The 144179-nt window shown below is 30.5% G+C and overlaps 4 protein-coding genes, 1 non-coding gene and 4 pseudogenes across 13 annotated transcripts in view; 5 read left to right on the forward strand and 4 right to left on the reverse strand.

Moving 5' to 3' along the window:
- LOC149519318 (18S ribosomal RNA) overlaps positions 1-1153 on the reverse strand; it is a 1808-nt gene extending 655 nt beyond the window's left edge. The window contains exon 1 of the ribosomal RNA XR_016341987.1: positions 1-1153. This exon is cut by the window's left edge and continues 655 nt beyond it. This is a non-coding gene — a ribosomal RNA (18S ribosomal RNA).
- A 23757-nt stretch (positions 1154-24910) lies between these two features.
- On the forward strand, positions 24911-25989 carry LOC149519319 (pyruvate dehydrogenase E1 component subunit alpha, mitochondrial pseudogene; annotated as a pseudogene).
- Positions 25990-26022: 33 nt separating this feature from the next.
- On the forward strand, positions 26023-31089 carry LOC111288007 (pyruvate dehydrogenase E1 component subunit alpha, mitochondrial-like). Of its 4 annotated transcripts, none has more exons than XR_016341683.1 (8): positions 26023-26081; positions 26166-26244; positions 26811-26888; positions 29352-29441; positions 29557-29628; positions 29732-29785; positions 29895-30515; positions 30803-31089. XR_016341683.1 is itself a non-coding variant. In XM_089759857.1 (8 exons), exons 3-7 carry the CDS (start codon positions 26820-26822, stop codon positions 29928-29930), a joined length of 321 nt encoding a protein of 106 aa, XP_089615983.1. In that variant the 5' UTR covers positions 26023-26081; positions 26166-26244; positions 26811-26819; the 3' UTR covers positions 29931-29975; positions 30803-31089. The 4 variants fall into 4 exon arrangements, 3 of the variants coding, with proteins under 3 accessions (XP_089615983.1, XP_089615982.1, XP_089615981.1); XM_089759857.1 differs by having other exon boundaries at positions 29895-29975; XM_089759856.1 differs by having other exon boundaries at positions 29895-31089.
- A 15549-nt stretch (positions 31090-46638) lies between these two features.
- Positions 46639-48681, forward strand: LOC111287398 (putative galacturonosyltransferase-like 9 pseudogene; annotated as a pseudogene). Its single transcript, XR_016341684.1, has one exon. The product of XR_016341684.1 is annotated as a putative galacturonosyltransferase-like 9 pseudogene (transcript).
- Positions 48682-49948: 1267 nt separating this feature from the next.
- On the reverse strand, positions 49949-63209 carry LOC111288974 (germin-like protein subfamily 1 member 1 pseudogene; annotated as a pseudogene).
- Positions 53670-55142, forward strand: LOC111287460 (putative carboxylesterase 18 pseudogene; annotated as a pseudogene). The gene has a single exon (XR_016341685.1). The product of XR_016341685.1 is annotated as a putative carboxylesterase 18 pseudogene (transcript).
- Positions 63146-68647, forward strand: LOC111287810 (uncharacterized). 4 transcript variants are annotated; one of them, XM_089759860.1, is made up of 9 exons: positions 63146-63343; positions 63938-64069; positions 64309-65028; positions 65150-65563; positions 65658-65722; positions 66841-66937; positions 67056-67127; positions 67370-67480; positions 68144-68647. In XM_089759860.1, the coding sequence occupies exons 2-9, from the start codon at positions 64028-64030 to the stop codon at positions 68171-68173; spliced, it is 1551 nt and encodes a 516-aa protein (XP_089615986.1). In that variant the 5' UTR covers positions 63146-63343; positions 63938-64027; the 3' UTR covers positions 68174-68647. The 4 variants fall into 4 exon arrangements, with proteins under 4 accessions (XP_089615986.1, XP_089615987.1, XP_089615985.1 ...); XM_089759859.1 differs by lacking the exon at positions 63146-63343 and adding an exon at positions 63546-63712; XM_089759861.1 differs by lacking the exons at positions 63146-63343; positions 63938-64069 and adding an exon at positions 63382-63712.
- Positions 68648-73628: 4981 nt separating this feature from the next.
- On the reverse strand, positions 73629-76373 carry LOC111287999 (formin-like protein 4). The gene is made up of 2 exons (XM_022878736.2): positions 75235-76373; positions 73629-75143 (listed from the first exon to the last, which is right to left on the reverse strand). The coding sequence occupies exons 1-2, from the start codon at positions 76371-76373 to the stop codon at positions 73838-73840; spliced, it is 2445 nt and encodes an 814-aa protein (XP_022734471.2). The 3' UTR covers positions 73629-73837.
- Positions 76374-83870: 7497 nt separating this feature from the next.
- Positions 83871-85296, reverse strand: LOC111287514 (two-component response regulator ARR5-like). The gene is made up of 5 exons (XM_022878128.2): positions 84988-85296; positions 84833-84909; positions 84649-84726; positions 84498-84568; positions 83871-84388 (listed from the first exon to the last, which is right to left on the reverse strand). The coding sequence occupies exons 1-5, from the start codon at positions 85196-85198 to the stop codon at positions 84085-84087; spliced, it is 741 nt and encodes a 246-aa protein (XP_022733863.2). The 5' UTR covers positions 85199-85296; the 3' UTR covers positions 83871-84084.
- Between the last annotated feature and the right edge of the window lie 58883 nt (positions 85297-144179).

Raw genomic sequence — 144179 nt, forward strand, 5'->3', positions numbered from 1 at the left:
CCGTCAATTCTTTTAAGTTTCAGCCTTGTGACCATACTCCCCCCGGAACCCAAAGACTTTGATTTCTCATAAGGTGCCGACGGAGTCTTAAAAGTAACATCCGCTGATCCTTGGTCGGTATCATTTATGATTGAGACTAGGACGGTATCTGATCATCTTCGAGCCTCTAACTTTCGTTCTTGATTAATGAAACCATCCTTGACAAATGCTTTCGCAGTTGTTCATTTTTCATAAATCCAAGAATTTCACCTCTGACTATGAAATACGAATGCCCCCGACTGTCCCTGTTAATCATTACTCCGATTTCGAAGGCCAATACAATAGGACCGAAATCCTATGATGTTATCCCATGCTAATGTATACAAGCGTAGGCCTGCTTTGAGCACTCTAATTTCTTCAAAGTAACAGCACCGGAGGAATGACTCAGGTAATTAAGTCCAGGAGCGCATCATCGGTAGTAGGGACGAACAGACCGGTGCTCACCGTGAGGTGGATCGGACGACCCAACCTTAGTTCCAACTACGAGCTTTTTAACTGCAACAACTTAAATATACGCTATTGGAGCTGGAATTACCGCGGCTGCTGGCACCAGACTTGCCCTTCAATGGATCCTCGTTAAGGGATTTAGATTGTACTCATTCCAATTACCAGACTCATAGAGCCCGGTATTGTTATTTATTGTCACTACCTCCCCGTGTCAGGATTGAGTAATTTGTGCACCTACTGCCTTCCTTGGATGTGGTAGCTGTTTCTCAGGCTCCTTCTCCAGAATCGAACCCTAATTCTCCGTCACCCATCACCACCATAGTAGGCCACTATCCTACCATCGAAAGTTGATAGGGCAGAAATTTGAATGATGCGTCACCGGCACAAAGGCCGTGCGATCCGTCGAGTTATCATGAATCATCAGAGCAACGGGCATAGCCTGCGTCGACCTTTTATCTAATAAATGCATCCCTTCCAGAAATCGAGGTTTGTTGCACGTATTAGCTCTATAATTACTATGGTTATCCGAGTAGTAGATACCATCAAACAAACTATAACTGATTTAATGAGCCATTCACAGTTTCACAGTCTGAATTAGTTCATACTTACACATGCATGGCTTAATCTTTGAGACAAGCATATGACTACTGGCAGGATCAACCAGGTAGCATTCCTTCGGGACGTTGGCACTGCGTAGGCCTCGACACATCGATCGAGCGGCGGAGAGAGCCTGACGCGGAGCATAAACGTCATGCGTGTCGAGCACCTGAAATGCATAGCATCGGACAAACGGGGGTCGAGAGCCCGTGCTCGCTAAACGTTCCGCATCCGAGAGCACGATCGAACGCCGATGCACCAATGCGGCCATTGAGGATTGGGTGGCACGCTTAGGACACCGGCCACGATTGACGTCTGACCTGTGGCCCCTCGGGACACGAGACGGATGAGGGATGGTGAGACATCCGGTTTCCATCGATTCAGGTATACAGCACAGGATCCCAATCATGCCCTCGAGTATGACGACCGCACGAAGGGAGATTGAAGAGGATGATGGGTCGACAGTTCGATGCATCGAGCATGGAGCCTGCCAACATGTACAACCATAGCACCACTCATATGCCTATTGCATACAAGTGGCAGCATCCACTCACGCCAGTCCACAACCCACCCGATCGATTACTCGACGAGCGAGCAGAGGAAACGATGTGCGAGGCCACGCCACAACCGCTTGGCACGAGAATAACATGAGCAAGGGCCACGAGACTGCCCCTGCCATCCGACAGGCAACAACGGTGCGATACCACCAATGCTTGGCCTGGTCGAGACCGCACGCGCGAGCTCCGCTGACACCACCCCAGGGGGACGTTGCCCGATTCAGGGACTTGTTCCTGGGGTCTCGGGCAGCATCGGTTGCGTGCACGGCCTCATCGAGGCCAAGGCATTTTTGTGGCTTACGAGAAAGGACCACGAGACCGTCAAATATCGAGAGACTTGGCCGGGCCAAGCCCGCAATCACAGCTTCTGCTCGCACCACCCCAGGGAGCCGTTGCTCGATTCAGGGACTTGGTCTGGAGCTCGGCTCCCTTTTTTTGCATGCAAGCCAACTGATCGAGGCCATGGGTGCTTGTCGGTCACCGGAACAACTAATCGCCAGACAAAAATGGTCGGAAGGCATGCACGCCCTGTATTTCACTTGAGGGACGTTGTCCTGGGTGCACGCAATGGGAGGCCCATCACGCACACCTACTCCCCCCGTTGGGGGAGGGAGAGGGGGTGCCGGACCACCACCCCCTAAAGAGCATTATAGATTTTACAAATATGCTACCAGTAGACGTTAAAATGTCTGAAACGGGGACACTTTTTCCAAACAAGCAAATCCCACACCGAGGGTGCGCAGGTGCCGATAGTGGTCGAGGTATGTGCCCGCACCAAGGGCCAATGCGAGCCGATGGTGGTCGAGGCAACCGCCCGTACCAGCTCGAGGCATGTGCCCACACTAAGGCCCAGCATGTGCAGATGGTGTTCGACGTAGGGGCCATTTTCTGTCGATGGTGGTCGAGGCAAGAGCCCGCACCAAGGGCCAACGTGTGCCGATGGTGGTCGAGGCAATCGCCTGCACTAGGGCCCAACGTGTGCCGATGGTGGTCGAGGTAAGAGCCCGCATCAAGGGCCCACTTGTGCGGATGGTGATCGAGGCAACCGCCTGTACCAAGACCCAGCGTGTGCCGATGGTGTTCAGGGCAACCACCTGTACCAGAGCCCAGCGTGTGCCTATAGTGGTCAAGGCAACCGCCCGTACCAAGGCCCAGCGTGTGTCGATGGTGCTCGAGGCAACCGCTCGCACCAAGGCCCAGTGTGTACCGATGGTGCTCGAGACAAGCGCCCGCACCAGGGCCCAGCGTGTGTCGATGGTGCTGGGGGTAACCGCTCGCACCAGGGCCAAACGTGTGCTGATGGTGGTCTAGGCAAGCGCCCACACCAGGGTCGAGCATGTGCCGATGGTGCTCGAGGTAAGAGCTTGCACCAAGGCCCAGCGTGTGCCGATGGTGCTCGAGGTAAGCATTCGTACCAGGGCCCAACATGTGCCGATGGTGCTCGAGGCAAGCGCCCGCACCAGGGCCCAGCGTGTGCCGATGGTGCTGGGGGCAAGCACCCGTACCAGGGCCCAGCGTGTGTCGATGGTGCTGGGGGCAACCACCCGTACCAGGGCCCAGCGTGTGCCGATGGTGGTCGAGGCAAATAACCGTACCAGGGCTCAGCGTGTGCCGATGGTGCTGAGGGCAACCGTCCGCACCAGGGTCCAGCGTATGCCGATGGTGCTTGAGGCAAGCGCCCGCACCAGAGTCGAGCGTGTATCGATGGTGATCGATGCAAGCGCTCGCACCAGGGCCGAGCGTGTGTCGATGGTGGTCGAGGTAAGAGTCGGCCCCAGGGCCCAGCGTGTACAGATGGTGGTCGAAGTAAGCGCCTGTACCAAGGTCGAGCGTGTGCCGATGGTGGTCGAGGTAACCGCTCGGACCAGGGCCCAGTGTGTGTCGATGGTGGTCGAGGCAACCGCCCGCACCATGGCCTAGCGTGTGCCGATGGTGATCGGGGTAACCGTCTGAACCAGCACCCAACGTGTGTCGATGGTGCTTGAGGTAACCGCCTGCACCAGGGCCCAGCATGTGCCGTTGGTTATCGGGGTAACCGCCCGCACTAGGGCTCAAAGTGTGCCGATGGTGGTCGAGGTAACCGCCCGCACCGAGGCTCAGCATGTGTCGATGGTGATCGAGGCAACAACCCGCACCAGGGCTCAGCTTGTGCCGATGGCGATCAAGGCAAGTGCCCGTACCGAAGGGCAGCCTATGCCGATGATGGTCGATGCATGTGCCATCACCATGCGTCATCATGTGCCATTGATGGTCGAGGCCTTGGCCGAAGTTCGATTTTGAGCCAAGGTGCACATGCTTGGCTCGGGCATGTGCTGGTGCCGTATTTTTTTCACTCAGGGTAGCATCACCAGAGCATCGTCGGAGCACCGCCGGAGAACCTGACCGACGGTATTGGGGTTCCGGCGATTGAGGGGGTCGAGGGGTGTGCGTACATGATGTGCGATGGGTGCTGGTACTTGGCCCTTGTGTTGGCCCCCTATCTCTCATCAAACCTCTGAGAATTCACACCCCCTTAAAGAGCATTTGAGATTTTACAGGTTTGCTATCAGTAGCCGTTCAAGTGTCTGAAATGGGGACACTTTTTTCAAACAGTCACAAAATCTTCTCCACTTCGAGTTTTTAGCTGAATTTTTTTGTGCATGCCAAAAAAAATAGAAGGATCACATTTACAAAATTTAGGGCCAAAACTCCTTCTAAAAAAATTTTTAAAAATCCCGAACCGTAAAAAGTTTCAAAAATCGTGAAAAATAGAAAACGAGTCATCTTGCAACGAAACTTCACATGAAGGCTTAAGGGACCATTGTATGAATTTACAAGCCATAAAAATGGCATTGGCATGGCAGAAATTTGAAGATGTGCCTAAACCCACCTATCACCCGATCGATCCCTGGCTTGCGCATCCTGCCTTTTCGGCCGGCTGAGCGCCCGCACGCTCATTTCGTGGGTTGACTTAGGCATACAGAGTTCATTCCCAGACTAAGATCGGACTTGACAGAGGGTTACGATAGCAGGACCCGCAGCGGGATCGGTAGCACGCAGAGGGGGACTGGGTCGCACCAGGGGCTTGTGCCGATGGTGGTCGAGGTAACCACCTGCACCAGGGCCCAGCGTGTACCGATGGTGATTGAGGTAACCGCTCGCACCAGGGCCCAGCTTGTACCGATGGTGTTTGGGGCAATCGCCCCCACCAGGGCCCAACGTGTACCGATGGTGGTCGAGGCAAGAGCCCGCACCAAGGGCCGGCTTGTGCCAATGGTGCTCGAGGCAATCGCCCGTACCAGGGCCTAGTGTGTGCTGATGGTGATAAAGGTGACCGCCTGTACCAAGGCCCAGTGTGTGCTGATGGTGGTCGAGGTGACCAACCGCACCAGGGCCCAGCGTGTGCCGATGGTGGTAGAGGCAAGAGCACGCACCAAGGGCCGACTTGTACCGATGGTGATCGAGGCAACCGCCTGCATCAGGGCCCAGCGTGTGTCGATGGTGTTCAGGGCAACCGCCCGCACCAGGGCCCAGCGTGTGTCGATGGTGGTCGAGGTACGAGCCTGCACCAAGGGTCGACTTGTGTCGATGGTGATCGAGGTAACCGCCCGTACCAGGGCCCAGCGTGTGTCGATGGTGATCGAGGCAAGAGCCCACACCAAGGGCCGGCTTGTGCCGATGGTGCTCGAGGCAACCACCCGTACCAGGGCCCAGTGTGTGCTGATAGTGCTCGAAGCAACAGCTCGCACCAGGGCCAAGCGTGTGCCGATGGTGATCGAGGCAACTGCCAACACCAGGGCCCAGCATGTGCTGATGGTGGTCGAGGCAACCACCCGCACCAGGGCCCAGCTTGTGCCGATGGTGATAGAGGCAACCGTCCACACCAGGGCCTAGCGTGTGCCGATGGTGGTCTGCACCAGGGCCCAGTGTGTTCTGATGGTGGTCGAGGCAATCGCCCGCACCAGAGCCCAGCGTGTGGCGATGGTGATCGAGGCAACCGCCCACACCAGGGCCTAGCGTGTGTCGATGGTGATCAAGACAACCGCTCGTACCAGGGCCCAGCGCGTGCCGATGGTGGTCGAGGCAAGCACCGACACCAGGGCCCAGCGTGTGCCGATGGTGCTCGAGGCAAGCGTCCGTACCAGGACCCAATGTGTACCGATGGTGGTCGAGGCAAGCGCCCACACCAAAGCCCAGCGTGTGCAGATGGTGGTCGAGGCAAGCGCCCGTACCAGGGCCCAACGTGTGCTGATAGTGGTCGAGACAACCGCCCGCACCAAGGCCCAGCATGTGCCGATGTTGAAAGAGGCAAGTGCCGGTACCAAGGCCCAACGTGTGTCGATGGTGGTCGAGGCACGAGCCCGCACCAAGGGCCCAACGTGTGCCGATGGTGATCGAGGCAACCGTCCGCATCAGGGCCCAGTATGTACCGTTGGTGGTCGAGGTAAGAGCCCGTACTAAGGGTCAGCTTGTGCCGATGGTGCTCGAGGTAACCGCACGCACCAGGGCCCAGCGTGTGCCGATGGTGGCCGAGGCAACAGCGCGCACCGGGGCCTAGCGTGTGCCGACGGTGATCGAAGCAATCATCGCACCAAGGCTTAGCGTGTGCCGATGGTGATCGAGGCAACCGCTCGTACCAGGGCCCAGCATGTGCCGATGGTGCTCGAGGTAACTGCCCGCACTAGGGCCCAGCGTGTGCCGACGGTGCTCGAGGCAACAGCTCGTACCCAGGCCCAGTGTGTGCCGACGGTGATTGAGGCAATCGCTCGTACCAGGGCCCAGCGTGTGTCGATGGTGATCGAGGCAACCGCTTGCACCAGGGCCCAGCGTGTACCGATGGTGCTCGAGGCAAGCACCAGTACCAGGGCCTAGCGTGTGCCGATGGTGGTCGAGGTAAGCGCCCGTACCAGAGCCTAGCGTGTGCCGATGGTGGTCGAGGTAACCGCCCGCACCAGGTCCGAGCGTGTGCCGATGGTGCTCGAGGTAAGAGCTGGCACCAGGGCCCAGAGTGTGCCGATGGTGGTCGAGGCAACCGTCCGCACCAGGGCCCAACATGTGCCAATGGTGGTCGAGGCAACCGCCCGTACCAGGTCCCACCGTGTGCCAATGGTAGTCGAGGTAACCGCCCGCACCAGGGCTCAGCGTGTGCCGATGGTGCTCGAGGCAAGCACCCGTACCAGGGCCCAACGTATGCCGATGGTGGTCGAGGCAAGCGCCTGCACCAAGGCCCAACGTGTGCCGATGGTGGTCGAGGCAAGCGCCCGCACCAGGGCCTAGCGTGTGTCAATGATGGTTGAGACAATCGCCCGTACCAGGGCCCAGCGTGTGCCGATGTTGAAAGAGGCAAGTACCGGCACCAGGGCCCAGCGTGTGCCAATGGTGCTCGAGGCAACCGCCCGCACCAAGGCACAGCGTGTGCCAATGGTGATCAAGGCAACCGTCCACACTAGGGCTCAGCGTGTGCCGATGTTGCTCGAGGTAAGCGCCCGCACCAGGGCCCAGCGTGTGTCGATGGTGCTCGAGGCAAGCGCCCGTACCAGGGCCCAATGTGTGCCGATGGTGGTCGAGACAAGAGCCGGCACCAGGACCCAGCGTGTACCGATGGTGGTCGAGGCAACCGTTCGTACCAGGGCATAGCGTGTGCCGATGGTGGTCGAGGCAACCGTCCGCACCAGGGCCCAATGTGTGCCGATGGTGATGGAGGCAAGCACCCACACCAGGGCCCAACATGTGCCAATGGTGGTCGAGGTAAACGCCCGTACCAGGGCTCAGCATGTGCCGATGGTGATCGAGGCAACAACCCGTACCAGGACCCAGCTTATGCTGATGGCGATCGAGGCAAGTGCTCGTATCGAAGGGCAACCTGTGCCGATGATGGTCGATGTGTGTGCCATCACCATGCGTCATCATGTGCCATTGATGGTCGAGGCCTTGGTCGAAGTTTGATTTTGAGCCATGATGCACATACTGGGCTCGGGCATGTGCTGGTGCCGTATTTTTTTCACCCGGGGTAGGATCGTCGAAACACCGCCGGAGAACCTGACCGGCGGTATTGGGGTTCCTGCAATTGGGAGGGGGGCCGGGGGGTGTGCGCAAATGATGTACGATGGGTGCTGGTACTTAGCCCTTGTATTGGTCCCCTATCCCTCATCAAACCTCTGAGAACTCACACCCCCTTAAAGAGCATTTGAGATTTTACTGAGTTAAAAGTTGGATAAACTCAGCTGAAAATAAAATCCTATGAGGTTATCTTTCACCTACCCTAATACTATGACTCATTTATTGTTTCAGGAGAGGTCAACTCGTGGGCATCTATGATGTGCTCCCTCTACAGGTGTATTTCATTATTTTATCCCGATCTATTAAGTACATGATGGAGAGAGCGACAAGCACATCTATAAAATAATCAAGCTTATTTATTATCTCCAGTGCCTCTACCCCGACCTCGACTTCAACCTTGATATCGATTTTAGCATCTTTATTTTGTTTTTGTTTTTTACGGCAAAGGAAAAACAACTTTCAATTTTTTATAGAGTTCGAGCAATCCACAAATAGCTTTGAATTGGGCCAAACTATTACGTAGTACCACCTCTTATCACTAGAGTGCCTTTTAATGGAAAAAATCTCTAAATAGAGGGAGATCAAGAAGAATATCTAAGTGTTGACAAAAAATAATAAAATCTACTATGTATGTATAAAGTTAGGGGTAAGCTAAGTGATTATTAAATTCTAAGAATTAAAAATTAAAATAAATAAAAGGTAAAATGGAAACCTCACCAGCCATAAATGAATCCTAATACACCTAGGGCTAATGTGACTCTAGTTTATCTATGACCTGATTTGAGAAATTTGACATTAGTATACTATACCTCTTCTTGGGAAAATAGAAGTTTGTCATCAGAGCATGGACGTGATGAGCTGAACACTTATTAAAACAGTTCTCAGAATTAGTCCTACTATTTAGTTCCTTCATCACATTCTTAGGGATCATACCGAGGTCACAAGAAGTATATACAAGAACCTCGGCCAACTCATCTTGCTCTGGAGAACTCCCCTCCTCACTATCACTTCCCCTAGTCAGGGTACCTCTTTTTTCCTTTCCTTCTTAGAACTTTTTCATCGTCAGAATCTTCACCAACAGAAGACTCTGACTCTTGAGCAAGAGTAAAATTTTGAAATGGAATATGACTGAAGCAACACGACCTTGAAAGAAGAAGGGCAAAAAAGAGATCCCTTGAGAGAAGAAGTGATTTCATCAAGAGTTGACCAAAAAAAAATTAAAGTGACAACAGGAGCATTTATGGGCAAACCAGCATAATAAGAGGAAATTTGATGAGACTATACCCCAAAAGGGGGAACTATCAAAGATGAAAGAATATCAATCATAGAAGATAAATCGACTTTAGAGATAAGATAAGAAGGTGGAGATAGATTCTCTAAATCAAAATCTATTTAAGCACATAGCTTTTTTATGCTCGGGACCTGTTTTCAATTACCTGAGCATTCTTATCATTTTGTTGCTACCCTTCCTTGGACATGAGTTTGAGCTAATAGGCCATATTCAGATAGTCTCGACCTTTAATGACTGGTGAAACCATGCTATCATTGTTTTTCCTAAGCTGACCTCCCCAAAACTAAAACTAAAAGACATGATAAGGAAAAATATATCAAAAAAAATAGAAAATGGATGAAAATAAGAAGAATAGTAAGGTCGAAAAGAAGAAAAGCTTTAGAGGTCAAAAAACTTAAATCGGATTAAGAGCAACAAAAGCAAAAAGGTGAAAAATGAATGCCCTAATAGCCTTTTATATAGCCTCATCTCAGATCAATTAAACAGGTCAGGTTACACCACGTGTCAAAGCGCCTTTGGAAGACATCCTTTTGTCTTTCCCATTTTAGATTTGCCATCCAAACTACCTTTCTCCTCATTTAATGCTAACAAATTGACCAAATCGAACGACTCTCTAGGTCAAACCGATTAGATAGAACTAAAGGTGTAAATGATATATTAGTACTCACAAGCTACTCAGGTTTGATTTGAATAAAACTCGAATTCAACTTGATTATTATCAAGTAAAGTTTGAGCTCGAGTAGCTTGACTTATCGATCAAGCCAATTTCGAGCATTCTTATACCTAACTCAAGTTGATTGTGAGTCTAATAGAGCTTCTATGTTTTAATATTTTTAATTATTTTAATTGATATAATATCTTAAACTTGAGTTCGAGTTCGAACACAAATAATCGAGTTTTTGTTGAATATAAGAATTGAGCTTGTTTCTACATGTTAATCGAGCCTAATTGAATGAGCTCGAGTAACTCGATTTCTATCTCGAGTCGAGGTCGAGCTAAAAAAATAAAAGTTGATCGAGTTCAAGCCGAGTTTCAAGCTTTGAATTTAGAGTCGAGCTCGAGCTTGAGCTTAGCATTGTATCAACTTGAACTTGATCAATTACACTCTTAGACCGAACAGCTCCCCATTTTAGACTATCCAGACAAGACAACTCCCCAAGACAGACTGGACGATTCCCCAGCTTAAACCAACTTGACAAACCAGCATTCAATTCATCACCAGAATCCAAAACAACGATCCAAATTCAAGCTTTTAGAGAAAATGTCTTAGTCCCACATCGACTAACGAACTCCCATCTTGATCTCAGATTCTCCCGAATAAATGACATTTTGGCAATTTTCAAGCCAGCTATGCATTCAACCTTGGCACATGAGCGAGGTTGGACCCTCACCAGGTCAGACCATAATTCAAGGCCAATTGTCCATTAATGCCGACCTCGACATTGACATTGGCTACAAGGGATTGAATCTCACGTCGTCCCCTTCCACCTATCTAGCCTACATGAAATGTGTTAACTACACACCCAACAATCTGATACTCAGATTGCTTGGTGGGGGGACAAAATGTTAGGGGTATTTAGTGGTCAAATGGGCATAGTGATCTTTTCTCTCATTAGGAGTCCTTAACAGACAACTAGGAGTAATTTGAGTATTTGTTCTAACCTGACACACTCAGTACCACATCAGGTCGGTCACATCATTATTATTCCCCATTAGTCTCTTACCTCTCATCTATAAATATAAACATCCAAGTATCATTAATACAAGTTCCATCTAGTCCTAACTCTTTACTTTTCTCTCCTTTCGATTTTTTTTATTCTGACTTGAATGTAGTACAAATGTAGGGAGCCACCCCTGCCTTTGCATCTAACCACTCTCTTCCAATCTTCTGTTCTTTCAAGAATACCCCACGTTGAAGCTTGGCACAAACACGGTCCATGACATCAGATGTAGTTGTTGCATAATTTTGCAGCAACGGATCAACATTGGGCAATTTAGGAAGGCCAGGCTGGGAGCATTCCAGAAAACTGGCTATCCACACAGCAAGGTATCTCCAACCCATGTTTCTCTTGAAGTTGTAGAAATGAGTTTTTCCAGAAACTAAACTTGCACAGACGGCAGCAAGTTTGTGCAGGCTTTTAACTCCAGCAAGATTTTATTTCCAAGTAGCATTGCGGCTGCTGTTGATTTGCAGAAACTTCTTCCAACCTGATGGTTCTATTAGCTCCATTCGATTGATCAAGTGATTTTTTCAACCGTTTTATCTTCTCTGCAAACGTGCTGCTACTTGTGACATATCCAACACCTCGTTGCTTTCAGCTGGACTACTTAAAACTGGCACATTTAGGTTTCATGACCATGTCTATAGAGATCCTTCTATGTACCATAATCCTCCATGTCCTCTTTATCAACAAGTGTCCGAGTTAAAGCAACGTCAGCAAAGCCACTCCTATAAACAATTTTAATCCACTTTTCTGTAAATAGATACCAGGGGTTATCTCAACCAATGGCCGCATAGTTAGTTGGTTCAACATGTGAACGGTAAATCATGTTTTTGTAATTCTTTGAAAGAACTATACTATCAAGGCTCCCATTTCTTCCATGTCTTCGTGAATTCCTTCTTCTGCATCCATCATCCATGTACAAAATAACTCCTCAAAAGTAGTAAATAATTGAGTGACAGCTTTCTGTTCCAAATTCCAAAAGAAATATTTGGAGACTTTTTAGAATTAATAACAGATACTATGCAAAAAGTCATCTAAAGAAAAAGACGTAGCTGGATTTATAATTTACAAGCGTGACAAAATTCAACAACATGCACATTGCTTGAAGTTGACAAGTGGACCATAGAAAGCTATAACTTGCAAGCAAATATGTTTACTTATTAACTATCAAATTACAGAAAATAACCATTGATAAGATGCAATCATTTCAAAAAAAAAATGTAAATAAGAAATTTTATCAGTTTTCATTTAGCACAGAGAGAGGGAGAGAGACAGACAGAATGTCTAAAATTAATCTATGTTATTGCATATGCATGCGTGTGAGTCAGCGTATGCTAAAACTAAGACAACAGTTACTTGCTTTTTTTTTTAGACTCTCCTAGGTCTAACCTTTGCTTGACTCGACTTTCAAATTTACGGACCAATAGCCACTTCTGGAGTCGGTCTGCCAGTAAGCCAGCCAAGCCACCAACGCGCATGCTGCATGCAGTAACTGCAGCAACAATACCTTTACTCAACCAAAGTCTCATTAAAAAAAAAAAAAAGAAATTCAACATAGACATTCCGCATCACCAATTGCCTTTCTCATACTTTTTTTCTTTCATTCTCAAATCATGTGATAATTATATAAAAGAAATTTTTTACAAAATATCATTTAAAAACAATAATTTTTATGATTTTAATAAAAGTCAAAGTACATATTAAATTTGGTAGCTTGAACTTTAAAATTACTAGGAAATAAATCTAGCTTTGTTTCATAACAAAATAATTTAATATTAAATTGATGTTAAATAAATAAAATAAATAAATTTATATATACTTGTAGTTAAAAAAATTATTTAGACATATTTTACTATTGTCAGAGCACTAATGCAAGTATTAATATATTTTTCAAAACCCTTATTTTAAAGGGTAATTAAAATACCTTAAATTTTAAATTTTAAACCCTAAATCTTAATTAAATTAATAAAAATAAATATGAATATGTTTTTAAAAAAATTGAATTTGTAATAAATTTCCATAACTTTTGAAACCTTACAACTAATTGAAAACCGTGAGATCCTTCACAATGCATGTGAACTTTTAGCATATTTTCTTTTTTTTTTCTTATTTATTTTCACTGCTTTTCTCAACTTTCACTTCCGCAATTTGCTCTCCTGCTCCCTGATGCTGTTGTCCATGTCCCATGTTTTGATTTTTTCCCTTAATAAAACACAAATATATACATATATATATATACTTTAATCGACAAAACTTTTAAAAGTAAATTTAATTCAAAAATAAATATATATTTTTTTAGTTGTACCTTTGCTATTGCTTCTTTCTCTCGATCAAGTAATGGCTGCATGTGAGCTACACAGATAGAGTGGGGAAGCTATAAATCCCATAGCGGTGACTTTAACTGTATTACTTACCCCCTTTCTTTTTGGAATAAATAATAAATATAATATAAGAAGATAGAAAGCTATTGGATTTTAATGGTACAGTTATGAGAAATAAGAAAGAAAGCAATCATGTTAAAAACCCATGGCCCACACTTAAAGAACAACCCAACAAAAAGCAACGTCCAAAAACGAACCATTTATACCAGGAGTCAATCCTTTCACCGTTTAGGGATATTTTTATATATAATAATATAGATATTATATAATTTTAAATATTATAAAATGTCATGATAAAAAAATAATAAAAAGAGACATCATTTAAATTAAAAAAAATTATATATAAATTTTTAAAAATTATATAATATATTTTATATTCTACGCATGTTATAACATGATAAATTTTTATTATATATTTAAAATTTTTTATTATATATAATTTTTTATTATAATATTCATATACTTAATTTTATAGATTTTTATGAGCATAGAGAGTGTTCACATGGCACTTTTTTTTAATTTGATTTTCTTTTCTTTTCATTTTCTTTTTTTTTTTTGGTTTTTATTACATTCTATTTTCTAATTAGATGAATTTTTTAAGGGAAATTTGGCGAAAATAAAGGTGATAAAATAATTTATATTTGATGGGTTTTGTTTTACTTCGCTTTTATAGACATTTTTATTTTGTTTGAAGATTTTTTAAAAATTTATTAAGTTTCAAATTTTAATTTTAATATGCAATTGGACCTTAATTAGAAAAGTAAATTTTGAGTTTAAATATTAAGCTTTAAATTTTATGTATATTTTAATTTTTTTAGCTTAATTTTTTGTTTTATTTTTGTTTTTTGGTTAAAAGAGTCAAAGTCAATTAAAAAATAAAAAATGGGTAAAAATTTTTTTTTAAAAAAAGTGAAATTTTGCATGAAAAATCTTAGATTCAATTCAACTCAACTCTTGGATTCTATCTTGGATTTTAACTTTAATGGTTGAATAATTTTGGAAAGACTTTAGGCTTAATCTATTGAAAAAGGAAAGATTACATAAAAAATAAAATTTGAAGAGAAATATTAGATTCAGCGGAATTAATTTCTTCTAAATCAAAAGGGATTTAATCCCTATATAAGGACCTTGAATTTAAGATCAAAAGAGAGGTCTAATAGCAATTCACTTCGAGATCAAACAGAGATCATTAAAAAAAGAGAAAATTTTGGCAAAGTTTTGAATCAATAAGGAAGAAGCAATCAAGTAAAAAAATTTTATAAGAAGATCCAGTTGAAGTTTTTGGAAAGAATGCTAAGATTTATAATAAAAAGCATCAGTTTTTTAAATATGAAAAATTGTTGAAACACTGATCCATTAAGGTAATATTTGCTTTTTTTTGTGATTTTTGCATAACTTTTATATATTTAATTACATATTTTGCATGGTTTATATATTATTATTTACATGATTGCATGATCTATATATTGTTATTTGCATGATTATATATTTAATTGCATGTTTATTTGCATGATTATTATATTAGTATTTGCATGATTATATGTTTAATTGCATATTTATTTGCATGATTTATATATTTTTATTTGCATGATTATATATTTAATTGCATGTTTATTTGCATGATTATATATTTGATTGCATGTCTAATTACATAATTATTAATTTATTTATTTGTGTGATTGCATGATTATTAATATTTTTATTTGCATGATTATATATTTAATAATAATAATAATATTATTATTGCATGATAATTAATATATTTGCATGACATTCTTGCATGAATATTTTAGCATGATCTAGTCATGATATTATTACATGATATTTGCACGATTGCATGATTTGATTTTGACAAAATTTTTGTATCACTATGTTGTGTAAATAAATAAAAGAACTGGAATTGATTTTTATTTGCATGATAAATGTCATCTTTGGTTAAGGCTTAGGTAAAATAATACATAATTAATTTGGTACCAATTTTGGGCATAATGGGGTATTAATACCTTTCCTACACGTAACTGACTTGTGAACTTTAGTTCTGTTGATGTATACCAAAACTTATTCTTTTTAAGGACCCGTAATTTACACTTAAGACAACCTTAGAAATGATAGATTCACATAGGTGACCAATCACACCTAGATAAAAAAGATTGGTGTTAACTGCATGATTTTTGTGTCTAATGGGTAGGTTTTCCAATCTAGATGTTATGATAGTTTGGCGACTCCATCCGGGATATTAAAGAGTCAAGCCATTAGTAAGTTATGTGTTATCTTAAGCCTTACTTTGATAGTTTTTATTATGTAATTATTTATGGATTAACCTATTTGTTTGTGATTTCTTATTTGTTTGTTTTGCATATATTATTTTTTTATTCACCCCTATCTATTTGATTATTCGACATTTCCCTTTACACACATCACACTTGCATTCATGCATAAGCTCAATATCCTAGCTTTATCCTTTATTAAGAGGGAATAAATACCTATACTCTCGTAAGGTGGTAATCTCCATGTGAACTAGTGAAAACTCTCACTCAAATTGAACCCTTTTCATTTGAGCCCATAATGGTGGATGAAGATTTGGGTGCCTTACTAGTCTATAATAGACGATGATGTAGGGAATAGTTTGAGAGCCTTTAGATTGTCAAGCCTTTGAACCCAGCATGTACATAAACCCTAAGAATCTAAACCTAAGCTAGAGTCATGCCCTCTCTTTAACTAGAAAAAACCTAAATAGGACATATGATGGGACAGTTATTGTTCTTGCAAATTTATGTTATTCCTTGTATATATTTTTGCATACTAACCTTTTATTTTTGGTTATTCCTTGTATATATTATATTATGTTAACTAACCTTTTTTTTTTCTTTTTACTTTATTGTGCATGCATGCATCATTAGATTTACATAAAGAATGATTGCTACGAAACAATCTTAGCAAAAAGAATCTTAATTACATCCATGGAGAGCCTACCAAAATTTTTCATGTGCTTGAGAATGAAGTCCGAGGAAGCTTAACTTAAATGAGGTGATTGTTTGCTAGCCAATTATTTAACTACTCTATTTGTTAAAATCCATCTCAATCTTAAATGAAATGATTTTAGTGATATGGTTAGTATTTGGAATCAATGGAGTGTCACTACCAATGAGACTTTTCAAAAAAATTTAGAGACCTTATATTACTTCTTTCAGTCCCTATTGATGATCAGTTTATTAGGGCCGTAGTTCAGTTTTGAAACCCTTCATAACGTTGCTTTGTGTTCAATAAGGTTGACATAGTGCCAACTATTGAAGAATATTCAATTCTCCTTTGCTTGGATCTCTTCAATCCTACTAAGGTATAAAAAAATTGGTTGTTGAAAAAAAACTTGCTCAAATGATGGCTATAGATATCCAAACCGTTGATAATTGGATAAAAGAAAAATGTGAAAGTGTTGGTATTCCTTGGTCCATTGTTCATGACTTTACATGCATATATTTTGGCACTGAAAGAGGAATGGATTTGATGGTATGGCTCTATATGGCATGATGGTATTTCCAAAAGTAATTGGCTATATTGATGTTACAATAGTGGATTTCTTTGATTAACTTGATTGCCAAATCAACCTTATTCTTATAATTTTGGTTAAGACTATTAGATCTTTAAATCAGTGTCACTAAAATGGAGATGGTCGTTTTACTAGATGTGCTCAATTGTTAACTATTTGGCTGAAAAGTCATATCAAAAATAATTATGGCAAATTTCACAAGCCATATTTCACTATAAGCACTCCCATCAAGGAATTTTATGAAAATGAATAGCCTACACAAAAATTCAAGAAATTATTAATCTTATTTCTATGCAAGCTCACTAGCTAAGATGTGATAGGGAGAGCTCTTTAGATGCCTTATAGACCAGTATTATATTGTTATGAATATAAGCTTTGGGTTTCTCTTCATGGCTTTAGGGGCTGTGAATTATTTTCCCATCATGATGCAAAGATAATATTGTTATAAATAGTTTATCCCAACCACTTTTGAACTCAGTAAAATAGAGTACTCATATGTTGAAAATGATGCCTCCATAAAAGTAGCCAAGCCTTATAAGCTTGGAATTTACCTCAAAAAGAAGATAACGGGAGACGTTTAAATGAGGTTACTCTTAAGTACTTTGTGTGACACATTAGACGAGGTAAAGATATTAAAATTCCTAAAGAAATAACTTCAAATGGCTCAATGAAATCACCACCTCTTGATCTCTTATTGGTAGTGGAAACTATTAAAAGAAAGTTTCAAGTTGAAAAAGATTAATTGGAGATTGAAAACAAAAGACTAAAAAAAAAGTTAGAATAAAGAATGGACAAAAAGGTTTAAGCACTCAAATAAGAAATAAATGAATAGAAGAATCATTTTTATGATCTTAACATCACACAATCATCCACCAATCATGAATTAGCCTAATTTATAAAAGAAAATGGATAATTGCAAGCAAAGATGGAAAAAAAAGATGAAGCACTCATCACAAAACAAAAGCACATCCAAATATTCAATGGGATAGTGGTCAAAACTGAAACACAAATGAGTGTTATGAATGAAGAATATGAGCAAGCAAAAAAGGCATATGTGATAAAGCATAACTAGTTGGAGTGCTTGTTTGATCAAATTACCATGACTACTTACAAAGTTAAGGACATGGTAGCAAAAGTTGAAGAATGGAATACAAGGTTGCCACTAGAGGAGCACATGGCCAAGAACTACTAGATTTTTTAAATGAAATGCAAGGTCAATATAAATAAATTAGGGATTATTTTCTACAATAAACTTTAGACTTTTCATGAATGTAATATTGGATTTGGTTAAAAATAACTTTCAATTCAACAAAGATTTTCTTTGTTAAAAATTATTATGTGGTAAATCCTCCTTATTGTATTCATACATTAATGCATTCATACATAAACATTTCTTCAAAATGCATGATAATAAGTATCCTAGTTCTTAAAAATTATGAAAAATCAAAATTCAATTATGGCTCAATCTTCAAACAATTTGAAGTGCTACAACACTAGATATCAAGCAAGAATCATAGAAGAAGAAAACATTATTGCCTCTAAAAGCTAGAAAAAACACAAGAAAAACTGAAAGGGTAGTTGGAAACTATTATCGAATTGTTGAAAAATATAAGCTAACGAAAAAAAAAGTGCTAGAGGAAGTAGTGATACAAAATGGGACTGATCCATTATACCCTCTTAGTTTTGACCCATATTTAGTACATGCATCTCAAGGGGCCTAGCACCAAATGCCATTCATTACAAGTTATCCTTATATGCAAACTGACATGCCTACAACTGCTGCTCATGCTCACATTTTCTCTATTCTTAACATCAAGACATTTGGTCTTACACAAGTTTTAAATCTTAATGATCTCAAGAAACAAGAAAAGTTAAAGATAGACCCTATTAAAACTAAAAAGATCTCGAGTTTTCAAAAAATAGATCTCATAAAAGAGAAGCTTAAAGCCATTAAAGGAACAGACTTTTATGGGTCAATAAATACTACTGGATTATGCCTGGTTCCTAATGTCATGATTCCATCAAAGGTTAAAGTGCCTAAGTTCAAAAAATATGATAAGACCAAGTGCCCTATTACACATATTACGATGTATTATTGTAAGATGGATGCATACATTCATAATGAAAAGCTGCTTATCCATGTTTTTTAAAATAGTCTTACTGATTCAGTTGCTAGGTGATATGTACAACTGGATAGATTTCATATTTATAGATAAAAAAAACTTGTAAAGGCTTTCATTGCACAATACAAACACATTATAGATTTAGCACCAGATCGTATGTCTTTACAAAATATGAAAAAAAAAAGATATTGAAAGTTTTAAAAAATATGCCTAGAGTTGAAGGTATATTACTTCCTAAGTTCAACCCCTATTGACTAAAAAATAAACCACTGTTCTATTCGTCAATACTCTCAAGACTCTCTACTATAAGAGAATGATTGATAATGCCACCAAAGATTTTACTGATATGGTAATTTCTAGAGAAATAATTGAAATGCCTTCAAGAATGGAATGCTTATAAGTGGTGTTACAAAGAAAATGGATATGTTAAAAAAGAAAAAAAGAGATGCTCAAGCTGTAATTATAAAAGACAACAGGTTGGAGGCTTCACCCTATATTACCCTTACCCGATGTACCAACCTTACTACCCAACCATTAATAATGTCTCCCTAAATCCTTATGCACATTAACCAATCATACAATCACCCAACTATTGGCCAGTTACTTAACTTGAAAATAGAGTGAAACGAGAAAAAGTTCTTATAAATCCAATTCTTATGATATATACTGAGCTACTTCTTTAACTCGTTAAGAACTATTTGATCTACCAATTGTTGGAGAGTATTTTATTTTTCAAAAGTTTCAAAACCTCAGTTGTAGAGGAGTATTTTATTTTTTCAAAGTTCCAAAGCCTAAATTATGGGAGAACATTTTATTTTTCCAAAATTTCAAAGCTTCAGTTGTGAAGGAGCATTTTATTTTTTCAAAGTTCTAAAGCCTTAGTTATGAGGAAGCATTTTATTATTCCAAACTTTCAAAGCCTCAGTTGTGGGGGAACATTTTATTTTTTAAAATTTTCAAATCCTCGGTTGTGGGGGAGTATTTTATTTTTCAAAGTTCCAAAGTCTCGATTGTGGGAGAGTATTTTTTTTTTTTCAAAAGTTCCAAAGCCTCAATTGTGAAGGAGCATTTTATTTTTTAAAAAGTTTTAAGGATTCAGTTGTGAAAAAGCATTTTATTTTTCAATAGTATCAAGGCCTCAATTATGATGAGTATTTTATTTTCCAAAAGTTTCAAGCCCCTATTGAGGGGGAGCCTTTGCAATTTTCTTTTTCAATTTTCTTGACCAAAACAAAATAAATGTCTTTTGTCTTTGTACAATTCATGTTTCACAAAAAATGCACAAAGAGGGGCAACCGTAGATACCCTATTTTGTTTAAGGATTTTTTGAAATTCAATAGGTTTCAAATTTTAATTTTGATTGTGCAATTAGGCCTTAATTGGAAAAGTGAATTTTGGGCCCAAAGATTAAGCCTTAAATTTTATTTTTATTCTAGTTTAATTTTTTGTTTAATTTTTGTTTTTTAATCAAAAGGGTCAAAGTCAATTAAAAAATAAAAATAAAAAATGTGGGATTTTGCATGAAAAATCTTGGATTCAATTCAACTCTTGGATTTTATCTCAGATTTTAACTTTAATGGTTGAATAATTTTGAAAAGACTTAGGCCTCAATCTATTCAAAAATGGAAGATTACATAGAGAATAAATTTTGAAAAAAAATCTTAAATTTGGTTAAGTTAATTTCTTCCAAATCGAAAGGGATTCAATTCCTATATAAAGACCTTGAATCTAAGATCAAAAGAAGGCCTCACAGCAATGCATTTCTAGATTAAACAGAGATCATTGAAAAGAGAGAAAATTTGGACAAAGTTTTGAATCAACAAGGAAAAAGTAATCAAACAAAAGAAATTTTGTAAGAAGATCTAATTAGAGTTTTTGGAAGGAACACTAAGATTTATAGTAGAAAGCATCAGTTTTTGAAATATGAAAAATTGTTGAAACCCATGATCCATTGAGGTAATGTTTGCTTTTTTTGTAATTTTTGCATAACTTTTATATATTTAATTGCATATTTTGCAAGGTTTATATATTATTATTTACATGATTACATTATTTATATATTATTATTTGCATGATTATATATTTAATTGCATGTTTATTTACATGATTTATGTATTACTAGTTGCATGATTATATATTTAACTGCATATTTATTTGCATGGTTTATATATTTTTATTTGCATAATTATATATTTAATTGCATGATTATTAATATTATTATTTGCATGATTATATATTTGATTGCATGTCTGATTGCATAATTATTAATTTATTTATTTATGTGATGCATGATTATTAATATTTTTATTTGCATGATTATATATTTAATTGCATGTTTATTTACATGATTTACATTATTAATTGCATGATTATTAATTTATTTATGTGTGTGATTGTATGATTATCAATATATTTATTTGCATAGTTATTTATTTATTTATTTATTATTATTGCATGATTTTATATTTGTTGCATGATTAATATTATATTTGAATGATATTTAATTGCATGTTTCTATATTATTGTGTGCATAATTGGATGATTATGCATAATTACTAATATATTTTTGTGATTATATATGATTTCATGATTATATATTTGCATGATATTTTATATTATTACATGGCATCTTATATTATTACATGATAATTAATATATTTGCATAATATTATATATTTATATGATTATTATTGCATGATAATTAATATATTTGTAAGATATTCTCGTATAAATATTTTAGCATGATCTGGGCTTGATATTATTACATGATATTTGGTATGACTTATAATATATTTGCATGATATTTGACATGATATTTGCATGATTGCATGATTTGATTTTGATAAAATTTTTGTATCACTATGTTGTATAAATAAATAAAAGAATTAGAATTGATTTTGACTTGCATGATAAAGGTCATCTTTGGTTAAGGCTCAGGTAAAATAATATATAATTAATTTTATATTAATTTTGGGTGTAATGAGATGCTAATACCTTCTCTGCATATAACTGACTCATAAACTTTAATTTTGTTAATGTATACTAAAACTTATTTTTTAAAAAAATTTTTAATTTGTGCTTAGGATAACCTTAGAAATAATAGATTCATATAGATGATCAATCACACTTAAATAAAAAAAATTGGTGACAACTCTATAATTTTTATATCTAATAGGTAAGTTTCTCAACTTAAAAGTTATGACAACTCTAATAAATTTGCTTTTTTAAATTCAAATTTGGATTTTGGGTATTTCGTCTTACTATAGGTCTATATAAAAATATAATTTTTATTATTTTTAATTCTATAATTATACATGTGGTATATTAATAAAATTATTATTTAATCTTTATTTAATAAGTTCATATGTCACCTTCATTTGATTTTTTTTTTACATTTTCTTTATCTTTTTATTATTTATTATTTATTATTTTTTAATTAGATAAATTTCATAAAAAAAATTGATAGAGATAAAAATAATAAAATAATCTATATCTAATTAATTTTGATTTGATTTAATCAATCGATGTGATTTTTTAAAAAAATTATGATTGTGTCAAACTTTTTTTTCTTGAAAATTTTTGGTTAGGTAGGAATTGAATTTGCGATATTCTATCCCATTTTTTTGGAATATATAAAAAATATATTTTATTATTTATTTAATTATATATTTATATATAAAAAATTATATAAATTTTGCGTATCTTAAATTTTTTCAAATTTTATCACATATCAACTTCTTTTTTCTCTATTTTATCTCAACTCTTCACTATTCACATATCAACTAGTTTTTAGTATCTTTCTTGTTCCTTTCCTTGGGCAAATTCATTGGTTTTTTAAATGAAAAAAAAAAAAAGAAAATGTAAAAGGATACGCAGAGTAGGATGAATCGATGGGAAGTTGGCAAATTTGATGTAAAATAAATAAAATTTTCATTTAAGTAACAAATTTAGTGTTTCTACAAAAGATATTTTTACTCAACTCGTACCTACAAACGATTAATTTTGTATATTATATATTATTACATATTTTTTAAGTATAATTATTCTTACTTCGTAGCGCGTAATGAGGGTTGACACTTAAATATCCAAAACTATATTTAAAGTAGTCTATGCCAATCAAATGTTGTGCTGACACCTGCTCTATTTGCATTGCTTGACATGTGTTTTTTTTTTTTTTTACTTAATTAATTACGGAAAAAAGAGACAAAGGAAACAACTGCAAAGACTGGGTAAGAAACTGCATAAAGCATGTCTTTTCAATCATTAAAAATATATAATTTTTAATTAATATCTTATATAAAAAATTGAATAAGAGATCAAGAAGATAAAACACGTGTAACAATTTTATTGACCTAATGGAACATTTGAGATAAAAATATTTATTTACCTATAATCTATTACTAAAGTGACTCCCAATTTGGTTGATGATAAACTGACATGCGATCGAAATAATTATAATTTTTTGGTTAAAATTATTAAAATATTTTTTAATTATAATAAAAAATTATCCTAATATTTTTTGTCATAATTATAAAAATATTTTTTTAAAATTTATCAAAATTATTATAATACTACTTTTTATATAATTAAAAAAATACTCTTAATTATAATTAATAAAATTATTAAAACGCATCTTATCATAATTAATAAAATTATTATAACATCTCTCATAATATAATTATGAAATTATTTCTATTAATACAATTGATCAAAATTAGTATAACATCCCTCACTATAGTAGCGAAAATCTCTTAAATTTTGTTTTATGAGAAGTGAGACACGTGGTATTTTGTTTAAAATTTACAATAATAATTTTATTAAATTATATATTAAATTTTAATATAATATAAAATTAATTACATATTAAAATCCTAAAAATATATTTATTATTGTTTCATAAAAATTTGACATGTACTATTTTATTTAAAAATTATTATAATATCTTTTATTATATGTATTAAATTTTAATATAAAATTAATTACACGTTAAATTGTTAATCTCTCGTTGAAATTATCAATGGCCTTTATGATTCTTTGATGAGGAGTTAACACGTATTCTGAATAAGGATGTCACTAGGCAAAGTAGAATATTTATCATTTTTTGTTCTTAAAATTTTATATTATATTCGTCTCCATGTTTATATCTAATAAATTTTTTAAATTTATCTTTGTCCTCAACCCCGTGAATATTTAATAGATATATTAATACCCATATATTTAAAAAAAAAAGTAAAAACTAAAATTTTGTTAATTTTTTTATTTTTATCTTATATATTTAAGTAATTTTTTATAAATATATATTAATATATATTTTCTCAATAAAAATATATTAATTTTAATTAATCTAAAATAATAATTTATATTATTTAATAAAAATTTATATACTAAAATATATAAATATATAATTAGATATAAGTACGAAGCAAGCAATATCTCACCCATCCTAATTTTCGTATCCGATAAAAATTTAAAATTATACCTATTTACATTTTTATACTCATAATATAATATCAATTTATATTTTTATTTGGATAAAAATTTAGATTCCTCATTGAATATATATAAAATTAATATCCTTAATTCTAAATAAGTATAATATTTTTTATTATAATTATAAAAATATTTTTTTATTATAATTAAATAAAATTATGCATATCTTATTATAATTATAAAAATATCCTTCTAATCATAATTAATTAAAATTATTATAATATTTTTCATCAAAATTATCAAAATATTTTTTGATTATTTCATATAAAGTTGATATGTGATATTTTATTTAAAAATTACTATAATATTCAAATTAAATTTTATATTAATTATGTATTAAAATAATTATAAATATATTTAAAATAAAAAAATTAATAATAATAATAATAATAAGAAATCTTAACAGAAAAGTAGGTCATTCCAACATTTCAGGGTGGCTATTTCTAATATAAAATAGAGAATAAATTAATTTATAAAATATAAAATCAAAATTTTTTAAATATTTTTTAAATTATTAATTTCAATAAATTTACAAAAAAAAAAAGAGGTAAATAAAAAAAAATTAACTTAATATAATTTTTTAATCTATTAAAATTAATAATTAAGCAAATACGTAACTTTTTTAATTTTAAGCCGAGTAAGTTCATCTGTCCTCTCGTTGAAATTGACTGGTAAAAGCCAAATACAGAAAAACCCTATTCTAATTCCTGCTCTATACTGTTCCTAAGTGTTCCCTCGGCCTAATTCCGCTCCACCAATCTTCATTGTCTTAACTGCTCAATAATTATTTCCATTCTCTAATAATTCGAATTAATTGTTCTCCCATTCTCCCCCGTCTTCATTTTCTTAAAATCTCATCGGCATCTTTAGATTGGACCATTCTCCGTCTCCTAAACCAAGGTCAAGATGGCTCTTTCACACCTCGCCTCTTCTTCTTCTTCTTCTTTTTCTTCTTCCCTTTTCCTATTCCTACACTATACTGTTCCTAACTGTTCCCTTGGCCTAATTATCGACTTCATTTTCTTAAAATCTCATTGGACCATCCTCCGTTTCCTAGTTCCCTTGGCCTAATTCTCGACTTCATTTTCTTAAAATCTCATTGGCATCTTTAGATTAGACCATCCCCCGTCTCCTAAACCAAGGTCAAGATGGCTCTTTCGCACCTTGCCTCTTCTTGTTCTATTTCCCGCTTCGCCAATCTTCTCAGACCCCTCTCTTCTGCTATCTCCCTCCGTCGCCATATCTCCACCGACACCACTCTCATAACCGTCGAGACCTCCGTTCCTTTCACTTCTCACCAGTGCGAAGCCCCCTCACTCTCCGTCGAGACCAATCCGAAGAAACTCCTCATCTTCTTCCGAGACATGGCGATGATGCGTCGGTTGGAGATCGCCGCCGACTCTCTCTACAAGGTTAAACTCATTCATGGTTTCTGCCACCTATACGACGGCCAAGAAGCCATCTCCGTAGGCATGAAAGCTGCCATAACCAAAAAGGACTGCATCATAACATCCTACCGTGACCACTGCACGTTCGTCGGTCGCGGTGGGACCCTACTGGAAGTTTTCGCCGAGCTGATGGGACGCCAGGCTGGATGTTCTAGAGGCAAAGGAGGTTCTATGCATTTTTACAAGAAGGATTCGAACTTTTACGGCATCACGGGTTGTTTGGGCTCAGGTTCCGTTAGGATGTGGCTTGGCGTTTGCGCAAAAGTATTCGAAAGACGAAACCGTAACCTTTGCTTTGTACGGTGATGGGGCTGCTAATCAAGGGCAGTTGTTCGAGGTTTTGAATATCTCTGCGCTTTGGGATCTGCCTGCAATTTTGGTCTGCGAGAATAATCACTGTGAGGAATTGGAATCAGAATGGAATTTTATTGTTTTGTAATGTTCAGTGTTTTCGTTTTTATTTATTTGATATAAATGTACAGATGGTATGGAGACGCAGAGTGGAGAGCCGCTAAGAGTCCAGCATACTACAAACGTGGGGATTATGTTCCTGGTTTGAAGGTGAGAATTAGTTGGTTGTTTGAGAGAAGAATGGTTTTATTGAGTTACAGTTTATTTCTTTAGTAATGTTATTATGATTATTGAAAGTAAATGAGGATTTAGGTGTTTGTGGTATTTGAAGTGATTGGGCATTAGATGACATAATATTGATTGCCGAAAGACTGAGATGGTTGTGATTTTGAGCTATGCGAAAGTGCTTCTTATGCTGAGTTAAAGTGGATATTGATGGTTTTGTTCTAATTATCCTGTTAGATTAGAACTTAAATGATTGAATGAATTTTTAGAAAAGCAGAATCTCAAGGGCTTTTACTGTTTATACTATTGGGTTCTTAATATCTAAGTTTGTTTTCTTCTAAAGTTTAAGGGTTTGATGCAAAAAGAATTAGTGTTCTAGTACATTTATAAAGCGAAAACCTTTTTTTCAGCTATAGAGATTTATTTATTTTTATATCATTTCTAGATTTGAGATAATGTATGTTTAAAATTCCTTTTCTCCAGATGATAGACAATAATTTACTTTTTTACTGAACTTTAGTTCTATTTGTCATATGCTTCGTATCTTGTAGGTGGATGGCATGGATGCCCTTACTGTGAAGCAAGCTTGCAAGTTTGCCAAAGAACATGCCTCGAAGAATGGACCAATTGTAAGTTTATTCATCCAGCTATTGACCTTTTTTTTTTTTTTTTGTGTTCATTTTCTTTGTTCTGGCCATTTTTCATACACTTTTTTTTTTCCTTACTTAAAGGTGGGAATTGACCGCTTCTGCTTGAGAAAACTTTGATTTTCTTTCTTACTCTTTAACTTTTGTAAGATCTTAATATTTGTTTAATTTGTGCTATCGTGCTTACATTTACAGCTATTAAACAATTTAAATCCTCCTAATTTAAAAATAAGTAAATAAATAAAATCCTCTGCTATGTAGTTAATCATTTTCGAATAATACGTTATTATTATCTATTTAATTTGGGGATTAAACTGACTCCATAACTACAAAAACATATTCTGTTCCCCCTTGTACATGCTTGACCTTATAAATTAATTCTACTAGTCCCCTCTGTGGTTAATACACTAAAAGATTACGTTGTTATTCTCATTTACATTCAAAAAGTCACATGCTTTATTTAGAATCCTTTTTCTGATTAACCGATCTTTAGTTCACTACTTTCGAACAGCCAGCTAGGGAATAAAGCTCTTCCTCAGAATATTGTGCTTGCTTCAAACAATTTTCTGCTTGTGATAATCTAACATAACATCTGCAAAATTTGGAGTGCTGATAATTTTATCTTGACATATAACAAAACATGAATGTTGTATCACATCTCAAGCCTTAAGATGGGAAAGTCACTTCTTGAGACTGGACTGGAAGAGTGCTAAAATACAAGAGATCAGAACATAACAGAATAGACCTATGCAGAGCACTTGTTACCTTGGGGTGGGTATGAATGCCTAGCTAATGATACTGTCCCATTTTAACAATAACAGCATTTTTGGATTCTTAAGAAAGGAGTAGATAAGGGAAATGAAGCGAAAGCATTTTTTTAGTTATTTGAGAGCATAAGAGAAAGGGCAAGTGAAACAAGCAAATTTCTTTTTAGTTAGCTATTTAGATATTGGGAGAAGTGATATGGAGAAAAATGAGATGAAATTACAATTGAAGAAATACGACCACTTTTTGGCTACAATTGGGGATATACTTGGAGAAATTTTAAAAGTGGATCAGATGAAAGTTGTCATTCATAGGTTCTCTTCTTTGGATTATCCAAAAAGTTGGAAATTTATCTCTTGTTATTTCATTTTTCTTCTTTCGATCTCTCCCAATGGTCTTAGTAATGAGCTGCTTTATCTGAAGTCTCTGTGTAAGGCTGATAATTAGTGTTCAGAAGCTTGAATAATCTTTGTTTTGTAGTTATTAAAACTTTGTGGCTCTACATGTTATCAAAGTTACAACCTGGAAGCTTAGACTTTACTACTTAAATTGCTAAGTTTATCCCTATAAAAGAGTAAGGTTTCTATTTTAGTTAGTATGTACAAATCCCACCCATTTATAGGCTTAGAGGAATTTTCTGAATCACCTTTAACTTATGGATCATGATTGTGGCACTGAAATTTCAATGTCATCTGCTTTTTACCTGCATGTCGATTCTATCATATCTGGTTCGAGATGAATAGCACTTTATGCCAGCTGAAACAGGTTAGAGCTTATCCAAAACAAAAATTGGAAACAAATGCTTGAGAAGTCTTCATGGCTGTAAAGATGCTCAGTAAATCTTCATGACACGTGAAAAGATAGGTCTAAATTTGTGGTTTAGGTTAATCATAACTTCCTAACTTTCATAGAAAGTATGAGCATCTATGTTATGTTACACAAGTATTATAGGACTCATGAATCTCCAATGTAAGATGCTTGCTGTAGGGCACAAGGATATTATGGTATGGCTGTCACTGAGCGGCTGATAAGCTGCTTTTTCCGCTGATATCTGCTGAAAAGATTTTTGTAGGACAATCTATTGGTCTGAGAAAAAGAGTAATATGAGACACAAGTTTTGTGCATTCTTTTCTATTTTTCGTTGCCACATATGAAAGAAGTAGCAGTATCCTAAAATCAATAGGGGTTTATAGGATAACCCAGCAACTCCAAAGATGCTTGTTATGGGAAAAAATATATTAGGTGCTTGCCATGGGAAACTATTCTGTGTCTCTCTAATGTGTCTGTTCCTGGTTTTGGGTTGGGATATAAGTCTTTGTTTCAGATCTTTTTGCCCCGTTCTTTTTTTTTTTTTTTTAAGTTAGTATCTTGTAATTTCAAAGCAAGAAGATGCTGCAAATTATTATTAAAAGGATTTTTAAGGCCTACTCCTGTAACTCACATCGGTTTAAAGTTGTGAAAATTTCTACTTGACTTCTCAAGATATATGATTCTGAATTTCATGGACTTTTTAAGTAATGATAATTGCATTGTTATCAAAAGAATGACTGTACCTTTGCATTTAATCTGATTATGTGATGCAACATGTTTATTTGCTACTACTTCCTTTTTGAAATCTCATATATTTTCTCTATGTTATTGCATAATTAATTTATTTTGATTCTTGGTTCTTATATGCAGATTCTTGAAATGGACACTTATAGGTATCATGGTCACTCCATGTCTGATCCCGGAAGCACCTATCGAACACTTATTAGTGGTGTTAGAGAGGTTGATACTCAAATTCACATTACTTTCCCAAGGACTCATTTGTTAAATATTAAACATTTCATGTTGTATTTTAATCAAGTAATACAAAACTGACATTCTAGATGTATGTTTCTAGGAATGTGATCCGATTGCAAGAATTAGGAAGTTGATATTGTCTCATGACCTAGCTACTGAGAAAGAGTTGAAGGTATTTTACTTAAGTCCATTTCTAGAACTATCAGCATTCAAATGTTGTTAGGGACTTGTTTCTGGTAATGAAAATATCAAAATGTTGGAAAAAAAAATTTCAGGACATTCAGAAGGAAGTGAAAAAAGAGGTAGACAATGCAATTGCTCAAGCTAAGGTAACAAACTTTTTGCTGCTTTCATTTTGATTTTGTAATTCTCATTTTAAATGATTTTACTGAAGTTTATTTGTATATAATTTTCTTTTATTATTTTGAAATTGTCTAGTTATTTGCGGATACTGAAGTTCCTTTCTTTTTTTGATTCCGGGAAAGTCCAATGCCTGAACCTTCTGAACTCTTCACAAATGTATGTGAAAGGTTTGGGTGCTGAGTTCAGAACCATTTGCTTTGTACATCTATATATATATATATTGTTTGCCTGTTATTATCTTTGCTCTAGATATATATTTATTGTTTTCTTCTTTCATCTTCTTGGGTAAATTTTGAATTTCTGTAATGAATGATTCTTTCTTTTTCCTTCAAGTAATGGTTACTTAAATGATAAAGCTTACTGTGAGATGAGAACCGTATCCTTCAAATGTGGAGCTTTCCAGCAAGTGCTCTTCCCTCATTGAGTCTGTTTTGAAGAGCTAGTTAATCCAACTTAATCTATTTGTTAGCCCACTCTTCCCAAGCTCTCCATGAAAAATTTGCAACTTGTTAACCAATGAAAGCTAGCAGGCTCCTATTCGATGTGAAAAACGTTATGATCATCCCTTTAGCTGGTGCATTGTATAATTCCAACCCAATTTTGGACTTCCCTGATTTTCTAAAGTATCTACCATGATGATCCTCTAGCTGCTCTGATGGTAAATTTGAAGATCATAGGGTGGAACTATGACTTAAGGTACTTTCGTTGCTTAATCAAGACATTAATTTTTCGGTGGTGTACTTGTGCCTATTGATCAGAAAAATTCACATGGCCCAATGGCTCAGGAGAAGCCCAGTGCAATTCTGTATGTGCGTTCTGTTATTCTTTTGGTGCATCAATTGGTTTTGGCATGGAGTATCAGATTATCTTTGCTGTAGTGATTGGGTGCTGGCTCATGCAGTTAGATAACGCAATTGCTCCTTTTTTCCTCCCTTGGTGATACTGATGGGATTTCATGATTCTTTTTTTTTTTTTAACTGCAGTCATTAGGAGCAGATAGGAAAGATGATGTAAGAGCTACACTTCCATAAATTGAGATGTCTCTGGAGTATTTGACCTTTTCACTTCTTTTTGACGCTTTGCCTGCACATCAATCTTGGAAGACAGAAGAACAATAAGGTACTAAAGGAAGGTGTTGTCAGTTCTTCCTGTCTATCAATTTGATTTTGCATTACTATTGTTTATGTAAGATAAATTCACATGTAAGATATATACGAACAAAATCATATATATTTGTTAAACGGAAATGGAAGCGAAAACTTGGCTTGAATTATTGTTAGTTGAATAAAATCATAATGCAAAAATTATTCATATTCACAGCATAAGCCCTTCACACCAAATACAAGAATTCCACTTGAGAGTTATATATCGCTTGCCTTATTGCTCTCTTCTATTGTTAAAAGAAGTTCTTTCAGTAGCCTGCTTCCTAATGGTCAAATGCGATTTTTTATACTTTAAAAATGATGGGAGGCAATCTAATTAACTGCTCAAGGCAGTTTACAATTTTACACCAAAACTGCTTCTCGGCAGTTTAGTTTTCATGGGTTGCAACCATCCACTGTGGGTGGTTATGCCTTCATCTCCCACTCACACAAAATAAGTGCCAAACTTTCATGATTTTGAGAATGTTTTCTGTATTCTTTATATTGGATTCATGCAAGGAAATAAGCCGTGCGATCATTTAAGAGCTCAATTGTTATACAACTATTAGGTGTATATAACAACTTATAATCAAATCCAATAACTTATACAATTGTTAGGTATGTGTAGTAATTTTTAAGTACAAATAAAGTAAGTTTGCTGCATTTTATACCCATTTAGTCACATTTCAAGTTTCACACTATCTTTATTTTATCATATTGCATAATATACTTATGTATTTGTAATTATATTCGATGTTTTAATAGTAATTTGTCAACCTGTAAATACAATTAAATGTGACACCAGAATGATCTTCCCTTCTAGAATTTTTTCATTTCAATTCAATTGCTATTCAGTTACGTCTCATTAGATCAAATCATCCATGACTATTGGCAACAATTCAAGATAACTAACATTAAACTAAAGCTTTAAGAAATAGTTGAAAGTCTTTAAGAGTATTAAATATGAGATCTTTTTATCTAAAGGGTCTTACATAGCAAGAGGTAAAGATTTATTATTTTGTTACCCTTATTGGTTGAACAATACGCATATGATATGAAACGAATGCCATAGTATTACTTTTTTTTTTTCGAAGAATGTATGTCTTTCATCATTTATATATTAATACCATACAAGTGATAGTTCAGATACTTTTAGTATCTAACTTAAGTCCACAACTTTATTTGATTTCATTTAATTAATTGGATTTTAACTTAGCATATTAAGATAAACTAAGTGAATTATTGGTTTATTCATTCTCGGTCACAAATCTCAACATCGAGTGACTTCATCTTGATCCCTTATCAAGGTGATTTTGTTTTAAGCTTGGGTTTTCAATCCATAATTTAAAACTAACCTTATTTCCATGGTGCCAAACCATTGAGGCGATTGCCTTTATGAAAAGGTCAATCATCTATCCAACATACTTTTCGAATCATTTTGTATATGTACATATACATATACATGTGTGCATGTATCTCAAAACAAAGTACTAAACTTCAATGACATTAATTTTATTCAATATAAGTTAACTCAAATGAGAAAGTATCATACATTATTCATATAGAACTGTTCAATCAATATGTGTACTTCAACATCTACACAATCTTAAAAATCTCATGTGGCTATTAAACATATCTCTAGGTATGAGCTTAATAAATGAATTTGCAATCATCTTATGCATATAAATGTATTGTATGTTGACTTTCTTTTATACAATCATGTCTTTCACATAGTAATATTTGGTATCTATATGTTTGATCTTAGAATGATGTTTGCGATCCTTTGTGAATGCGATTTTAGCAAGACAATCGTAAAGCTACAATCACAATTCACCGACACTGAGTTGAACTCATCCTTCTTAAATTTCAAATGATTCAAGCATCTTTTAAGCCAAATAGTCTTTTATATTGTGGCTGAAAATGATACAAATTCAACTTCTATTGTAGATAGTCTTATATAAGTCTGTTTTTTATTACTTCACAAAATAGTCTTATTATTCAGCAAAAAAATTTAGTCAGAGGTAGATTTTTTTTCATCTAAATCTCATCACCAATCAACATTCATATAGCCAACCAAATGCATATAAGTTCCTTGATAACATAATGAATAATCCACAATGCTTTTTAGATATCTTAATATCCTTTTAACGATTTTTCAATGGGGTTGATCTGGATTGGATTGGTATCTGCTTACCATAACCACAGCATAGCATATGTCTAGCCTTATGCACATTATAGCATACACAAGGCTTCTAACAATGCTAGAGTAAGGAACTCTTGCCATTTGTACTTTTTCTTATGGTGTTTTAGGACATTTTTTGGCTTAGGCCTTCACCTTTCACCATAGGAATATCTATCGGCTTGCAGTCTTGCATATTGAATTGTTTCAAAACTTTCTTAATGTATTGCTATTATGAAAGAGCTAACAAGTTTTTGAAATAATCTCTTATAATTTTTACATCAAGTTTGTAAGTTGCTCCGCCCACATCATTCATTTCAAAATTTGAGAACAACTAGGTTTTCACCTAAGTAATATACCTCTTATCATTGCCAACCAATAGTATGTCCTTTATATAAAGTGACAAGATCACAAATTTATCTGTCTCTTTTGACAAACACATAATGGTCCTCATCAATCATGACAAAATCATATAAAATTATCGCTTGATGAAATCTAATATAACACTGTTTGAAAGATTGTTTAAGGTCATAAATCGATTTTAACAGCCTTCACACTTTGTATTCTTAACTTTTGTCAATGAAACTTATAAGTTGTTCCATATAGATTTTCTTTTTCAATCCTCTATTTAGATAAGCAGTTTTTACATCTATTTGATATAACTCCAATCTAAACTGGCTGTAATGGCTAGAATTAAGTGTTTCAAGGTAAATCTCACAATAGGAGAAAATGATTTTTCATAATCAATTCCCTCTTATTAAGTATACCCATTCATTACTAGACAAAGCTTTATATCTTTCAATTGTCTCATCTAACTTACGTTTAATCTTGAGAACACATTTGTTCCCAATCGTTTTGCATCTTTTAGGAAGATCAACCAATTTTCAAACACAGTTTGATCTCATAGACTTTATCTCCTTTTCTATTGCTTTCATTCATTTTTCTTTTACGGAAGATGAAAGAGATTTTTTAATATTTCTTGGCTCTTTTTCATCTTGTGAGTAATTAAAAACATTTCCCTTTCTATGTCAAAACAAGGTCGAGGAATATTTTCACAATTACTTCACCTAACTTGTGATTCTTGGGAAACTAATTTACCAAATTCATCATCTTTAGTCATGCTCCCACTTAGATGAGATACTATTAGTTCTTGATCAAGAACATACATTAATTGATTTAGAATTAACAAATCATTTGCTTTTTCAATCTCGTAAAGAGACATTTTCTTATCTATCTCACATTTTTTTTAAAATTTACTTTTTAGAAAAGTGACATCTTGATATTCAAATTTAGTTACACTCTAACTTGACTATTCACCTATGAACACATATCCTTTTGAATTTTCGGAGAATCTTACAAATATACATTTTTGCCTTGAGAACTTAGCTGACCATGTGGATGAGCAGTCTCTTGTACATAAGCAACATAACCACAAGGTTTCAAGTTTCTAAGATCAAATTTTCTCCCAATCCATAATCCATAAAAGGTGTTTGTAACCGATTTAAAAGATACTTTATTGAAAATATAGGCAGCAGTTAATAACACATCACCTCAAAAAGTGATTGGCAAATTTGCTTGGGCCATCATAGACCTCACCATTTCTAGATGAGTCTTATTTATTCTCCATGCAACACCATTTTGTTATGGAGCCTTAGGAGTGGTCAATTGTCTATCAATACCTTTTTTATCACATAATTGTCTGAAAATACTCACGTCTTTGGTTTGTTCTTAATGCCTTAGCATTTTTGTCTAATTTATTCTTTACCCAAGTCACATACTTTCTAAAGCATGTAAAATCATCGATGAATGTGATTAAATACTGACATCCTTTCTATGACCTAACATTCATTGTGCCACAAATATCAAAATGTATTAATTGCAATAGAACTTCAGCCCTAGTTCTTTTACCAAATAGTTTGCTTATCGTTTTCCCTGCTAAACAACTCTTATAAAATGGTAAATTAACTTTCTCAATAGGGTCTAGTAATGTTTTTTTTGCTAATTTATCTATTCTTTGTTGACTTATATGGTCAAGTTTAGCATGCCAAGTGTTTACATCAATATCTGCATCAAAATCAATCACAAGGGAAAAGCTTAGATTATTGTATGGAATAATATATAACATAATAAAATCATCTGATAAATGTTCATATCCATAATAAGTTATATTTAAATACAAACTTAAACTAGTATTGTTAAAATTCAAAACAAATCCTAAACTAAGAAAAACAATGACAAAAATCAAATTCAATCAAATATCATAAGCAAAAAGTACATTGTGTAAGATAAGAGTTTTTTCACCACGATGTATAGCTTACATGTGTCAATTCCCCTTCAATTTATGAATTGTTTCATACATAGATCCATTTTGTTCCACATGAAATTCAATGAAAATCTATGAATGCATTCTTATCTCATGCTACATGTTCTGTGACCCTTAAGTCTACAATCAACAAAGGATGTGATTCAATCATCATAATAGTACTAGAAACAAATAATTTTTTTAGCATTACATAAAAATGCTTTAAGGGTTTGTACTTTTTTTGGCTCGTTACATTTACGAGCAAAGTGACCCTTTTTGCCACAGTTAAAGCACTTGACTCTCAGTTTGTTCTTTTTAGGATGAGCCTTGGAAACTTGTCATTTGGCAGTTTGGCCACTCTTTGGCTTCTTAAAAGCTTTCTAATTGTTCCCACCATATGGCTTGCGCTTGAAGCTCGAAACTTCTTTTAAACTAGATAATGTCATATATGCATCAACACTAAGTTTATATGCTTGTCATATGATCTCCTCTAGATAAAGATGATGAGAAACATCATCGATAGCCCTTATACTCTCATTTATGGGTAACGTGCACTTTCATGTGCTCCCAGTTGTGTGGCAAAGAACGAATAATAGCTTGAACATGTTGTTAATCTGTAAAGTGTGGCCAGCCTCTTTTAGTTCACTTATTATGTTTGACATTTCTCTCATATGTTGCTTTATATTATGATTAAGTCATTTCTTGTATGTGTCAAACTTGATAATGAGCTTTCTTAATTTGGTAATTGAAGTTGTACCGAATTTTCCTTTTAGGGCACTTCACATCTCTTTGGCTATCTTGTGAAACCAGAACTCGCACATAATATCATTCTCCATACTACTAAGTAGCGTAATGCAAGTATTGGAGTTTTTCTTTTTTCAAGCCTCGTAAGCCTCTCAATCCCTCTTATGCTAGGATGTATTCCCTTCCTCGCGCTCATTAGGGACATTGTTCAGAATATCAAGAACCTCTTGTTCTTCAAGTAGATACTGGATTTTCAAATTATAGATCTCATAATTGTCCCCATTTAGCTTATCACCCGTGTTTAACTCAACAACAATGTTCTTAAAAGCAGAAGCTATTTTAAAGTATAATTTTACATTTGATAAACATACATTAATTAATGCCCAGCATTGCACACTTCTAATTTTGCCACAATGTCACAAATAAAACAATGACAATCATTCACATAAAAATAAAATCAAAATGTCACTATGTTCGCAATCAAATTTTATTTTAAATGCGTTTGATTATCATTAGTTTATTTCATTGTGCAAAATCAATTATTCTAAGATAAAACAAATCAATTAGCTTAGAACTCTCACTAATCATAAGGTTACCAATATATAATCAATAACATATATATATATATATATATATTGATTTCAACAAGCAAGTCTTACAAACAATATAATTCAAATTCATAAACATATTCATAATAAAAGAAATATATATACGTACTAAATGTTAATAAAATATGTTCCTAATCATTTCGAATGCTATGTTTAATAATAGGAATAGATTTTTAAAATTCTTTAGATAATTTTGCATTTATATTACACATTTATGAAGGTCTACGAATTTTGTATTTCTTATTATGAAGACTTGGGCAAACTAAAAAGGTTGCACTCCTATTTGCTCCCATTCTCACGTATTCTTTCACAAAACCCTTAATTAATGTTGCATACTTAAGATCACTTCCCAAATATATCTAGATATCTCGAAGAAAATTCTTTTGTCTAAGAGTCAAAAGTGTATCCACTAGTATTTTATATTTGATTTCGACATTTGTAATGTTCGTGTTGCTATACCATATCAATTCTTGGATCATGCCACTAACTTTGATGATATGTCTCTCAATATCATCATTTGAATCTATTCGGTATTGCTTCAATTCCATCATTAGCCTTATGACTAAGGTATTGCCACATTGTCCTCAAAACGAGAGGAGTCCTCGTAATAATAGTTATAATTTTTTATAACAACATATGACCAAAAATAATGAATTCATAAGTCAATACGAGTCTAAAAAAATGATTAAGACTTATTTTAATCATTTTTGTGTGATCCGACATCTCAAAGTCAAGAAGATAAATTTTTTTTTTAATTTTTACTTAAAACCATAAAACAAATGATCGAAAATAAGATCAATGACATTTTCAAGAACTATCATAACAACATTAATTATATCAAAAATACAAAAATATGTCATCTCTTATTGATATTCGCAATCATGCAAAAATATATTGTGTTTCAATTATTAAGAACCTACAAATAAACCAAAAAACAAGTCAACTTGATTCTGATATAAATGTAAGATAAATTCACATGCGAGACATATATTTGTTAATCAAAAGCAGAAGCAAAAACTAGACTTGAATTATTGGTCATTGAATAAGATCACAATATAAAAATTGTTCATAACCGCAACGTAAATCCTTAACACCGAATACAACAATTCTTCTTGAAAGTTGTATATCACCTGCTCTATCGCTCTCCTTTTTTATTAAATTTCTTCTGTTTTTGTTGTTAAAAGAAATGTTTTCAGTAGCCTGCTGAATGCCATTTTTTATACTTTAAAAATGATGGGCGGCAATCTAATTAACTGCTCAAGGCAGTTTACAATTTTACACCAAAACTACTTTTCGGCAGTTTAGTTTTCATTGGTTGTAACCACCCATTTTGGGCGGTTATGCCTTCAGTATAGATTACAGGATCTAATTTGTCCCTAATTTATGGGCAGAATTGTTACATTTTAGCTGTTTAGCATTTTGGCTGAGCCCACGCGGGGGGGGGTGTGTTACATTCCTTTGATTGATTAAATAGGTTGCTGTCGTGCTCAGCAATGTATGAATATTCTATTCTTAAGATGCGGAAGAGCTTTTATAGTTCTTATTTATCTTACAAAGGTAAAGTATCTTGAGGTTCATTCTATACTTTAATTGATAACTTCGGCTGAAATGTATTGGGTTTGGTCCCTATTTTGCAAACTTTCTTTTTCTGGGGATGATGACCTCCCATGCCACATGCTTTGGACCACACTTTGGAGGATATCATCTGGTGATGATTGATAATGCTCTATGGATGTAGAGTCAGAAAACAATCCACCTTTCCCAATTAGATTGCCGATGCATCTCAACCTTGTTGCCCTTCCTAGGCACAAATGAGGCTTTGGCCTTTTCTTGGCAAGGGTTGTTCTGGTTGGCTTTTTTTTTTCTTCTGGAAAAGAGATGTGTGAGTTAACTGAGAAAATCATTATATCCTTTCGTCCAACATAGTATTTTGCTCTAGGGCGGGTCGGTCTAGCAATAAATAAATTCCTATTTCAATCCCTTGGTATTGAAAACAATAACAATTGGGGGGAAGGGGCTAAAAGGATTTGAAAATAAAACGAGACCACAGAACGTGGGTAAGAGAGCGTGGCTTGGCTTTTAGCTGAATGTTATATGTATGATATGTGAACTTATGAAGGATGGTGGAGGTAGTAATTGTAGCCACGATTGTCATAGTAAAAATATAAAGGGAGAAATTTTCTTTTTTGCAAAACCTTTCAATGTTGAAATCCACTTTCGTAGCCTTATTACATTTTCAAGATCATTATTGTCAATTTTTTTTTCTTTTTTAATACATGAAAGGTAACACAAAATAAAATAAAAAAATTATATGTATTGAAATTTAAATTTTAAATTTATTAAATATTATTTTTTAAAAATAATTAAATAAATTAATTGCGTTGTAATACAGGCGCAAATTCATGGGTAAACCGTGAAGAATAGCAGAAAGAAACTCGCCTGTTTCACGGGAGAGCTGAAACTGTGACAATTACCAGAATTTTTTCAAAATAACGACTCCAATCTTTGCTCTTTAGATTACTGCTTCCTTCCCGAGGGTCATGGGTACCAACCAAGGAGAATAAGAGGCCCGACTGACTGAAGTTCTAGGCATGGGCCCATGGCCAACGTGCCCCGCACCATTTCAATGGCTCCTTTTCCGTTCTCCTTCCCCTCTTGTTTCTTTATCTCTACATGTTCACAATTACGGACAACCTCCGTTTTTTTTTCTTTTTTTTCACCCAGAAGCAAACAATGCTCCTAACTATTAATGCTGCTATACCCCTGTAACTGATCTGTCTTCTAGCAGAGTATCCTATGCAAATCCATTTTAGCCAAAAGATCACACATTAATCCCTTACTTTAATCTCAATAATAATCAGCAACCAAACGCTTCTTATTTACCTGCCCTACACCCACACGTGCAGTTAAATATCGTTTCTTTCTCCCTCATTCTAATTAACTTTAAATTTTGTCTCCATTGCTGTGATACAAGCCAGCCAGCCAGCCAGCCAGCCAGGCAAACAGATTTTAGCCCACATTTACATACCCTCTGACAGACGGGGCTCACCCCATTATTTATTTGGTAATTGCTGTTAATTGCTTACCGAACAAGGTCTCGGCCAAATAAACTGGATCATTTTTATTTATAAGTAGGGTTGGTGGCCTGGCCTGGCCTGGTGCACTCCAAATTTCCAACTTGGAGCTCACCAATCGTACTCCCATTTTAATAACATTTCTCTTTTACCTTCCATTAACTGTTATAAAATTATTAGTTGATAAAAAATATATATCTGAAGATGTCCTCTTCAAAACATGAAATGGTCACGGACCGACCAACCAAACCCCATTATATTTTTTTTATAGTTTCATTTTGCTTTCAGTCGGATACAATGAATGCAATAAGTTCTGTTACATAATTGGACCATGCTTTATGCCTTGAAAATATAACAACTTTGTTCCTCTCAAGTTTTATTTTGGTTGGTTTTTTTTTTCTTTTATTCCTCGACCCAAGACTTAGTGTTTTTAAGCGTCCTTAGTTCAGTTACTGTTGTGAGCACGAAAATTTGGTTTTTAGTGGAATAATTTCTGCTTCTTGACTTGTCAAAAGTGAAGCTTTAAATTTTATTAATTTTAGACATGATACGAAAAATAAAAAATAATATAGTTTAAAATATTGATAAAAATTATATATAAATTTGATAAAATTAAAATTTTATATTTTATATTTAATATGTCAATATAAATTATAATATAATAATTTTTTATTTTATATATATTTAATAAAAAATAAATGATGTAAGAAAATTAAAAAATACAATTTAATATGATTTTTTTTTTTTTTTTACTTTTATATAGTGAACTCTAGAGTTATAGAATATAAAATTTAATTTGTAATTGTTGTATATTAAATAGAAAATAAACATACTCAAATAAAAACTCTATTTTACGTCTACGAAGAAAAGAGATATAAGGAAAGGGTAACCACCACAATCCAGCGTGGTGAGATCCTACTGGTAACCAAGACAAATTGAAGAGTAAGGGAGAATTCCTAAACATGGGAGTGAATCCAAATTATTAAAAGTTTACTCTATTATCCTTTACTTTGATTTTTTTTCCTTATAAAGTTAGATAGAGAAAAGAGAAGGGGGAGGGTGGAAAAAAGAGTGATGGCCCATTGAATTGTTAAGAGAAAAAAAAAAAGAAAAAGCCTTAAAATTGAAATAGTAAGAATATTATCCGAAGCTTTTTTTTATGCAAAATATGGGGATAATACCGAAATATATTCTTGAACTTTACTCAAAATTAGAAATAACTCTGGTATCAAATTAAGATTATAAATTTTTGTTTTATTATAATTAGAATTTTGATGGTATAAATTTTTTATTTTTTGTTAACACTATTTTAGTTGGATGATTTAATTTGTATAAAATGCTTACTTGCATTTTTTTCAATGAGCTAATTGATAAATATTTGAAGAAATGTTATTTCAAAAATTTTTGTCTTTCTTCATATATTTGTCAATCGTGCATTATTCATTTATTTTTAATATTTAATTGATATAATTATAATAAAATAAAATTTTTTTATTAATTTCATCAAATAAAATATCAATGACTTATTTACATTTATGAATAAAATTTAAGGGAATATTTGAGTGTTAAAACTAAAATATGGTCAAGTATTGTCTACATTTATGCAAATGTTAATGCATAAAGATCTATTTATTTAAAATTGCTTGGACATAAAAGTTATATATGAAAAATCATAATTTAACTTAATAAATTCATATAATTATTTTTAAGAAGTAATTTTTAGTAAATATGGGATTTAAAATTTCGAACTCCAACACTTATAATTTTTTTTATCTCAAATTGCATATGTATAAAAAAAATCTATTTATGAATTTTAAATAATTTTTTAATTAAGATTAAATAAAAACTATTTATGCTAAGTTACAAATTTACAATTTTTTTCATAAACTAAATCAAGTGAAGTCCAAATTTAAAAATTTTTACAAAGGGCTCGAGTCTCGATTCAGGTCTTGCTTGACCCGCAAAGAAGTCTAATTTGCATGAATGGATCATGGATTATTATGTAAAAGTAACAGCTATAAAAATATATATATATATATATATATATATACAAAATTAAGGAATAGATGTTTTCATCGGTTTAAACAGTCCAATCTCGTTTGGCCATCTGATAACTTTGCCGAAGATCGAGTTTGAATAGGCTTGATACCATTAAGAAATTAAAAAATATTTTTAAATATATTATATAACTAAAATTAAATAAAAAATATTTTTACCAAAATAATATTTCAGGATAGACAGACTCTTCTCTAGTATTTTTTATTTATAATTTATATAAAACTCAAGTTCATTTTTATTTTATTTATATAATTATTAAATAGAAAATTGAGAATTGACTAAGAATTAAGTAAAAACAACTGGAATTTTTCATTGTAAAATAAAAACAATCAAAATAATTATAATTTCCATACCAATAACTATTAAAATTGTTATTCCTTTCTTAGTAAATAGTTAATTCATTGATTTTAACAAAATCAAAATATTTTTAGTTCACCACCTTTTTTTTTTAGTTTCCTTTTTTTGCAAACTCCTTTCCTTGGGTCTGACCTCTAACAAAAAGGAAAGGTAAATCTAATGGCCCTTAATTACACAGCCACATCGAACGGTTAAAAACTAGTTGAATCTCGTTATCGTGGTCACCTAATGAAAGTTGGGTGGGATTCTGATATGCAAGAGATAGGAGGTAAGTTAAGTGCATTGCTCCTTTGATTCTAAGGCATCTGCTCTGCAACAACGCCCAATTGAACAATTGATTCTTCTTTTCTTCTTTGCATTTTGTTTTGTTTCCTTGGAGATTATATTTCCATGTTTCCTTTGTTAATGGTAATTAGGATGGATAATAAAATTAATTTCGATAAAATCAAAAATAATAATGACAATGAGATTGATTATTATAGTGGTATGATTGAGCATTATAATGGTAGGATTAAAATTAGTTTGTAAGATATATGTTTAAATGCAATCATTATTATAGTGATGAGGTAAAGTGTAGTAAAAAGAGAAAATAATTATTAAAAATATTATATTAAAATTTTTATAAATAAAAATTAAAATTATCTGACATTTTTAAAATAATAAATAATTAAAAATTGCTTAAATTATTTTTATTTCTAATAATAACTTTGTTAATAAATATTTAAAAAATAATAAAATTGATAATAATATATAAAATAATTTTTTAAAAATTGTAATAATATATTTACATAAATTGATAATAATATAGAAGATAACAATTATTTTTATATTAAAATAATAATTATTTTATTCAAAATAAAAGTTTTTAAAAAATAAAAAAGAATGCAAGTCGCAAGAAATGGAAAAAAATTTAAAATAAAAAAAAATTAAATAAAAAATCAAAATGAAAGAAATAACAAAAAAGAAATGTACAAGAATAGGCTAACTAGATTTTCAATGCTATATTAGAATCTCATAATTTAAAATAAAAAAAAAAGGGACTTATTTGAAAAGATAGAGTTTGGTGGAGACGAGTTTTTCATTGAAACTTAAGACAACACTCAAATTTTAGAGGTGCAACACGGTGATCTTCACGGTTTCTGTCATACTACCCATGTAACTCAGATGCCTATTTTCGTATTGTACAGTGCAATGGACATAATTTTTTTGCAGTAAAAGCAACTCTAGTTAAATTCAAATGCAGCCTAAATTAATTAGAGTTATGATGTAATTGCTTAAGTTATTTGCAAATCGTAAAGTAATAGACATTTTTTTGAAGTGTGATATAGATTAGTGATCACATCATCAGTATCTTGGCTTTCATGTAATCAGCATACGCATTTGATGTCAAAACAAATAGTCACATATTTAACTAATCAAGTCATTGTTTATGAGGTATGAAAAGGAGAATTAAACCATACATATAACATTTCTATTCTCTTTTGCTCTTCTTTCCTTTAGCTTTCTTCTTTTTATTCCTACATTTAACTGATCTTAAGTATCAGAGCATATTAAAATTATTACTTTAAACACTTCGATTTTTGTTTTTATTTGTAACAGATATGTCACATTCACCAACTCAACCTCCGACTGATTTCTTCCCCACCAAACAAAAAGTTGCATCAACAAAGTGAAAAGCAAAACCTTCCAAGGTGTATATGCAGAGGTGTAGGAATGAGTGAGAGAACAAGTTTTCTTAATTGGGTTAGGTCAGTCAAGAAAAAAAGACTATTCAGATTGTGAACGTTGTTTTGACTTACTCAAAGAATACAATACGGAATATGTAAAAATAAATAAATAAATAAATAAAAAGAAAGGGCAAGCATAATAGGCGAAGGATAGAGAGAGAGAGAGAGAGAGAGAGAGAGAGAGAGCACGTGATCACGTGGAGGAGACTCAGGAGGAAGACGAGCCGAATAACTGAGGCTTGCATGCGTCAACATCAGAAGTTAGAAGCAATGATCAACCAGCTGGATGGGTTGTATTCATAGCTGTCAAGGTATTAGTGGGGAGGCCGCGGCTGCATGCCCAGCTGGCCACCCCAACGAACAATACTATTTAAAAAAAAAAAAAAAAACTTGGGAAGGGAAACTGAAGAAGTAGATTGCCACAACTTCTCCTTCAACCATCATCTCTCTTTTGGTTGCATCATGTTAACTGGCAAATGGGTTTCAAGATTTGACTTGTAACTCCAAAATTTCTGAAAAATTTTTACGTTTTCTTTTATTAGGTCATTTTTTGAGAATTCATTTTTTTACCATTGCAATTTTGTTAACCAAAAAACAAAAGTTTACAACACGGTACACTTTTGTTTATTTTTCCAAAAAATTTACACACTCAGCTTCTTTTTTCCTCATTTTAATTAAAACCTTCCACAGGCTATAAAATCTTTCAGAAAGTCCTATAAAATGATAAAATCAAAAACCTTTTCCTAATCTTGATATTTTTTTTTATTTTTCAATGATCAATTAGAAGAAGTAAATTTCAACTTTAAATGTAGCATTCTTGTAGATGAAAGATGTATAGGATAGGGTGTCCTTTTCATCTAAGACTAGATAAGCCTTAGGCAAAGATTTCCTTTGACTCACCTCATTGACCTTATTGAAGTTGTAGAATTTCTTTTTTTTTTTTTTTAATTTTTATTCTTGAATTTCGACATCATTTGTAAAAAGAAAAAAAAAATGTTCCTTTCAATCTTCCATTTTAAGGATTCCTTTTAGAATTAAATGCAAGCTTTAGACCTTCATTTGTTGTTCAATCTACATTAATACATTAAACCAACCCAGAATTCCCCACTTTCAAAAGAATTTATAAATACCAATAATTTGGGTAGATAAAACAGCACTTACCTCTAAAGCAAAAAAGTATAAAGTATTCATTAAAAAATATGTTAAAAATGCTACAGATAAAGACAAATTAATCCAGGCAAGGTCTCGATAGAAGGTTTAAATGACGTTATTTGGTTAAGACCTTTGTTAAAATTAATTAAATATAGAAATTAAAGTTGATAGATTGATAAAATTGATTAAGAAGACCAATAATATATATATATATGTAAGTTAACTGAAAATAGTATTTATGCACAAATTTTCATAATTGTTTATTAAATTTTTATTAAACACTGAAAATTTTGTTAATTTTTTTAACAAATATGCATATTCAAATAAAATATTAAAAATTTTCAAATAATAGAAAATTTTTAATTTATATTTGATATATTATTAATGTATAGTTTTACACACTATTAGTGAATCAAATTATACAATTTCATTAATAAATAAATATATAAAAAATTAATATTTTTTAAAAAATTTACTTATTTATAAAGTAGCATCATTTGATTAACCTTATCAATGAGGTAAGATCATCCGATTCTCCAGTAATATAAAATTTATACACTAATAATATATTAAATATAAATTTTAAAATTTTATTTATTTTTAATTTATCAATTTAAATTTTTAAATTTAGATTTAATTTAATCATTTTAATAAAAATATTTGAAACTTAATTTAAAAAAATTTACCTAAGTTTTGCCCTTAACCTTTTTGTTTTTAATACCCAAAATTTGTCAATTAAACTTAAAAACTTTATAGTATGACCCTTCCTTACCAAAATTTTGTATAAATTAGTATCATAAACTCTATAATTCGTCAACTTTTCAGTCCAAAACTTATTACTCATTAGATATATAAATGTTTTTAATTTTTTTGTCCAAACATTATGTTTAAATCTTGAAATTATGAATTTACCTTTGCAATCAATCAGTTATACGTTGATAATAATTATTACAAGAAAACTTATGAAAGAAACTATATTAATTAAAAAATTAGTTGCTACGTTTTGCATTCAAAATTTAATTGTGCTTTTCATTAAAAAAAAAAAATTATTTGTACTTTTGTTATCTTTTACTTGATACATGGCATCGAGCTGAGCTTTTAATTGTTTATAAAAATTATGGAACTATTATCCTATTTTTACAAAAGAAATTATTAGTTTGACGATATTTCTTTATTCAACTTTGTTTTTTTTTTTTTTTATTTAATCTTTTATGTAAACGATATAAATTACAATATGTGAAATATATATATTGCTTATAATATAGAATTTATAATATTTTTAAATAAGATGACTAATCATTCGAATTTAGTACATTTTCATGATACAAATTTTTCTTGTTTTTAATCAAAGCAGGTTCAATTTGTTAAATTCCCAGTGCAAGAATTGTATTTTGAATTTTTAAAACTGTTGAATTTGATTAAAATTCAAATCGTTATAATTGACAAAAGATCATAGTCCAACCAACAAATTTTAATTTTAAAATCAAAATCTATATATTTGCTCCAAATTATAATATTCTCAGTACATAACAATATTTAAAAAATAAAAACAAATCTTTCATCTCATTCCTTACCTCGATTAGGTGGTTCTCTTATTATCATTTAATAAAAGAAAACCAGACCCCTCATCTCTCTGTTGTTTTCAACAAACCAAAACTCAAGGGAAGAAAAAAAAATGCAGTAAAGAGCCAGCAAAAAATTCTCCTCCAAATTCCCAAATACTCATTTTGGTAATTGTTTCTTTTTTTTTTTTTTTTCTTTTCATGATCAATAAGCACCGTTTCGCTTCGAATGAAGCCGAAGAACTAGCCAAAACGGTGTTGATTTTTTCTCCCTAGTCTTGAAAGCTCTCTCCTTAATCTTTACAACCATCATTTTCTTTTCTCTTCCGCTTCCATTTCCCTTCCATCACAATGCCAATCATCTAAATTTCTTTGTCAAACAACTCTACTGAAAATTAAAAACAAAAAAGTCTCTCTTGTTTTGTTCTTTCTTTTTTCACAATAATGCGTTCCATTTTTCATGCCACCGCCGTTTTACTTCTTCATTTCTTCCTTACGGCGACGTTTTGTCTTGGGATTCGGACCATCGGTGGAGGAGATGGGTCGGGATTCGGGTTTTCGGAGGCACCGGATTACCGTAACGGAGTTGGATGTCCGGTTTCTGTCAATAAAGAACTGGTGTCCTCCTGCGACCCGTCTTTAGTCCACGTGGCGATGACTTTAGACTCCGAATACTTGCGTGGCTCGATCGCTGCCGTCCACTCCGTCCTCCGCCACGCGTCATGTCCAGAAAACATCTTCTTACACTTCATAGCCGCCGAGTTCGACCCGGCCAGTCCAAGAGTCTTGAGCAAACTCGTCAGATCCACGTTCCCTTCACTCAACTTCAAAATCTACATCTTCCGGGAGGACACCGTAATCAACTTAATCTCTTCTTCAATCCGGCAAGCCCTGGAGAATCCACTCAACTACGCTCGAAACTACCTCGGAGACATCTTAGATCTCTGCGTTGACCGAGTCATTTATCTCGACTCAGACCTGGTCGTCGTCGACGACATTTCCAAACTCTGGAACACAACCCTGACAAAATCACGTGTCATTGGCGCACCCGAATATTGCCATGCCAACTTCACCAAGTATTTTACGGACTGGTTTTGGTCCGACCCGGTTATTTCCCGGGTCTTCCAGTCTAGAACGCCGTGTTATTTCAACACGGGAGTCATGGTAATGGATTTGGGTCGTTGGAGAGAAGGGAATTATAGGAGAAGAATTGAGAATTGGATGGAAATACAGAGGAAACGAAGGATTTACGAGTTAGGTTCGTTGCCACCTTTTTTACTCGTATTTGCCGGAAATGTGGAAGCGATTGATCATAGATGGAACCAACACGGGCTTGGTGGGGACAATGTAAGAGGTTCTTGTCGATCTTTGCATCCTGGTCCTGTTAGTTTGTTGCATTGGAGTGGGAAAGGGAAGCCCTGGGTTCGACTCGATGCCAGAAAGCCTTGTCCGATTGATTATCTTTGGGAACCGTACGATGTTTACAAGGGCAGTTTAGTCAAACATCAGTCTTCTTCTTCTTCTTTTTCTTCTTCAATATTCCTGGGGTTTTCCAGCTATTTGTTATGATTCTTTTTTTTTTTTCTTCTTTCTTTCACATTGTCACAGAAATGATGATTCTTTATAGAGCTCAGGTGTGTACAGATTTTTTTTTTTTTTTTGGGGTTATTTCTTGGAATTAAGTTTTGTGATTTACATATGGAGGTTTCAATTCCTTTCATCAGAGGGGGGGTTCCATATTTTGGAACAATTTTGGTGGGTTGATTTCTTTGTATGTAATTGAAGAATATTGTTGAGAGAGGAATAACATTCTTAGTTGTTCATTGTTTCTTTAATTCATCTTCCATTTCCCATTTTCTCCTCTTTCTCTACTTGCACCTTTTTTCCCTTTAAATTTTCATTGTAAGTATCTGAATCTGGATTGATGTATGGTGCTTTACTTTTCTGCTTTTTCTGACCTTTAAAAATATTGAATTAAGGTTGCCACGTATCAAACTATGATTGGTTTCGTTTCATCATTTCATGTATTTAACAATGATTCTAAGCCAAGATAATAAGGCAAAGCTGAGAAGATCCAAAAACAAATCAAAATTTTCATGCTTTTGTGAAATGTCTCTATATCAGCTGTCCACGGGACCTTGTTGGGGTCCAAAAGAGCTCAAACGCGCACTCTTCTGGAACAACCCCTCTGACCCAATCAAAGCTAGTATTTCTTTTCTGCTGCTACTTTTTTTTTTTCCAAGAAATTTACATGTGGATGATTTTGTTTTAAAGTCTGTTTTCTAGTACTTTAAGTTCTAGTACTTTAAGTTGCCATGTCAACGATTCAAGGTCTAAGAGAAGCTGTTGAGAAGAGTGGCAAACGAGTTTCTCCACTCGTTCATTTCAGCCACCATCACATTCAACCTATGACAATTGGGATCCTTGAGAAATTTCGACTTTGGAAATGCTTTGGCCTTTGGCGTTGATAGAAACATTTCCCAATGAGCCTAACATGCTTGTGATTATGTTCATTGATTAATTTCCATTTGTCAATTGCCGTATTGTCGCATGCCCTACAGTTCACACTCCATTTTCACATGGAAATCAAAAAGGGTAAGAGAATAAAATAAATTATTTAAAAAGTTGAGACAATCCAGGGAATTAGATCTGGATATCATGATTGAGTTTTACCAGATTTCAACACAACAGTTGCTTCTTTTGAAAATTTTATAATACCGATCAACAAGGAATGATAACTGGTAAATGGCAAAGTACCCAAATCTTTCCATCTTGATCTGGGCGGCAAACAATAAAGATTTGCTCTATTAAATTTGTTTTTCTTCACTTAATTCAGTTCAATTCAAATACCACTCCTTGTTAAATTCCTTTCATAAGCAAACCTAATAAATAAATAAATAATAAAACCTGCTTGATTATGGGTTTTTTTTTTTTTAAACAATCTGCATACACAACTATATGACTGTTGGTAGGTCTATTTCATGTGAAGGAAGACTTGAACTACCATTTTTCCTATATCATGTTCAAAGGCAAGAATAAATGATAAATAATAACCTGTAACGATCCCACTTTAAAAAAAAAAACAAAACATAATCAGATAAATCACCCACCAAGGGTCTTGCTTATCTTGGCAACATCCTTGCTGCTAATTTGAAAACCTTTTGCACGACAAATGGTTAAGTGCAAAAAGAAGTTTTTTTTTTTTTTTATTACATGGATTTGAATCTGTTAAAAAGATATGGGAAAATTTTTTTTATGAATTTTATAGACTGTAAACCTGCTTGCAGTGATTAAAAAAATTATATTGAACAAAATCTAAAGACCTTGAATTCTTAAAAAAAGAAATGTTTTTTCCAAAATTTCGTCATCAGCAATTGATAGATTTGATACGAACGCGGCCCTGGAAGCAATTTGTGCACATTGGTTTCGGCTGCGTTGCCCATATACAGCCAAGGCGGGGTTCCTTGAGTCTAAATTGTAGAGATAATAGATTAGGCCTCTTGGAAAAACGGAGTCATCCAGCCTAAGTTGTTCGGTGAAGAGGCAGTCAGAGATAGATATGATAATTCGTTTTTAATATATACAATAACATAAATTATTAAAATATAAATATGATATGAATTATAAAATATATTTAAATTTTAAATATAATTACAACATATTTATTATATGTATTATATGTGATACGATATAACTAACACGTATACAATTAATTTATTTAAATATGATATGAATAAATATTGATATACACGAATAAATATAATTAAAAATGACATATATGAAAACATGATTAAAAAAATAATTAATTATCAATTATCCATAATCATTTACAAGTTTCAATTAGGCATTAACTAAGTAAGAGTAAGTGCTAATGTCATATTTAATAAATAAAATTACTGATAAGATAGGAAGGTAATCATCTATAATATGATTGATTTGTATCTAAAAAGAAGGATAAGGGTTGCAAAAAGAATTAAATCCTATTAGCATAGGATTACTCAATTCTCTTCAAATAAATATGATTATTTTAATTCATGAGATTAAATTTACATATTCAATTATATCTTTAAAAATTATATAAATAATTTAAATTGTATACACTTTGAGAAAAGATAATTTTGATAAATAAATAAATTATTCTATCATAATCCTTACATACATCAAACACAAAATAAGATGATATTATTTAATCTAATCATATTCATAATATCATTTTATCATATTTTATCATAATCTTGTATATTAAATATAATCTAAATTCATGAAGACACTAAATACTTATACCTTATTACACATTTATTGATTTATATAGTGTAAATAACAAATATATATATATATAAATAAATAAATATAAGAATTTGAAATAATGAATATATAATGATTATATATACATATATATGATAAAAAGTTTATTCCAAAAGCTATTTTTCCTATTTTTTGCTTTTTTATCCTAGACATAATATTAATATATTGATACTAGAATTATTTATTTCTTAATATATAAATATTATTATATATTTTTCAATAATTACTTAATTGGCATAATTTATTTGTAAAATGTCCTAATAACTTATCAAAATTATTGAAAAATATTAAATTAGTATATATTTTTAAAGTCAAATTAATATATTTATGTTACTTATAATAATTTTTTATATGTTATAATATGATTAAAATAACCTACATATTTTAATTATCATGAGTATACTCATTTACATATGATTTAAAATAAATTATATAATCTTTTATAATTTATTGGTATCATATAATGCAATTTAAATTTTAGAATAAAATATATAAAACAAGTCATTAAGATAAGTATATACATTATATTATAATAATACCTTATCATATGATATATAAATATAAATTATATAATCTCTTATCATTATAAATGTTAGTTAAAATAAATAGTAATGTTTAATTTCAAATACAAAATCTCTCATCATATAGTAATAATTTATAAGTTACATTTTAATAATATCGTATCATGTAATATATAATAAATTATATAATTTTTTATCATTATATATATTATTTAAAATATGTATTATTTTTTTATTTCAAATGTATAAGCTCTTATTTTAATTCTTGTAATTTAAAATAATCATAATTCATAATTCATGTTATTAAGATGATCATATAATTTATTATCATTATAAATGTTATTTATTATCATTATAATATATTAGTGAATATTCATGTGATTTGTATTTGTTTTGCATGATCAATAACCATATTGTTAGACATTACTTGTTATTAACAATTAAGTGTATATTGTCATTCTAAATTATTTTTTAATAAAAAACTATTTATCTTGTTATAAAAAGTTACAAAGAATGATATATATTTAATATGTTAAAATTTATATATATGTAATATATACATTACTAATATAAAAAGTAATTGCATATTTTAAAATTATAAAAAAATTGATTCCTATTTAATATTCATTTAGCATATATATTTAAATCTCAATATATATATATATATATATATATATATATATTACTAATATAACAATCATAAATGTATACATAACTATATTATTAGTACCAAATTCAAAATAATAAATTATTAAACATTAAAGAATAATATAATTATGTATCATACTAGTATTATTCATATTGAATATATATTATTAATATAAAAATAATTTTATAATAATTATTAAATGAGTCTTATAATTAAATGTTTAAAATAATCTCTATATGGTATGTTGATAGCTAATTAGGTATTATAATTAAAAAATTAAAAATTAAATAATCTTTATATGTTTATATTAAATTAAAATAAATATAAATTTATATTAAACGTATTTTTGTGTTGTGTCATGTGTTAAGTGTGTATCCATGTAACACATTTTATTTAAACATGTTTTTATGTCTTACATATGTTTAAATATATTAACACGTATAAGATACGAATTATGTTATATCAAAATTTATATCGACATGAATAAATACGAAACACATTTTTTTAAAACACATATAAAATTTTTTTCATATAATTTTCACATCATATCACCGAGTTATATTTAAAATTGTCAGATTTAATTGTAATAGAAGTTCAAAACGGATTGTGTTCCAATTGCTTTGTATGATTTTTTGAGTTTTTATCATTTGAGGGATTCAATTCCAAAATTTTCTCAAACGGATTTTAATCTAAATCCTTTTTGTCATATTCCTCCCAAAAAAAAAAATTTTTATCCTTTCCTTCTTTTCAATTTTTTTCTGCTTTTTTAAAATTTTCTTACTTTTTGCAAAATAAAAATAGTTAACAAAAGATCAGTAAAAAGAAAAGAAAAGAAATAAGATTATACAATACTACATAAAAACAAAAATGGGCTCTTGGTTTGCCTTTTAAACCCAAATAAAAAAATAGATCAATTAGAGCCCAAAACAAATATGAGTTAAAGCCTAATAGCATCCCAAACTTAATGGGCTAACTTTGAACCCAAGCCCAGCTAAAGTTTTTAAAACATATTTATATATATAGATAGATAGATAGATAGATAGGTGAAGTCATCCTTGAAATATATGTAGAGCTGTAAATATCTCATTTTATTAGGGGGCGATTTGAATAGATAGATAGGTGCACACAGTTACAAATCAAACGGGCAAAAATAAATCCTTCAAGTCTCAAATGAAATTTCAAATCGTCCCTAATAAAATGAGATATTTATATAGATAGATAGATAGGTGCACACAGTTACAAATCAAACGGACAAAAATAAATCCTTCAAGTCTCAAATGAAATTTCAAATCGCCCATAATAAAATGAGATATTTACAGCTCTACATATATTTCAAGGATGACTTCGTTTTAGCAATTCTATGAATCTGTCCCTTACATAAAAAAAATCAATCTGTGTCAAATTATTTTTTACGAAACCTCAACAATTGAAACTTGACAATTTAATTTAAAAAGTATCGAAATTAAACCTTAAGATACAATGGATGAATTCTATAATGTAATCCAAGAGTCCAAAAACTTTACATATGCCTAACGAGTAACAACAAATTTTAAAATTATTAATAGGAATACAACTAATTTTACAATGCATAAATAAACTACTCCTATATTTTTCTATTTTTTGTGGACCTACTTGCTGTTCTTAATGGTTGGTTTGATTGCTACCTACAAGAAGCCTAGACCAAGTCTATTTAAGTTGTTAACAAGTATGTTTTAGATATATATATTTTATTAATGTTTGAAACAGACCGTCAACCTTACTCTCATTCATAAACGGGCAATAGATTCATCAAAAAAGAAAAAAAAAATGAAAAGAGTCGGGCATTAGAGGTTAGGCAATGAAAGAGATGATGTCTCATAGATGTAGAGTCTCACCAAAGCTTCCATGGAAGGTCAGGCTTTTCGTTTCCACCATGTCCTTTGCCGTCGATCTCTCTCGCCGCTCCAATTTCACAGTCAATCGGACCCTTATGAACCTTTTCGACTTCAAATCCTCTGCTTCCCAAAAACCAGTCGACGGCGTTAAATCCTCTGATATCGTTGTCGACACTACCTGCAACCTTTGGTTCCGCCTCTACACACCTACCAGCAGTCATGGAGGTACTTTTCCAGTCATAGTCTTTTTCCATGGTGGGGGTTTTTCTTTTATGGCTGCCAATTCCAAGCCTTACGACGATTTCTGTCGACGACTAGCTCGAGAGCTTTCGGCAATTATCATATCCGTCAACTACCGACTCTCACCGGAGCATAGATGCCCGTCCCAATATGAAGACGGCCTCAAAGTTTTGAAGTTCATCGACGAGTGGGAAGGTCTTATTCCAATTAATGCCAACCTGAAACACTGCTTTGTTGGTGGAGACAGCGCAGGGGGGAACTTGGCTCATCACGCAGCTGTGAAAGCTAACGAGCACAAATTTCACAACTTGAAGCTGATTGGAGTTATAGCTATACAGCCATTTTTTGGTGGAGAAGAAAGGACTGAATCGGAAATCAAGTTGGACGGAGCTCCCTTGGTTACAATGGAGCTTACAGACTGGACATGGAAGGCGTTTTTGCCTCAAGGATCAGACAGGGACCATCCGGCGGCTAATGTGTTCGGGCCTAATGCAGTAGATCTTGGCGACATGAAGTTTCCGGCGACGATTGTTTTTGTTGGAGGGTTTGATCCGTTGCAAGATTGGCAAAAGAGATATGTTGAGGGACTGAAGAAATGTGGGAAAGAAGCGTATTTGGTAGAGTATCCGAATGCCATTCATAGTTTTTATGCTTATCCTGAGCTGCCGGAGTCTTCTTGGTTCATCGACGAGACTAGGGATTTTGTGCAAAAGCAGATGGCTAATATGTAATTTTTATAATACCAGAATTAGTCTCCCATCAGACTAATTATTTTAATATAAAAATAATAAAATAATAAAAATGAAATTAAAAATATATAGTACTTTATGATTTTTTTTGGGTTATTTTTTTATATTATATTGTGAATGTTGAATTTTTTTATTAATTATTGGATCTAATTTTTTAATCTTTTTAAATTATAAACTTTTTATAAAAATATTTAGAACAAAGAAAAAAGAGAAGAAATTTTATTTTTATTTCATTCTTATATCATTTTATATTTATATTTATTATTATTATTATATTTTTATTATTTTATTTATTATAGATAATAAATAATAAAAATTCAGAACTTATAAAAATACATCAAATTACAATCTAACATCATACAAACATCATATTCTTTTTTCCAAATCCAATTAAAACCCAACTCACCATATCTTAATCTAATTAAAACCTAACACATTATGATTTGTCAAATCCAATAACTTAACCATTAGCCATTTAACAAATTGAAAGTAGTTTGAGTTGTCATTCAATTGAAAGTTATCCCCATTTATAAATAATTTTTATTATATATTATTAGTTAATCTATGTGTGGATAAGTTATTAGTAGTATTAATTAATTTTATATTATCTTAAAAGGATTTTATGTAAAATTTTATTTTTAATTAAATTTTATTATTTAAAATATTGAAATTTTTTATATTTACTCCAATATTTTGATAGAATTTTGAGAAAATTTCTTTAATTCAAGAATATTTAAAAAAAAAAACTCATTCATTTTTTAAAAATACCTTATCATCGAATTAATTTAAAATTTTATAATTTTTTTTAATTTTTTTCATCAATCTTTATTTTTTACTAAATATTTTATTAAAAATAGATAAAATATTTTTATTGAAATACTTCCAAAATCTTTCAAACACATTTGGTCAGATTCTAAGAAAAATTATCACTTAGGAATTTCAAGTGCCACTTATAATTTTTTTTTTAAATTTCATCATGGAAAAATTTTCATTTATTTTTATTTTTTAAATTTATATGATACAAATAAATAAATATAATTATAAAAAGTTTACAAATTTTTTTGTCTAATACTTATTTTAGTTTTTTTATGCTGGTAAATGTTAAAATATATTCATAATATAAAATTTTAAATATGTATGTAAACAAAAAATAAACAAATAAATAAGAAAATCAATAAATAAAAAATAAATAGAACCAAGATAATATTAAAAACAAAATAAAATGAAAATAAAATACCAAAATAAAATACAAAGATAAAATTGATTGCTATGTGTCCAAAAAAAAAAAAAAAGCCCCAAAGTTCTTTCTCCAAATTGCCCTAACTAATTTATTCAAGCCTTAATTAACCTTTTAATATTTTTTATGTCTTATCTTAGGTGTCTTATAAATTGAGGACTATCACATTTGGGAATAGCTTTAATATGTTTATAGATATATAAAGAAGATGATCTACTTACTTCGTTGGTTATTTTTTATATGATTTATATATGTGTGATTTGATTACTGTTGCATTTCATATTTTATTTACCTAAATTATAAATATATTTCTTATATGATTTATAAAAATATTGGATTGATTTAAAATTTTATGTGTACAACGAAAAAGATTGTATTGTTAAATCTAAAATGATGCCGGAAATTAATATTTGAGATGTGAAGATTAACTACAAATAGAAAAACTCACAAAAAAGATAACTTACAAGAATTTGAATAATGGTAGAATATGATTATTAGATGAAAAGAGATAAAAGTTTACTACCAAGACTAAAAACTAAGGGATACAGAAACACCACCTTAAGAATTCTAATCAAAGATACAGAACAATAGAAGTTCACCACTCTAAGAAATCAACCTAAGAGATATAAAACTTAAAGAACAATATAAAAGATTGCTTAAGGATAAAGAAAACTCTATTCTTACTTCTACTAAAGAATAATAGAAAAATATATAGGCTAGAAACATTCCTCTAAGCATGAGAACATTTAGATTGCATTGCTAGAATCATGCCTAAAATCAAGAGATTAGCATGTGAATTCATTTACTCTTACAGATTACATAATAATGAATCTAACCACAATCCCATCTATCTTCATACTTTTTTTTTTTAAGCTAATGTGAACACAATCTCTCTATTATAGCTCACTTTATTTCTATATTTATTTAGTAGATTTGGATCAATGATAGGCCTATTTTATTTTTAGATAAATTTTTCTTAGTCTTAGTCTAGGTTGTATAAAGTACAGATACTCTGATGTCAATTTTTTCTAGTTGGAAGAGACTTATTCTCAAGTCTGAACTAGTATTCTCACCATGGTAGGGTGACAAATCAGCAACATTGAAAATGAAAGATACTCTATAAATGTCATAAAACTTTATCTTATAGCCATTCTCCCCAATGCATTATGAAACTTAAAATTGGCTGTCTGCATTGGACTGTAGCTTACCAAACTTCTCTTGTGGAAACCTTTTGATATGCAAGTAATCCCACACTAAATCATGTTTTTTGAACTTCACATGTCTTCGATGCATAATTATTATCTTTTTATATTTTTATTTTTTTACAATATTTTATTCTAAACCTATTCATGAAATATTTTGATACTTTTGGCTCTTTCTTCTGTATCTTCATCAAAATGCTGATTAGTATAACGTTGATTTAAACTAAAGGATAGATTGTATTCTTACTAAGAATAATTTCAAAAGGGCTGCAACCAACAGTTTGACTTGGTGAATAGTTGTAGGCAAACTCCATTTATAGTAAAATAAGTGTTCATTGTTTTAGTTTTTTTTCTGCATAACTTTTCAAGAAAATTTCCAAGCTATGATTAATAACTTCAATTTCCTCATAGGTTTGAGAATGATGACAAGGATTGTAATTAAGAACAAATGACTTGGCAAGAGGATATTGACTCTAAAGGAACAAAAGCTTTATAAATAGCATAGAACTTCTTGTCATAAATTGAGTATTTCTGTCGGAAAACATTGAACTTCTCCTTAAAAAAAGTAATTGATTTTCTCTTTTTCATTGAGACAAGCATATATGGGGGCTACACCATACTATACTTCATCCTTGTATTGCTTTCTTATGAAAAAAAAAAAACCAAATACCTCTTGTTAACCTTGATTTTATTCTTTTTTTACAGCCAAAAAAACTTATATGATTAGGGGTAATCCACTATTTTAAGGCCTAATTTTTGTACCAAAAAAGTGAAAACAACATTTTTAAAATTTTCACTATCAATTAGAACATCACATACCTTATCATGAGCAATGCTTTTAGTGTGGAATTTATTCTTGTGCAACCAGTCTTTTTTCTTTACATGCATAGCACTCACGCTGTATTGTATAATAAGTAAGGATTCAAGATCACCATAGGTCTCTTTAACACTTTGTTCAAGATCTTGATGTACCTCAATAAGTTTTTTTTCAGCATCTCAAGATTTTCATCTTCAACCAATGTAACTATCTTGAGATTTGGACACTCATAATGTATACCCCCAACTCATTAGCTCTTGAAGTCTCTTTGGGTTTAATTGTTGACAGCACTAGATTGTGATTTATTGGGAATGGCTTCTTTATTCTTTAGTAATAGATTTGAAGAGGTTTGGTAAAAATACTGGCCTTGGATATGGTTTTCCTTTTTAATATATTCTTTCACCGAAAGATCCATTTGCTTCAAGTTATGGAGTCTAAGAAATATGTCTTGTCAAAAGTTGTCTGAAAAATATTTTTTCTTTAACTCTCTTTTCATCTTCTCCTAAGTTATAATTTTTTTTTCTTTGTTTTTTCAAAATTTTTTACCAAAAAGAAGCATGTTTTCTGAGTTTAATGGCTACTAGCTTCACTTTGTGATGTTTTGAGGCATCATGGTATTCAAATATACGTTCCACTATATGTAACCAATTTAAAAATTTTTCAAGTTGTATCTTTCCCTTGAACTCAAAAATCTTCTATCTTCGGATTGAATATGCTAGATTGAAGTTAGTTTCTACGTAGATAGTCTCTGACATATCATGGATGAGATAAGGTACTATAATTAAAATCACTATTATTTTCATGGTATAGATTGGTTTCTCTTTTATCTTCTTCATTCTTTCTTCGTTACCTTTTTATTTTTTCTCTCTCTTCTTATATATGTAGCTGATATTATAGTTGAAAGATCTATTATCGCATTTTCACTATAAGGGCATCTTTTAGGTCAACATTGGTAATTGTTGCAACATTGGTGTTGGCTTTAACCTCTTCTGCTGGTGCTTGACAACGATGACCTGCCATAGCTTTGATATTAATTTAATATAAAAAATTGATGTTTGAGATGTAAAGATTAACTGTAAATAGAAAAACTCACAAAGAAGATAACTCATAAGAATTTAAATAATGATATAATATGATTATTAGATTAAAAAGGATAAAAGCTCACTACTAAGACTAGAAACTAAGGGATACGAAAACACAACCCTAAAAATTTTAATCGAGGATATAGAATAATAGAGGTTCACCACTTTAGAAAATCCATCTAAGAGATAGAACTTGAAGAACAATCTAAAAGATTGCTTAGGGATAAAGAAAACTCTATTCTGCTTTTTACTAAAGAATAATAGAAAATATATAGGCTAGGAACATCCTTCCAAGCATGAAAACTTTCAGCTTGCATTACTAGAATCGTGCCTAAAATCAAGAGATTTACATGTGAACTCATTTACTCCTGTAGATTACATAATAATGAATTTGACCACAATTCCATCCATTTTCATGCTCTTTTTTTTAGCTAGTGTGAACACAATCTTTCTATTTCAACCCATCTTATTTTTGTATTTATTTAGTGGATTTAGACCAAGGATAGACTTATCTTATTTTTAGATAAGTTTTTCTTAGTCTCAATCTAAGTTGTATGATGTACAAACACTCTGGTGTCATAAAGATAAATTTGTCAAATGATATAAAATTAATAAATTTTAGATTAAAGTAACTTAATCTCACAAATATATATATATATATTCCATCTGAAACTTAGAGGTGAAAGAAATCTCTATACTATCTTATATTAAAAGAATCTTTAAGGAGTTTACATGATGATAGTTACATAATATATGAAATATCCTTTTTACTTAAAACAAAATTAATCTCGATTTTTTATTTGAATGAGAATATGAATAAGTATTATATTATGGTGATAGGAATAGAAATGGATATGATTTTATATTTTTTATCGGATATGAAAATAGAAATAGGTAATATAACATTCGCCTATACCTTACCCTACATATATATATTTAGTAAATAAATTTTTTATTAAAAAATATAAATTATTATTTTGATTAATTAAAATTAATATATTTTATTTTAAAAATATATATTAATATATATTTATAAAAAAATTATATAAATGTGTAAGATAGAAAAAACTAAAAAAATAAATCTTAGTTTTTATTTTTTTAAAAAAAGTAATAAGTAACTAGAGGTATCAACAAAGTCTGTAAGAAAAACACCTTGAAAAGGCATATTGTAAGTTCCAAGGCTGTTGGGTGGGAGTGGGGTGGATCAAACCCGTTAGCGGTTATGTCAACACGGGCCATGGTTAGGCCGATGGTGCTAATTCTTGACAAATTAACAAGAGTGGTGAGCATGACATTGAATCCAAATGGATTAAGAGAAAAGAGATAAGAGGAAAGAGATCGAGTTGGTTGGGACAGGAAGGTGCAGCATTAAGAAATAAAAGGGATTTTGTATCTGCAATGCAATAGTAATCTTGAAGTGGTCTGGGTTTGGTTTAGGAAAAAGGGAATTGATGTTCGTGCAGGCCTTGTTATAAGGCTTTAGAAGTAGGAGAGCTTTTGGCTTTGAGATTTGAATTTTTCAGTAAGTAAAAAGTAGTTCCATATAATAGATTTCAGACAGTAATATTTTAAGTAAGAGAATATATAGTTTTTTTTTTTCGTTTGAAAGGAGATTTAATAGTTTAAGAGACATTAGAGAAGGAAGAAACAAGGCAAGTTAAAAGGAGTTGAGATAAAGCCTCCCAAGTGTTGGATACTTGGATGTGTTCAAAATTGATTGGGCAACACTATCATCTCTTTTTTTATTCCAAAGCAAATGCCCTTTTTTGCTCAAAGACCTTTATCCATTTCATCATCAAATCAATGCTTCAAAAATTAGAAAAAAAAAAGAAGGAAAGGGAACAATGCAAACATAAGAAAAGATAGGTAAAGTCTTTGATAAGGCGTTTGATTCACAAATTTTTATTTTTTTTAGAAGGAAAGTAATTTTGAGAGAAAATGATATTAGAGGAGAATGCATGATTTTAAAATTTTGTTGATTTAAAAATATAAAATTTTTATATTTGATTTAGAAAAATATAAAATTATCTAATAAAGATATTTACTATAGTGTTTTTAATGACACATACATAACACATGACATTCATAACACATTATGTTTATTAAAATTAAAAAATTTTGAAAAAATATATATTTTTCATACTTTCAACAAAGATAATTTTACAATCGTAATCACTACCTTATGTTGATAATCCCTAGGTAAAAGAAATACATGGGTCGACTTTCTTGGTAAAGTCGACATAAGGGTTAAAAATGGGGGTAAACTCTCTCTTAGGGGTTTCAAGGGACAATGTCTCCAAAATAAATTTTATAAATAATAATATTAGTAAATATATTTTAAAATTTATATATAATAATATTAAATAAAAAATATTTTACGTTTTATTTTAATTTTGTTATGATTAGCAACATTCACTGTCTTTTTATATTAAAAAGCAATCTTTATTAAAATTTCAAAATTTCAAAAATAAAGTTTTAATATTAATTACATTTTTTATTTTAAAAATGCGGTCTTTGTTAAAATTTTAAAATTTCAAAAATAAAATTTCAACATCCATTACAATTTTATCTTTAAAAAGAGATTTTTGTTAAAATTCTAAAATTTTGAAAATAAAGTTTCAATATTCACTACATTTTTATTTTAAAAATGTGATCTTTATTAAAATTTTAGAATTTCAAAAATATTATTTCAACATCCATTATATTTCTTATATTAAAAATATGATTTTTGATTAAAATTTTAGAATTTTAGAAATAAAGTTTCAACATCCACTATGTTTCTTAACTTAAAAGGATGGTCCTTATTAATGTTAAAATTTCAAATTTCAAAAATATAATTTCAACATCTACTACATTTCTTATCTTAAAAATGATATTTGTTAAAATTTTATAATTTAAAAAATATAGTTTCAACATTTGTTATGTTTCTTATCTTAAAAACATAATTTTTGTTTAAATTCTAAAATTTTAAATAAAATCTCAATATCTATCACATTTTTTTATCTTAAAAGTGATATTTGTTAAAATTTCAGAATTTTGAAAATATAGTTTAACATTCATTATATTTTTTTATCTTAAAAACTTGGTATTTGTTAAAATTCTAAAATTTTAAAAATATAATTTCAATGTCTATTATATTTTTCATCTTAAAAACTTGTTAAAATTATAAATAACAAAAATTACATTTACTTTATAATTTTAGAAAACTAAAATGAATAATATAGTTTGAAAAATAATTAAGTGAGGATAAATGAAATAAAATTTTTACTTTTCTTTTGAATTAATAAAATGGAGAGTTTTTTTTTTTTTTACTTTTTTTTACATTGTTAAAAATTTTTAAAAATATCATAAATAATTTCGTAAACAAAACTCAAAATATTAAATTACTAAAAATAAGATTCTAATAAAAAATTTTTATTTTCTCTCAACCCGAACACTATCTGAAAGTTTTTAAGTTCTATGTACACAAATATTTGATGGTTTCATGGTTACTCTTACTCATCAATTAAATTACCTATATATATATAAGTATATATTTATAATTCACAACTTGACCTTTTATAGAAAATTTCATTAGAGGGTTTTTGAAATGATTTTTGTGATGAGAAATATCAGAGTAAAATGGAAGATAGGAGCCGTTGTTCTAATCTTGTTCCATTCTCTGTCAATTGTCAAATAATGTGGCAGACAGGCAAAGGCAATGGCACATATCGTTTTAGTTCAACAAAAATGAATCAAAGGGTCCGGTCCACAACCACAAACTTTCCTAAGGCAGGCTTGATCTTTAATTCAGCAAAGCAACCTGTCATCTTGTTCGTCTCTCAGAAGCGCTCCTCACTTCACTACCTTCCAATGTGGGCCCTTCCTTGCCCATCTGCTGTTCCATATTTCAACCCTCATCTCATCACTTTTTCTCTCAGATTTTGACTGAAAGTTTTCGTTGGTATGTAGTACTATCATTAATATTTATTGAGGTTCGTTGTTACACCTCCCCTTTGTTTACTCAATGTGGCCGACTGTCATTTTTGTTGGATCTTCATTATTCATCCAACCAACCATTTTAGCCTAATTGCCTATCTCCGTTACTTTAAAACAACTCTTTTCTCTTTTATTTATTTATCTATTTATTTTCAACTTTTTCTTCCACTTGAAATAATAGTAATCAATGTACTGAAAAGTTCCAAAGTTAAATCATCTTTGGAAATATAATCTCATGGATTTTGTTACTTTTGATTACCCATTTTTTCTCTGGTTTTTTTGGCTTTGATGATTAAGTTTATTATTTGGGCCTCTCCACAAGTACAAGAAACAGGTAAAGATTGTCATTTTAGTATGAACAGGTGAATTTGACAATTGTAGAAATCAGGCAGTGTAAGAACTAAATAACATAGACATGAGCACATGCTTTCTTTTTCTTCTTATTTCTTACATATTGTTTCATTTTTCAAGGTTTATTTTTGTCTTTATTTTGAATTGCTTATTCTTCGGCTTTTTTGAGTGTGTATTCCAATGGATTAATGAGGCTCCCCAATATCAGCTGCTAGGAAATGCTGTGCTTAAAGTTTGTCTTGATGTGGTAGCTTTGTGGTAATTCAAGTTTGGGTCTTCTTGGTATTTTGAGAATTTAATGGGTGAACCAATAGTAGATGCTTCAAACAAAGAAGTGAAGGTACACAAGTTTTGTCCCTTTGATCTGGAAAAAAGTAGGCCCATTTGTTTTAATTTCACCTTCCATTATTGTTTCGCGAAATTTAATTTTGTTTGTTATTGATTGTTGACTGAGTTTGCACTTCATAATTGCATCAATTCCATGGCTTTTTCGTTTTTGAGTATTGCTATTAGTTGTCATTCTGTTTGTTGTTTCTGTATATGCTTCAAACTTTTTTTTTTTTTATGCGATGTAAATAGATTGGGGAGATGGCTTCTTCGAATCCTGCTCTTGAAGTCTCAGTTTCGTTCGGTAGATTTGAGAATGATTCACTTTCTTGGGAGAAATGGACATCTTTCTCTCCGAATAAGTACTTGGAGGAGGTTGAGAAGTGTGCAACTCCGGGATCAGTGGCTAAGAAAAAGGCCTACTTTGAAGAACATTACAAGAAGATTGCTGTAAGAAAAGCTGAACTACAGGCGCAAGAGAAGCCATTGGAGAGTAAATCCTTGAAATCAAATCATCAGAATGGTGGAGATCTGGTTGGTAAATCTAATGGTCAGTACTCTGATGAAGAAGATAGGCAGGAAACTAACTTGGCAAGTAAGGTGAAGGACATCTACTATGATGAGCCGAATAAGGAGCCTGAAATTGCAAAGGAATGTGAAAACTTAACGGTTGAGGGAGTGAAAGAGAAAATAGATGGCAGGTTGGAGATTCTAGTGAAAGAGAAAATAGATAGCCGAGTAGAAAGCCAAGAGAAAGAGGAAACACATAGCACAATGGAAAGTCCAAAGTTAAAGATTCTGGAAGAAAATGCTGCAGATGAAGCCGTTTTGGTAAAACAAGAAGTGGAAACCCTTTCCAAGGGGTTTCAAGATTTGAAGGAGCTACCACAGAACTCAGAAAAAGACATAGAAAACACTCCAAAGATCAAAGATAAAAATGTAAAGTTGGGTCATTCGGCAAAATCTCACAAGGTTAGTTCATCATGTTTTTGAACTGATTTGTTAAATTGGAAAGCTTGACTCAAGTGAACTAGTAGTGTATCTCTTCGGATTCTGGCATATGATGCTTTCTTCTCTCGTTTTGGTTGTCTAGATTACACCAGTGACTAAGGAGAGAAATGAGACAAGGATAAAGAAGAAACCCATCTCCCCTGTGGCCAAAACACCACAATTGTCTACACCTAGAGCATCAAAGCCAACATCAACTTCTGCTACATCGTCTGCATCAAGAATTCCATCAAAAACAGGAATAACTTCATCTTGTTCTTTACCAAAGACCAAGAATTCTGTGGGAGAAAGCAAGAAAGTGGCTCCTAGATCCTTGCACATGTCCCTTAGTTTAGGTCCGTCAGGTTCTGGCCCAGTTTCCCTTGCAGCAACAAGAAAATCTTTAATTATGGAGAAAATGGGAGATAAGGACATTGTCAAACGAGCATTTAAGACATTTCAGAGTAATTATAACCAATTGAAACCTTCCAGTCAGGAGCAATCTCCAGCAACAAAACAGGTATTATTTTGACCCTTAAAATCTAGCTGACATCTCCGTTTCTACTACATAAATTCACATTCATGGAACTTTTCTTTCAATTTTCTTCGGGCAGGTGCCTGCAAAGGGGAGAGAACCAAGGTTTCCCACTTTGACGACTCCACAAAAGGAGAATGGAGGGTAAGGTTCTGAGTTTAAAGATTTCATCTGATAGATGCATACATGCTTGCATCAGTGGATTTGCAAATTTGTTGAGTCCTGATATAGATTTGATGTTGGATATAGACAACACTATCTTTTATTTTGGATAACTAGGTCTTTGCTATTATCTATCACGTTCACATTAGACCTTTTTTTTTGAAGCTTAAACTATTTCTTCTGTTAAAACTAATATTAATAGGGAAGTGATAGTGTGCAAAATATGAAAAAGCAATCATCCAGCATGTGAGAACTCAAATATTCTGTGTAGGATGTAGTGATTTTAGGTTCTGAGGTATCTAGTATCTTTGCCATAAACCTGTTAGAATTAATTGTCATTTTTTTCTTTTTGTACAAAGAGTGGGCTAACCTACTTATAGTTGCCATTTTCATTTTTAACTTAATTCTGAAATTCTATTTCTAGTTATTGTTTAATGGATTAGCTCATATTTCAGGTTAATAAATCATCATAGCTGAAAGTGTAAAAGTATTTGCTCATAATTGTAGGGAGTTTGAAAGAGAGTTATTGTTCAATGGCTATGTAGAAAAAGTGCATATTTGAAAGTTAAGAGGATTGTGCTCAGTTGTTTTCTTCCATCGATTAAGTTTCCCTTTTTCTAACTGAAGTACTGATTATCATATCATTACCAAGCTTTGTCATTTCTGTCTATCCTCTTTTTTCTCCCTCCCTCCTTTTTTCTGCATCTTTCGATTTTGAGGCTGAAATTACCTACAGCGAAAATGGAGTTGGGGTGGGGGGAAGGGTGAGGAGGATGAAGTGGGGATTGGGCAATTAACAAGATCCTATTTGTTGGATCGCTGATATTTAACCTATTGGACAATACCACTTGAATGAACATTCTTGTTAGAAAACTCATTTGCTTCAAAAACAATTAGCTTCTTTGTGGCCTTAAATTTGCAGGCCTACATTAACTTGCCTTAATTTAAAATTCATACTATCAGTTTCTCCACTTCTTTTTCAGGAAGCTGGAATATCTTAAAATATCAATTCCAGTACTTGTAGTCAGAGGTTTATGCATGTGCCTAAAGCATCATCATCTTGAAAATTCTTCATTTTTGCATTAATTGATTTGTTACAGGTCTTCTAGCGTTAGTGGTATGGAGAAAAAGAATGCTAAGGTTGCCTCATCTTATTTTGGCCTGAAAAGCGATGAAAGGGTGGAGGGAAGAAAGGAGGTATATATTGAAAACTCCTTGCTCTTGTCTTTTATATCACACGCACAATTTCTTTTGACATTAATGTAAATTGTTTGTCTATAGTTAGAATCTCAGCATCTCATATCTTTTATTTCAGTTCTCCAAGAAATTGGAAGAAAAATCCAATGGTAGAGTAGCAGAGAGGAAACATCTCCAGACAAAATCAAAGGTACTGTTAATTTTCTTGTCGAGGACAGGTCTTCCCATTCTTGTCATCAACTTGATACAGCTGCACATACTCATAAAGTCTCATAATGAGTCAAACATAACGTAAAAAGAGATATCTAACTGACATTTTGGTTGTCAGATTCTAAGAGAGAAAATGTCGCCACTCTTGAGAATATACTTCCTGGCATATGATTTACCTAATTTAGACAATGGCAATTGCTCAACATTGTATGATTGACACAGGATAACAGAGAAGCGGAGGTAAAAAAATTAAGTCAGAGCCTTCATTTTGAAGCTACACCCCTTCCTGGTTTTTGTCATGGACAGAGAACATCAAAATGCCCTCTTGATAAGGTAATTTCCTGTTGTTGTTGTTCCCTTGTTTTCAATTTGACATAGTTTGTTCGTCATCCAACATGAAACTTCGATGCAGATCATCTTAAAGCATACTTTTCCATCACCTGTTGAGGCATATGTATAAAACTATCATTCATTTCCCTTTCACTTTGGTAAAAAATTAGTTTGTTGATGCCAAGATTTTCGCAATTTTGATATTTGGATCATGCCTTTAATTTTGTTATTTTAATTGCAATGCTTAATGCGGAATTCTTTATGATTGCAATGGAATACTTAACTTTTGGGGAACTACCAGTAACGCTTAAGTTATAGCCGATATGGTAGAGAGACTGATGCCTGTGGTTGTGTTGCTCTGTTGTCTTAAGGTTGGTGTATGTCTGGTGGTGCGCACCATGACGTGTTTATTATAGGACATAATGTATATGATTATCTCTTTCTTAAGTCTTAACCTCATCATGACAATGTATATTTTTGTAAGTTTTACTGAAATTTTCTATAAGATGTATCATAATCATGTTACATGATGTATCATAAACCAGTTTTTCGGTAATTTATTCTTTACATATCCTATGATTTTTTTAGACTCAACCAGTTAGTAGTACTGGAAAAACTGGTTTCCTGGATCTTAACATGTACCGTTTCATGTATGTAATTTTGCAGATAGGTACCAAGAGTCACATCCATCGATAGCCTGGCTTCCTCGGGTCAATGAACCACGCATCATCTACAACTACTGAGTCAAGAATGTTTAATATAAAGAAAATTGGAAAAGAGTCGTAAGAAATACATCAGCTTTGGAGGCTAACTACATCGCTGGGCTAGGAAAGGTATATTTGAAGGCATTTTTTTTTCAATGGGGACCCATGCCACAATATTTTTGGCTTGTTGGTAACCCTTCTAGGATCTGTCGTTGATGAGTCACATGCCGCCTATTTGAATGCCTCAACCTTGATGGTGAAGGAGATATCGAAGTTGTGGCTTTTTTCCATTCATGATGAACTGTTGCTTCCCTCACCTTTCCCTTAGAAAATTTTACTGTAGCTATTCAAATGCACAATGGACATTTTAATAGCATCTAAAAAGAGATAGGAGTAGGGTTTATTGAACCCGTATCTATGATTTCTATTTACGGTTCATTTGAATAGAGGAGTAGATTGAAAACAACAGTGATAGTACTCTTAATTATTATAATAGTGAGATTAAATATTATAACATTAAGATTAAAATTAATAGTGAGATATATTTTGATGCAAATGTAACATTGAAGATAAAATAAAATATAGTAAAATAAAAAATAATTATTAAAAACATTAGATTAAAATTTATATAAAATAAAAAATTTAAATTATTTAATGTATATGAAATTAGTAAATAATTAAAAATTATTGATAATAATATTTATATAAATTTATTATAATATAAAAGATAATTGTATTTTTATATTAAAATAATAATTATTTTTATTTAAAATAAAGTTTAAAAAGGAAAAAATTGAAAAAAAAATGTCTACAGTTTCAAGGGAAAAAAAGCAGCAAGGGTATTTATGGAAAAAGGGCCTGCAATGGAATGAAAATCCCACGAACTCCTTTGCCTCCAATGAGATTTTTCAGCCGCGGAAAGAAATTTTTTTTTTTTGGTTGTGTAATTGCAACATCTTTTGTTTTTCAAAAGCTTTGCCTAGTGTGATTTCACACAAAAAGAAGGTAAATCTTGCTGAAGGGTGGTTTTCGTGGAATCCAAATGCACTCTTGGTCTTTAGTTATTAAATATGAATAGAAGAACCACTGAATGCTTATATATGTACCAACAAAGTTCCAGCAACCTCTTATTCTCGTTGTTTGAGATCGTTTTCTATGACTTTTACATGGGATCTAGTGCTAAGACAGCGCACACCAGTCAAACTTGCATTATTGCTTAACAGCTGAGAGTAACTCGAGCTTATTTCAAGTTCCAACTTCCAAGAACGACCTAGGATTTATGCCTGGGATCTCAAAGGAGCAGCAATCGAGCGACCATAGGAGACAGTCTGTTGAACAATCTAAATCTGAGTCAGGGATCTTCCTTTTTTTTACTTTTTTTTGTTTGAGCAAAAGTCCATCTAATTTAACACCCTTACTGAAGTCAGATCCTGCCAACCACCGAAAACCAAGTTTCCAGTTATAAAAATATTGAAATCATAGTATGAAAACATATACCGCGACAGGAGACTGCCATGTTAATACAAGTCAGATAAAACATATTATCAGCTTGAGTTTCAGGCCTGACAGATACGATATTTTTGTTCAAGTGTTCATATTTATAAGGAGTTGACTTCCACGCAATTTCTTAATTTTATAGAAATTGGCAACTGCGGCATCTCAAGTGAACCGTGGAGTTTGTGCAAGCAATATCGACACCAAGTCCATGGTGTACCATCACCAGCCTTTTTGGTTCTTCACTAGTATTTCCTGCCTGCTGATCACTATTTTTAATCTCTGGCGTTGGTAAGAATCCAGTGCTCCTTTTTTAGATCATGGTTATGTTACCTTGTAGCTGTCATGAGTTCATGACACTACCATGGTTAAGAGACTTGAGACACTCAACGACCCTTTTCTCCCAACGTGGAAAAAAAAAAAACTAGAAACAATAAACCAAGAAAGGAAGTATAAAGTCGCCATCTTTTCATAGGATATTTAACGTTTAACAGCCAATGTTTGACACAACTCCACTGAAATTGAGACATGAGATTAAAAGCTTGGTGGTTCTTCGTGATGAAGTGGTGTCATATAATACTACTTGACAAACTCCCCAAAATTGATAAAAATGAAAATGATTACGCTAAAAACTAAAGTGGTAGGTTGGCAGCATTCCTATTTATTTTCGTTGGCCAAAGGATAAAGTTTGGCATTTGGATCAACTGAATGAATCTTTGCATTGCACGGTAAGTCATAGTTGTAGAGATTTGCCTTAAATCTTTTAATTTTATGTCAAAAGTTGAGTAAAATTATAAAAATTAGAGAGTTTATTTTATATTATACAAAAGGAGTTTAATAAAGGTACAAAAGGGTTTCATTTTTATAAATAAGATATTTTATTTTTAGTTTGATAATTTTAAAACACTAAGAGAATAGTTAAGTGAGTGTGTTATTAAAATGATTTATTTGAGTTTACGGTTAAGTTTTGAGTAAAGAGTTTTTTGTGACTTTTCTCATTTCAAAAGTTTTACAGATATAAATATTTATTTGTTAATGGATTGGGTTTGAAATAAAACATTTTCGATTAGGCTTCTAATTCTTGTTTTGAGCTTCTTCTATTGTTTATGTTTCTCTATTGTTTATGTTTGTGCGTACTATATGTGTTTATTTCCCAATAAGAGCGAGGCAAGCCCGAGGATCATGAAGACAGTGTGTTTGAACGTATGGCTAGTATGTCTAAGTTTGAGATTTCTTTATATGATGGAAAGAATACTTTTATGTTATAATAAAATACAATTCAAGATCTATTAATCCAATAAGAGTTAGATGAAGTAATAGAAAGTATTAAGTTTGAGGGAATGACTGATAGTAATTGGAATAGACTTCAAAAGAAGGCTAATAGTACTATTAAATTGGCCTTAGTCATAGAGATAAATTATAGTGTACTGACTGAAAGTACTTGAAAAGTTTGTGGGGTAAACTTGAGGGTATTTACGCATCGAAATCATTGATTAATAGATTATGTTTGAAGATGGATTTGTATTCTCTGAAGATAAAAGAATGTATGAGTTTCATAATCATTTGAATGAGTTTAATAAGTTAGTTTCTCAATTGCTGGCTATTTCTTTTGATTAGTTAAAAGGTAAATAGAAGGCTTTAATTCTGTTGTCATCTCTGCCCAAGTTTTATAGATTTCTAGTTCAGACTTTGTTGGTGGATAGATTTATTTTGAAGTTAGATTATATGACTGATTTATTGCGAGAGAATGAAAGTTTTATAGGAATGAAGAACTCATTACTTGAAAGGAGTGTACTACCTTTAGAGGAATCTAATTGAAGGAAGAATTAAAAGAGGGTTGATGGATCACGAGGGAGATCCAAGTCAAGAGGCAGAGATTACAATTATATCAAATGTTATCACTATAGTGAGAAGAAACATATCCAAGTGCACTACAATAAGCTGAAAAGAAATATGATTGCTATCAAAAGGGCGAATGATGAGAAGAAGTCAGATGAAGAAAAGAGTGACACTACAACTATTATGTTTAATGATGGTTTCCTTTTGACGACTTGTGTGGATGAAACTCAAACCTTGAAAGTTGATAAAGGTTAGGTTTTAATTCAACTGCTACTGTTCATGTTTGCAATGATAAAAGTTATTTTAGAGAGTTGGAAGAGAATGAGAAATATAGGGATATTGTGATTGTCAACAATGAAAATGTGCATATTTAAGGCATTGAGAGTGTTTATCTTAGATCTCACAATGGAGTTGTTAAAACTCTTTGTCATGAAAGGTATGTATTGAGTTGTAGCTACAATTTTGATTGAGTGAGTTAACTTCTTGTGGGTATACATACTATGGGTGAAATGATTGGTATAAAGTGTACAAAAATAGTTGTGTGATTCTACAAAAGAATAGGTCAAAAATCACTTGTATATACTTGATAGAGATTCAGTTGTTAGAATTCTTGAGACAAAAAAAAAAAAAAGAACAAGGACAAGCATGTTAGCTTTGTAGATTCTATTAAAGTGTTTTGAGATTCAAGTCAAGAGAGAATTTGTTGAGATTTTCTTTGACTCTTTTAATCCTATATCGAAAATTGAGTGAAGTTATAAGAGTTGAGAGTTTGTTTTATATCTTACATTGAGAGCTTAGTTAAAGTATAAAAAAGTTTCATCCTTATAAATAAGATATTTTGATTTTAGTTTGATAATTTCAAAAAATAATTAGACATAAAGAGAAAGTTAAGTGAGTGGACTATTAAAAAGATGTAATTGAGTTTTGAGTTAAGTTTTGAATAAAAAATTTTGATAACTTTTTTTATTTCAAAAATCATACAGTTGTAAAATTTTATTTGTTAGTGGATTGAGTGGTTATTTTGGGTTAAGCCGAAATAAATGTATTTATTAATTCTTATTCTTATTTTAGACTTTCTTTATTGTTTGTGTGCATAAATACTGTGCCTGTTTATTTCCCGACAATAGTTAGTTCTAATTTTTGATATTATTGCTTAGCAGTATCTTTCTTGCCTAAACTTTTTACATTTTCATGGGATTGGTTTTGCTATTTTAATCGAAACGGCTTGGTTTGGAATTGGATTTAATAAATATGGCTTATTTCTTGTAGCTTTGCGTTATGCCATTGAAAGTTATGGAGTCATGTTCGCGAAGACTACAAGGGGCAAGGGCCATTTGATAATATCAAAATAACTTTGTATGGACATAATCGCCTGGGTTCGCTTAAAATTTCCTGGTATTTTCATTAAAAGGGAGAAACGTTCTTCTTACTTAGCACGCCAACTTGTCATGGTGGACTTTGGCTAGCCTTTCTTGCAGCTTGTTCTTGCATGAGTGGGGAACACTGCCCAATTACAGGCAACCAAGTGTGAGGGCTGTTATTGCGTGTGTTTGGTTGCAAGAGAGAGAGAGACAGAGTCTTAAAGCTATACCTATAAGCAATGTGCAAGGAGATACCCAGTCATGCTCTTTGTCTTTTTAAATTGATATTCAACAATAGATACTCAGGACATCAGCTATGCTTTTGCCCAATCAAAAGCAGTGTTCTCTTCAGCTCTACGTATAGCTTGTACCTACAAATATTAGTTTTATGTTTATGATTATTCAAGTATATGATTAATGTATTATCTGCCTATAATTCAATGGTTCCAGAAAGATGCACATAATTTATTTATACCTCATTAATAAGTAATTTTTTAACAAAATATTAATTTTTTTTAATCTATTTTAATGTTGATATTTATTTATTGATAAGATAGCGTTGTCTAATTCACAATGTATAAGATCTATATAGTGAGAGCACATCAAATATAAATTAAATTTAATATTAGCTTTACAGATGCATGATCTGTTCTAGTTTGCACACTTGAATAGAGAATTTGTTAGTACCATGATCGTTCTTTCTATTTGATCATGTAGATTATTTTTCTTACTTTTTGAACTTTGAAGTCCAAAAATCCACTCCTCTTTCCGGTGCTTACTCGATGGAACAAGTTTAAACTTTAAATCAGAAAAATCAGACTTCATTATATTTACCACTTCATCAAAATTTGGTACAAAACAAATGGACGAATTCAATAATCATTTTGCTATACTTGCTGTGAATCTAGAAGTTTGCTATGAAGTTTATGTACATTGGCTTTGTGATGAAGACCTGTTCATGGTCATGAATCTACATCCGATTCGCTAGAATTGCTCCTGGACTTGCCTGTCATGAAATTTGCGGGCAAGATTGGGAACTTCTTTATGGTTCTTGAATCATGAGAATTAGGTGATTGTGATCCAGAACTTGCAGTTGAAGACTTCCTCCTTTGTTGATTCCTAGCTATTTCTACGCAGACCTGGTCGACCGTACCTAGAAAGTCTCTAACTATAACAAATACTTGGAAAGGATCCTTTGAAGGCCCTGCTTGATAATACTCTATGGTTCTTTTTACATGATCCATCACTCTTTTTTGCTCCTCTCTTATAATCTTCAGTTCCTCTTCAGCATCATCAATAAACCCTTTCAGTTCTTGCACAAATCCACCTTTTCCATCAGCCATACATTGCAATACTAGCTGTTTGATTTCTGCTACACGAGCAGAAAGAGCTGAGCAAGTGCCAGAAAATGTGTTGAAATCTATCATGGCTGCTTTCTTCACATTAGTGAACTCAGAACTAAGGCCTCCTACTACTGGTAATCCAAGCGTTATATATTCCTTTTCTCTGTCCTCTTTTGATGTTAAATGATCAAAGCTACCATTGCTGCTATGGCTGCTGCTGCGACTCAGGCTACGACTTCTGCTGATAAAACATTTCTTTCCCTCGGACCGGACCACTTCTTCTACCACAAAATGGAGTAGAGTTGTCTTTCCATCGGTGCTCTTAACGTCAGAGAGCTTAAGCAGAGAAGTAAGATTAAAAGCTTGAGCATTACCTCGGGCAGTTCCAGCATTCATGCGATTGCCGGCTTTGAGTATTGCTTCCAGCAGTTTCATAAACAGTCTTCGAGTGCGAAGCTCCTTGCACCCTAACTCTAGTATTTGTAAAGACTCCTTCATGTGGAGAATTTCCAAGTCATAGTTTGATCTAAATTGCATGGCATTAAGACGTGTGAAGGCTGATGGAATAGCTTGCAAAATGTGGAACAAAAAGGACTCAGCATCGGCAAGTCTTGTTGGATCTCCATCAAAATTAAGGATTTGGGATTGTTCTTCTTCTGTGGGGGCAATTCTCATGAGCTTTTCAACAGTATCTGCCTCAAGCCCTTGGCCTTCATTCAGGGCTTCAAGGAGTTCCCTACGAGAGAGAGCCAGAGATTTGAGCACAATTGCTATGTTCTGGGATCTTCGGGCATCAAGAACCATGATTTGTGATGATGAGCTAGTGTTAATATTCCTTGTATTCTTTGAGTTACTACTACTAGGAGGGGATTTCCTACTTGTAGCAACAAATCCAAATAAAGCTTCCATAAGATCATCATCAACCCTGAAGAATCAATTGAAAAAAAGAAGATCAAAATCAGCAAAAGAATAAAGTTTGTTCATAGTTGTTTGAGAAATAGTAGAATCGAACTTACTTAAAAGACCCGCCATTGATTTTGTCCCACACCATGGAATGATCAACATTTTTGTTCACCTTATCCCAGTGCAATGGCTTCAATCTAACTTGATTATTTCCGTTTTCTGTGGCATCTCCAGAAGACTCCCCTGGTTTACCCCCAGTAGACTTATCTCTGGCTGCTGTAGGAGGTTTCAAAGACGTAACTGAACCACCTGCTTTAGGAGGAGGTGGTGGTGGTGGGGCAGGACTTTTCGCTGGAACCGGTGGAGGTATCGGCGCAGGAGTTCTATTTGGTGGAGGTGGAGGTGGAGGTGGAGGCGAAGGTGTTATTGGACTTTTATTGCTTTGAATCGGTAATGGAGGTGGTGGGATTGAGGGTTGTGGAGGTGGCATTGATGCTGGAGCTAAAAATTTTGATTGAACCGGTGCTTCCCTTTTCTCAACGGCTTTTAGGACAATCCCATGAGACGGAAGAGGAGGTAGAGGACCTATAGTTTCACTTGAATCATCATCTTTAGGAGGTGGACCATGGGAAGTGGAAGACTTCCCACGAAGCGGAGGAATTCCCCGCACAGGCTCTACCTTCTTGCTTCGGCTTCCTTCTCGGACCATTCCTCCTACTTCTTCATCCTTTGGACTATGCATAATCTGTTTACCAAACCCGCTTTTGTTTTTTCCTTTTTGAAGCTGTCTCCAATAAAGCACATCCAAACCATTCTCATCTACAATTAAACCCTTTATATTGCCATTAAATCTTGCAAACTCATCTGGATGAACTCTAGGCTGACCTCCCTGGAAACTATCCCCAACTCTCTCTCTTTTGCGGTGTGCAAAAGCATACTTTCTAATGAAAAAGAAGAACATCCCTGCAATAACTATAGTGCATGCAGCAGTTACACCTACTGCCTTTGCAATAGTTTTATTGGTGTCATTCGATGAAGATGGTGATGATGGCGGCGACGGTTGTGAACCTGGCGGCCTTTCTGGACTTGGAGGAGAACTTGAAGGTTTTGGTGAAATTGGTTCTGGGGCAGGCGGTGGGGGTTGGATTGGGTAGAAAACTTCAATATTTTGAGAACCTTGGGAAGGTAAGGCAGAAATGAAAAACGAAAGCACCAGGTTGAGAAAAAACAGTGTCTGAAACTTGACAGCCATCATAGAGTTGGATTGTAGAGAAGATCAGAAGAGAATAAATGTTTTGAATTTTCAATAGTGAGGAATAAAAGATTATCCTTTCGTCGTGTGCATCTGGTAAACCGGGTCGCTGACACTTTCAAAAGAGTGGTTACTCGTTTTCCATTTCCATTTTGGTTGCTCGCGGATATAAGTAACAATTATAAACTTGATAGTTGAAATCATGATATTACATGAAAAAATATAGTAAAAAAATACTGTACAAAACTTTAATAAATATTATATATAAATTCAATAAAAATATATTTTATATTTAATATATGAAAAAAATTATAACATATAATTTTTATATTATATACATATTACATACAAAATAATAAACACTATTACTCGAATTACTAAATCCAAGTTTTTTGCACTTTAAAATAATTAAAATACCCTCGTTAAAAGGAATTAGATTAATTTTTTACTTATTAATCCTGCTTTCATCATTTTAAACTTGGGATTTGGAATTTTCAATATTTTTATTACTAGTACTTAATAGTACAATTAGATGTTGGTTAATTGTAGGATGTGATTTAAGTATCGAGTAGTGGCAATAAATGAAGATTGGAGAGGTTAGGAAATAAAAAAAATGTTTAAAATATTTTTTTTGGATTGTTAAATTTTTTTTTAAAATTTCAAATTTTAAATGCGTATGAGCACGTACTTTTCCATTTGCATCCGCCGCTGTATCGTGGACAAGAGTGGTTGTTTACCTTTTCAGAACAGTTGAATTAGCAACTTACAGAAAACCTTGAACGAGTAAAATATATATAGCTGTGAATATGTGAAAAATAATCGTTAAATTATTTTAATAGAATTTTACCAAAACGTTTATTTCCTTTGAAACGTAATCAAAACAAGTCAGAGAAGACCCTATCAAAATTTCAGAATCATTGTAGCATAATGGAAGGTGGTTCTCCAAAATTCTTGACTTTATATACATATGCATAAATCAAAGATGGATGAATATAAAGTAAGAGACCTTATTAAGATACAATTTTGAAAGTCAACTTGGATCTTTAATTAATTTAAATGCTAAAAGAAACCCCCCAAGAATTTTATTGAATTTATTTGTATTATAGAAATAATTAGGGGAAGTGACTCACCAAATTATATAATATAATGTTAATAATTATGTGATCTATTGATAAAATACCGTTAAATTATAATAATGCTCTCTGTATTTTATTAAAATTTAAAATTTAATTTTTCTACTATAATTTAGGGAAATATAATTCTTATATTATTTTGATTTAATAATTTTAATCTATTCACTAATGCCATCAAATTTTTACCATTAAACTATTAACATAGTTATTGAATTGATAATTTAGGTATTAACTTTAATAACATGACATTAACTTTATTGATATAATATTGACTTTGTTAAGTGACAACATGAGTGAATTTAATTAGTTTATTAAATTATGTAAATAATTTTTGCACTCACAAATTTTAAATTTTAGTCTCTCTAGTATAATTCATAAAAATCTCATTTTCGTATATATAAAATTTGATAATATTGATCCAATTACTAAGGCGATCAATTATTTTTTGTAAACTTTGCTGATGTGATTGTTGTTTTTGTAGAAAAACATAAAAAATCTAAAAACAAAAAATCCAGAAAAAAATGAAAAAAGGATTTTTTTTGGCTTTTTCCTAAATTTTCAAAATTTTCAATTTATTTTTTCCAATATTTAAATTAAAAAGATCATATTTCCTAAATTTGTTTAATAATTGGATTTTTTTTAAAAAAATTCAAAATTTTGAATCATTTATAACTTTTTATGATTTTTAAAAAAGTTAATTTTCTTCTTTTCCAATATTTTAAGTTTTTTTAAAATAATATTTCTTGAATTTTTTGGAAAAATCAGATTTCATTTTCAAAAAAATAATTTCAATTTTTGAAATTTTTATATCTTTTCCAAATTTTAAAAATATAATATTTAAAATTATAACAATATTTTATTTTTTTTAAATAATATTTTTAAAATTTTAAAGAAAATCAGAAATTTTTATAAAAACTTTTGAAATTTTCCAATTTTTTTAGAAATTTGTAGATTTTTCAAAATACTAACTTCAATTTTTTTTACTATTTTAATATTTTAAAAAAATTAAACAAAAAATTAAATATTTTCATCAAATAAAAACTTTTAAAATTGCAAAATATTTTTTAAAAGATAAAATTTTGAGAAGAAATTAAATTTAATATTTTAAAAATTTTAAAAATTGAATATTGAAATTTTTAAAAATAAATATGATTTTATTAATAAATTTTAAAAATATGATTTTTTAAATTAAAAAATTTGAAAAAATTATAATTGAATAATTTAAGAAAATTGGAAAAATTGTAAAGAATTCTTAAAATTAAAAATTTTAAAATAATTTAAATCTGATTTTTTTTATAAAAATATTATTTTTTAATCAAATTAAAATATTTGAAAAAGTATTAAATTTGATATTTTTAAAAAATTAGGAAAAATTCTATGGAGTTCATAAATTTGATTTTTTTAAAAAATTAAAGCCTGCTTTTTTTAAAAAAATAAATTTAATAATTATGATTTTGTAAACAAATTAAAAATACTGAAAAAGTTAAATCTAAAGTTTTTAGAAAATTTTGAAAAAGCATAAAAAATCAGTTTTTTTTTTTTAAATTTAGTAGATTTTTTATTTTTCAAAATTTTCAATTTTTTAAAGGATTTTGTTTTAATTTTTTAGATGCTTTAATGAAAAAACAACAGTTATGTTAGCACAATTAATAAAGAATAATTAGTCGCATTAATAATTACATTAATATTATCAAATTCATTTTATATGAGGATGAGATTTTTATGAATCATTTTAGAGAGATTAAAATTCAATTTTCGTTTGAGTACTTGATTATTTGCATAATTTGACAATTAATTTTATTTATTCATATTATCATGTCAACAAAATCAATACTACATCAATAAATTATTTGTCATGTTAGCATTTTTAACAATAAAAATTTGAAGTGCTAATGGTTAAATTAAGATTATCAAATTACTATAATATGGAATTACATTTTTATGAATTATAATATAGTGATTAAATTTCAAATTTTGATAGAATACAAATAATTTGACAAGAAAAAATCTTTTTGTTTGGTTAAAGAAAAATATCCACTCTTTATTTTCATTTTTATGAAAAATAGAAGGTAATTAAAAAACTGTGTTTGGTAAAAGTTTAGAGAAACTGTTTGTTAGAGAATGAAAATGAAAACCAATTCTAAGAATAGAAAAAAATATTTTCGTTATTTTCTAACGAAATAAAAAATAAAAAAAAATGATGAAAACATGGGAGTCGTCCTCCCGTTTACGAATCTCACTTTCATCCAGAGTTTGAATCCTCCAAAGGCAATTGCATAAAGATATGCCCCCACAAACTCATAAGTTCATATTGTTTTTACCTTAACATGTTCTTCTTCGTAATTGATTAACTATTTAATGATTATAATTATGTTACTCGTATGTATTAAAAGAAATTATTTGATATATTGATAAAAATTATTTGATATATTAACAGTAAAATCTTTTTATTTTATAAGCGAAATTAATATAATGAGACATATGTCATTTTTTTTAAATTAATTTTTTTAAATATATAATGGACATATGTTATTATTTTAATTTTATATGTAGAGTTAAAAAATTTTAGTGACAGTATGTTTAATGATTTCACATATACTAATGTCATAAATAAAAAAAATTAATATGCCTAACACATTTTCATTAATTTTGTTTAAAAAAAATAGTCTTTCATCTTCATTAACCAAATATATTTTTAATGAAATTGAAATTAAAAAATAAAAACTGTTTTAAAGAATAAAAATAAAAAATATTTTTAAAAACCAAACAGTACTTTATATTCTCATTCTCAGGAATTAAAATTTAAAATCGAGTCCAAATGGAACGGCAAGATAAAAAATTAAAAAATTAAAAAAATTTCTCTGAACACGAAACACCCTTTTCCTAAATAAAAATAATAAATTTATCTATAATTTATATATATATATATATTGCAAATTGATATCAATAAAAAAAAGTCACTATCAGAATTCAATCTTTGGCGGAAAAATTATATAATCTAATTTGGTCAATTTTTTGACTTCATCTTCATGTAATTGCAGTAGTTGATAGAAACAACTCCAGATGCGATTATGGGTAGGGTTGGCATCGGGTCGGGTTCGGGGCGGGTTTTGCTTGCCCCGAACCCGACCCGACATAATGCTTAAAAAACCCGAACCCGACCCTACCCGAAATTTTTTTTGTTTTTTCATACCCGAGCCCGACCCCGACCCGACCCTATATAACCCGTACCCGTACCCGACCCGAACCGAAATTAATAAAATATTATTTTTTTAAATATAAAATATTAATTTTTAAATATAAAATATTTAAAAATATCATTATATAAATATATATAATTAAAAAATTAAAAAATTAATTAAAAAAATTATTTATATATATATCGGGTCGGGTAGGGTCGGGTTTGCCTAAAACCCGACCCCGACCCGACCCCGACTTTATCTTCATCCTACCCGACCCGACCCCGACCCGACCCCCGATTTTCAAAAGAAAAAACCGACCCTAAAAAATTGGGTCGGACCGGAACCCGTCGGGTCCGGGTTTTTTTGCCTTCCCTAATTACGGGGCCTTTTCTCTCAATAATCGGTCAAAATCTAAACATATTTCTGGTTTTATTGTATTTTATTGGCATGGTCCTGACTACAAAAGTATGAAAATGGCCTTCCAATTCAATTTTCCTTTTAAGCCAAATTCGAATACTCTTTTTCTCATTTAAATTGTAAATTGATGTTGCCGTTATTTTGACATTATTTTTCTTAGATATTATAAATTCATTGTTGACTTGTCTATATACGAATCTGTAAACTGTACTAGAAATTAGAATCGAGAACAACCAGAAAAGTTTGCTTTTTTTTTTTTTTTTTCTTTGAGAGTAACTTGACCTATGGAGGTAGTTGGTACCTTGTTGGAAGGGTGGCGCGAAGTGGGGTTTTAGGCCAAATCATTTTTTTGGGTGGATTAATGGACAAAAACTAGAAAATTTTGATTTGTAATTCATGTACTTATGTCATATTTATTTCGTATATATAATATAAAATTTATTTTGATATAATTTATATTAATGTATTAAACACGAAATATATATTTTTATTAAATTTATAAATTATTTTTATTCAAATTTTAAAATATATCAACTTTGTATGTATTTTCCTATTATTTTTGCATCAAATTGTTATAATTCAGTGCCAAAATTATTAAGTTGACATAAAAGTTAGCTTTTTTTCCATAGTAAATTGACTTATGAAGGGAGTCGGAGCCTTGGAAAGGCAGGGTGAAGTGGGTTATTGGGCCAAAACATTTATGCGTTGACCAATTGTCAAAAAGCTTTGGAGTGAAGACCTAAATTTTAGCTAGGAAATGCAAACAGAAAGCACAGGTCTCACCCAACTTGTATGAAGTTTCACTTTTTTTTTTTTTTTGTAGAGCCGAAAACCGAGAACTTTTACAATTGTAATCATGGACCGTCTCGAAGCTTGGAGGAACATTTCAATACATAACCAACAATATACTTTCCTGTTTTCTACACTAAAAACCCACAATACACACAATAGAATGAAAATTCAAGTCTTTTGGCGATAAATTTCTTCTTTTTTTCTTAATATATTAACACAAGAGAAATTTCCTGTTTACACACTATTTGTATGTCTAATCCTCAATCTTTCCACTTTACTTAAAAAGAAAGAGGAAATGATATTAAATCTTCCTTCCATTTTTGTGTGTCTTTTTTATGACACACCTCTTTGTTTCCAGAAATTGTAGTCCGAGTATGGCTATTACATATTTGCAACTGACCCTGCATTTTTATGTAAATATCAATAAGGTCGTCTTGACTTGATTTATTTCTGCTGCCGTTGCACGAGGTTTTTTCTTCTTTCTTTTGTGGGTCTATAAGAAGATAATCTAGTCGTGTCAATTCCACCCTCCCGAGGAAAAGCAAAAAAACAGTCTGGGGTCCTCCCAGGCCCGCTGGAATGGGATTATCTTCCATCTCTTGTAGCTCAAGTAGATATCTTCTATTTAGTGTATTTACAAACCCAAAGTGAACTAATATTAATCCACTGCTTATTGGTGGCAATAATACTTGCAATCACCCACAAAGCCATTTCTTTCTTTCTTTCTTTTTTGTTTTCATTTTCTTACTTTTACTGAAACCTACCAATTTTGTCTCCCTACAAACCCCTTGTCAAGAGGACACAAAATTTAGTGATTTTTGTCTCCAATAGTTGAATTGACTTTTGACGGGCCAAATTTTTATGTGGAGGTAACCGACAACCAAACAAACAACGGATATTCATTATCATTCTTGCCCAGACGTATCAGGCACTCAAGGATAAAGATACCAAAACCAAACATTCCATAATGACACTTTTAAGCTGAATTGGGAAAAAACAAAAACAGAAAAAAAAAAAAAAAAAAGGAGGGACGAATAAGACTTCAATTTGGGCTGGAGCTGTTCTCTTGTTTTGGGCCCAACGAGGATCTTTAAACAGAACATTTCGACCCACGCAGCGAGTCGCATATTTTGCTTTTCCTTGGATGTAGGCTTTTCTCTAGGCGATTATAATTTCTTTTTTTTCTCTTTTTCTAAGTATATTTTTTCATTTGACATAAGTAAAAAAAAATTAATTATCCAAAATTTTATTTTTTATTAAAATCAATTAAATTTTTAAATATTTATTTTTATCAATTGAACCTTTACTCAAAAAAATTGTTTAACCATTAATACTTATTTCCGTCCTATTGAAGACTCATTTGAATAAAAAAATACTTAAAAATTTAATTAATTCAAAATCAAAAATAAAAAATTTGATTAATTATAATAAAATATTATATTCTTAAATAATAATAATAATAATAAAATTATTATTATTATTATTATTATTATTATTACTTATTATTATTTTGCCTTGCAATCTTTCCATTATAAACCTAGCAAAAGGCCCCAAAAAAATGCTGCCCCGTCTCGCATGCTAAAGTTGTTGTGCGAACAATCAAAGTCTCACAGCCAAATGTAGGGTCCAAAAATCTTTCAAGTATCAACTAGGCCCCCTTGACAGCCAAGCATATGCAAGCAAAATACCACTCTGGGAGAAACAGCCAGACAACACTGGCAGTACCCCACTCCTATCCAACCTCTCCTTAAGGGAACAAACAACATCTCAATCCCATTCGCACCCTCCTATCCCCCGTCTAAATATTCCCTCGTTTCTCAACCAGACAACAAGATCATGCCCCCCTCCTTCCACCTTATCATATCATATATTGCTACTTGCATTATTTTTTTCAAATTCAAAACCCAAATCCATCTGAATTGAAGTGGCTTCATATGTAAAAAAAAGAAAAAAAGAAAAAAAAAAGATTAATCTAATCAGAATTCAGAATTAGGATTTGCATCTGGATTTTGTCACATTATAAATTAACAAAATTAGTAAGTACAACAGTAAGCAAGAGGACAAAATGGAGGGGAAAGGCTTGATTGATAGCAAAATGCAACAAAAACCGTTAAAACATTAGCGGAGAATTGCAGTGCAGGGGAGGAGGCTTGGCTTGGGCTTCTAAAAATTTTACTAGAAAATTTTCTACTCAGAGCTTGTCATTTTAAGACGTCTGCTGGGAGAATCTAGTGACGAGGGAGAACATGGTGCTGATACTGATAGAATTGTGGGTGATGGAGATGATGATGATGATGATGATGACACTGGTGATGATAAAATGGACGGTGGTGATGAGGAGAGATCACAGCTGTCTCTCAACTTTCTCTTGTTGATTCCTCTTTCTCCTTCTCCCACTCTGAAGTCTCTTGTCATATAATCTTTTATACGTTTAACATCTGATAATTTGACCGGCTTCACTATAAAATCCTCCGCTCCTTCCTCTAAACATCTGTTCATCAAAGATCGAGAAGAACCCATCAATAATAGATTATTTTGGACTGATATAAAAACAATTTGCCAATTTTCATTTATTTAAGACATAAAAAGTAACAAAATACCTGTCAATTCGAGCTAAAACATTCTCGGACGACATGATTACAACCGGGATTTCTCTAAAAGCGGAAGATTCCTGTTCAAAAACAAGAAATTTCATAAAACATTAAACCCTGCTTCAAATACCATTGACAAAGTTTCGAAAGAAACTGAAACCTTAATTTTTTTGAGCAATTCATAGCCAGTCATTCCAGGCATACAATAGTCGGTGATAATCAGATCAACTTTCAAACCCTGTAATCACAACAAAAGCTAAGAGTCAGCTGTAATCATCTTTACAGAATCACTGCAATAATTTTAAATTGAGCTTAGTTTTTAACAAAATTCCAAATATACTCACATAAAAACTATTACTGTTTTTCTCCTCGTCCAATCCCAGGAATTGCAAAGCTCTACTTCCACTATCCACAGCCGTCACTGCACCAAACCCAAACCTCCTTCAATTCAAATCCAAAGAAGGAAAGAAATGAAAATTATGGAATCACGGCCACCAACCTTTACAAGAGGAAATTTTGAGTAACCTTTCAATGACTTTCCGATCAACGTGGCTATCATCAACGGCTAGAACATGAACTTCCTTGGTATCAGAAGGTGAAGGATCGGAGCCGTCAATCTTCTCCGTCCTCCTCCGCCACGTAACGACTCCGTTTCTCGCCATCACAAGGAGAAGAAAAACAAACAACACAGGAGAGGAGAGGCGTTCCATTTGTTCCGTGGCCTTGCTTTTATCCACTGTAATGTTCAACGTCTATCTGTCTCTGTCTCTTTTGTTTCTTGTTTTTTTTTTTAAATTTTAATTTGATTACTATTTGTTTTTCTCTCTCAAATCAAATCTTTCTCTCTCTAAGAAATCCCCGCAATCTACTTTTTTTCAATACAAATCTAAAATCCACTTCGGTGGCCCCAGCCTCTCCCAATCTCTCTCCGATATCTCGCTTTGAGGATCATTTTATCGTGGAGAGAGAGAAATTGGGCATAGCTCGGGACACGTGTGATCGGGAATAGAGAGGGAAGTTGACCGGAGGTCAATGGATGACTGCGCCGTCAAATCTGTCTAGGGAACTTACCGAAACGGCTCCCGAGCACGTAAAAGTTTTTTTTTTTGGCCGTGTTTGTAAATGTGGACAGCATTGGACAACCGCGTCTTTACTATTCCGGAGGTTTATCATTTGATTTTTATTTTTTAATCAATAAATTTTCACATTTTTCACTCTCATTATTCGTGTCACACGTGCGACCTTGTGTGCTCTTTCTACTTTGAGGATAGATCTGTTCATCGGTATTTTAAAGGCACGTGCTGGCTTTTAACCGGATCGAGCGACTTTCTTTTTTTTTTCTTTTTTTTTTTTTTGGGTTTTAGGAAGCTTCTGTTCATCGGTCTTTATCCGTTTGAAATGGGACAAAAATACTAAAAATTGATGCGGATGATATTCACCTCGAGGATAGTTTGAATAGTAAATTTTTTAATTTTGAAAAAAATAATTTAAAGAGAGATATATGATTTTGTGAATTTTATTGATTTAAAAATGTAATATTTTTATATTTGATTTATAAATATTTAAGATTATTTTATAATTTTTTTTATTATATTTTCATTAATAATATGTTATATTTATAATACTAATACATGAAAATACGTTATTTTTGTCAAAATTAAATAATTTTTTTATATTTTAAATAAATATAATCTTGTAATTTTAATTATTATCATATCGTTACTTGTCCCTATGTGGAAAAAATATACAAGTTAGACTTTATATTTTATATGCAATAATATTAGGTAAAAATATTTTACATTTTATTTTTTTATATTTTTTTAAAAAATTATATTTTTATCTTAGAAGCATCATTTTTTTAAAAAAAATTTAATTTTTACTTTAAAAACATCATATTTTTGAAATTCTAAAAAATATATAGTTTTTATATTCTTAATAAAAATTACATTTTTATCTTAAAAAATCGCCTTTCAATAAAGATTGTATTTTTATCTTAAAAACATTATCTTTTTTAAATTCTAAAAAATATTTGTTTTCACATTGTCGTCAAAGATCGTATTTATCTTATAAACATCTTTTTAATAAATACTGTATATTCTATTTTAGAAACTTTTTTTTGTATAATTTTGAAAAAAATATTTTTTTTCATATTTTTAACAAAGGCTGTATTTTTATTTTAGAAATGTCAACTTTTCAACAAAAAATATGTTTTTATCTTAAAAACATTATTTTTATTGAATTATAAAAAATATATTTTTACATATTTATAACAAAAACTACAATTTTATCTTAAAAATATCATTTTTGTCGAATTTTAAAAAATATTTTTTTCATATTTTCAACAAAGATTGCATTTTTATCTTAAAAACATCGTCTTTTCAATAAAAACTACGTTTTCTATCTAATTCTACTTTTTTCTAAAAAAATTCTAACAAAAAAGTCAAAAGGTTAAAAAAAAGGGTCAGGAAACCCAAAAGAAAAGAATGGATTTGATTAGGAATAACCTTTTGATCTCAATTTGCATAATAATCGAATGCCATAGGAATTAAAATAAAATAAATAAAATCTTTGACTGGTTTGATTTAATTTCCAAATTTAAGAGGGATTTAATCATTGTAAGAATAGACTATCAACCATAAAGAAAGGGGGCAAAAAGAAATAAAAAAAATTAAAAGTTATGGGTTTAGGTTTTTGGGTTCTAGGTTCTGGGTTCTGGGTATTCATTCTAGGAATTTTTTTTAGGGTTTTGATTCTTGTCCTCTAGGTTTTTATTTTTTTTTAATGAAAATTTTGAAGTTTTCAATTTTGGAATTTGTGGATAAATCCTAAGGTTTTGATTTTTGGGTCTAATCTTTGGTTTTGGAAGATTCTTTCTGATTTTGGAAGTTTGGGTGGATTTTATGTTGATTTGGGGCTTTGGATTTGATTCTTGGGTTTTACGTGAATTTTGGTAATTTTCTAGAATATTCTGGGTTTAAAATCAAGTTTTTGGATTTTTCTGGGTTTATAAGAACTTTTTGATGAAAGTTTAAGTTTTTCGATAGGGGTTATGGCAATTGAAGGGATTCTCATGTTGGCTAAAGGGATACCACAGTTGCCATTTTCTAGGTTTGTGAAACTGTTTTTGGGAAGTTTGAATATTTTGGCAGCCATTTGAAGTATTTGGCAAGGTGTTTTAGAGAAAGGTAGGAGAATTTTTTTTTTTTTGCTAGAAAGAGAATGGGTTAAGGCATTTTGAGAAAAAAAAACTTTTTGACCTTTTATACCCAAGGCAAAACGATGTCGTTTTAGCGATGGGTTGACTCACATGTAGCCCTAGTAGGATCTGCGCTATTCCCAATTGAGACCTGACTCGTAGTGTAGGTATTCCCTTTTCTTTTTTCATTTATTTTTTATTTTGATTTTTTATTTTATTTTATTGTTTTTATATATATTGTTTTTATATTTATATTTTAATGTTTATTATTTTAAATGGTTGATTGTGTTAATGTGATTAAAAAAATTATTTTTTCATGATGTTTTTATTAATTTATTTTTAGTTCTTATTTTGGTATAATTTAATATATTTGCATGATATTTTATATTAATTGCATGATAATTTATATATTATATTATTGCAAGATAACTTATGTTTATTGCATGATATATTATATTATTATTGCATAGTATTATTTGCATGATGATTTTTGTTTTATTTTAATTGACTTTTTTCTTTTTCCAAATTTAAAAAAAGATTATTAAAAAATGTTTTTCAATCATACCAAACTATTAGATGATTTAATTCTTGAATTAAGTCTTACTAAACTATTGGAAGACTTAATGAATTTTCTTAAAAATATATTTTAAAAAAATCCTATCAATAGATTGGAAAATAATTTTTGACGAAAAATCTTATTAACATGTTATAAGATATTTTTGAAAATAAATTATTTGCACAAACAAATTTTCGATCTTACCAATAGATTGGAGGATAATTCTTGATAAAAAATCTTACCAACATATTAAAAGATATTTATGAGAATAAATTATTTTTACACAAAGAAGTTTTTTTTTCAACAAAAAGATTAAATGAATATGACAATGGAGTATTTTTAGAGTGGGATACTAGTCTCCATGAATTCTTTTAAGGTGAAAAAATTATCTTAAATTGCTATCAAACTATTAAAGAAATTTTAAGATCAATTTTTAATAATTAAATTATTTGATAAATTACAAAGATACTTTATGGCTTGGATAATTGAAAATCAAACTGGTACCATCTTTTGGATGGCACTGTAAGAGTGCTATAACCTTCTTCACTCGTAATTATACTTTTAAACTTAAAATTTAATTTCGTAGACTAGAATCTACCTTTTAAAGATATCCAAATCAAGTTTGGGACTTATATTTAGAATGTGACAAATTTAGTTAGGTGGCTAATCACACCAAAAGCAAAAAAAAAAAAAAATTAGTGGCAACTCCTAAAGTCTATGTCTAGCAATGGGTCCATGGATTTATACGTTATGACAATTTGGTGACTCTACTAGGGACATTGAGCAGGTTAGTAAATGATTTCTTGTTATCTAAGCCTAACTTAATAAATTTAAGAATTTTCCTATTATTTTGTATTTTATTTATTTATTTATTGTTTAGTTCTATCATTCATTTGCATATGTATAACATGAGCTCTACACCCGAGTCTTATTCCTTAGGAGTGAGTAAAGTACCTACGCCTTCGTGAGATTTTATGTCACCATATAGGTTAGCAAAAAACTCCCATTCAAATTGAACCCTTTATTCTTGTAGGCTAAATGGGTGAGGTTGTGATGCCTTACTAGTCTATGATAGACAATGATGTAAGAAACATTTTGAGAACCTTTATATTGTCAAATCTTTGAACCTACCATGTAAATAAATCCTAAGGGTCTAAACCTATGTTAGAGCCATACCTTCATTTGTGTTAGAAAATCCTAAATAAGACATATGATGTGATGGTTTTTTTTATAAATTTATAGGTTATAAATTTATGGGTTATTTTTTCATATTATTTGCCTACTAACCTTTTATGTGGTTCTTTGTATTTATATATTGTTCATTGTATATCTTATATGCCTACTAACCTTTTTTTTTACTATGCATGCATTCACACTATTAGATCTATCATAAGGAGTAATTATCACAAAATAATTTTAATAAGAAAAGTCTCAGTTACATCCATAAAAAGCCTAGCAAAGTCCTCTACTGCTCTGAAAAGAGAGTTTAAAGAGTTGAAACTTATAAACAAAAGGTTAAAAAGGGAAGTTCAAGTGCTCGAACAAGAAAAATATGAATGGAAGAGTTTATTTGCTAACTTTAACACAATACGATCATCTATTAATCGAGAACTAGCCCAACTTTAAAAAAAAAAATGGACCATTGCAAGTAAAGCTATAAGAAAAAGATGAGGCACTCTCTTAAGCACAAAAGCACATCCAAATATTAAATGGAGTGGTGGTGGAAATTGAAACACAAATAGGGGCTGTGAATGAAGAATGTTAGCAATTAAAGGAGGCATATGTGAGAAAGCATAACCAGTTGGAGTCATTACTTGACCAAATCGCTATGGTTGTTTATGAAGCCAAAAACATGGTAGAAAAGGTTGAAAAATGAAAGATAAAGGTGTCACTAGTGTGAGCATATGAGCAAGAACTGCTAGATTTCCTTAATGAATGCAAAGCTAGTATCGACAAATTAGGGATTTCTTTCTTTAATAAATTTTAGATTTTTCATAGATGTAATATTGGATTTGGTTAGAAATAATTTTTAATTCAATAAAGATTTTCTTTGATAATAATTGTTATGTCGTAAATTCTCTTTATTGCTTTAATGTATTTTTGCATTTATTCTCATGCATAATCTAATGGTTCCATAAACATCATTCTAAATTTGCTCCCTAATTGTGGGAAATCAAAATTTAAGGATAGCTCAACACCAATATTACACCTGACCCTAAGCTAAAAGAATGGAACAAGATAATGCAAGCCTTGTTGAGAAATTAAAAAATGCCTAAGAGGAGAGTAAGAGAGAGTTGAGCAAAATCTTTGAGGCATTGGGCAAGTTGAATAAAGGAAAGAAGGTAGAAAAAATGTTTCATATGACATTACTGATCCTTTATATCTTCCAAGTTATGGCCTATATCGGCCCAATCCACTCCAAACTTTCCATCACAACAGTTTGCTTTTTTGACAAGCTATACTTAAAAATGCCACCCACATCCAACAAAGGGAATGTCTAAAACTACAACAATCCTACCTTTACTGAAAAGGCAGTTGAATCAATCTAAGTTCCTAATTTAGACGTCTTAAAAGAGAAATTGAAAATGACTGAGGCTTTAAAAAATTAAAAACTGACTATAAGATGAATATGCTCAAAAATAGGTTATAAGCTATTGAAAGTATTGATTTTTATGGTTCTATGGATACTGCTAGGCTTTGTCTAATTTCAGATGTGATTTTACCTTTAAAATTTTATGTACCAAAGTTTAAAAAATATGATGATATGAAATATCTCATCACATATATTATAATGTACTGTTGTAAGATGGCAGCTTATGCCAGTAATGAGAAATTGGTTATTCATATATTTTAAAATAGTTTGACTAATTTTACTACAAAATGATATGTTCAGCTGGATAGAACTCGCATCTGGTCATGGAAGGATTTGATATGCTCTTTCATAAACCAATATCCCCACATCATTGACTTGGCCCCTGATTTTTTTTTTTTTACAAAGCATAGAGAAGAAGGTAATAAAGTCTTTTAAAGAATATGTCCGACAATGAAAAGACGTTGCTACTCAGGTTCAACCTCCTCGAACTGAAAAAGAAACAACTATTTTATTTGTAAATACCTTGAAGGTACCTTATTATGAGAAAATTATAGAGAATGCAATAAAAAGCTTTACTGACTTGGTAATCTTATGGTAGATTATTAAAAATGCCATCAAGAGTGGTAAGCTTATGGAAGAAAAGGCCAATGTATTAAGAAATATGAGACGCCTAAGAATAAAAAAGTCAAAGCCTAAGTTGTGAGTTTTGAGGGGTAATAATTCAGAGGTTACACTCCATATTCACCACTTATTTATCCTGCTTACTACCCTACAATCAATAATATTGTACAACCTCCTTATTAGCCTCATTACTCAACCATGAACAACATCTCCTTAAGTCCTTATCAACTAGCCTTTCAAGTACATGCATATGGGCCTAGTCTTATCATTGCACCAGTTTCAAGGCCTAATAGTCAAGTGAATGGTTTGGAAAGATCCAAAGGTAACCAAAAGAGAGCTTGCATTGATCCTATACCCATAACTTATACTAAGTTATTCTCAAAATTCATTAAGAATGACTTTGTATCCTCCATTCTTTTAAAACCATTAAAGTTGCCCTATCCCAAATGGTACAATATTAATGCCAAATGTCATTATCATAATGGGAATATAGATCATTCTTTAGAAACTTGTCTTACTTTCAAGTATAAGGTACAAAGTTTGATCCGAGTAGGCTCGATGAGCTTCAATGAATTAAGAAAGCTGAATGTTAACAAATGTCCTTTACCTGATCACCTAGGGACATAATTGTAGGAAGGCTAATTTGAACTGCTTGTTATTTTAAGATTTTTTTTATAATAATGGACTTCTTTTTATTGTACTAGGATTTTATTTTATTTTTCATCATTTTAATAAAAGTGACAAATATGATGCATTTTTAGGATATGTCATTTTTCGTGTGAATCACCATCATATGGTTTTATCTTGTTACATCTTTTCTTATATCCATTCATAAATTTTAAATAATGAATGTTCAAACAATCATGGCAACAATTTAGGATTCGATTTTGAAAATATCATTTTGATAAATCAAAATTGTTGATTTATTAGGATTACTGAATAAAAAAGATAAATTTGGCAAAGAATTTCGTTTATTGAAATATGAAGTTGATGTAGAATGTGATCTTTGTTTTAGGTTAATAAATATTTTTCATTTAGAGTATTCATATTTGAGATGAGAAATGACCATCTTTCTTCTATCTTTTATAAAAAAGAGTAAAATTATCCTTTACTACCCCATTTAAGCCTGTTGAAATTTTTTTTCAAGGAACCATAACCAAGGATCACCCCCACACTGGGGGTAAAGTTTGAAAAGCTTATTTATAGAAAGAAAAGTGATTATCCTTAGTGATTTCAAAGGCAAAACGCTTTTGTGCTCAAATCTTTTTCGAAAAATGATGAAAAGTGCAAAAAAAAAAAATTTGATGAGGCAAAATGTCAAAGTGTTCTACATGAAAAAAAAAGATCTTTGGTTTGTAATCCTTTAAATAGATTGTGGGCTTGTTTTATCAATTTCTTTCTTAACCCATCACTTTAGCCTACAGTACATCCTTTAAAAGTCTATTTTGATCGAATGTGAATATTTGAATTGAAAAATCATGAATTGAACTAAGGCAGGTTTTCCATTAGATTGTTTAGGATTTTGATCAAAGTGACACTGAAAGATCAAACGGAAGGAGAAATAAAAAGAAAAAAATGAAGAAATGTGTAAAAAAAAGGCAAAAGAAAAAAAAGAAAACTTAAATTAAAAACCTGAAAGGGCAGTTTAAGTAAAAAAATAGAGACTTGAAAAAATAACTTCATTTGAATATCTCAGGAATATGGATAATGATTGGCTCAAAGATAAAAAATATCAATGAAATGCATTTTTAAGACAGGATTCTGAGTTGAAGTTCAAAATTATCTGAACAGTCATTATTTTGGATGTTGATATTTCATTTAAATAGTCACAACATTTTGCTTTTGTTCATCTTTTATTTGTTATTGACTAGACTTCCTTTCGATACTTAATCTTTTTATTCTTTACCAAGTGTACATCCCCTAAATAAATTGAGAAAATGTGTCATGTTTGCCATAAATTAGAATAATCATAAATGAATGATAATGTTAGTAAAAGATTTTTTCATTCTTTTGGAAAAAATCCAAGATGACAAAAATGAAAGAAGCCCGAGAAAATGATTTAAAAATGGCAAATAAGGTAACCAAAGAATTAATACAATTATAAATTGGTCGATGTAACATGTGGTTGGGACCAGATGAGAAAAATAACTTGGATCAATTCATAGAATTTGTTTTGAGATTATTAGTGCTAAGAATCTAAGAAGGAATATATGAGATGGTAGAGTATTGAGAAATACCATAATTAAAAAGAATATATGAGATGGTAGAGTATTGAGAAATACCACAATTAAAATTTCATGTCATTGATTTAGTGACATTTACGTTACATATATTGTGTTTACATTGTATTCAAATCCTTAATAATTGCATTTGCATTATGGTTACGGCATGCATTTACATCATGTAGTGAACATTTGAATTAGAGTAAGACATAAATTTGTACCATTTAGTGAGAATATGGATTGTTACATTTGCAACATGTAAAAGGCATTTGCATTGACATTTATTATATATACAAGAACTTGACTTTGGTTAAAGAAAATTTTGACTTTTGAATCCTCAAATGAGAAAGATCTTTCATGATGAGATTTATAAGAAAAACTTTCCAAACTCTTGAAGTTATAAAGTCTTTGTTTAAAAGAACTTTTCGAATGAGAATCTTTGAAATTTTGGATGCGAAACCCTAAAATTTTTTTTGAACAAGAATCTTTAAAATTTTTAATGTGAAGCCATAAAGTTTTTTAAAAAAGAATCTTTGAAACTTTGGATGTCAATCTCTAATTTTTTAAATGTGAATTTTTGAAACTTTAGATGTGAATCTCTAAAACTTTTTAAATATGAGTTTTTGAAATTTTAGATGGGAATTCCTAAAATTTTTCAAATGTGAATCTTTGAAATTTTGGATGTGAATCCCTAAGTTTTTTTTCATATAAAAATCTTTAGCTCTTATATGTGAATCTCTAAAATTTTCAAATGAGAATCTTTGAATTATGGTAGTGAGCCTCGAAATCTTTGATGTAAACCCATGAAAATTTTAAATTTTAGATGTGAGTCACTAACAAAATTCTTCTAAATGTGAATCTTTGATTCTTATATGTGATTTATAGTTAAAAGTTTTTGCAAATTTGAACTATTGCGAATTTTTAAATTTTTGCAAAACTAAAATTCTTACGAATCTGAAATTTTTGCAAATATTAATTCTTGCAAATATGAGTTTTTGCGAATCTAAAATCTTTTGAATATTCCATTCTTATAAATCTAAAAATTCTTGTAAAATTGAAATTCTTATGAAACTAAAATTCTTGCGAATCTTTCATTCTTGTGAATCTGAATTTTTACAAAGTTAAAAATCTTGTAAATATGGAATCTTTGCGAAATTTGAAATCCTTTTGAAAATGAAACTTTTATGAATTTGAAACTTTTACGAAACTTGAAATCTTGCGAATCTAAGACCTTTGTGAAACTTGGAATCTTGTGAATCTAAAAACCTTTGCGAATCTTGAAACTTTGCAAAATTTGAAATCATTACGAATTTTTTGTGAATCTTGGAGTCTTGGAATCTTTCAATATTTGTTGTGGAACCTTATGAATTTTTTAAGTTTTGTGAACCTTTGAGTTTTTAATAGATTGTGAAATTTTGGATTTCATGTTAAAAATTTTGATGTCTTTTAACATTTCATGTTTAACATTTTTTAAAGTCGTTGAGCCTCTATTTAGAGAAGCCCATTTCTTGATTTATTTTTTTAAAATTGCATGCCTTTGTTTAGAGGATCCATGAGTTGATTTAGACACAATGGTTATCTACATCTTTGTACAATTCTTGTTTCATAGAAAATACAAAAAGAAGGATAACTGTACATACCACATTTTGTCTAAATTTTTTTTTGGAATATAAAATGGGCTTCGATTGTAAGTTGGACCGAATTGGAAAGCTTCGAGCCTGATAAAAAATTTAAATTTAAATTTTATTTAATTTAATTTTTGGTTTAATTTTACTTTTATCTTAAAAAAGTCAAAAGGTCCCAAAGAAAATAAAAAAAAGGTCAGGAAACAAAAAAAAAAGAAAAAATAGATTTGATTCTAAATAACTTTTTGGTTTTAATCTGCATGAAAATGGAATGTCATAGGAAATTAAAATAAAATAAAATAAAATCAATAAAATCCTTGATTGGTTTGATTTAATTTTCAAATTTAAGAAGGATTCGATCCCTGTAAGAACAGACTATTAACCATAAAGAAATGGGGTAGAAAGAAATTAAGAAAATAGTTAAAAGATTCTAGGTTTAGGTTTTCTGGGTTCTAGGTATTCATTCTGGGATTTTTTTTTTTTAAGTTTTGAAAATTTTGAAGGTTTCAATTCTGGAATTTAGTGATAAATCCTAGGGTTTTGATTTTTGGCTATAATCCTTGGTTTTGGAAGATTCTTTTTTATTATGAAAGTTTGGGTGGAATTTATGTTGATTTGGATTTGGATTTGATTCTTGGGTTTTGTGTGACTTTTGGTAATTTTCTAGAATTTATTGGGTTTAAAATCAAGTTTTTGGATTTTTTGGGTTTATATGAACTTTTTGATGAAAGTTCAAGTTTTTTGGCTAGGGTTACGGTGACCGAAAGGATTTTCATGGTGGCCGAAGGTATACAATGATGACTATTTTCTGGGTTTGTGAACTATTTTTGGGAAGTTTGAATATTCTGACGGCTATTTGAATTTCACGGTGCCAGAATTTGGGTTCATCTTGGCTGTTTGAAGTTTTTGACAAGGTGTTTTAGAGAGAAACGAGAGAATTTTTTTTGCTAAAAAGAGAACAAGCTAAGGCATTCTAAGAAAAAGAAGATTTTTTTACGTTTTATACCCAAGGCGAAACGACGCTGTTTTGGCAACAAGCTGACGTACGTGTAACCCTAGTAGGATCCGTGCTATACCTGATTGAGACCCGATCCACAACGCAAGTATTCCTTTTTCCTTTTTCATTGATTTTTTATTTTATTTTTCTTTTTTATATATATTTATATTTTAATGTTTATTATTTTAAATGGTTGATTGTGTTAATGTGATGAAAATTTTATTTTGCATGATGTTTTTATTAATTTATTTTTAGTTCTTATTTTGGCTTAAATTAATATATTTGCATGGTATTTTTATTAATTGCATGATAATTTATATATATTATATTATTACATGATAACTTATATTTATTGTATGATATATTATATTATTATTGCATGGTATTATTTGCGTGATGATTTTTATTTTATTTTAATTGATTTTTTTTTTCAAATTTAAAAAAGGGTTTTAAAAAAAATGTTTTTCAATTTTACTAAACTATTGGCGGATTCAAATTTTGAATTAAGTCTTACCAAACTATTGGCAGACTTAATAAATTTTTTTTAAAAAAATATTTAAAAAAAATCCTATCAACAAATTAAAGGATAATTTAATCTTATCAACGTATTGGAAGATATTTTTAAAAATAAATTATTTTCACAAACAATTTTTCAATCCTACAAATCGATTAGAGGATAATTTTTAACAAAAACTCTTACCAACATATTGCAAGATATTTATGAGAATAAATTGTTTTTACAAGTAGATTTTTTTTTCAACAAAAAGATTAAATGAATTCGACAACAAAGTTTCTTCAGAATGGGACACTAGTCTCCATGAATATTCCTGAGGTGAAAAAATTATCTTAAATTACTATCAAACTATTAGAGTAATTTTAAGATCAATTTTTAATAATTAAATTATTTGATAAATTACTAAAAGACTCGAATAATTGGAAATCAAACTTATACCATCTTTTAGATAGAAGCTATGAGGGTACTATAACATTTCTCACCCGTAATCACACTTTCAAACCTAAAATTTAGTTTTATAAACTAGAGTCTACCTTTTAAAGATACCGAATCAAGTTTGGGACTCATCTTTAAAATAGGATAAATTTAGTTAGGTGACTAATCACACCAAACAAAAAAGATTGGTAATGACTCATAAAGTCTATGTTTAGAGATGGGTTCATAGATTTATATGTTATGACAATTAGCAAAAACATGTCCATTTCCCACAAATACTCAACCTATGACGTGGACGTTATTCACCCTGAGAGTAAAATGGACATTTGAGTGGTATTTCTTAATCGAAGGTATTTTAATCCTTTGGTCGACTTAGGTTATTTTCATATTTTCGTTGACCTGACATTCTACAAAGTTGGTGGAAGGTAAACTTGACATGACAAGGTCGTTAGTGGAGGCGTATAGCTGACACTATCAAATTCCCACTACCTATGGCTGGCATAGGTCCCTATCGTGACCTATGCATCTTTCAGGTAGGCGTGCTGATGTGCTAGAAAACTATCGATCCATTTAAGGCCACATTGGCATCACCCATGCCAAGTCAGATGCCACCTACCATTTCATCTTAGATATAAATACCTCTCATTTCCTCATAGGTGGAATAACCATTTCCTTTCTTTCCAATGTTCTTGCTCTCTTTCTTTTTTCTTTGTTTATCTCATTAACTTGCGTGTTAGAGCACAAATGTCAAAGCAACTTCTAATCTTTCTTCTTTACTTCTCTTTTTCTTTGACATGAGCATATCTTGATATGTTTTTGGTTTAATAAAAAATAGAAATAATAATAATAATAAAATTGAGTAAAGCTTCACTTTGATGAAGAATTAGAGTGGGGATAATAAAATCTTAATTGAGATTGTGTAATTTTAAGATGTTATAATTTACTTGTGCTTAATCACTACGTTTTTTAAGAAGAATATCAATTCCAATTCTTATTGAAATTGACCGTAATACAATTTTTTTTTTTGTTTTTGCCATTAATGGATTTTTATGTGTTATTAATGAGTTTTACAAAAACTATTTTTTATTAAAAAAATTGAAGCTAAGAGACTATAATTGATAAGTACTAGAAATAAAAAAATTTTTGTGAAAATTTTTATTATTATTTATTATTATTATTATATTTATAATTATTTTAAAAAAATAAAAAAATTTTATAAAAGTATTAAAATTTATATATATATATATATAGTATTTCATATATTGCAATTATAGTTTTTTGTTATTTTTTTTATATTATATTTTGAGTGTTGCATTTTTATTAATCGTTTGATTAAGTGTATGTTTTTTTATTTATTGTGGTTTATAAAAATTTTTATTAAAAAATTTAAAATAAAATAAAAAATATTTTAATTTTTTTGTTATGTCTTTTTATATTTATGTTTAGATTTCTCACATTATTTTTTAATTTTTATTTTCTTATAATAATTTAATATGTAGTTAAGTTTTATGTAATTAATTTACTATGTAATTTAATAAAGGCATTATAATAATTTTCATAAAATACCACATGTCAAATTTCCATGAAATAATGGCAAGGGTATTTTAATAATTTAATAAGTAGTTAATTTTATTTCATGTCAAAATTTAATAAGCAATTTAATAGGGGTATTATAGTAAATTTTAAACAAATGCCACATGTCAAATTTCTATGAAACAATGCAATGAAATTTTAGTAATTTAATATGTAAATAATTTTATATTACATTAAAATTTAACATGTAATTTACTATGGATGATATAATAATTTTCAAATAAAATGTCACACATCTTATTTCTATCAAACAATGCAACAATATTTTGGTAATCTAATATGTAGTTAATTTTATATTATGTTCAAAATTTTTATGTAATTTAATAGGGATATTGTAGTAATTTTCAAATAAAATGTCACATGTCAAATTTTTATGAAACAATGGTAAGAGTATTTTAGTAATTTAATGTGGTTAGTTTTATATTATGTTAAAATTTAATACATAATTTAATAAGGATATCATAGTATTTTTTAAATAAAATGTCATATGACAACTTCCTATGAAGCCATTACAAGGACATTTTATGGTCGGATAGGGTATTATAGCAATTTTGGACAATTATGACAGGAGAGGCATTTTTGTAATTATGTAAGGTGGGCATTATAGTAATTTTAATCAATTATGGTATGATGGATATTTCCATAATTATGATAAGAGAGGTATTATAATGATTTGATCAATTATGATAAGAAGAGTATTTTCATAATTATGAGAGAAAAGTATTATAATAATTTTGATCAATTATAAGAAGATAAAGTATTTCCTTAATTATGATAAAAAGGTATTATAATAATTTTGGAGGGTGTCAACTCTTTATCAGACAATTAGACGGGCATTATAGTAATATCAATGGAGGATTACTTTAAATGTATGTATATTTATATTAAATATTTTTTAAAGTGATTATATGGATAAATTGAATTAAATTTTAAATTTGATATTAAAACTATTTAAAAAGATTACATGAGATTTAGGCTAGGTTTGGATTCCACCACACTTCCAGTGCAATGTGATGGATATATTGAATTTAAATGCTAACTCCAGTGAGATTCATTCACTATAAATTTTTTATTAAAATTTTTTTAATTGCAATTATAATAACTTGTTCTTATTACAGCTATAGTAGTTTTTGTTATTGTTTTCAATCTTATTGAAATTAGTACTACCGACTATCTAAATAAAGCCTAAATGTTAAGATTGGAATAAGATTTATTTTGTCATGCTTAAACTGATGAATGCCATAAAGAACTTTTGTCTGATTTCTTGTTTCATTTTCATCGTAAATACTTTCATTTAATATGTAATGTTGTATTATATAATTAAAAGTAATTATATCTCATCTTATAATTATTTTTATGTTAAAATTTGAACTTAAAACATTCAAAATTAGTATTAAACTCGAATTGTTGAAGTATCCATTAATGACCTTTATATATTGATGAAGAATGATATCTTTTGATAATAGTAATAATAATAATAATAATAATAATAATAATAATAATAATAAAAATAAACAACCATAACTCATATTTTTCCTTTCAATCATATATAAATCTTGGTCCCCGCATATAAAGTTTGAAGAGAAATGGTGCAAATAATTGTGGTCCTTGTTCTAAAACTATGGGGGAGTTTGGTGCAACTATAAAATTAGTTAGTGTGATTAAAAACAATTGTGATGAATTTATGATAATAACGGTGAGATTAAATAACTTCAATGATGAAATTAAAATTAATAATAAAATAATATTTGTTTTAAAAAATTACGGTTATAGGGTGATAAAAAGAGAAAATTAATCATTAAAAATATTAAATTGAATTCGACATATTATGTAATCTTGTAATGTTTGATATTTAAAAAATCAATGACAGTTCTCGAAAGAATTTTTATATCAAAATAACAGTAGTATATTTACGCATATTTAAAATAAACAAAATTATATTTGTTATCTATTTAATAAAGTAATTTTGAATATGATTAGTTTTATTTACTGACAAGTAATTTATTTGATTATGTAATTGTTTATTTACATATATATTCAACTATTTAAAATAAACTAAGGGCTAGTTTAGAAAAAAAAGTTTGGGTTGAGAAAAATGTGTAAGAAAGTGTAGTTAAAAATTTTAAATATTTGGAATTGTTATAAAAAAAAGGATTGTGAGTAATTGAAATATCTAAAAAGATACATATAAAATAATAAAATACTAAAAATATAAGAATAGTATAGTATTTTAATTCCAAAAGCAGTTTTTTCCCAAAAACAAATCTATGCAACCCAAGTTTTTAAACCTAACAGCAATCTTTTTTGTTGTTTAGCATTAAAATTAGATTAAAAGCAATTTTCGATCATAAAGCTACTTTCAATATCTAAACTAGCCCCAACAAACTATGTAAAAAGATATTTTATTTCATTATGTATGATTTGGAAATCATAAAAAAATATAATAATAATTAATAAATTTCAATCAAATCAAAATAAAATAGTAAATTTTAATATTTACTTATAAATTTATCTTTAATCCTAAAATATAAAGGGAAAAAAAAGAATTTTATAAGATTTGGATAGGAGGGAAGAGGACATGTATTGATGTCATGTAAGGCACAAGGAAAGTTAAAACGCAAAATGGAAAGATAAATATTGATAAAATGATAGTGATTTGGATTGAATTAGATTTAAATTTTTAGATAATATATAATATTATAAAATTTTAAATTTTAATTTGAATTCAAATTAATTTTTTTTAAATCAATCAAATCAAACTTTATCAATTTAGATTATCAATTTTTGAAATATATATTTTTCATTTTGTATATATTATTTTAATATAATTTTAATATATTTAATTAGATTTATATATAAAATAATTATTTTTATTTTATAAAAATTTAAATATATATTAATTAATAAAAATATATAATATAATTTAATTCAATTCAATTTTTTTAAGTTATTCAATTTTAAAATCTATAAATATATATTTAATAATTAAATTAAACTTAAATCAAATCAAATCAAATATTATAATTTTAAAATCCATATTTAATTTTTTTCAATTTCTTTTTCATCCTTGCCGAAGTATCCGGAATTGAAATGGTCCCCGGAACTCAACAAGACGAGAACGAAGGAGGAGATTTGCGAGTCCCAAAGAAATGTGGGAGTGGGGCCCTACAAAGCCCGTCAGCTCTTTTGTTATGCTTGGACCTTTCTTACGTTTCAACTTTCAAACACTGCACATCAAAATCTTGGAGATCGCCTTCATTTGTCTTTCCAATGAACATCGATCCTTCCAATTTCCCCTTCTCTTCTCTCGCTCATATCGAGGTAAAAAACACAAAATTAAGTTTACTCCATATGGGTAAATCTGTTCTTACAAGCGACGTCACGTTTTATCATTCCAGGTTTTATTTTTTTACCTCGAGCCGCCGAGTGGTGGGCTTAGGAAAATTCTCCGCTTTTGCTTTCCACTTTCTACGCTAAACTCAACTCACAATATAAGCACGTGCTAAACAATAATTCTTTTTTTTTTTTTTACTTATATCTATCTTTATTCTAAAATTAGAATAAAATATAAATTTATTATTATATTTATACGAATGATTCAAATTCGTTTTCAATTTTTTCATCCTAATTTTAGCTTTAGAAAAATTTGTCATTATATTTTGCTATTTTGAAGCAATTAGAGAACTTACCAGTTAAAAGTTATTTTACAATTCAAATTTTAATTTAAAAAATGATACGATAGAAAACAAACAACCATAAGCCAAATTATGAAATTTTTTATTTTATTTCTTTTTAATAGCATTTTTACTAAATATAATATCAAATAATTTGATTTTTATATTATTTGTTTTCTTTTTTATTATAGTAATTTTTTTTTACTGAAATATAATGTTATATCATACGTTTTCAATTAGTCATTATTTTTTTGGTCATGTCATTTTTAATTTTTTTAAATTATAAAATAACTGCTAATAAAATGTTTAAAGAAATATTTTTCAACTAATAAATCCCAATAAAATTTTATTTCAAAATTAGAAATGTAATGATAAATTTGGTTTAAAATTAAAAATATAATGATAAAATTACATTAATTAAAATATTAATCACAAATTTGAATCACCTAGACAAATAAAATGATGAATCTATACTTCATCTCTTAGGGATTAATATTCCTTTGTGCTTTTTTTTTTTTTTTCATTTTTAAAGAGATGATAAATTTATGCGGTATGAAATCATCGTTTTATTTTTTATTTTTTGGCCACATATACATGTGAGGAATTATTCGTGTACAAATAGAGTGAGGTTGTTGAGATTTTAGTTGATTGAATTCGATTTTGAACGTCATATTTACTCAACTCCAAAATCCAAATTGATTTCACTCGATTTGCTTGCTGCCTCAAAAATTTTGAAACCTCTTTTTTTCTCTCATTTTAATTTTTAATACAGAGTCATATCTGTTATAGATTTGCATGACAAAGTTTGTGAAATTACAATCCGCTTCTTATATCATCATCACGGGCTGCATACCCGAGATTGCTAATTTCATGTTACCAACTTTCTTTCTAGCCAAAAGGGTAAAAAAAACAAATAAAATTCAAATAAAAATTTAACAATTGTTTATAATTTTGATATATTTTATTGTAATTAATTAAATTTTTATTTTTTAATTTCAAATCAGTTTAATCTTTAAATATTTATTTTTATTTTGTTAAATTTTTAAATATTCATTTTTATTCAATTAAATTATTGATTTGAGAAAACAATTAATCATTTTTTCTTTAAAAATAACTTAATTAATGAAAATATATATTTAAAAAATCTATTTAATTGTAAAAAATATAAATCTTAAATAGTTATTGAATTTTAATTTAAAAACTTTTGATCCCTTTGTCTTCTTTTTACATTTTATTCCTTTTTAATGTCCTCAATTAAAACTATTTTACTTAGTCTTGCGAATATACTTGAATTGAATTTTCATTTGACTTTGACAGATCGTGATTCATGACGAAACAAATGGTCTAAGTCTCTACCCTACTCTGTAGCCGCTACACCATTTGGATTTTTTTTTTAGTATAAAAAAAGTCATAACTTGAGAATAAAAAAATTTGCAGTTTGCTTAAATAAAAAATATGTGTGGGTTTTAAGCCTCCCGGACTTTGAGAAAAACGAATTAACAAAACACAGTGTTTATATATATATATATATAGTATATTATAAATTATAGGTGGATAAGAGGCTGTAACAAACTTGAAAGTTCAAACATTATCAAAAATCAGTAGTAAAATTTTTTTATAACAGATATTTTTTAAGTTTTGAGTAAATTTATTCGAGGATCGAATTAATAATTGAAGCTTAAAAGTTTGTTTGATATTTGAGAAAATTTTAATAAAATTATTAAGTTAAGCAAAAATATAAGATTCGTTCAAAAAATAGGCTTTCAAGGCTAGAGTTCAACTCAAAAATTATATAATATATTATCTGTATATTTATATATTATATAAAAATAAATATATAACATCAAAGTGTAAATATTAAAAATATGCTTAAGATTAAATAAAACATATCCATCTTTTAAACCTTAATAAAATAAAAGATAAAATTATTTAAAATTAAATACAAGTCATGTTTATAATTTTTTAAAAAATTTTATTTGAATGGCCATGGCATAACTCAGGGTCTAAAATGCTAAACCGAAATAAACATACGAGTAATTAATACTTTATTTACACCCAACCCAATTTACCTTTGAACACTTTTAGTTTGGAATATTTATTATCAAAGAATTTTTAATTTTAAAATTTACAAATTAATAAATTGATAATTTTTTATTCACTAACAATATATTAAACATAAATTTTTAATATTTTATACATAAAAAATAACATTTTCCTTAAGACAAATCAAGTTAATTTGAGATTTTTTTTTGTTTACCGACATGTTAAACATAGCTACTAGAATTGAACCGCTTCGAATGCCGGAATGATTGATTCGCTGCCTCGATCCTTGATCCAAGTCAATCTTTTAATTGGACTGTTTATGCAATTGAACTGCAAAAATCATATAGACATTTCGTTACGTAAAAATCAATATCCATTAAATGTTTTATTGATTTGAGTCAATTAAATATGACTTTTCAAAATGATTTTAAAATCATAATTAATTTAATTTTTTCATATTAATTATTGATCCCTTCATCATTTTCATTAACAAATTTATTTTTCTTAAATTAAGTTAAAAATAAAAGACATTAAAAAAATAAAAAGTAAATCAAATTTTTTAAGCTTAGTTTTTTTTTTTAATTTTTAAAATGATAATGAATATTTCAAAATTTTACTTTATAAAATTATCCAAAATATTAATATAATCAATAATTTTATTTATAATTATTTAAAAATACTTTTATTGAGTTGAATGATGTACAATGAGTTATTTGATTTAAGATGTGACGTCTTCAATGAATCTAACTCCAAAAAGCATATTTTTTTATAATTGAAATTATCAAAAATTGAAAATTGAAAGTTAAAATTAAAATTAAAAATATAATATTTTATCAATAAATTATAAAAACATAAACCTAATTATAAACAAACAAACAAAAAAAAAAAAGCCAGCAAGGCCGGCCATGCTTGTGACCTTTTCAAAATTTTTGCTGGCATTAGCTGGTAAGCCACAATTTTGGGCTTCGTTTTATATGATCGCAATTGTAAATCTTAGCCGCAAATAATCTCTTAGTCAATTAGTCCTTAACGGCTATCTCATAAGAAGTGTAAAAGAAAGTTGTTGACTTTTATTTATAATAATGAAAAGCAAAGTTAAACAAATCAACCAAAGCTTGTCTCGACGAGGAAATCTAATTAGAATAATAACTACTCTTCCTTTAAGTCAAACACGATCTGAAATTGGGCCATTGAGGTCCCACGAATTTCTATTGCCTCGTTCACCTTTTAACTTGCTTAGCAAAGTAAACATGGGCATGTGGGCTCATCCCTCCGTTGCGTCTTCATCAACTCCTTCAATTCATTCAAAAAAAAAAAAATATTTGATTAACTTCGTTTTTAAATTATACATTGTTGACACTTTAATTTTTGAAAATTTAACTTTATGGAATGCCTTTGGTTTCACAAGTACTATTCTTACATTTTATTTTTAGATGAAATACTATTCTTTTTAAAAGGAGTTTTAAAAATTAATTTAGTACAATGTTATCCAAAATTTTGCTTGATAAAATAATAATATTTATAAGCAAAACATATTATAGAATACAAAAGAGAGTGCCAACTTTTGAATTTTTAAAATCTAAATAACTTTAACTTATAATAACCTAAAGTGATCCAAACCTAAAATAGTTTGACTATGAAATAATTCAATACCAAAAATGTCTTATGGTCATTGATGGCGATGGTGGTGATAGCTCTAGATTTTTAAAATTTTGCATTTTAGATTTCTTTTTGTGAAAAAGAGTTTTTTTTTTTTTTAATAAAATCAAAGGCAATAAGATTGTTGAGGAGATTGAGAGGAGCGTTTGGCTAAAGTTTAGGATCATTCCATTGTCGATGAGCAAAAATGAAAATAGAATGTTTTGGATTTTGGATTTAAGTTTACGTTATTTGATAAGTTTTTAGAAAAATTCATTCGATAAAAAGAAAAAGGAAATCAAGGTTGGAAAAATGAATTTTTTAGGTAAGACTAACATCGATAAGTAGCAATTGGCAATAGAGCACGATCGGTGATTACCTGAATGTGGGAAAAAAAGGCTATCAAGGAAGGAGTTCAAGAGAAAGGGAAATATAGAGAGGGAATAGATGGAAAAAATTGAGAGGGATTTGTTTTTAGTTTTTACATTTGGTTTAAACCCCTAAGCAGTGAGTTTAAGGTGACCAGATGCCTCATAATTGATATTGTTTGAGTATCGAGTGACTCGCAAGGTTAGAATACTTTACTCGTTCCCTTACCAAGACATGATTATACCTAAATCCAATTACTTTTTAAGATAATCAGGTAAAAAAGACACCCATACCCTTAGCCCTTCAGGTTGGAGAACAAGTTTCTATCGAGTACGGATGAAATTGGCATCATTATGAGTGAGCCAAGTTCAGGTATCTTAATGTTTGGCTTTATAGCTAACAAGCTTATTTGAGCTTTGTTATTTTTAGTGTTTTTATAATATATATGAAATACATATGTAATATTTTAATTATCTATTTACAATTTCCTCCCTCATATTTATAAGAAAGAACTATAATTTCTCTCAATTCGAATTTAAATAGCTTGGTTTTTATCTTGAATCTAGCATAGGCTACAAAAATTAAACTTTTCCATAACGGTATTAAAGATCGATAGACATAAATTTTAAAAGTTTCAAAATAAGGGGAGTCACCACTAATAGTTTTTTGTTAGGTATGATTGGTTATCTAAAAATTATCTTTTTTAATAAAACAATAAAATGAGTTTAAAATTTATTAAACAAATATTTTATTTACAAAAGTAGTATTGGATTTGAGAATTGTTTACGCGCGAGAAATTATTAAAATCTCATAGTGCACATTTTAAAAATAGTACCAATTGATCATATGTTATCTTTTTTATTGACAAAAATAATTTTAATTTGAATATTTAAAAATGATTCGTTCAAATTTGATTTTTTAATGAAAACTATTTTTTCTTTTTAAAAAACCTTTTTATTTATGAATAAAATTAAAATCTTTACTGTCAAAACATTTTCTAATTCTTCAATATCCAGGCAAAATTTTGAAGAATATTTCTTTACTTAAGACTTTCATACTAATTCTTAAAAAATCTCACAAAATTTCCTTTATAAAGAATAATTACTAAGAAGCCCTCCAATATCTAGGTAAGGTCTTAAAAAATATTTTTACTTAAAAATATTATTTTTTAACTTAAAACAATTCTCCAAAAATCACCATTTATCATTTTATGTTTCTTTGAAAATGATGAAACGCAAGCAACTATCATATGAAGTAAATAGATGATGCAAATATAAATTAAAATGCAAACAACTAATTTGATCCATGTAATGCATGTTTTTTTTTTTTTTTTTAATTTTATTTTAGGAATATAATGAAAATCCTTGGTTTTGAAATATTTCCTAATTTTCCAATATCTAGGTGGAATTATGAAAAGTTTTTCTCCACTTAGAATTTTCATGATATTCTTTAAAATTTGACTTACTATTCCTTGTAAAGTGAAATTATTGAGAAGCTCTATAATATATAAGCAGGTTTCAAAATTTATTTTTACGTAGGAATATCAACCATTCACCGAAGGAGTTTAGGTCGTTAGTAGTGTTTTTTTTAATGTTTAGCGGTGTTTATAAACACCACTAAAAGACACGTAACGTTTGCCAAAAATGCCATTAATAGCATCGGTTATACACATGTCTGGGAAAATAATGATGTTTTATAAGAAACACTACTAATTTAATGGCATTTGTGTCAAAAAAATGCCTCTAATTTAGTGACATTTGTATAAAAAAATGTCGCTAATTTAGTAATATTTTTATCATAAAACGTCGCTTTATTTAGCAACATTTGTAAAGACAATCACTGCTAAATTAACGGCATTTGTATCAGAAAAATACTGTTAAATTAGCCGTATTTGTATAAAAAAATCACTAAATTTAATGGCATTTATATCATAAATGCCATTAAATTTAAAATTTAGCGACATTTTTTAATTTAAATGTCGCGAAATTAATAAATTTAACAAATGTCAGGAAATTAAGAAATTTACTTTTTTTAAAAGAATTATTTTAATATTTATTATTATCACTAAATAAAAAAATGTTAAAAGAAACAAAAACAAACTTAAATTCATAAACTGAATATTATAAATGCATAATTTATTCTAATATGCATGTAACACAAAGTTTAATAATTAGTATAATAACATTCAAATTATTTTAGTATATTAACCAAAAATTTTAAAATGTACGAAATTGATGATTGCATAGATTTGGAATACTACCATTTGATGAATAATTTTTTTCTACCTTGGTCAATAGCGTGCTCAAGAACTTACTGAATAATATCATACAAGTTTTAACACTTAATAATAAACTATTTTTTATATTAAAAAAATATAAATATTTATGAAATATAATACCTGAGTTGGTGGACTACCTAGATTAGTTCTTGAAAATTATTGTTGCACAAAATTTATAAGAGTATCGAATCGATCATGCAACTGTTGAAATTTTGCTCGCTCTTGGTTCATTCTAGCACGTTCTTCTTCAATTTTAGCATGCTCATGTTCTCTTTTTACTTCTATTTGCTGAAAATATTGTTGTATAGTTTGCAACTCCTCTTTCAATATAGAAATGTTTTGTGAAGACTGACTTACTGAGAATGTAAATTGCTGAGAACTACGTTCATCGTAGCTAGATGGTGTTGTACCCAATCCAAGGCCTCAAACCCATCCATGTCTTTCTTTTTCAATAACTTCTATGAAAATTTCATTTTTTAATTCTTGCATATTGACAGAACCATCAAATGCTACTTCAATCTTAGCAGTCATTTTCTATTTCGCTTTCTCCTGTAAATTAATTAGATAAAACTATAAAGTTTAATGATTAATTCATAATATGTTTAAAATAGTAAATATTTACTTTAAGTATAAAACAAATGTAGCAAATTACCACAATTTCTTATGTTTTGACATTCAGGTAATATCTATCTTTTTCTGTATGGGTTAATCGAAAAAGTTTCACACGTTCAATTTTTTCACCCATCTCTATCTTTTATATAAAACCATATGTTATTGTTAAATACATATCAACCGCAACTTATCCATGAATATCAAGCTTGTCAATCAAGTTCAAAAATTTGAATAAGTTTAATATCATGTATTTAATCTATCTAAATTGATAAAATAAAAATATAACTGTAAAATTATATTTTTGCCCTTTAACAGCACAAAAGTCTTAAACAAACGTAAACAATAAAAGCATTTTGGCCTTTCACACATATCAATCATGAAAATGAAATTCAATCATTTGGACAAGTTTAATATCATGTATTGAAGCTATCCAAACTGTTTAAATAGAATAATAACAGCAACTTTGTATTTTTGCCTTTTAACGACAAAAAAAGTCCTAAATAGAGATAAAGAACAACTTTTTCACATATATCAATTGTGAAAATCAAGTTCAATCATTCAAAAAAGTTTAATATCATGTATTGAAGTTATCCAAACTGTTAAAACAGAACAATAACAACAAATTTGTATTTTTATCTTTTAATGACCTGAAAAATCCTAAACAAAGGTAAATAGCAACTTTTTCATATATATCAACTATGGAAACCAAGTTCAATCATTCCAAAAAGTTTAATATCATGTATTGAAGCCATCCAAATGGTTAAAATAGAATAATAATAGCAAATTTGTATTTTTGCCTTTTAAAAGGCAAAAATAGTCCTAAATAGATGTAAACGATAACTTTTTCATACATATCAACCGTTGAAACCAAGTTCAATCATTTTGACAAGTTTAATATCATGTATTGATACTATCCAAACTGTTAAAATAGAATAATAATATTAAATTTCCATTTTATCTTTTAACAACAAAAAAAGTCCTACATAGACGTAAACGTTAGCTTTTTCATACATATCAACTATGAAAATCAAGTTCAATTATTCTGACAAGTTTAATATCATGTATTAAAGCTATGCAAATTGTTAAGATAGAACAATGACAACAAATTTGCATGTTTGCCTCTTAACAGCACAAAAAGTCTTAAACAGATGTAAACGATAACTTTTTCACACATATCAACTGTGGAAACCAAGTTCAATCATTCGGACAAGTTTAATATCATGTATTGAAGCTATCCAAACTGTTAAAATAGAACAATAACAGCAAATTTGTATTTTTACCTATTAACGGCATAAAAAGTCCTAAATATACATAAATAATAACTTTTTCATACATATCACCCATGAAAACTAAGTTCAATAATTTGGATAACTTTAATATCATGTATTGAAACTATCAAAACTATTAAAATAGAACAATAATTGTAATTTGCATTTTTACCTTGTAATGGCACAAAAAGTTGTAAAAAGACATAAATTGCAAATTACGACACATATATCAATAATGGAAACGAAGTTCAATCATTCGAATAAGTTTAATATTATAAACTTACTATTTTTTTTGCTTCCTTATAAAACTTTTTGATCCACTTGTGTGGCTATATTTCTATTGCTTTCTACTACCAATCCCAATTTGTTCTCTTTCCTATCATAAAAAATAATTATGTATATGATAGAAATACAAATATTACCAACTTAAATCATAAAACACATTTATTATTAAAACTAATATTAAAATTTATAAATTAGTATCTCTCATTTTCTTGATAACCAAAATCTAACTAATTGTTCATATTGCTACCTAATCACATTACAGGTAGATTTTCCATTGTGGCCTCTACAGTAGTATTTCTATTGAAATATTTTTTTCTTCAAATTATGCTTGTGGTTTTTTCATTTCTTTCCCAATGACTTAAGCACAAATGAAGTTGGTATTTCAAGTACAAATCTTGATTGTAATAATACAAAAAGAAAAGTTTTAATCAATAAATAATTAATTTTTTTATATGTAATTCATTATACTAATACCTGAATAAAGTTTCAAGCATCGGCCTTAATTTTTGCTGGAACTTTATGCCATGTTTTATAATGAATAGGTAATTTTGTTCCATTACAGGCAATCATGCCTAGAAATCCAGCCAACAATTAAGACTTTTCACTAATTGATTACCTATCAAAATTTGCAGACACTACAATACGCTCGTTCGGAGGTAGTGCAAACAATTCTTTCAAAATTGTCCGGCCTCGGGTCTTCCGTTAACCATTGTTATCAACTGTAAAAAATAAAAAATCAATTTGTAAATTACTAATAATTTAATCATAATAATCAAAATCTAAATATGGGGTTTATGATAATTGCATTCAAATTAAAAGCAGAATCAATTGACGGGATACTATCTAAACTTGGACCTCCCGTATTGCCAGATGTAATATCAGTTGAATGGTAAGAAATGATTGAGTTAGAACCGACAGTACATACATTTCCCTTTAAAGGATTTAGCCTATAGCCAAGATCAATTGGTGCCGCAAATGGTTCTAAACCAATATCTCTGATATGTATTCCTCTCAATATACTCTTCCGCATTATAGCTTAGCTGTATCATAAAAACGAATATATAAAAAACATATGTAAAAAAAGTATATAAAGAACATATCGATTTAATTAAATTAAAAGATAATGTATAATTTAGAATATAATAAATATAGAAAAGCGAATGTAACATAAATTACATACAAGCATTTATTACATTATGTTTTAAACACTCAAATTATAAAATATGGATGATCCATCATGGTTCATAAATGTCTTCACTAACATCTTTGCAAACCCACTGAGTAGAGGTACTGAAGATATTTTCATCTAAGTTTTGTTTAGCAAAAGGAAAACATTCAGTTTCATGTTCATCATCTCTGGTATCTAACCTCATATCAAATAAGTCTCTAGGTGTGTTTCGAAGAACAACAAACCAACCTAATTTTTTGGGGTCTTTAGAATAAAAAACTTATTTGACTTGAGAGGAAAGAACATAAGGCTCATCGATGAGTTGTTGTCCGGTATGAATTAATTAAGAAAAATTCACAATTGTAAATCTAAGCTGATCTTTTGTAATACCCCTTCACTATTCACATCAGCCCAATCACATTGAAATAAGATAACTTTTCACTTGCCATAATAATCTAACTCAATGATGTCATTAATCATGCCATAATAGTCAACATTTTCCTCTAAAGGGTTTGTGTCCCTAGCACTAGCATAGCTAGTAGTTGATGAAGCAACAATAACTTTTGAATTTTGTGTACTTTTAAATCTCTTACAGGATTTAATGAAATCTAAATCCATTGATAATTAAATCTTTGTATCGTTTCACAATCCTATTCGGCCTTTGTGAAAGACACTTCACCTTTTTACTACCAAGCCTTCTACTCTAAACCTATAAGGTGGAATAAATATATATATGTTGTTAATTTTATTTATATCTTAAGCATTCTATGTTGATTTCTCATAATGGAAAGTATGGCATTACTTACAGTTGCTTCTAACTATTCATGAAAGTTTTCGGTGAACAACTTATCAAGCTCTTAAGGGTTTGATCATCAATAATGTTCACAATCTCTTAAATTATTTCTATACTCATTACAAAGCACCATGATAAAGAATTAACAATAAGAAAAATACAATAAATTATGCTTAATAGAATGAATTATTTCTTTGTAAGAAAACTTACGTGTGAAATGATTCAATTGAGTCACGATTGAAAAGAACATATTAATGTGCTTATGCCCAAGATTTATCGTCTAACTCCACCATTTCAGCTTTGTTTATTGGTTATCCAAAACTTTTAAAAATATAACTGTAAGTAAAGTTAGTATGCTGTATACCAATATTTCTCTATTGTCTATTAAATCTCGTTTCAACATCTTCCAAATAACAAGACCAAAATATTATACACTTTTTTGCTAAATATCCTTCAGCAATAGAACCTTTCGGATAGCGTTGGTTACAATAATAAGACTTTAACCTCCCAAAAACCTAAGGCATAAAATATTTTTCATACACCTTTTTAACTAGAGTAATATGATCAACACTAACAACCTAATCAAGTTATTAACAAATAATACATTTCGATAGAATACATTAATTGATAATAAACTGGTCCACCAACTTTTGCTTTATATGGAAGGTGGATAACCAAATATATCATTATAGTGAAAAAGTTTGAAGAAAAAATCTTTTCTAAATGGAATAAAGTAATCACGGCTCGATCTTAAAGTTTGTCAAGCTCTTCCACATTTAGAACTTTCCCACAGAAGGCTTTCAATATGTTACTCAATTCAATTACCACTGAAGCGACTTGCTTTGACATTGATGAATGTAAAGCAAGAAGAAGTAAGTTTTGCATCATAATGTGATAATCATGAAACTTCAATTAAGAAAGTTTTTACTTTTTCAGATTCATATATCTCAATATATTTGACACATAGCCATCCAAACTTTCACATTTTTCAAAACCTTACAAAACACATCTTTCTTAGCTTTAGAAATCCCAAAACATGTAAAAGGCAATCGATATTTATCATTAAGAAGTAACTTCGAATGGAGGTCAAGGAAAATTCCTATATCAACTAGCTAAAGCTGACTCTTTATGTCATCCTTTGATTTTTTATTCACATTGAAAATTGTCTCAAAAAACTTTTTGCAAACATTTTTCTTTATGTGCATCACATCAAGATTATGACATAATAAATTATATTCCCAATAAGTCAACTAAAAAACATACTTTTTTTTGTTAGGGTCATCTTCTTCATCTTCCTCCTTATCACTTTGAACATCAAGATTACCAACTTGAGTATCAGTATCACTAACTTGAGTAATAGGAGGCCAGACACTTTTAAAGATCTCCCTTACTCTTTTCCTTGATTGAGCTTTTTTTTCATAAGTGAAATTGATATCTTTTAACTTTGACAAGATTTGGACCCATTATTTGGTAAAGGCAATCTCCTTAACTCTTCAGTTTCATCAAAGATATGTTTTTGAAATCTAAATCAATGATTATCATCTAACCATTGATAATGTGTCATATAAATGAACTTCTTACCATTATGTAACCATTTCGAACATGTCTGCACAGCACAACATGGACAAGCATAACAACCTTTTATTTTTCAACCAGATAATTTTGCACAAGCAAAAGAATCGTTGATAGTCTATAACAACATGCATATTGAAGTTTTCTTTTTTTGATACATCATAAGTCTCAACTCCTTATAATTACTTTAACTCTTTAATAAGAGGTTGTAAGTAGATGTCTATATCATTACTTAGATCTTTTTCCTCAGGAATTATCATAGAAAAGATAAATGATTGTTGCTTCATGGCAATCCATGGTGGCAAATTGTATGAAATCAATACAACTAGTCAAGTACTATAAAAATTACTCATAATTTTGAACAGGTTAAATCCATCAGATGCTAGTCTAAGCATAACATTTTAAAAATCAGAAGTAAAGTCTGAAAACTTAGAATAAAATGATTTTTATGCTAAAAAATCTATAGGATGCCTCAATGATCCATCATTCGTCCATTTGTCATGATAGCACCTTATAAAATTTGCAATTTTAAAAGACATGAAGAGTCATTGAAGTCTTGGTATTAATGAAAAATACCATAAAACCTTTACAGGCTTTTTTTATACTTTGACCTCATCATTATCCTTATTCAACCTTTCATTAGGATTTTTTTTCACCCAACGAAAATTACCACACAAATGACAAGTTTCTTGATTTTTTCTATCACCCCAATACAACATGCAATCATTGGGACAACTATAAATTTTCTCATATTCAAGACCCAAATCCTTGATCATCTTCTTTGAATCCTTACAAGTTCAAGAATTTTTGTAATAGGAAATATTTTTTTCATAAACTCTAATAATAAAGTCAAAGAGTATCCTGTCCATCCACATAAGCATTTCAAGTGTAAAAGATGCACACAAAAGATAACATTAAATGCTTAGATCCCTCATAAAGTTCTTCATTCATATCTTTAAGCAACCTATAAAACTTTGATGCTTCTTCACTAGATTGTTGGTCACCTACACATATGCCATGTTCACTAAATTCATTCATTTCAACATTTGACTCATTAAATCTATCATTTTGGGGATATGGATTATAGAAATGTTGGTTATGAATGTTAAAAGCATCTCACAACATGCCTTTAATGTCATCTTATCTAATAGGATCATGTTGATGTTGGTGAGCCTCTAAAATTGAAAGAACTCTAGTAAAAAACCATGATGGTATAGACTCTCCATAAAAATACCAATTAATATATCCCGAGATAATTTTAATACAAATTAAATATTCTAAAACAACTTCATACATTTGTCATTCGATATAGTACACTTCAAATATGGGTATAATATCATATTATCTTCATTTGTATTTTCAAATACAAAATTAAGAAAATTTTCCACTTCATCTTGGTATTCTTGACTTAATCTTGACTTTTGTCTCCAACTTTTATTCATTTAATACTTGCTACATCATCAGACCAAAATTATATAAATAAATTATATGAAAACGAACATGTCAAATACTTTAATTATACTATGTATTAAACCAAAAATAATAACAAGACTAGTACTTATAAAAGGCTAAAATAACAAAGCAGTTATACACACTATGACAATGTCAGTCAAAGGATCTCCCTATATAATACTTGAATAATTTCTTAGTTTTTTTAACAACAGGTATGATGCACCATAAGAAGTTACCTTGGCAACTTTCTTCAGCTTATACCTAATAATTTGTAATAGATGGAAAAGGTCACACATTTATAAAATTCTAACTCCCTGTTATCAAGTATTTTCTCAGTTATCTGATATAAAACATTTATAACTCTATTGCTAACCTAGATATTAAGCTAGAGTATTTGTATTTAGGGTTGAAATAAAGTAAATTTGGTTAAGAAGAAACCCAAAAAAAGAAGAAAAATAAAGAAAAAGGGAAGGGGATAATAGGTTCCAAATGGGTATTTGAGGAAGATTGGATTTGAAGAAAAGTTTATACAAAAAATTATAACGAAAATTGCAAAAGCTAAAGGAATAGTAGAATAAAGTAAAAGCTAAAGTAAAAAATGAAAGAATAGTAAAAATAAAGTTCTAAAAGAAAAAGCTTAAATAGTAAAAGCTGAAGGAAAGGGAAAGTAAATTGTAGTTGGTATAAAAAGAGAAATAGTAGATAAATGAAACTAAAGCTTGAAGTTAGGGATTCAATACACTAAGTTTAGGGATAATTTTAATGGAGTTTGTAAGACAAACGCCCATAAATATGATAAATAAAGGTGTTTTCAACAAACAAATGCCACAAACTTTTAATGTTTTGAGTTGGAGAGAGTTTTAAAAAATTACATTTACCATTATTAAAAATTACAAAATTATTTAGAGGGCATTTGATTCCAATTTCTATGAGGGATTTATTGAAGGTGTTTTTTGGCCAAAAAAATACCTTGAATAATCCTTTATAAAAGATTGAATGGGGTAATTCAAGGTGTTTTTGGCCAAAAAAGCCTTCAATTAATAATCTTTTTCAAATTTTTTGAAGGATTATTAAAGGCGTTTTAAGCAGAAAATACCTTTAATAATCTGTTTAAATTTTGACGAAGAGATTATTAAAGGTGTTTTTTTACTAAAAATACGTTCAATAATCCTGTCCAATTTTGTAAAGGAAATTATTGAAGGCATTTCTTATAGAAAATGCCTTTAATAATCCCTTTCATTTTTATTATGGGATTATTCAAGGTGTTTTCTACAAAAAATACCTTCAATAATCCCCTTAAATTTTGATGAGGAGATTATTGAAGGCATTTTTGACTAAAAATACTTTTAATAATCTCTTTCAATTTTTTTTAAAAAATTATTGAAGGCATTTTTTATAGAAAATATCTTCAATAATCCCTTCCCTTTTTATCAGGGGATTATTGAAGGGGATTATTTAAGACATTTTTAGTCAAGATAGGGGAATGAATATTCAAAATGATTAGTGAAGGCATTTTACCAAAAAAAATGCCTTAAGTTTTTTTGTAATGAAATATTCAAGGTGTTTCTAGGCAAAAACAGCTTGACTAATAAAAAAAAATTTGGACGGGATTATTGAAGGCGTTTGTAATAGAAAACACCTTCAATAATCTCCTGATAAAAATGGAAAAGATTATTGAATGCATTTTCTGCAAAAAAATGCCTTCAATAATTTTCTTTAAAAAATTAGATTATTGAAGGTGTTTTTAGTTAAAAAACACCTTCAATAATCTCCTCGTGAAAATTTAAGGGGATTATTGAAGGTATTTGTTTTTTTGTAAAATGCCTACGTTAATCATTTTTTATATTCATTCCCATATTGAACTTTGAAATCCCAAACTGCTATTATAGAGAACGATTCAAACCTACAATGCAACCAAACAAAACACGTAAACCCATTTAGTTTACTTTTTAGTTTCTTTATCTCTCTCGTCACCACCGACCTTCAACAACTCAATGCCGTGCACCTCTCTATTTACTGGTATGTCCTTATTTTATTTTTTTGTATTATTTATATACTTCAATATAGGTATTTTTTTCATTCCTTATTATATAAAAAATATATATTTTATTCATTCCACTGTCACCTTAGTCATCCAAGCATTTTTCATTGCATGTATGGTGTTTTTGTGTAGTTTGGTTTAAATATTATGGTTTGCTGAATGGTGTTATGGAATTTGTGTGTATTTTTTTACTAATCATTTGTTTTGCATGGAACTCTTATTTAAGGTTGGAATCACAGTTTGGCTTGTACTCATAAAATATTATGGGTTTAAGGATGATTTACGTATATTGGTGAAGTAATTATAGTATGATATTAGTTTTATTTTATTACGTATTGTGTGAAATTTAGATAGATAGTTTGGTGTATTTCATATAATTATGATAAAAATTACAGGTATTATGGAATCCAAACAACATACTTCTCTTACTACTAAACATGAAGAAAACACACTTGTAAGCCAAAAAAGAAAAACAAAGGGACGAAATAAACAAATTGAAGTAACTGACATGAAAATTCACATCAACTTTAATCAAAATGGGCAACCTATGTTTGATGCAGCTACCGGGTTGGCTACTCATATTAGAGTAGTCATCCATAGTAACATTTTAGTTACATACCATAATTGGTGATGAGTTCCTGATGATCCAAAGGATCATATATGAGAGTCGATTGTGGTATGTTTATTCAACTATTTCATAAAATTTATTAAATGATCATTTATTTGAAATTCATTGTGTTCATACTAATTATGTTAAAATTTTTAGGAACGGTTTGACAACCCAATTGAGTGTAAAAAGCTTGTGTTGCAATAAGCTATGAAAGCATTTAGAGACTTTAAAAGTAGATTGACAATCCAATATATTTTACCGTTTGTTAATCAAGATGATGTATTGGCTGTTCCACCTACGTCATATGTAGATATTATAAGTTATGACGATTTGATGACTTTTGTTCAAGATCGACTATCAGAAGATTTCTCGGTACACATACCCATTACAAAAAATTGTTTATAAGGTTTTATGTAATACATTTGATATCTTAATATGTGATTTATGTAATTTCTTTCTTTTCTAGAATATCAAAGAACAACAAAAGAACATTCGAGCCAAACAAGTATATCATCATCGGACCTCGAGAAAGGGTTATGCAAATATCAAGTATGAGCTTATAAGTATTCTCACATTTATTTTATACTTATAAATGAATATTTATGAATATTCATTTAATAGATTCTGATTCTTATATTGCAATAATTTATTAAAAATCAGTTAGCTTTGGCATTGAAGTTTTCAGATGGGATGTGTAGAAATAAGGACATTTACGAAAGGATGGATCGTTTGCAGATGAAGCAACCAAAAAAATGGCTAAAAAGATTGTATGTATAACTATTCATTATATCATGTATGATTAGCTTTGTGCTTGTACGTATGACTCTATACTAGCTTGTATAGATTTGTTGTTATGACCTATCTAATTATTGTCTTTTAGGATGATTATGCTACTAAAGTTAAATCTGATAAATTGACAACCCATTATGATGAAGATCCCTTGTCTTTAGCATTATAAGTGAAAGAAAGACATGGTCAAGTTTATGGGGATGGTAAATTTATGTTGCCATCAAAGTTTTTCAACAATTAACCCAAAACCCCTCAAATCACAAATGTACAATATCAAGCAATCATTAAGCAACAATAGCAAAGACTTGATGACTAAGAGCAACGCTTGAATGAGCAATAGTAACGACTTGCAGCTTTAAAGGTGATGTTGGCAGCAATGTAGACTAGCATGCCTATAGGCCAGTCAAATAGCATCATCCACTTAGGACAAGCTTTTGTTGCAAGTCTAGTGGAAAACCCAACCTCCGGTACTAGCCATGAAGTATGATTTTGTTTATTCACTTAATATTTATTTGTTAATTATATTTGTTGATTTGATTTTAATACTTATATTTCATTATATATTGTAGCAAGATGTTGGGACTCAGAGTATAACCTTTGCTTAGGCTGCCATTGATGAGTTATCTAATTATTCACTTGATCATTTATCCAAACTGCATTACCGTTGAGTTCAAAGATAGGCTATCTGATTAACCATTAATTTCTTACATTAGTGAGGATGAGGTTAAGGAATTTTGTAACCAGAATGAAATATCAACTATTGATATTATTGCCTATGAAAGGTTAGCTTATAAATATAAATATGCAAAGTGAATAGGTATTAATTTATATTATGATGCATTACTAACTAGTATTGTTGATAGTTATCATGCAGCTTCCTATACAAAGAGGTCAAGGCGAGACAAATGACCTGTGGATTCAGATTTGTTGACCAAAATTTCATTAGTGAGCAGAGTGGCATAGTCATTTTTCATGCTTGTCATGTGATTGAATGCATTAAAAAACAGGCTGATTATTATTTGCTCCCGTGTAATGCTGCGTAAGTTATATTCATAAAAATAATTATTCTAACCTTACCCAAATATGAGATAATGCCTAATTTGAGTATATGATTCTTATTATTTTGTAATCATTGTTGGTAGCTTATTGTGATTGATACCAATTCCTTTATGCCATACTTATTTAATTTTGCTCAACTAATGGCGATGCCTAACCTTGATATTAAAAATTTTATAAAAAGGTATTACATGTTATTGTATTATCTACTGTTTCTTCATAATTACTTTTATTTTTGTATTAAGTAATTTTTTCTTATCAATTTAGGGTAATATCTGTATTTGATAAGAAAATAAAGATAAATAGGGTGTCATTATTGGTAAATATGAAATTTATTCTTTTATGTTGAGATTGTGTAGATAAATATTTTCTAAAATCACTAAATTTATTTTTTAGGTACCTCATCAACTGGGATATACTGAATGTGTATATTATGTTCTTCGTTTTATAAAGAAGATGGTTTTATATGATTTTATGACCACACCATTCAAGGTTAGTATTAATTTCATAAAATCATTATATCTTAAAAAAAAGCTAAATTATGTTCTCATTTATTAGCAATTACTTTTAATTTTTTTTAGTGGGAAAGTAAAGAAAGTTTCAATATAGATGAGCTTGATGAAGTTCGTAAAAAGTGGTGTGAGTATGTATTATCGTTTGCTAAACCTTGAGGTTGGAGATTGTTGACTGGGTGTAAATATATGCATTTCATTTGATATAATATTTTTAACATGCCATGTTGAATGGATAATTTAAGTTTTTAGATTGGGGTATTGGTTTAATATTATTGGTATATATTTGTTTTATATCAATTGGTAGGTTATATGAATACACATATATTAAGTACGATTATTTGAAAAATATATATTTATATGACAATGTTATCAGTTTTAAATTCGAATGTGTAGTCAATTTATTGAAATTCTAAAATGCTCGTAATGTAAATTCCAAAATGTAATTTGTAGTATCACATATATAAACCAAATGTTTTTTGGGCATAAGCCTACAACTGACTTCAAATGTTTTCTGGGCATAAACCTACAAGTGACTTCATATATATAATTAAACAAAATGTTTTTTGACAGGATTACTGAAGGCGTTTTTAGCTAGAAAACACCTTGAATAATCCTTTACAAAATGTTGAATGGGGTCATTGAAGGCGTTTCTGGCTAAAAACGCCTTCAATAATCCACTTAATAAATTTTTATAAGGGATTATTGAACGCATTTTTGGTAAAAACGCCTTTAATAATCCTTTCCAAATTTTTTCAAAGGATTATCGAACACGTTTTTGGCCAAAAATGCCTTCAACAATCCTTTCCAAATTTTGTTGATGAGATTATTGAAGGCTTTTTTAGACAAAACACTTTTAATAATCCCCTTAAAATTTTTTATATAGATTATTAAAGGCATTTTTTTATGCCTTCAATATTCTTTCTAAACTTTTTTGAATGGATTATTAAAGGTGATTTTAGCCAGAAAATGCCTTGAATAACCCTATTCAATTTTTGTAAAGGATTATTTAAGGCGTTTTCTGACCAAAACACCTTCAATAATCCTCTTCCATTGCTTTAAGGAGAGTATTGAAGATGTTTTGGTAAAAAATATCTTGAATAATCTTTTACAAGTAATCCCTTCAAAAACCCAAAAAATGTTAAAATGAGAGATCGAACTTACGACCTTATGGTTAACAACCACATTCTCAACTGACAAAGCTACTCCAGTTTTTAGAATTGAATGGTATTATTTAAGAGGTCATTATTCAACGTGTTTAAGGCCAAATACCCCTTCAATAAACCCCTTAAATTTTGACGAAGAGATTTGTTGAAGGTATTTTGATAAAAAATGTCTTTAATAATCCTTTCCAATTTTTTAAGGAGTATTATTGAAAGCATTTTTGGTAGAAAACGCCTTCAATAATCACCTTCATTTTTTATGAAGGGATTAGTCAATGTGTTGTCTACTAAAAATGCCTTCAATAATCCCATATCTATTTTTTTATGAGAGAATTATTCAATGCATTGTCTGTCAAAAACGCCTTCAATAATCATTCTAATTTTTTAGAGAGGATTATTTAAGGCATTTTAGTTGATAAATTCTACTAATTTTTGTCTTAAGTGGCGTTTATAAGTGCAAATGCTACTATTGGAATATTTAGTGGCATTTTGATAAAAAACGTCTTAAGTTTTATAAAAATATGAAAGCTAGTGGCATTTTAAGTGAAACGTCATTACAAAACTGTCACTAATCTTCTATTTTCTTATAGTGATTATTTCTAAAAAACTAATTTTCAAAATTATCTTTTACAAATTCACATTTTTTTTATGCATAACACAACAAGAGACAAATAAATGATGCAAATATAAATTAAAAAGCTCAAATGAGTGAATAATCAATTTAATCTATCTTATATGTATCTAATTATTTTTTATCATTATGTCCTCTTTATGTCAAGGATGAAAGAAATTTTATTTATTTATGTTGTGAAAGAAAATTTCTTTAATTCCTCAATATTTAGGCGGAATTTGAAAAAATTAATATTTCAAAACATGATTTGAATTCTATCTAATATCTAGGTAAAGTTTCCAAAATTATTTTATACAGAAACATTATTCCATTTTAATTTCTAAAACCATCTTTCTAAATAAATATTTTTTTAACCAAAAGTACCCTTTTTTTTTTTAAATAATCATTCGTTTGCAAGCAATTCATGATAATATTTTTATTTACAGAAATTCTCATACTTTTTTTATTCAAAGAAATTCTCATACTAATTTGCTTTTCAAAAGAAATGAAGTTAATATTTTTATGAAAAATAATTATTGAATTCTCTCCAATATTTATGTAAAGCTTCAAAAATTATGTTTCACTTAGAAATATTACCTTAAATTTTATTTCTAGGATTTCCCTTCCTAATTTTTTAAGTGCATTTTGAAATTACAAAATTATTTCAATATATTTTTATTTAAAAAATATTTTATATTTTTTTTGTTAATAATTTCAATCACCAATAAATAAATTTATTTTCAAGGACATATTAAATGAACATAACAAAAATACATACATATAATAGCAGATTAAAATAAAAAGAGACAGAAGAATATACTTAAATAGAATTTTTTGGGGTTCAAACCCAAAATGGACCAAGATAAGAAGATGACCAACTTTGATGAATTTTTAGGTCAAGCTAGTGTAGATTGGGTTGGACTCAATTAGTTGAGTTGCATTCCTCTTCTCTTTTAAAAATGATTTCCTAAAAATTGATTCCCCTTTTTTTGACTTTTTTTTTTCTTCTTTTTCTCTTTATTTCTTTTTTATCTTTCTTCTCTCCTATATTGATTCGAGCGGGCCTCCCATTTCTATTTTTTTCTTTTTTTCTCTTTTCTTCCTCTTTGTCGAATCTCTCAGCTGATAGAGCTTTCTTTTTTTTTTGTCACTGCTTCTTCCCTTTTTTTTCCTTATTTTTTTTATTCTTTTTTTCTCTTTTTCATTTTCCTTTTTTTTCCTCCTCTCAAATATCGAAATCTCAAGGAACCATTGAAAAATTTTGAATTATTTTATTTTATTTTTCTTGATCGGTTCCTCACTAAGTGAGGACTATGGTATATTTTTATTTTTTTTTGTGTGATTTTTTTAAAGATGGTAGCTAATTTTCGATTCTTAAAGGGTATGGTTTTTGGGCTGAAACGAGGTTCTCTACTGTGATGGTGGGTTCAGATAAGAGCTATTAGGGTAAGGTTCTTGTGTCTAATTATGGGTGGAAACTGGTAGTGTAGAGCTTGGCGAGTGGAGGTGATCATAATAGGGTAAGGATTTTTTTTTGTTGACACTTTTTTTAGCCAATTGGTCTTTCCCCCTTGTTGCCCTTGTGTACATCCCTTATATATGTGAATTTGATCTAAATAAAATGTAGGAATTCAATGCTTCATAGAATTGTAGCACTAAAATTGTTGCATCTAAAAAGCTAGTTGGGGCTTTGGCTTGTTGTGGCCTAGTTTTATTTGCAAGGTAATGGTGTAGGCAGTGTTACTAGCTTTAATTGTCTCATTTTCTTTTTTCTTTTTAGTTTAATTCTCATTTACTTTATTCTAATTATTCAAATAAAAATGAAATTGGGCCTTAAGATGGATCCTAAGCTTTCATTATCAAAATTTAGTTTTTGAGTTAGGCCTTCAAATCTTAACTCAAAATTGACCCAACAATGAAATGGAATTAAGTTTGAGTCCATGCGAAAATGATAAAAAAATGGTTAATTGAAAACACAGCCTAACTGAGCTCAATTTAATTGGACTGCATAATATGGCTCAAATTGAAACATTTAGATCAAGTCTAAAAATTGAATAGATTCGAATCAATCTAGACAAAATTAGGTATCTACAGCTATCTCTTTTTGCATATTATTGCGAATCAAGAATAGGGCACATACATAAACAACTAAATCTAGACAAAATGAGAGAAAAGGAAAATGAAAAAGAGAAAGGAACCAAAAGTTTTTGAAAAGAGACATCAAATGAATAGGAACAACAAAACCACACAAAAAAAAAAATTAAAAAAACAACAAAACCACACAAACAATTTAGTTGTTCCTATTCATTTGATGTCTCTTTTCAAAAACTTTTGGTTCCTTTCTCTTTTTCATTTTCCTTTTCTCTCATTTTTCTAATTTCAAGTAATTTTAGAATTAATTAGAAATCATGATTCTTGCATGCATCAATTTGCTTAAGAGATGTTCAATGTTTGCTTATAATCCTTGGATATTGGTTCTTCTCTTGATTTTTTTTTTCACTTTTTTCCTTGCCTTTTATAAATTTTCCTCCTTTTTCATTTTTTATTTTTTCATTTATCTTTTATTTCATTTTCATTATCCTTAAATCTTTCTAAAGTAACATATGGATTTGTTTTGAATATTATCGATCATTAACTTAATTCCATGACAAATGCAATGAATGTTGGTATTTTCCTTTCAAGCTGAATAATTTTTTGATTAAGATATTGTCATATTTGTAGTACTTTGATATTTGATATCTTATAAAGGTTTTATTTCTTTATCATTAAGCTTGTATACATATATTTCAATGTTGATGCTTATATGATAAATTCCTTGAAATATAAATAAAGTTTTACAAGGGAATTACAATAAGATTATAGTTATGATATTATCATTGTATAAAAGCTATATGTTCCAAAATTGTTCCTAGTTAATTACAATAAGAGGACATTGAAAAAAAACTATAAGACTAGCACATGGTTATGCTTTTGCTTATGAAGTAAGCAACCAATCTCATAGGTTAAAGTTTGGATAAAATTGAGTCAATATATGGGTACTTGTTATAAGAACAAGTTCACACATGACTCGTTATGAGAATGTTATATGGTAGTTCACATAGTGTCTATAACTACATTACCATGTGATGGTTGTATAAGTAATTTTTTGACTTGAGAATATTATACTTTAACTTTGCTTTACTAATGGTTCTAACTAAGAATGCTCCAGTCAAGTATTGTTAGGTATAACATGAAGCATATGAAGATGTATGAAGCAATCAAGGTGGGATTCATCATCTTGTGTGATCAAAAAAGTATCTTAACTAGTATTGATTGAATTAACTTGAGAAATCTTTGGCCAAAATGAAATAGGATTTTAGATTTCTAAAACTTATTTGTGAGTTAATGTTAAGGGTAAGACTTAACATGGTTGAACAATATTGAGTAGCTACTAAACCATACTTAATATTCAAATTGAGATACTATATGATGAAATGATATTAAATATACATTAAGACCATTCATGGAATGGTTTTCAAGCCATATTGACTTTTCTTTAGCAATTAGGAGTCATGGAAATGAAGCTAGCATTGGTCATGAATAAACATAAGATTGACTAATTAGAGAATTAGTGAAGAAGACAAAAGTTTGTCTTATCTATAGCCAAATACTAAGGCTTACAATGCTTGTGTTTATTGCTAACATGTTAAAAAACCTAATAGGTCACACATAATAGGACAATTGTGAAAGATTAAAATTGGTACAAATTAAGTTGGACTTAATTTGATTTTGGTATGACCAAAAATAGAAGAAATAAAATAAGAGAAAGAGTTTCACTTGTTTAGTACATTCGGCTAGCATAAGGTTAATTATGAAAATTTGTATTCTTGGCATTAAACCTAATGTCATCGAATGCTTTCCCTATCAAAAGAACATTAAGCCACCCTATCTTGTAACCAAAGAAGTATCTAAAGAAAAAATGAGAAAAAAGTAAGTGAAATAAGTTTCACTCAAGAAAATACAAGAAGTCTTGCAAACACTTACTAGCTAGAGTGTGGATTTGAGTTCTACCAAACCTTAGAGAAGATTCTTTCACAAAAGTTCATGTGGATCACCATTAGAGGCTAAACACTTGGGCAACTTCTTGGCTTAGAATTTATTTGAAAGGTCACCAAATCTTTCTAAAATAACATCAGGTTTTGTTATTAATATTATTGATCATTAACTTAATTCCATGGCAAATGTAATAAATGCTAGTATTTGCCCTTCAAGCTGAATAATATTTTGATTAAGACATTATCATATTTGTAGTACTCTGATATTTGATATCTTATAAAGTCTTATTTCTTTATCATTGAGCTTGTATACATATATTTCAATGTTGATGCGTATATAATAAAGTTCTTGGAATATAAATAAAATTTTACAAAGGAATTACAATGAGATTGTAATTATGAGATCATAATTGAATAAAATCTATATGTTCCAAAATTATTCCTAGTTGATGCTTTATCAATAAGAGAGCATTAACAAAAGCTGTTAAGACTAGAGCATGGTTATCTTTTTGTTTATGAAGTAAGCAACCGATCTCATAGGTTGAAGTTTGGATGAACTTTAGCTAACATATGGGTGTTTGTTACAAGAACAAGTTCACTGAAAATGACCTTATATGAGAATGCTATATGATAGTTCACATATTGTTTATAGCTATATTATCATGTGATGATTATATAAGTGATCTTTTGACTTGAGATTACTTATGATCTCATATGATGAATGTTATAATTTGACTTTACTTATGATTCTAACTAACATGAGGAATACAAAGATGCATAAAGTAGTCAAGATGGGATTCATCACTTTATGTAATCAAGAGAGTATCTCAACTAGTCTTGATTGAATTATCTTAAGAAATATTTAGCTAAAGTGAAATAAGATTATAGATTTGTTCTAAAATTTACTTGTGAGTTACTGCCAAGGACAAGACTAAACATGGTTGAAAAAGATTTAGTAGACATTAAACCATAGTCAATGTTCAAATCGAGATACTATTGATGAAAGGATATTAATTATACACTAAGACTATTCATGAATAGGTTGTCAAGCCATATTGACTTTTCTTTAACAATTGGAGGTCATGGCAATGAAGCTAGCATTAATCATGATCTATAAACATAAGATTGGCTAATTAGAGAATCAGTGATGAAGACATAAGTTTGTTTCATCCATAGCCGAATACTAAAGCTTACAATGCTTGTGTTTATTGCTAACATGTTAAAGAACCTAATGGATCACACATAATAGGACAATTGTGAAAGATTAAAATTGGTAAAAATTAAGTTGGACTTAATTTGATTTTGATATGACCAAAAATAGAGGAAATAAAAACAAGAGAAAGAGTTTCACTTGTTTGGTACATTCGACTAACATAAGGTTAATTGTGAAAATTTGTATTCTAGGCATTAAACCTAATGTGGCTAAATGCTTTTCTTATAAAGGGAACATTAAGCCACCCTCTCTTATAACCAAAAAAGTATCTAATGAAGAAACAAGAAAAAACTAAATGAAATGAGTATCACTTAAGAAAATATAAGAGGTCTTACAAACACTTACTAGCTAGAGTATGGGCTAGAGTTCTACCAAATATTACAGAAGGTTCTTTCACAAGAGTTTTTGTGGATCACCATTAGAGGTTGAACACTTGGGTAGCTTTTTTGTTTGAAATCTATTTGGAAGGTTACCGATTTGAACGAAGGGATTTCGGCATTCAAGGTAAAATCTTTAGCCAAAACTATGCATGTTTGTATATGTATGTTGTTTGTATAATTTTATTGATTGACCTTAGCTTTAGGAAATTAAAATTTTTAAAAATTTCACTGCTTTAACTCTGATAATGATACATAATTCCCTTCAAGTAGTATCAAAGCCTTGTCAATATAGATTATACAAATTAGAAGTTTGTTTGGTTCTTCGTGATATTAAAACTGTTTTGATTACAATTTGTTATTGTGATGTAGAGACTGGAAAATTAATTTTTTTTGTATTTTTTTAACTAGATTCTTTTAAAATATCAAATAATGATGTCTTAGGATGATTGGGTTTAAATTTTATGATTTATGGATATCGTATGCATCTTCAAAAAAGTTTTTGTTTGCAATCTATCCATATCAAGAAAATTCTACTGTAGTGATATTACAAAAATTGTTTCTTACTCTAGGGATATTTTTGGCTACAAAATTTTAATATGTGAAATATACATGTTGATGATCATTGTATAAAAATTGCAAAATTTTTAGTGTTAATTTGGTTATTCAAAAGTTGATCACAAGTTCTGCCCAAAAATCTGCTAGTGACAGCTGGGCATGTAAAATATGAATATGATGTGCCCTAATATGATTATGGTAATTGATTTTCTTGATGCAGTTGGTATTCTTAAAAGTTAAGAGGCTTTAAAAACTTGATCAGTAAGACTTAAATGAAAATCTACTTGGAAATTAATATTGATAATCTTAGGAAACTTGTTCACCATGATTTCAAGATTTGCTTTTTTGACTACTAAGTTTAGTGGACTATTTTATAAAAGTTAAAGTAATTGTTACTTGTGAGTCAAAAATCATGACCAAAGGCATATGAAAGCATTGGAAAGAGTTTAGAACTCTTAAATGGTGGTTAGTAGGGGTGGTATAGCAAAAGATGGCCAAAACTACCTAGTTTCCATAAAATCTACCTTAGCTGCAACTTGCTTTCCTTCTTTGATAGGTTTTCGGCCAAACCCTGGATTAGTATTGTTTCTTGTTGAATTTGGATTCCCAAATAATTTAGGTTTGAGAAATAAGATTGCATATAAAATCTAAATTGAAGTGGACTTTCTAAATTGTTTAGAACTTCTAATTAACAAGAAACTATTTCACTACAACATCTAGTTAGACTAGGAAAATCCCAATGCATGTGATTTGGCTTGATTTTAATTGATTGACATTCCTAAATGGTTTAGAGTGATGTTGACCATGTTACATTAAAATTCAAGAAAATTATAATTCCTTAATTGTTTAGGAACTTATGATTTTAAATTACATGTTCCTAAGATAATAGTCAGACATATTCGGCCATACTAGCTAAACATGTCTATGCCTTACATCACATTGAGTTGGTTTGCTAATTGATATATGATATTGATATTGATTCAAAGAATAGATATGCAAGATCGTGAATTTGAACTAAAAATGATAATTGTTATAGTATGCATGTTAGTTATGGGATAAATACCATGTATGCTATATTGATTTATTGTTATACATGCTAGAATTTATATGTGATAAATGCCATATGTAATTGTGAGATGTATGATAAGATTACATGTATTGGATATATGATGAATTCTTATGCATGCTTGATGAGACCTATGATGAATAAAAAATTCCTCATGAAAAAATTAAGTCTTGTTGTAGTCCATTAACATAAACAACTAAACCTTTTACTAGTGAGGTGTGTTGAGACAAAACTCAAGTCACTCATTATTCGAAATAAGGTTGTGTTATGGTTCATGGCTCTTACTTAACTATCATGGTATAATTCAGATATGAAAAACTAGACCATGTCAGCCAATTGATCTAGGAGTTACATGAGGATGTGATTGATAAGAAAGTTATCTACCTCATTACTTATCATAGCTTGTTGAGACAAACCTCAAGGTTATGATAAACTAAATGGGATCCTAGCCCATTAGAAAAATATGATTTTTTTTAATTGATAGTGAGGGTTATTGATTTGATTAAAATAGTGGGAGAAACCAATATATAGATTTGGACCTTATTTATATTGGTATTGAACAATATGACTAATACTTGTTTATATTTTGTAGGTTGTAAAAATGAGTAATAATGTGTCATTTTATAGCATACTTGATGCTAACAAGCTCACTGGGCGTAACTTCAATGATTGGTATCATAACTTGAAGCTTGTCCTAAGGTAAGAGAAAATGCTTTATGTTCTTGATGAATCGGTTCCATTGAAACCAAATGCTAGTGTTGATGATGTAGTGTGGTGGGTTTATGTAACTCATAAAGACCATGCTTGTTAAGCTGCATGTATCATATTGGCTAGCATGACCCCTAACTTGTAAAAGAAACAAGAGAATATGGATGCTTCGACAATCATTTTACACCTTAAAGAGTTGTTTGACAAATAAGGATGGACTGAGAGGTTTGAGGCCTATAAAGAATTGCTCTAAATAACGATGTCTGAAAGTAATTCAATCAAAATGTCTTGTCTCAAGATGATCAATTGGATTGAGAAACTTGGATAATTAGGATTTATGATGGATCATGAGTTAAATATTGACTTGATTTTGTCATCTTTTCCTAATAGCTTTTCACAATTTGTAATGAACTTCAATATGCATCAAATGGAAGTAACATTGCCATAATTGGTGAATATGCTTAACACTACCAAAAAATTCATTAAGAATCAATAGCTTGAGACTTTTTTAGTTTTTTCATCTAAGGCCAAGAAAAAGAAAAGTAAGAAGGTTGATAAGAAAAGTGTTGCAAGTAAGGCTATCAAACTGGATAGTATGCATTCACTATTGTGGTAAAAAAGGTCACTGGAAGAGGAATTGCAAGGTTTACTTGGCAAGCTTGAAGGAGAATAAATCTAAAGAGACTTCTACTGTAGGTATTTTTATTATTGAGATCAATCTTCTTCTTAACACATCTTTTTAGGTATTGAATACTAGATGTGGTTCTCACTTATGTAATGGCATTTAACAACTAAAGAAAAGTAAATGCCTAAAGAAAGGAGAGGTATCCTTGCATGTTAGAAATGGCACAAGTGTTGTTGCTTATACCATGAAGAGTTATTATTTACCTTTACCTTATGGTTTAGTTTTAGAACTAAAGGATTATTATTATGTTCTTACCATAACTATAAACATTATTTCAGCTTCTTATTTAGGTATGAACGATGGATACTCACTTAATATTAAAAGCAATTATTGTTCCTTTTATTTAAATGATGTTTTATGGCATGGGAATGTATGATAATGGCTTATGTGTTCTTAGATTAAACAATGATATTTTCAATATAAATGTTAATAAGGCTAAACTAAATAAACAAAATCAATCTTACTTATGGCATTGTAGGCTTGATTACATCAATGAAATAAGAACCACAAAGTTACACAGGAATCACAAAGTTACATAAACAAAGACACTTTAATCCTTTTGATTATGAATCATATGAAACTTATGAATCATATTTGCTTAGAAAGATGACCAAATCACTTTTTATTGGAAAAGAAGAAAGAGCCAGTGTGGTTCTTGGACTAATATATTCGGATGTATATAGCCCAATGAACATAAATGTTAGAGGAGGATACTCTTATTTCATCACATTCACTAATGATCAAATAAGATATGGTTATGTGTTTTTAATGAAACACAAGTTTGAATCTTTTGAAAAGTTCAAAGAATTTATAATAGAGGTTGAAAAGAAAACTGGTAAAGTATCATGACACTTAGATGTGATCAAAGTGGTGAATACTTAAGCCATGATTTTCTAGATTATCTAAAAGAGAATGAGATTTTCTCACAATGGACTCCACTTGGAACACCGTAATACAATGGAGTTTTCAAGAGGAGAAATAAAACCTTATAGGACATAGTTCGATCCATGATGACCAATTGTAATCTTTTTATATCTTTTTAGGGTTATGCACTTGAAACAGTTGCTTATCTTCTAAATATAGTCTATCTAAATCCGTTAATAAGACACCATATGAGATATGAAAAGGTAAAAGACCTAACTTATCACATATAAGGATTTGGGTATGTGATGCTTATGTGAAGTATACACAAGCCAACTAGCTTGGAGCTAGATCGGTTAAGTGTAAATTTGTGGGATATCCAAAAAAAACTATTGGATATTTTTTCTACAACTTTGAGGAACAAAAAATGTTTGTTTCCAGACATGCTATCTTCTCAAAAGAAAGTTTATCCTTAAAGAGAATAATGGGAGTAAAGTAGAACTTGAAAAAATTCAAAAAACACAAATTGACACAAGAATGAAACTTGAGCCAATAGCTAAGGCATCAAATGCAAGCTGAAAGCTCAAAGTACACAAGAACTTCATAGGTTGAGTAAGACTCACCATGCTTTTGAGAGACATGAATTTTTTATGGACAAAGATGAGTTGATTATAGATGATGATCTTGCTACCTATTAAGAAGCAATGTTGGACATTGATTCTGAGAAATGGCATAAAGCCATGAAATTCGAAATGAATCCCTGTCTGCAAACCAAGAATGTTTTTTGGTGGAACCACCCGAAGGGATAAAACCCATAGGGTGCAAGTGGGTTTTTAAGAAGAAAACCAACACGGATGGCAATGTACAAACGTACAAAGCTAGGCTAGTTACAAGAGGTTATAATAAAAAAACAAAGAGTTATTTTAATGAAACTTTTTTAACAATAGCCATGTTAAAATCCATTAGGATTTTGCTTGCTATTGTCGCATACCATGACTATGAGATATGGCAAATGGATGTCAAAATAGCATTCCTTAATGGGAATTTGTAAGAAGATGTGTACATGACATAACCCAAAGTTTTTGAATCCAAAAAGAATGTCGACATGGTGTGTAAGCTTTCAAAGGTTTATCTATGGATTTAAACAAGCATCAATGAGTTGGAATATACATTTTGATTAAGCAATTATAGAATTTGGATTCATTAAAGATGTAGGTGAACCTTGTGTATACAAGAAGATAAGTGAGAGTGTAATTCTTTTTAAGTACTATATGTGGATGACATATTGCTTATTAGAAATGATATACCTGTGCTATAATCTACCAAGATTTGGTTATCAAAGAAGTTCTCCATGAAGGATTTGGGAGAAGCAACATATATGCCGTGCATAAAGATCTATAGAGATAGATCAAAAAGGTTACTTAGTTTCTTATAATTCTGATACATAGACAAATTGCTAAAAGGTTTAGCATGGAAAAATTAACAAGGGAATTCTTGCTAGTGTCACATGGCATAAATCTTTCTAAAGACATCTGTCCCAAGACACAAGTTAAAAAAGATAGCATGAATAAGGTTCTATATGCTTTGGCAATTAGATCTGTTATGTATGTAATGCTATGTACAAGGCCTGATATCTCGTATGCTTTAAGCATAACAAGTAGATATCAAGCAAATCTAGTTGAATGTTACTAGAAGGTAGTGAAAACAATCTTTAAGTACTTGAGAAGAACTAAGGACATGTTTTCTATCTATGGTGGAGGCGAACTCCTTGATGAGGGCTATTGTGATGTAAGCTTTCAGTCAGATAAGAATGATAACAAGTCTCAAAGTGGCTATGTTTTTACTCTAAATAAGGAGCAGTAAGTTGAAAAAGTTTCAAATAGAGTACAACTATAGACTTTACAACCAAAGTCGAATACATTTTTGTATTTGAGGCTACAAAAGAGGTCGTTTAGGTTAAGAAGTTCATAACTAAACTAAAACTTATTCTTAGTATTGTTGACCTAATAATAGTCTATTATGACAATAATGGAGCAGTATTGCTTAAGTTAAGAAGCAAGTTCTCATCAAAGATCTAAACATGTATTGAGGCGATATCATCTCAGAAGAGATTTTATTTCTAGAGGTGTGTTAAAATTGAACAAGTACCTACTGAGGATAACATTATTGATCCTCTTACTAAAACTATGTCACAATAGAAACATGATAATCATGTAATTAAATATGGTATTAGATACATAAACGATTAGTTTTAGTTCAAGTGGGAGATTGTTGGCATTTGTTTTTCAAGCCAAATCATATTTTAGCTAAGATATTCTCATATTTATAGTATTCTAATATTTGATATCTGATAAAGGTCTTATTTCTTTATCATTGAGCTTGTATACACATATTTCAATGTTGATGCTTATATGATAAGAACCTCAAAATATAAATAAAGCTTTGTAAAGGAATTACAATGAGATTGTAATTATGAGATCATCATTACATAAAAGCTTTATGTTCTAAAATTATGCCTAGTTGATGCTTTATCAATAAAAGGATATTAATAAAAGTTGTTGAGACTAGTACATGGTTATGCTCTTAGTTATGAAAGAAGCATTCAATATCATTGGTTGGAGTTTAAACAAACTTAAGCGAAAATGTGGGTGCTTGTTGCAAGAACAAGTTTACTAAACCTAATATAAGAATGCTATTGATAGTTTACATAGTATCTATAGCTACATTCTCATGTGATGGTTATATAAGTAATCTTTTGACTTGAGATTACTTATGATCTTATATGATAAATGTTATGCTTTGACTTTACTTATAGTTCTAACCAAGAATGCTCTAGTCAAGAATTATTAGGTATAACATGAGGCATATGAAGATGCATGAAATAATCAAGATGAGATTCATCACCTTGTGTGATTAAGAGAGTATCTTAACTAGTTTTAATTGAATTTACTTGGAAAATCTTTAGCCAAAGTGAAATAAGATTTTAGAATTGTTCTAAATTTTATTTATTAGTTAATGTTAAGGACAAGACTTAACATGGTTAAATTGAGTAAACACTAAACTATACTCAATGTTCAAATTGAGATACTGTGTAATGAAAGGATATTAATTATACACTAAGACCATTTACGGATAGGCTATCAAGCCATATTAATTTTTCTTTATCAATTGGGAGTCATGGCAATGAAGATAGCATTGATAATAATCTATAAATATGAGGTTGGCTAATTGGAGAATTAGTGATGAAGAAAAAAGTTTATTTTGTTCATAGTCGAATACTAAAGCTCATAATGCTTGTGTTTATTGCCAACATGTTAAAGAACCTAAGGGGTCACACACAATGGGATAGTTGTGAAATAGTAAAATTGGGACAAATTAAGTTGGACTTCTTTTGATTTTGGTATGACCAAAAATAAAGGAAATGAAAACAAGAGAAACAGTTTCACTTATTTGGTACAATTGGCTAGCATAGGGTTAATTATGAAAATTTGCATTCTAGGCATTAAACCTAATGTAGCCAAATGCTTCCCTTATAAAAAGAATATCAGGCCACCCTTTCTCGTTACCAAAGAAGTATTTAGAAAAGAAACAAGAAAAATGTAAGTGAAATAAGTTTCACTTAAGAAAATATAAGAGGTCTTGCAAACACTTACTAGCTAGAATGTGGATTTGGGTTATACCAAACCTTAAAGAAGATTCTTTCACAAGAGTTCATATGGATCACGATTAAAGGCTTAATATTTGGGTAGCTTCTTGGCTTGGAATCTATTTGGAAGGTTACCAAAATTAAACTAAAGGATTTTCGACATTCAAGGTAACACTTTTAGTAGAAACTAGGCATATTTGTAGATGTATGTTGTTTGTATAATCTTATTGATTTATCTTGGTTTTGGGGAATTAAAATTTTTAAAAATTTTACTGCTTTAACTCTTATAATAATACATAATTCTATTTAATGAACTCATGATAAAAGATAGGTAAGAAGAGTTTGATTGCAAAGAAAATGATATCTATTACTACCGTGAAGAGAGTAAATTAAAAGAATTAAAAAGGGCATGAGCATTCAAAATATTGAAAGGAAAGATAATTAAAAAGATAAAAATTTAAGGAATCAATTATAAATTCCCTAGATAATGAAGATTTGGACAACTCAAATCAAATTTGTCTAGATCTTTTATAAAAAACTCATCTTATCAATGACAATGATTTTTCTAAGCTCATAAGATTGAGCCCTGCCCCCCATAATTTGAAATTGATATAGCCCTACCTTTCAATACAAACCACTTTTTGACATTGATCCTTTTTACATCCGTGCCATATTCTTGGTTTTTAAACTCAACTATTCCTTTTTTGCTTTTTCTCACTTCTGAGTTATTTTTTTTAGGTTTTCAATATAGGTTTTTTTTCTCTTTTGTTTTACTTATTTTTATTTTTTCCTTTTTATTTCTTTCTTTCTTTATTTTTTTCTTTATTTTTTCTCATTTTTTTCTTTTAGGCATAATATTTTTTATGGTGTTTGAGTTCATCAGATTTGGCAACTCATTTCCATCCATTTTTGTTAAGATTAGTACTCTATCCAAAATTTTTTTTACCATATATGGACATTCCAAATTAGACGTCCATTTGCCCCTACTATCATGTTGGGTTGGCAAGATCTTTTTAAAAAGCAACTCACCTTCGTGAAAGCATCTAGGTTGCATCTTCTTGTCATGCGTATGCATCATTCTTCTTTGATACATTTGGTCATGATAGAGTGCCATACGCTTTTTCTCTTTAATGAGGTTGAACTATTTAAAGCAACTATGGACCCACTCTATGTCTTTCAGTTTTACTTCCATCAAAACTCTTAGTGAAGGAATTTTCACTTTGATAGGCAACTTGACCACTGTCCCATATACCATAAAAAATGAGGTGACTTTGGTAGAAATATGAATTGCTATTTTGTAAATATGTAAGGTAAAATATAATTTCTCATGCCAATCTTTATAAGTATTAATCATCTTTTTTAGTATCTTCTTAATATTTTTATTAGTTACTTTCACTGCACCATTCATTTTAGAGTGATACACAAAATTAAATTGTGGTGCTCTATCTTAAACTGTGTATAAGCCTTCTTCATCATTTTGTTGTTCAAATTACTAGCATTATCAGAGATAATCCTTTTTGGCAGTTTGAACTGACAAATTATTATTTTTTTAATGAACTTATGCACTATTGTCCTTATGACATTGGCATAAGAGGCTACTTCAACCTATTTCGTAAAGTAATCTATCATTATAAAAATGAAGCACTACCTTTTTGAAGCTTTTGGGGTAATAAGTTCAATCAAATCTATACCCCATATCAAAAATGGCCAAAAAGGTGCCCAGACATGTAACGAGGCCAAAGGAAAGTGAATTTTTTTGCATAAATCTAACATTTTTGGCATTTTCTAGCATAGTTAAAACAATCATTTTTTAATATTAACTAATGATAACTTGCCCTCGTGACTTCTCTAGTCATTTCGTGTCCATTTGCATGTGTCCCACAAATTCTTTCATGCGCTTTTTCAAGAATTCTCCTAGCTTTAGTAGTGTCTACACGTCTTAAAAGAATTTGATCCTAACTTTGTTTATACAAAAGTTCCCTATCAGGAAAGAACCTCATCACCAATCTTCTGATTATTCTTTTGTCATTTTCTAACACATGCTTGGTATTTATGATATTTAATATACTATATTATATCTTAATACCATGACTACTCATCAATTTCTTTCTCAACGCTTAAGTAGTGTGTCAGTAATTTTCGTGTTTGCATTCTAATGGGTTGACTTTCTCCACTTTCATTAAACTTGAACATTGCAGCCAACGTAACTGTGGCATTAGTGATTTGATTTTTTTTCTAAAGATCTATTGGAACAGGACCTCCTTAACTTACTTGATTAACTCAGCTATATACTTTTAGTGCAAGACTAGCTTATGATCTTTCATTTCTCATTCACCTTGTAGCTGGTAAATGATTAAGGCTGAATTCCCATGCACTTTCAGTGTTTTAACTTTATTTTCTATTGCCATTTACAAACCTATAACAAAAGTTTCATATTTTACCACATTATTGTTGCAATTAAAACCTAGCCTTGCAGTGCAGGGATAATAGTCTCTAGCGGGGATATCAGCATCACTCCAACACCATGTCTCATAATGTTAGCTGCCTTGTCAAATAACATTTTTGATACTTTACTTTCAGATTCTTCTTTTTCAATTAGTAAGACTACCATTATGTCTTCATTTGAAAACTCAAATTTCATAGGCTTATAATCATTAGCAGTGTAGTTTGTGAGAAAATAAATTATCATGCTCCTTTTAATAGCTTTTTTGCTACATATACAATATCATATTCAAAGAGCATTATCTACCATCTTGCTATTCTCACCGACAAAGATGATTTCTCGAAGATGTACTTAAGAGGATCTAACCATGACATGAGCTAACTCGTGTGGTAGAGCATATATTGTCTAAGTTTGTGTGCAACCCATACCAATGCACAACACATTCTTTCTGAGAGTACTTAGTTTTATAATCAATAAATTTCTTATTCAGGTAATAAATGACTTGTTCTTTTTTGCTAGTTTCATCTCTTTGTCCTAGCACACACCTTATAAAACTCTCATTGTTAAGTACAAAATCAAAGGTTTTCTAATGACAGGTGGTATTAATATTGGTGGATTGGATAAATACTCTTTGATTTTTTCAAAGACATTTTGACACTCTTCATTCCATTCACCAGGATCACTTTTTTGAAGTAACTTAAAAATGGGATTACATTTTGAGATGAGTTGAGAGATAAAGCGAGAGATAAAATTTAGCTTTCCCAAGAAGCCCCTTACTTTTTTTTTATGTGCATGATGAAGACAAGCTTTTAATAGCATGAATCTTGTTTGAATAAATTGCAATTCCTTTTTGCTAACTATAATTCCTAACAACTTTCTTGACTTAACCTTAAATGTACATTTTGCTAGATTTAGGTTGAGTTAATACTTTTGTAACCTTTCAAAAAGCATTTTAAGGTTAATAGTATAGTTTTCTTTTTCACGAGACTTTTCTATCATATCGTCAACATACACCTCTAGCTTTTTATGCATTATGTTGTGGAAAAGAGTTACCATCACTCTTTGATACTTAGCACCAATATTTTTTAATCTAAATGGCATAACCTTGTAGCAAAACATCACCCACATTGTCATGAACATAGTTTTCTCCATATCATCCCAAGCCACTTTGATTTGGTTATAACTAAAGAAACCATCCATGAATGAGAACATAAAGTGCTTGGTTGTGTTATCTATAAGGGTATCAATATAAGGTAGTGAAAAATTATCCTTTGAGCTAGCTTTATTCAAGTCATGGTAGTCTACACACATTTTCACCTTTCCATCCTTTTGGGGATTGGGATAATGTTGGCCACCCATTTAAGGTACTTAGCTACTTTTAAAAAATTAGCATCAAACTATTTCTTTACTTTCTCTTTGATTTTCAATAACATTTTTGATTTCATGTGCCTCAATATCTGTTACATTGGCTACCATTCTAGTTTTAAAGGTAGCTTATGTTTTACAATGTTGATACTGAGCCTTGGTTTGTCCTGGTACAACCGTGCAAAAACATTTTATATTTTTGAAGCAAATCCTTCAAGTTTTCCTTTTCAACAAGTAAAAATTATGTGATGATCCTAACCTACTTTTTATTTTCTTCATCTTCTAAATTAATTGTGTCTGTAGCCTTTTGGTATGGCTTTATCAACATTTTTTCTTGCTTTATCAGCCTTAATAGATTAGAAGGTATGGTGTAGTCCTTTGGATCCTTATCATTATCAAGCTTGTCAACATGAATGAAGTTTTCAAAGTCGAACCTAGAATTATTTCTAAAGCCATCATTAATGTTCATTATTTAGAGTCTAGGAAATAGGTAATATTACAAAGATATAAGTGGATATATTAGTGGAAGCAAAAAGAAAAAATAAATTTATGCTAAGAAATGTAAAAACAAATGGAAATGGATAAAATGTGGAGTAAGAAATGCATTACATTTGTGATTTTATTAATGATAAGGAAAAGTAAGCGTATACAAACTTCCTACATGCTCTTGAGCAGAGGCAATTATGGTTCCAATTTATTACAACATCTAGGTTCAAGGATAACAATAACAAAATGGACCAATTTTCCACTAGTCTTTAAAATTTGTAACCACAAAGATAAATGAAAACATTTTCATCTAGTTTTTCTTCTTCTCTTTCATTTTTTTTATTTGCATCTTGGGGAAAGTCTCCTCTAAATTTTCTTTTTGGTTCCCATTTTTTTATCTCCATTGACCCAAGGTGAACATATCCATCAGAGCAAAATATGTCACGAAGATAAAAGAACACCATTTTGCTCCCATCCGACTCTTTCCCTTTGAAAAGCACCATTCTCTTTTTTTTTTTTTGCCAATATCTTCCTTCTATCAGCAATAGTAGGCTTATAACCCAGTCCAAACCTTTTCTTATGTTGAAGAAAAATAGGTGCCTTTTTCGTTCCTTACAAATTCCTACCTAGGCCAACTCCATGTTACCACCCTTTTTGAATTGTTTGTTTAGCTACCTTCCTTATGGTTTTTGATAAATGCAAGATCAATATTTTCTAACCTTCGCCCACATAAGTGGCATTAACAACTTTAAAAGCTTTGAATAAGCATTTAGGCACCTTTCCTGTAGCCTTAATATAAAAAGTGGTTAGGGTTTTGGTCACAAGCAAATTTTATTCTCTTGCTAAGCTTAGTTGTTTTTCTTTAACAGTAAACTTCATTTTTTGATGTAGGGATGATTGCACAGCACTCGCTATATAAATCCAAGGCCTACTTAACAGGTAGCTATAAGACGGAGAGATATCCATCACTTGGAAATCTACATTAAAGGTGCATTGGCTTATCTGCAATAAAATCTTGATTCCCCTAGCATTTCTTTTCGGGACCCATCAAAAGCTTTTATCATTATATGGCTATTTCTTATATGAGATGAATTAATTAGTAGTTTTGCTAAAGTGGTCATAGACATGATGTTGATTAATGACCCATTATCCATAAGCATCTTTGCCGTTATGTAGGTTTTACACTTGATGGTGATGTGGAGAGCCTTCACATTGCCCTGCTCCTTAGGTGGAATTTCATCATATTAAAATATATGAAATTTGTGGCTTTTATATTTTTGACTATATGGTTCACATTTTCAATTGAGATATTATGTTCTATATAAGCTTGATTTAACACTTTCAACAGAGCATTTCTATGTGGTTCAAAGTTTAGCAACAATGATAGTAAAGATATGCAAGTAAGTATCTTATTCAATTGGTCAACGATGCTATGCTCATTGTGCTTGATGATTTTAAGAAACTTATAGGCTTTTTTTCTTCCATATTGGTTTTTTTCTTTGCACTTTTGGACTTGCTGTTGGTCGAGTAGTTTCAGCTTCTTTTACATCTTCTCCCACTTTACCTTGGCATTTCTTAGCTTTCTCCAACATTTATAAAGTCTAGCATTGGCCACTCTTGGTCATTCCTCCTATGCCTATTATGTTTGCGACATTCCCTATGTTTGAATTATTCGAGATAGTATTAGCATTGAGTCCTTAGATCACGACATCAAGTCATACTTCTATGGGATAGCCTTGTCATTTTGATAGAGGAATGAGCTAGGGATTTAAATTGTCATTGTTTCCCTAGGGAGAGAGAGAAGTTTCGCTATTATAGGCTCTAGTTTCTCATCATAGAAAATGGTTAAGAGTTTAGGAATAAAAGCCCCACTAGAGTGCTCTCATGTTATCACATTTATAGCACTGCCATCACATTCATCATAAATCCATCAAACTTTGCAACAATTGGCAAAAAATTTCACCTTTTTTAATAGACCATTCCCTCATGATACTTGTAAATTTAAGCAAGATCTTTATGATTGCTATCAACATATGTGGACATTGACTGAATTATGTTTGTCTTAATTAAACAATCATATACTTACTCAAATGGAGTTGTTAAGTCAATTACCCATCTTTTGATTTTTATCTCTTTTCCATTGCCCACAACATTGACTGCCTCTTTGGTATGGTTTGAAAGAGGGCTTCAACTAACACTTAGTTTATTCCTAGTATCAAAATTTAATAGCTTGGCCCTTATCAAACCTTACACTTTGTCTTTTAGGGCTATACAGTTCTCAGTGGAAAGTTTCAGATTCCTATAATGGTAATCACATTAAGCATTGGATCATACCACTAGGGTATGGTAGTTTCAAATACTCTAGGTAAATAGGGATAATGAGATAGGATTTTAATAGTTGTAAGTACAGGTTTGTATAGAACATTCGAATTGGATCAAAATGGTTTTTTTTTTAATTACTACACAAACTTCCTTGGTTATGTACTTGGTTGGTTTGTGGAGCAAAATATTAGGCTATGGGGCAAAAGTGTAATTGAACTTTTAAAGGCAAAAATTTGGTTGATAGGGTGGTTGTTAAGGTGGTTGGTAGGGGTATAATCCTTAAGACACCTAGTTTATAGAGGGGTAATAGTGTGGATAAGGTTGATATGGGACGAATAGTCTTGGTGGTGTATTTCCATAAGTCATTACAAAGGTCTTTCCGACTTTTTTTCTTTAAAACAATCACCTTCTTAGTAGTAGATGCATTATGTCTTTAAATCTTACCACTCTTTATGGCATTCTTAATCATTTTTCCATAGTTTACCATAATGGTAAAGTTCTTAGTAGAATTTTACACCAACTTCTTATAATAAGGAGCCTTAAGTGTACTGACAAATAACAATGTTGTCTCCTTTTTACCAATGGTGGTTGCACCTAAGCTATTGTGTCCTTCTATATATAAGCATATTCTTTGAAAGTTTCATTAGATTTTCTTTCCATATTCTGAAGTGACAAGCTATCAGGGAACATGTCAACCATGTGTTTATATTGAGCAATGAAAATTCATGCAAGATCTGTCCATAAGTGTATTTGATTCTGATTTAGTTACACATATCATTTAGCCACTGATCCCATTAAACTGTTTTGTAAGTAACGAATCAAGAGTTTATCATTAAGGGTGTGCCCTATTATCTTACAGTAGAACATTGTAATATAGGCAGAAAAGCATTGGTGCCATCATACTTTTCAAAGTTAGGGACTTTTAATTTTTTGTCGAAATAACTAGGTTTGGTACTAGGTTAAACTCATTAGCATCAATATGCCTATAAATATCATTTCTTTCCATCGTTGTAAGTCTCTTCTCAAGTAATTCATACTTGTTTTGCATTTTTGTATTTTCTTGTTCTTTAAGATCATCTAAGTTTGAGACTAGAATAGGGTCAACAAGATTGGATCCTAGGTTGATATGCACGTGAACTGGTGGTTGACTAGTAAAATGACTCCCATAAGTGTAAGGTTTCCCTTCTATTAGCTATTGGTAAATGCCATAGGAAGCTTGTGTATATGGTAGGGTGAACCTTAATGGATACATGGGCTTTCCAGTATTGATCTTTTCCTTTAGTTTAGATGTATTGGCAATTATTTTACCCTCTAGCATTCTTAACAGCAATTGCCTTAATTTCATCATCTGTTTGTCTATATTTTCTTTCATTCTAGCCATCTTCTTTCTAATTTTTTCTTGAGCCTTTTTTACTTTTTCAATCCTGGTTGATTATTTGTTTTCCATGATTCTAGCTTATGCTAATGTATTATATGTATGGAAGACAGATTGATTTAGATTCTTAGATTAAGCTATCCTTGAACCTTTTTTCATTAATTATTATAGGTTAAAATTGCATGGTATGAAATTAATGTTGTTTGCCTTAAAATGGATTTTTTAAATCCTCCAATATGTAGGAAAGATTTTTAAGGGATCTCTTTT

Source organism: Durio zibethinus, chromosome 4 (genome assembly GCF_047325235.1).
Source record: "Durio zibethinus cultivar Kanyao isolate XHJ-2024 chromosome 4, ASM4732523v1, whole genome shotgun sequence".
Taxonomy (NCBI): domain Eukaryota; kingdom Viridiplantae; phylum Streptophyta; class Magnoliopsida; order Malvales; family Malvaceae; genus Durio; species Durio zibethinus.

Coding starts and splice junctions, on each gene's coding strand:
- LOC111288007 (XM_089759855.1), top strand. CDS start 26,820: ATGGATGCCCTTACTGTGAAGCAAGCTTGCAAGTTTGCCAAAGAACAT. Junction 26,889..29,351: donor CCTCGAAGAATGGACCAATT/GTAAGTTTATTC, acceptor TCTTATATGCAG/ATTCTTGAAATGGACACTTA. Junction 29,629..29,731: donor CTACTGAGAAAGAGTTGAAG/GTATTTTACTTA, acceptor AAAAAATTTCAG/GACATTCAGAAGGAAGTGAA.
- LOC111287810 (XM_089759860.1), top strand. CDS start 64,028: ATGGGTGAACCAATAGTAGATGCTTCAAACAAAGAAGTGAAG. Junction 65,029..65,149: donor ATTCGGCAAAATCTCACAAG/GTTAGTTCATCA, acceptor TTGGTTGTCTAG/ATTACACCAGTGACTAAGGA. Junction 66,938..67,055: donor GGGTGGAGGGAAGAAAGGAG/GTATATATTGAA, acceptor CTTTTATTTCAG/TTCTCCAAGAAATTGGAAGA.
- LOC111287999 (XM_022878736.2), bottom strand. CDS start 76,373: ATGGCTGTCAAGTTTCAGACACTGTTTTTTCTCAACCTGGTGCTTTCG. Junction 75,144..75,234: donor ATCAATGGCGGGTCTTTTAA/GTAAGTTCGATT, acceptor TTGATTCTTCAG/GGTTGATGATGATCTTATGG.
- LOC111287514 (XM_022878128.2), bottom strand. CDS start 85,198: ATGGAACGCCTCTCCTCTCCTGTGTTGTTTGTTTTTCTTCTCCTTGTG. Junction 84,727..84,832: donor AAAACAGTAATAGTTTTTAT/GTGAGTATATTT, acceptor TTGTGATTACAG/GGTTTGAAAGTTGATCTGAT. Junction 84,389..84,497: donor GTTTTAGCTCGAATTGACAG/GTATTTTGTTAC, acceptor TTTGATGAACAG/ATGTTTAGAGGAAGGAGCGG.